The sequence below is a fragment of the Plectropomus leopardus genome, chromosome 15, assembly GCF_008729295.1.
Source record: "Plectropomus leopardus isolate mb chromosome 15, YSFRI_Pleo_2.0, whole genome shotgun sequence".
Taxonomy (NCBI): Eukaryota; Metazoa; Chordata; class Actinopteri; order Perciformes; family Serranidae; genus Plectropomus; species Plectropomus leopardus.
In genome coordinates this window covers 21,298,623-21,423,711 of record NC_056477.1, presented here as the reverse complement: position 1 = coordinate 21,423,711, position 125,089 = coordinate 21,298,623, and the positions used below count along the sequence as shown (strand labels likewise).

Genomic DNA, 125,089 nt, shown 5'->3' with positions numbered 1-125,089 from the left:
CAGATTGCAACCAGCTGAAACTTCTCCTGGTTACAATTTCTTCAGTGTTTATTGTTAAGAGATTTTAGCCGGGAGCAGATGTCTCTTTGTCACCATAACAAGTGTACATGGTGACTAAAACTTGTAAAAACACTGAAAAAGCAGTTGCACATTAAAAAAAACTTGTTGTTTGTTTGCTTATTGCAGAGGGGCTGCTAATTACAGTGGCCAACTCGAAAAACACAAATGGCCTTAGAGTCACTGCTTAGTTTTTCTGTTCAAGGCTACTGTAGAAACATGACAGTGCAACATTGAAGACTCGGTGGTCAAGGACCTGCTTCCTATGCTGATGTAAACGGGTCATTCTAAGGTAAAGAAAGCACAATTCTTATTTTCAGGTGATTAAACACTAAAGAAAACATTCTTATTATATTCCATTTCTGCCAAAATATCCCCCTAAATCCTACACACTGGACCTTCAGTCATTTTAAGGTACACTTTCGTGATCGAGATAGCCCAGTTTTCCTTATTGCTCCAAGGTAAGGCTGACCTGGTATAAATAAGTCCATGTTCACATACTTATATATGTACAAATCTATATATACACCAACACCCCATTTTTTCTACTCACACACTCACTGATACACACACCACAAATAAACAGCGTGCAAGAAAAATAAATGTTCCCATAAAAGACAGATGTTGCCATTGGATACAAGATTAAACTTGGCTTGTAGCCTCCCCTGAGAGAGAAAGATAACACCGCCAGGCTAAATGAAGTTATGTATTGGGTGTGCAGGCCGGTGGAACAGTAGCAGCCAGTGCTGGAGAGAGCAGACACACTCAGCCCTGAAGGCTTTCCACTGTGTAAGCCCTGAACCACATCTTTAAACTCAGGGTGATAAAGGGGCCAAATCCCAAAATTTGAAGGAAGCCCCTTTCCACCAGCTCAACAATTTACAATCAGGCTTTTCTTAAAAATAGCCGAGCTCACAGCCACTCAGTGACATGGTGCTGCACACAGTCAGTGTTTTTGCAGCTAATGTAGTACTGTGAGGCAGGGAAACTTAACATTTATACTAGGTTTATAATTAAACCCACAATCTTAGAGAATAATCCCAGCAGCCTTGAAGTGAGACACGTGCGTTCACTATAACAAAACCCTCCCATCCACATGCTGTTTTCATAATGGGCCACTTGAAGAAACACTCCCACTGTTTGCTCAGTCACTCAGCGGTCCTCACTGTGTTGACTATTATTCTACTCTCTACAGGGTGGGCTATTTCACTGGAGGTATCAAATGATCACCTATTCTGTTTTCCCTTGAGTGGATGTCGTGGTCAAAGCATCAATGAGCCACTGTGGAGGTGTAGGCGTCTGACACGCAACCAAAAAGGGAAGCTGTCAATCATCTCCGAAGTTCAAACCACCTCAATAATGCTCTGTCTTCTGTCTGCTCAAAAATTTAAAGCACACTGAGAACATATGATAATTGCTCTCTACTGTAATTATAGGTTATTTTAAAAGTAATTGCTTGTAAAAATGCTGATTAGCACATTTTACTCCCTGTAGGCATTTGTTTTATATTCAGACATGTGCGTTAAAAGATGTGAAAACAACATGACTAAACGATCTTGCAACTACTCCATCATAAAGGACATTTGTTTACTGTGTAAACAGAGAGAAAAAAGGGTGATGACTAAACCCTTACCCCTAACACTCCTCATTCCTGCCTAGCATCATGAAAGAAGCTCTTCAGTCATGACAAGTTAAAAAACACACTCCATCTAACATCTACCCCCTGAGGAAAAGAGCGTAGGTGTGGTTGCATCTCTGGGGTCGAGTGTTTTGCATGTTTTTTAATTTCTCCTCATGGTGGAAATAAAATGAGGATACTGTTTATTAATTACAGAAAATGTTTGCATTTGCAGAGTCTGTAAACATCTGCAGGAGCAGATGATGCAGCTGTCGGGCCACATAAACCACAGGCAACACCGCCAGCTGACCATAGGAAGGCCCTTCGGGAGAGAGGTGGGATTGAAGTTTAGTTTTTCAGGGGAAGAATTTGGAGTGCACTGGAATAAAGTGCTATGTCTGACCACAGCATTTGCAAAACCATGCCGTGCCCCGACAGTTGCTGACCCATCAGAGCTGAGTCTGCAGCCTTGTTATTAGATGGTGGCTGCTACTCATGAGGTCTAGACCACAAAACTGCTTCATGTATCTTCACTTATCAACAGTGACCTTTTTTGCCAAACACTTACTTGTAAGTACACGAACATGCAGAGGTATCTACAAGTGTGACATACCCAAAACTACAAACTTAATCCAACCTGTCACTCAACCTGACAGCCAACACAGCAGAACATTAACTTTATTTTCATTAATAGCAATTCACTGCATTCCACACATCTGTGGTTGCAGGCAAAAAAAGTCAGTCTATTCAAGATGCCCTTTGAGTGAAAGGAAGGAGTCATGCGACAGGTAAAAGAACGGCAGCACCATCTGCCTTCAGATCAGAGGATGTGTTGGCAAAAACAGTATTAAAGGAACATTTTACCCGCAAAATGAGCCTTTGTAAATCAGTTAGTCAAGCCGTGTTAACCTGATTTTATGAAGCAAGTGTTTTTCTTGCATGCCTCCACAGAAAACAGGGAACATATATTTATTAAATAACAGTAAACTATGACCAAAAATCAGTTTACAAACCCTCACACACTTCATGCAGTATGATCAAGTCTCATTTATCAAGCCGTATGCTCAACACTCCCCAAACATATGCATTTTCAATGAAAAACCTGCAGTCTGGCTTTGAGGAGAGCATAGGTAAGTTTCACTTTCAGTTCAGTTATATATAGTAAGGGTTTAGCAAAATTACTGAGCGTTCAACAGGATAAATGAGACTTGGATTTTACAGCACATTGTGTGAGAGTTTGCAAACAGATGATATAGTTTTAGTGTCGTTAAACGTGGTCCCCTAGCAATAAATCCATGTGTTTGCTTTGGAAGCATGTGAGAAAAACAAAGCATTACTAATTGATAAACAAATGGTCAATTTGTGTGTGAAGTATTCCTTTAAGATATGTTTTGTCTTTTATTTAAAAGGGAGTGAAGTACGGCTTAAAATGATCCCCCAGCTGTGCTGAGTGGTTAACTGTAAAATGTAAGATTAGTGGTGTCCATCTTTCTATTAAAAAGTCCTTATATTTTGAGTATTAAATTATTATTCATATACTCAAAATATAAATATTTTCTTTTTTTTTTTTTTGTCCATCATAATTTTTTTTATAGAAAGATGGACCACTAATGGAGGTAATAGGAAATCACTGAGATAATTGTTATATATTGCTATATAAGACCTTATAAATATTGTCACCCCTAAACTGTCAACTTACTTGCTCTTTGGGGGGAAAAAAGGATAAAAGCAGTTAAGCACTCATCTGCATTTAATGCTGCAGTTAGTACCTCTTTTAAAAGAAAAGGGAAGAATAAAGCTGGTGAAACCTTAATGGATTTATTTATTGATGCATGAGGAAAGTAGGAGGCCATTACAGCTCTGCTCAATATAATACTTTTAAAATGTCATGACATTTGCTGGTAAACACAACAGTTAATTAGGTCTCCTACTATCAGGTACAATTAAAGTACTTTTATCTACAAACTATCAGTGCAGATGAAAAAAACAACAACCTCTTATAATACAAAAGCACCCAATTTGGTGACGCTTCTCCCAATCATTATCTTTCATGTGCACAAGTACAGAGAGCACTTGGTGATCAATACCATCAACGAGTCAGTACAGCAGGTAACTAATGTGGAAGTGTAAAATGATCAAAATCAGAGGTTTTGTCAGGATTTACAGAAACTTGCTGCCCTCTTGAGGCAAGAGAAAGATCACTTTGAATTTGTCAGGACATTCTTAAGAATAAATAAGGAAATTTTAAGTAGCAAGACAGTGTTTTAGGGAGTATAATAATAAAGAAACTCGTAAAAAAATCTTACTAGCAAAGCTTTCCCATAAAATAGGGAGTGTAAGTGGTTTCCAAATGTCATATATTTTACATTATAGCTTTGCCATCCAGGAGCTGCTTCCTGTTACTCTGTGTTAATGACATCTTGTACCCGTAGAGTAAAACAGGGGAACTGTTATTAGATTTTAAAGATTTTTTTTTGTTTGTTTGTTTTAACAAGAGAGACCGAACTATCAAGTTCAAAAAGCTGTTGTGTCACCAAAATCTTTGTTCCATTGGGTATACATCTTAAGAGTTGCTGGGCTAACACTGGGCTTGATGCGCTTCAGGGAGTCCTCAAAGTCTTTCATCTTGATGTTACGCATCTGTGGATACAAACAAGTGTAATAATACAAACAAATACTGTGGTGTAATGTTATTTAAATAGGTAGAAAGGTGAGATCTGTAGTTTTGTAAGTACTTAAACAACATCACCTCACTAGCAGCCATACTTCTGACTTGATCCGGCCCCAACTCTGTGTAAGAGACGATTTTAACATGAAAAAAAAGCCGATTTAGCTCGACATGGACGCTGAGATTTGCACGAATCATAGAATAATGTGAGAAGGATGCCTTACCTCTAATTGGCCCGAGTGCAGCATCTTTGGCTAATGACGTGAGATCACTTCCTGAATATCCTGCACTCGCCCTGTCAAGTTGCAAGTCCAAGAATTGATGCAAGCTAACACAGAAATAATTCTGAAAAGGCTGTACGGCATGTTAGTATGAAACTCACTTTGCAAGATGGGTCAGCTCGCTTTGGCTCAGTGGGTTCCCGTGTTTTGCCAAAAGGTTTTTCAGCAGCGTTTTTCTTGTCTGGAAGGACGAAAGTTAAATCCTATAACTCAGTAAGCTTAAAACAACATTGCAGTCGTTTCTAAGCTAACAAATGGTTCACAAGTAAATACCTCGACATCCGGCAGTGTCACATGAACTCTTTTTGCAAAGCGCCTGAAAGATTAACACAAGAGAAAAACTATAGTGAGCTTATAACAAAAAAGTAAATAATAACTGCAGCATGTGTAGCTGCATAACGTACCTCAGCACTGCTTCATCGAGTTCCTGGGGCCTGTTGGTCGCTCCCATTACGAGCACCCTGTCGTCCCCTCCTGACTGCACCTGAAACCAAGAAGCAGCTGAGAATATAACACCGGTGCTCTCTGAGATGACAGTGGCTTTTGTTCTCTGGAGCTGGTACATGATCAAATTTAAAAGGCCATAAAACGACAGTGCTGCCGCTGCTCTTACCCCATCAAACTCAATGAGGAACTCGGTTTTTAATCGACGAGAGGCATCGTGTTCGCCCTCCCTCCTTTCACAGAGCAAGCTGTCAACTTCATCTAAATGTAGGATAAAAACAAAATGAGGGGTTATATTTATAAGCTGATGTGTGCGGGATACAGTTAGTATATAAATTGTAATACAATACCGATAAAGATGACAGAGGGCTGCAATTCTCTGGCGACTGCAAACAGTGCTCGCACAAGCTTCTCTCCCTCTCCCACCTGTGACGGTGATGACATGACAAAGTGTTTTTATGGGATATTTATAGCCTACGGTCTCCTTGCTTATATGTGTTATTTTACATGTATGCATTTGTTTTTACATTGGCAGAGTGATTGTTTTTTATGTATTTTTTCAGAATAAGTCTATTTATTTTTAAAATATGTATTCCCTGAGTGTGTTGTGAATCGTGGGTGCAACATTTTCTTACATATTTAGAGGTCAAACTGGCAGCACTGATGTTGAAGAATGTGGCATTTGACTCCGCTGCAACTGCTTTGGCCTTGAAAGATGAAAACAAAGGCTGTTATTCAACCGATAATACTGAAGCATGACTACCAACTAAATGCAAATTTTAAAATCACAGTTAGATCTGAATGAATATGTTTGCTGTGTTTGAAAGATCACTTAACTTACCAGCATGGTTTTCCCATTTCCAGGTGGGCCAAATAAAAGCAAACCACGTGCCGGAGCTCTTAGGCCAGTAAAGAGCTACATGGAAAATTTAAAAAGCGGTAAATGTAAGTCTGAGAAGGTAGAAATATGTGAGCAGAGACTAAACGTTTAAATGTGATTACCTCTGGTCTTAAGGCAGGGAGGATGACAATCTCTTGGAGTGCCTGTTTGGCCAAATCCTGTCCGGCAATGTCCTCAAAGGATATAGATGCTCCACTACATCAAACACAGAAAGCTCCTTAAACTTTAGCGAAGTTCTTTTTTCATTCGTATTCAGCTGAGAGCAAACTTAACATGCGATGTAATAGCATCGATTCTTAATACCTGTCAACAATTTCATTCAGAATCAAGTTGGCCAGTTTGCTGTCCACATTCTTGAAGTTTTTCACATCCCTCTTTGGAGGCTGTTTCACAACTGCAAGTTTTCCATTTTGGGCTTTTCCCATTCGTGGGGTCACCTTATTTAAGAACAGAAATATCCAGAAAAGCATGCAGGCCTCATCAGACTCAGACATCTTGAAATAGCATTCAACTTTTACACCCGTGATCCCCAAAAAACTTAGGACATTGTAAACCATAAATAAAAACAGACTGCAATGATATGCAAAGCTTTTTTGAGTTATATTTAGTTGAATACAATACAAAGACAAGATATTTAATGTTCAAACTGATAAACTTTTTTTTTTTGTAAAATATACTCATTCTGAATGTGGTGCCTTTAGAAATAACATTAAAACCCAACATTATTATATAAAGGACATTACTACACAGGCTAGGAAAAACATTGTCAGTAAATGCAACTCATCACTGCATCTATAAATGTAAGTTAAGACTGCCATGCAAATCAAAGCATCATATCGACAACATCCTAAAATGTAGCTGACTTCTCTGGGCTCGAGCTCGTCTGAGATGGGCTGACGTAGCCTGACCAGTCCACATTTCAGATTATTTTTAGAAATCATGGATGTTGTGCCCTCCGGGCTTAAAAGAAAAAGAACCAGCCAGATTGTTAGCAACAGTATGTTCAAAGCCAGCATCTGTGATGGTATGGAGGTCTTACTGCCCAGGGCACCATGTCTAACTTTCATACCTGTAAAGGCACCATGAATGCTGAAGGGTACATACAGGTTTTGGAGCAACATATGCTGCCATCAAGAGCATGTCTTTTTTTAGGGACGTCTCTGCTTAATCCAGCAAGACGATGTCAAACCACATTCTGCTAGTGTTACAGCAGTGTGGCTTCATAGTAAAAGAGTGCAGGTACTAGACTGACCTGCCCTCAGTCCAGACCTGTATCTCACTGTGTAGCACTTTATGAAGCGCAAAATGCGTCAACTGGGATCTTGGACTCTTGAGCAAATGAAGTTGTATATCAAGCAAGAATGGGAGAGATTTTCACTTTTGAAACTTCAACAGTTTGTGTCCTCAGCTCCCTAACACTTATTGAGTGTTGTTAAAAGAAAAGGTGATGTTACAAAGGTGTTAATATGCCACTGTCCCTACTTTTTTGGAGCATGCTGCAGGCATCAGATTCAGAATGAGTGTATTTATTTACATTGTAATGACCTATTGGTGCCTACGTTTTCCTTGGGATTAATAAGATGTCTATCTAGAAAGTGTCCCTTCTTCTCTGGAGTTGGGGTTGTAACTAAATGTAATTTAAAAATCACCTTTGGATCAGTAGGTCTTGATGGAGGTCTGACAGCAGAGGAGGGTCTGATGTTAGAGGAGACACCTCGCACTGCTGGCTGGCTTTTAGGCACAGGCTTTGGTTGTGGAAAAACATGATTTGAGGTCTTCGGGGTATCACTCCTCCTCCTAGATGCCATTGTTGCCTCTGTAAGACAAGCACAACATTAATCTTCAACACTTGTCCGACTCAAAATATTATTTTGTAGTCTGTACTTTAGGATGACAGAAAGCCATGATGACACTTACCTAAAAGAGCGAGCCTATCTTTTGCCATGGTGAGATTAGTGACCATTTTATCTTGAAGTCTCTTTGCTCTGTCATACTGCTCTCCTGATGACAAAGCATGGAGTATAAGACTAAAGCATGTCAACACTGCACAGTGTGTACACCCACATGTTTGTTTACATTACCTTGTCCCGTGATCTCTACTGTAATACCCCTTTCAAGCTCAGAAATGCCCTTTTTGTACCACCGCACAGCCTCCTCCTTTTCTCCTATCATCGCAGGGAGGAGAAGGTGTTTGTTACAAGCTACCACACGCCGCATTAGTAAATAATAACAACTCATAAAGACAAATAATCAAACCTGCATCATCTTCGTCGATCCTTAATGCCTTCGATACATATTCAAACGCCTGTTTATGGTAGTTTTTAATAACTTCACAGTTGTCTTTGCTTTTGCTTGCCATTATTTTGGCTGACATTTCTGTCACGTTGCCGTCTCCTTGTTGTCAGTTGTAACTCGGAGTGAGCCACTTTTGAAAGAGTCCGCTGTTAAACGTTGCTTTTAAATGACATCTATAACCGGGTAAATCCGAAGTCTTTGGTTTACAAAAACAATATAATGCCACATATGTAACAATAACTCTAGTGTCTCATCGCTACACAGACATTTCCATCGCGAGCTTCCGCTTTCCCCCTGTGTACGCTCGATAGCAGTCTCCGCCCTCCCGGTCCGTTCGGGTGAGAAGCATAAAGTGTATAACTTCCGTCTGGATTTTCAGGATAAAAGCATAATCTCTCGCAAATTTTCAGGATTTGCAAACCAACAAGAAACTCCAGTTTTGTTATTTTATGCACAAAATTCAAAACGCATACATATTCATTTTAGTTTTTTTAAATGCTATGAATGTGTTCTTAGAGGCTAAATGGGACCAATCATGTCAGCTGTATGTTTCTGCAGTACCATTTTAAGAAGCGCACACCATAGGCCACAGTTTCTCTGTCAGTGCTGCTCATCAAACTAAATATGTTCAAAACGTTTCCTGAGACCCCATGCGTAAAACCACAGGAAATGGTTTTAGCCACAATAAGGCACTGTGTAAAGTGCAGCATTAAATAAGACCTAATTCAAATACTGTATAATAGAACTGTTTCTAATATGAGTATTATATTGTTGATCCCGGACAAAAAAAAAAAAGATCCACACATCTGCTGTCCTGAGATTAATGATTGAAAACATTTAGGTTTAAATAAATGTTAGTGTGATGATGTAGCACAAGTCCTATGTTTTGATATGAAGCTATAATTCAGGCTAATATCTATAATTTACTTTTTATTGGCAATTAGCATTATGTCACCTACTGACACCTACTAAGTGTTGTGGAACAGCAATAACATAAATTGTATATTTATGTAATGCAAACTTGAAGAGCAATGCGTTATGCACAGGTGTAACGCAACAAAGTAAAAAACACTGCGGTATCTGTACTTTACTTGAGTTTTTATATTTCTGTCAACTTTTTCTTTTACTCCACCACATTTTCTAAATAAAATGTGTAATTTTACTCAATTTCCCCTGTTAGTTACTTACTACAAAATAGTAGAAGGAAGGAAGGAAGGAACGTATGGTGGAAAGTAGGAATGGGAGGAAAGAAAAAAAAAAAGGCTCTGGTTCTTTAAATTATTTAAGATGAGAAAAAATAATAAATAATAATAAATAAATCAAGTGGAATGTCCATTTTTAAGGTGGTGTATGTTACAAAGAAGTAGACTTCATATAACTCAAAATTCTGAGACTGCTTCATTATTACTACCATCTATTTGTACTTTTACTTTCAATACTTTAATTACAAAAATAGATAAATAATAATAAATACTAATTAAAATTAGAGATTCAATTACTTTTGATACTTAAGGACAGTAAATATTAGATACTTAGATACTTTTACACAAGCAATATTATAACAGCAATACTACCTTGTACCAAAGTAATTTTGTGGTGAGATATTTGTACATTTACTCAAGTATGGCGTTAAAGTATTTTATTCAACACTGGCATTTTGACATGTCTACTTCCTTTGTCACACTGTACCCGCTCACCTAACGGGGCAACGCAATTTCATAATCAAACAATCTCTCTAGCAACAGTCACGCCTCCTGGATTTTTCCACGAATCACGTTCTGTTGGCGAATTAAGCAACCAATCAAATTGCTTTGACGTCACACTAATAACAGTTTGAGACACGCCCCTTACCTGGCTCGACAGACAAATAAGTAATCCTCTGATTCCGACTGTGACAGCTGTAGTTTCTGTCACTGCTTTTCTAGCCGCCCATTATTGGCACATTACGAATATTTTCTATTTTGTGCCTTTCCTAATTTACATAATAATAACGCCAGACTGTATAACAAACTGACGTTAGCTGCTAGCTCCGGCTAACTAGTTAACCGGTAACAGCACAACAACCAGCTGACGGAGCCTGTTAGCCAGCTAGCCCCGCTGTCTCTCAGTCCAGCTGCCCTTTGTCTGTACAGGCAACTTAGTTAGCTGGCATCGTTTCTCCTTTGGGTTAGCTGACACCGGCTCTGGCAATTTTACTTTTTCTCGCCTGACAAGAGTCAAGCAAACCAAGATAGGCGGCTTGGGAACCAAGATGTCGAACCGAGTGGTGTGCAGAGAAGCAAGTCACGCCGGGAGCTGGTACTCTGCTTCGGGTAACTGTCAACAGAGCACCGCTAGCAAGCTGAATGCTAACTGGCTGTTGTTGTTTTTTTCTTTGTCATGGTAGTATGTTTTATTGGATTTTTATTTTGTATAACGTTCATTATGTTGACATCAAAAAACGGTCGATCTCATGTCTTGCCACAGCAGACGGCGATGGCTAACGCAAGGGTTGTAACGCTAATCCATCTGATGAAAAGTCGACTAGCTAACATTAGCTGGCACCGACTGCCTCATCTCGGTTATCCCATTTGGTGCATGGTTGGTTTAAGCCTATTCAGCACTTCCTTCTCGGGTGGTCAATGGAAATCTTCCAAAACAAACGGACAACTGCTGCTCAGCGTTTTTGACAAGCAATCAAAGCTATTAACTTAAGAATAGCTAACTTGGCTAATATTACAGAACTTCCTGGCCTACCTGCTCTCTGGCTACAATAGAGCAATTTCGGAAGCAGCCTGTCGGCTAAAAATTTAACTCAAGCTGCAAGTATTGCATATATAGGGTGTCTGATTCTGACCCGTTTATGTTAGGTGTAGAAATACTCGCTGACATTAAACAAAGGACTGGGAAGGGCAGGGCAGAAAACTGAAGGTTCATATTGCACCCCTTCCTCCATTTCATCAGCTAGCTGCTAGTCTCTAGTTGTTTAACCCAGAAAGCCTGTCTGTTTATCCACTGAAGCTCGCCTCACTGCATTGTTCCTAGTAGCCGTCTTTGTCAGAGCATGCACTAACGATATATTTTTTTGTAATTTACTTTTTATTGGCATTTAGCATTAAACATGCACTGTACGCATACACCAGAGGTTTATGCCTGTCACAGATCACATATTAGTCTTTTCAGGTACACATACAGAGCAGAAAAGAAAACTATGAACAGCCAGGGAGTGATCTTGTCTTTACACTATATTCAATTGACATATGTTATCTTTATTTTGTAAATTTCCACTGTAATTTCCATCCATACATTTATAGATGGGCTTTCCAGCCACCAGCAGTATATTCACCAACCATTTGTCTCTTTGTCCATTCTTGAGGTAAACATTAAAAAAAAAAAAATTCTCAAGTGGTATAACACATTTGGAAATATATTCTAAGGCATTGTGTATCCTCTTCAATAGACGTCACACTAATGATATTTGTATTGCATTATAAACAATAATATGTCCATAAATTACATGTGAAGGCTGAGCTGACGTTAATCTACCTGGATCCCTCATGTCCTTGTTCATTTTTGCAAGAGTAATTACACCAGTTGTTTGTTTTTCCTGCAGACTTAATTATGTTATTGAGTCAGCTGTGTTAGATTGATGTTAACATTAGGAGCCGTGGACACTAGTATGGACTAACACAGGTAGTCTTTGCAGTGTGTTCTAGTAAAATCAATCACAGTTAACAAGTTTGAAAATGATCTCATTTTTATTGTGTAAACTGGATTAGAAGACAGTATGGTAGGCTTTAGATTGAGAGGAGACATTAAGAGTGTTTTACTCCTAAAAGGTCTTGTTTATTATATTAGTTTATTCCCATTTCTCACCCCAAATAGCACAACACTTGAAGTCGAGATTAAATTAACCTCTGTTGCCACCTCTGTGGTTGCCACACTTGAATTTCACCCCTCAGGCATAATTAAAGTGACATATTAATGTAAACAAAATGCCTTAATTTTAGGGACTGTACTTTATTTATCAGAGAAGGGGGTGGCTGGGGCATGACTTTTTTTTCTTTTTTTTTTGTCTTCCCCTTGACTACTAATATTTTTCATTGAGCCTCTTTGACTGGTGAGAAATTCACAGCTTCTGGCTGATAAATGTTGTGATTCTGGAGGTTTTTAAAGAAAATATGTCTTTCAATCCCACTTGTAGGTTTATATTTAAAATTGCATTAAGCGAAATCAAAAAGCATAATTCCCTCCCCAGTGCTTAAAAAAATATTTAAAGTTCCTCCCCCGTTTGGCACCACCCACTCTCCTCTCATAAATAACAAACAGTCTCTTAATTGTCTATGCTTGTGGCTTTACTGTATCTGTAAATCCTATTTATATTGATCAAACATTTTATGTTTTGAGTATTTTTGTTAGCGCCGTGTCATTCTTAGTCTTGTAAGAAAGAATAGAGAGAGAAGTATGAAGTGGCGGCTCCCCTTTATTCAAGTGACCTGAAATTAAACTATTTTGCCCCCCCCCTTACTTTTCAGGATCCCAGCTGAATGCACAACTAGAAGGCTGGCTGTCCAAAGCAGAGTCCACGATCAGACCTGCTAGAGCCATCATAGCGCCGTAAGCACACGCTGAGCATGAACTTAACGTGTCAAAAGGTATCTGTGATGTAGTCTCAGTCTAATTCGACATGTTTTTCTTTGCAGGCATGCTGGGTATACTTACTGTGGCGCTTGTGCAGCACATGCCTACAAGCAGGTTGATCCCTCTGTTACGTAAGTCATTCAGTTCTCTATGTCTCTTCTGCACATAAGAAAATGCACTGAATAACTGTTTCTTATCTTCAATTTACCCCCTACAGGGTGAACAGATGTTAGTTTAGATAGTGGAATATAGTGCTGGTTGTGTGTCTTCTGTAAATAGAGTGAATGAGATAAAATCCTGTCGCCCTTCAGTCGTAGGGTGTTCATCCTGGGACCTTCACACCATGTGCCCCTCTCCCGCTGTGCCCTGTCGCCTGCAGAGATCTATAGAACACCTCTCTATGACCTGAGAATCGACCAGAAGGGTATTCACTGTTTTCACTCATGATATTTTGATTAATACTTGTGTATGTGTGTGTCTGTGTGCCGCTTAGTGTATTTAGTAATGGATTAATTAGTTATGTTAAGGGTTGTTTGATTGAGTAACATACCCACATTATACTCCAGTTTAGGTTTTTTTCAGTGTGAAAGATATAACATATAACCATATAACAAACACATTTTTTTCCACTCATTCTGGATCATAACACTAAAAAAGAAAGTTTAAAAAACCCAAACAAAAGAACCATCAAGTTAACCTTTCTTCAATGTGATTGATATTGTCTAGCCTTACTACAGCTCACACATACAGACCTCACGCAGTCTTGGGAGGTGATACACTTTTAATTGTTCTCCAGGAACCAGTCAGGTCCCTCATTATTAAGATAAAGGCATTCCCAATGATGAGGTTTTGCTCAGCTAAACCCTTTCAAGGATACCCAATTTAAATGCATGTGCAGCTCTAAAAATGACTTAATAAGCAGTAGACAGGCTCATGATAACATGCTCAAACTAAAGTGAAACCAACCTCTGTTTTGCAGTTTATGCTGACCTCTGGAAAACTGGGTTGTTTGAGCGGATGAGTCTGCAGACAGATGAAGACGAGCACAGTATTGAAATGCACTTGCCTTATACTGCTAAAGCCATGGAGAGGTAATGCACAGAGCAGTGGCAACAGTTATGTTAAACATTTTGTGTATATTCTTGAGCTCGAGCACATGAGTGCATTTCCTTATAGAATATTTACAAGCAGATTTTTTTTGAAGTCCTGCATTGTTTACACTCTTGGTTACTTGCTAGCAGTCTTCCTCCCTGTCTTTGATAGCGCATTGCAGCATATTTTTGCATGTTGGACTGAGGAGGGATCTGTCTTCCAGGACGGACAGATGTGCAATAGATGTTGTAAATAACAATTAAATTATGACATAAAGGAAAGAGAAAGAGAAAGAGAGAGAGAGGGAGAGATGCACAACAATAATGGTAACAATAACATATATAACAACAGTGATAGACATGAAATTAATAAATGCAATATATGATAGCATGTGATGTTAAATGCAAATATCCTAGGTGTTCATAAGAGTCCCATGCATATATTATATAGTAAAGCAGAACCACATTGGTTCAGGGACACATGGAAAGTGTGATATGCATAATTGATACAGCCGTCTGTTAGGTTGGCAGGAGTCAAAGGCATTTTCTTGGTTCAGAAAAACAGGGATCAGGTAGTATGTAGTGAACTCAGTGCTTAACTTAGCTCAACGCGTATTAAACATTGAAGTTTAACCTGTAATTAACCTGTGATGTTGACTGATAAAAAACATTTGTGATGTACTTGTTGCATATTGGTGATAATGGTGCAACTCATGAGTGTCTGCAGTCTTCAACAGGAGATGTTGTGTGGAAAATATTACTCTGTTAAAGGAATACTTTACCCACAAAATTATCTTTTGGATGAAATTTTTCTTAAATTTAGATTTGAATTTCACCCATGCCAACTGGACAGAATTTAGGTGAATTAATTGACTTGTTAATCCAATAATCTGACGTTGCAGCCACAAAGACGAGTTTAGCATCGTCCCTGTGCTTGTGGGCGCCCTGAGTGAGTCCAAGGAACAGGAATATGGGAAGCTGCTCAGCAAGTACCTGGCAGACCCCTCCAACCTTTTCATTATCTCATCCGACTTCTGCCACTGGGGTACGTACCAACAAACAAAAGCATCAAAGCATTGAAAATGACACTCATCCCCCTGAGAGTATTCTGCCACTGGAAGTATACTTTGTTATGTGAAGATAACTAAATGTCATCATTGTGACATGACTGTATCTGATGTCCATTTCTCTTTTTAAGGTCAGCGGTTCCGCTACACATACTATGATGAATCTCAAGGGGAGATCTGCAGGTCTATCGAGCATCTTGATAAAATGGTAACTACAGAGACATATTTGATTCAAATGTGAAATCATCTGTGAAATAAAAAAACTGTGAGGATGATCATCAGCCACATGCACAGCTGTTATCGGAATGTAGAACACATTAAATAGACATTAATGTCACAATGATCTAGACCCATAATAGTAATATGAATGACATGCCATTTTGAATACTGCATGTGCTGTTAATGTGACTATTTACTTCAGTGTGCATGAAAAATACACCATGTTTTAGTTGTAAAGAAGAGCAGAGAAGATATGGATAGAGATTATGAAGTTTGTTTTCTTCAACGCAGACAAGAACAGACATTACTGCTTTGTAGAAATAAAAGAGCATTTGTCAAACTAAGCTAACTTATATTGTAAAACAAAACAAACTGAAAGCATGACTTTCTTTTCTGCTTGTGTAGGGGATGGGCATTATAGAACAGCTGGATCCCATGTCTTTCACCAACTACCTGAAGAAGTACCGCAACACCATCTGTGGGCGTCACCCCATTGGAGTGCTTCTAAATGTAAGTACCATAGACGAAGAGCCTCGCCAGGAACCGTAAGTTACTTAGTTAAGACCGAGCCCCCAGGAACAGCCAATTTTACATAATAGCCAAAAGTGAAATTACGTTGTCTCGTAGTGCCATGGTACCTGAAAGACCTTTTTTCCATAGACTTGCATTGTGAAACAGATGTCTGTAAATCAGTGGATAACATTTTTTTAGTGTCACAACCCCAGCTAAATGACTCTTCACTGTCAGGATTTGATCCATTTAGTTTGACAACATTTTGAAAGTCTAGAAGAGCTGCACAATTTAATAGTTTTATCTACGTTCAGGTTAGCGGAGCACTAAACCGAAAATTAACCGCTCACCCGCGCTCGGCTGCTGTAAATCTGTAGTGCGCTTGCTCTATTAGCCCCATAATGCAGAAGATCAGAGTAATTTCAATCCGCTTAGCTTCATGCTCCACTGAGCAATTTTGATATGAATGAACAGGGCCCGCCTCCAATAGTGTATCCAGTTCTCTTCATACATCCATGGTTAAGACATACACCTGCTGTCATCAAAGAAATCGTTGTTGCCTGACTAAGTGCAGCTGATGTTACTGTTTTGCAGGCTGTGGCTGAGCTGAGGAAGTCTGGTTTAGAAATGAACTTCACTTTCCTGAACTACGCCCAGTCGAGCGAGTGCAGGAACTGGCAAGACAGCTCCGTGAGTTACGCTGCCGGGGCTCTCATCGCTCATTGAGGTCGACTTTTCGCAGGGGCCACTGCAGCGCTGCCGCCCTGCCCTTACTATCTATCGCCATAACCCGACCCAGACACCCTCCCTCTCACCCCACCCACCCCCAGTTACACCCACTATTTGCAGGAAGGACCTAGACACTCAAAGCCAATACAGTCTTCTTTCTCTGTCTTTCCCTCAGCTCTCCTCCACCTTTTCTCCACCCTCCTCTCAGTTTGAAGTGTGTCTCAGAGCTTTTGGTTGAAATATTTAGCTTGAAGTGCAGTTTTGAGATTATGTAGGAGCAAACGGTCAGAGGAGAAAGGAAGAGTGCGTATTAATTTGGCTCAGAGTTAGCGTCTGGAGGGGGAAATTCTTATTTGGGTTCAGTCCCATTTTGTTTTCCTGATGAAAACGATGGATTTGAGTTGTAATGATGCAATCTTTCCATTTGGGCTCTTGGCGATCTGTGCTCATGTAATTTCAGAAAAGGAATGAAAATAAAACTGCAGATCTTAATGGAGCATATTGAAATTTTGCCAGATGAGAATGAAACGGGTGTTTTGACTGACTGCTTCAAGCTACACATGACTGAACTTCAAAACAGTGTCATAGGTAATTAATACCATCGCTCAACATATGTTGTAGTTGCTAACAAAGGGCTGCACCCAACAACGTTCACTCACCCCCTACTGTACAAAACCAAAAACATTATTACTCTCAGTTTATGAAATATTATCTTTTATTCATATTTTATTCCTTTACATTTCTCCCTTTTTTAAGTAGTTTTATTAGACGTGATAGTATTTACTCAAGTAGTGTGTAGATTTGAACAAAAGCAGTGTTGTCGGTGAACCTCTAAAGCCATCGACATGGTTTGCTCAATAAGTTAGTGTTTGCAACACTGCACCCAGATTCCAATTATATGCCTGTAGCATTATAGATGTGTTTTGTGAGGGCCAGACTCCAGTTGTGGGTGCTACAGAAATGTAATCAAGGCTGGATATTGTGTAAATTTCTCCAACACTGACACCTCTGGTCTTTGTTTACATTTGCCACCTTAAATCTCTGTAGTTAATGAATTGATAGTAAATTTCCTCCTTTTTTTTTTTTACAAGACTTGTAGAAAATGTTCTGTTCAGTAAGAGCATCAAAGCTTTTGTGTTGGCCTGATCAAAGGCTGAGATGATCTGCCTAAATAGTTTAAATTGTTGTAGATCGGTTCACTGGGTAGTAATTTTCAATTCTTTGTGTTAATACGTGTTTGATTTAAGAATGCCAAAAGTTATTGGGAAGATAAAAGTCATCCTTTTTGTAAAGGTTTTCTAGTTTTGCTGCTTCTGACTGTATGAGAATTTGCTTCAAAATTACTCTTGAAGCAACAGAACTATCAGTTAGATAGGCTAGCTAAAACACGTAACACACGGCCCGAGTTTTAAGATCAGCACAAAGTCATAATGCTTTGCTTATACTGTTTGAGAAAAGTGACAGATTTTGCTCCCTGCTAAATTTTGGATTATATTGAAAAAATGTAATATTTTCTTTATGGAAAGACAAGCATAAGGACCACAGGTCTTAAAGGGATGGTTCTGATTTTTATTTTTAATCAGGTCGTGTGGGGTATTATCTATAGACAGTATCATATATATAGTAGATATCAGTTGGCTGCCCAAGTTTCGAGAAACAGGCTGAAGTCTAACATGGAAGCTCATTGTCTAATGCTGTGGATGGGGTCAGCAGCCAAACATATTTTAGCCACCTAAAACAAGTCACCAGAAAAAATCAATACCAGTTTTAGTGTATGCTGTATTGAGAGTATTTTCACCACGTTATGTGAAGCCTCATTCCCACTGCAAAAAAAAAAAAACAGGTAACACCCACTAACACCCACTTTTTAATGTTATAGGAATGCTTACAATCAGCATTTACACAAATGACTCTGCAGTAGTCACAATTATTTATCACTTCAGGGCTCAGACTGGCATTGATGGGAACACAACACCCAGGTGAACACGCTAATTTCAGCTCCTCAACCAGCGAGATGCAATGATGCGCTGCCACTGATTACCCTCCATCTCCTCCTAAGCAGCACTAAAACATCAATCCAAATTAGTCGACATGAAATTTGAAATAGAGTGAACAAGTAAGAGATGTATAAAAAGAAGTAATCACCGTAAGATTTTACAGACCTGTCCATGCCGCTGTCTGCTGTTTACCTGTTCTCCAGTCCATCTGTGATGTCGCACGGACACACCAAAACAACCCACACAAAAACCACACTTGTCACACGGCTGCAGAGCCGTGTACAAACTCTGCTCCACTGGCAAAAGGAAAGCAGTTTGTTGCCTATTTTCATCATGGTTTCAGTGTTTGAAAAACCTGAGTGCACATACTAATTTTAGTGAGAAAGGGATATTGGTGTCAGATAGTGGTTTCCAGTGGGAAAATGAAGCCGTCATAACGCTCTCTTCAAAGCCAGAATCCATCGAGAAAAAAATGATTTAACACTGCTGAACGCAGCAGCTGCTTGTCTACCAATCAGTAGTAAGTTTGTGTCATGTGTGACTTCGGTATTTAAAGTTTAGATTCACCGAAGTCACACAATAACACTAACTGATCGAAGCAGCAATAGACCAGCAGCTCCTGTGTTCAGCGGGCTAAAATTGCCCATTTTTTTATTAATGGAGTCTGTTGGCTTTGACAACTGAGGCCGTTATTGGTTTCCCAGTTGGAAAGGGCTGTCTGACGGAAAGGTAAAGCAGTAAAAATAGTCTCAGTATAGCATACGCTTTTGATGGGACTTTGTTTAGGTGACCAAAATGTGTTTTGTTGCTGACCCTCATCCACAATAGCAGATTACTTAGCTTCTGTGTTGGACTTCTGTCTGTTTCTCCAATCTGGAGGCATGCTGACTAATATATAAAACTAATGTATAAAATACACTCACTATGGATAAGTACCCAATACAGTCCCAATTCAAAAAATCTAAACTATCTCTTACAATAGAAAATGTTCTCTTCAGAGTAAAATGCTCTGAAGTCCTGCTGCTTAAAATTCTCCCCCAATTTTCATAGATTAACATGCAAAAACCTGATGATTCATAGTGGCAGTAAAGGCTTTCAGTGACAATATGATATAAGCAGCACACAGTGTCTGCTGTCCTGTCATTTGATATTTCAGTATCACTGACTTTTACTGATGCAGTCCTCTAACATTGCTCCGCCCCTCTCGGGCACCAAAAGAGGCATCGCACTTAGCATTAACGTCTGGCTGAACCACAGGGGCACAGACTGAAAGATGAATCCTCAGACTCACTCGACCTCTGACGCTAATTTAAGGGAAACTAGTAAAGCATGACACACTGTGCTATTGTGCCTTTTATCACTGTTGCACATATACATATAAAGCGTATTCTCACTTTTAGTCTTATTTTAGAATGTGTACTCTCAGTATTTTGTTTTCCCCACATGTACCCTCCTCGCCCAGTGCCCCAACAATGTGTCCAGCTCACCCAGCACGCCAGGAGTGTGTGACCAGTCCCCCCCTCCCCTCATCTGTTGGTCTAAAATGGCACCAACTGTTATCTCCTTTCTCCAGCAGGAGTGGTCTCTTTTCTCCACCTCACCTCATTCCTGTAGAGAGACAAAGGCTAAACCTCAACACTGTTCATTTTTCTGTTTATGGATCTTTGTTTTGTCTTTTAGAAATTGTTTTTGTATTATTATTTTTTCTTGCTTAGAGAATGGGAACTTACACGTCACAAACCTAAAATATACTACTTAACTACTCCCTAAATGGAGTTTTTTTGATCTCAGGTTCCACTGACAAAGCATCCCAAAAGGCTCTTCAGATAAGGCCGTGGATTCATGTTACAAAACAAGTAAAATGTACTGAAAAGCATGTCTGCTCTGGTGTCTTGTTCTTCAGGTATTTACAATCACACAGAAACCTGTTGACTATATATATGCATTTCGTTTTTTAATTACTGGCTTAAATGAATATGTTGTTTATTCTCCCAAAGTAGCAATGGATTAATAGCCTCTTTCATTTTTAGCACTTCTGCAGATAAAGTGTTAATTTTAAACTACAAATAATCTTTTTAACTTTCAACCTTGTATGGCTGTCAAACATGTATGTTAACACACGTACACAGCGCTGCATATACTACCACTATCTAAGATCTTCATCCAGTGTCCATTTACAGTAAAGATATTTATAAATGTCACCAGCAGAGGGAGCCAGGTCAGATGGTTTATCTCAAAATCTAGTTACAGTCAAGATAATAATGTTAATCCTCCATCTATATGTGCCCAGTTGCTGGTTAATTAGGTACATTTAGCTAAATCTAATGCAGTCTGCAATAAATGTTACTTTCATAGTGTACAGTTTTAGAGAGGTGTTGATGTAACTTTGTGATCACTTTGGAGGATATCATCGATGGCACTGTTCAGCAGTATTGCATTGTATAAAGAAGTTTCTGTTATTTAGTTATTTCTGTTATTTTACCTACTCCCACTGTTATGAGTGGGGTGGACGAAATAATAGAAACAGTGACAATCCAATTCAACAGCACCATAAACTCCAAAAATGACCAAAAAGGCAAACGTCTAGCGTGTAAGATTTAGGGGAATCTAGCAGTTAGGATTGCAGATTGAAACCTCTCCTGGTTAGAATATCTTCAGTGCTGGTTGTTCAGGAAGCGGGAGGTGAATTACCTGCAGATGTCTCCTCCTCTCCAGTCAAATGGACCAGGTGATTAAAACCTGTAAAAACACTAAATAAAGCAGTTTCATTTCAGTGACTCTAACCCAGGATTTGCTAATCTGTGCTCACCTTTTTTCTCCGATAATTTAAGATCCAAAAACAATGAATGAAGCAGTTTCGTGTTAAAAAATATCAGTGTTTTTCCGTTTCTGCCATGGTGGGGCCGCTAACTTTGGTGGGTAATGTGAAAATGAAAAAACACCTGTCAAGAGCCAGTGTTTGGTTTTTCTGCACTGGGCTACTGAAGAAACATGGTGGAGCTACATGCCGATGTGCGCAGACAAGGACATGCTTCTTATGTAAATATAAATGGCTCAATCTAAGGTAAAAAAAAAAAACCCAAACAAATCAATCAACAATTCTTATTTTTATGTAATGTATCCTGAAAAAAAAACCCCATACATTCCATTTAGGCGCAGTCAGGGTTTTGAGGGGGTCCGGTTTGGTGACCTCAGGATTGGGTCCCTGCTCTTTGCAGATGATGTGGTCCGGTTCCACCGGCAGGAGGCCCCGGGGAAGACCCAGGACACGCTGGAGAGACTACGTCTCATAGCTGGCCTGGGAACGCCTCGGGGTCCCCCGGGAAGAGCTGGACGAAGTGGCCGGGGAGAGGGAAGTCTGGGTTTCCCTGCTTAGGCTGCTGCCCCCGTGACCCGACCCCGGATAAGCGGAAGAAAATGGATGGATGGATGGATGGATGGATGGATGGATGGACATTCCATTTATGCCAGTATTCCCTCCTTAAACCTACATGCTGGACCTTTAAATCAACACATTTCACCCCATATCAAAATACTTTTTTTTTTTTTTTACCTGTAGTGCTTTTTATCGGTTTAGTAGTTTTGGTGTGAGTTGGTGTGAGATGTCTGCCTAATCTCTAATATTATAGACCTAGATGATGTTGTTATGTATTTTTTTTTTACTACAAACAGGACAATTAACTTTGTTAGGGAGATGTGTGTACTGTTACTGACATTATTATTTTGGAATGTAGGGAAAACATGCTAAATGTTGGAGGCAGGAGGCTTTTTATTACAAGCTGAAGTTAGCAAGAAATCTCTCTATCCAATAACTTTATCTGGGGATTATTTTATTTAGTGGGTGGCCGGGGTGGGGTTTTTTTGTAGCATGATCCTCCCCTGAGCTGCAAGTATTTTTCCTTGAGCCTCCCTGAGTTTTGGGGGAAATTGCATGACCACCCCTCCACTATAAATAACTATACTTGCTATGATAAATGATGTGATTTTTTTCTTGCAGGTTTTGGGGATTCTGAGGGTATTTAAAATCTATATAAAATATAACCATTTCAAGTTGATTGTCGCTCCCCAAAGCCAAATCAAAAAACAAAACTCCCTCCCTAGTGCTTAAAAACTATTTAAAGTGCCTCCCTTATTTTGCACCACGCCCTCCCCTCTCATAAATAATGAGCAGTCCCCAAAAGACTATGTTGATTGACTTGTTGGATGAATGTATGTCAAATATGGCAGTTAAGTTTTCATATTGTGCATAATCACAGCTCACAAACATGATTTACCCCAGTAATGTTTGGTTGCTTTAAGTTTTCAATGATTCATAAAGGCATGTCAGTGCTCAGATCAGGAAGAACAGGTTATTACTGTTCTGAGTAAGTAGAGTAGCACAAATGTTTTCTAATTGTCCCATTTAGGCTTGAGATTGTTGGCTGAACATTGCGATCACAATACCTTCACTATTGTACTCTAATTATATCATGAAAGTACACTGGGTTTTATGATTCAAACTGCAAACGGATTTAAAAGCTTGTTTTCGCGCTGTACTAAACTCTTCTCTACTGACTATGTTGGCTTGTCTAGTTATGATTCCTGAAACTATAGATTTGCAGTCATAATGTAATCAGCATTTGTAGCTGCATCTCGGCTTTGACTTGTCACTTGTTCCACACACTCATTGGTGTTGATTAGGATCGGAAAAGTTTTATTTAAAGGCAGTCGCTCATCCCAAATTTGCTGACACACTACAGTAAAATCTGAAATACAAACAGAGCTACATAATGTCAGTTAGGGGCAGATGTTGCTCTGTGTGTGTGTGTGTGTGTGTGTGTGTGTGTGTGTGTGTGCGTGTGCGTGCGTGCGTGCGTGTGCGAGCACATGCGTGACATTCAAAATCAGTGCATATATCACATACCAAGAAGTCATAACATTACCTGTAGCATTGTTTGTGCCCACACTGTGAAAATGCTTGAATTTCATCATGCTGACACACTTCTGTATTTGTTTTTGGAGGAATCAGAGAGGCTGTTTACATCAATTTAACATCATTTAGTCACTTTAGATTGATTAAAAGAGGTCAAGATTACTGCAACATGCACTGCTGTGGGGTCAGCTGTCTCAGCAGTGGGATGGAACGTGTGCACTTGGTCCATCACAGGAGGACGCAGACCTCCTTTGGTTGCCACATGGGACACTCTCCTCCGTGTTTGATGGTCCCAGGCAGAGTCGCCTGGTTCCTCCAGGAGATGCCAGCTTCCCTGATTCCCCTGCGTTTAATGCTCCCCGTACACAAACCCTCCAGTACAAGGAAGTACCTGCTGCTTGGGACCTTCTGCATGCACTACCTTCAGAGGTAAAAGCAAGGACAGGAGCCAGGTTATGGAGATTCAAACGAGTAGGGAAGATTGAAAATGTACTTTATCGGTGTCTTTGGAGCCGTGCGTAGGAAGGTACACTCCTCCCCCCATGTATTCAAAATAAAAGCCAGCAGTAGGAGAGATTTAGCTACATTTTGCTTTCAAAATCTTTGTTATTTCATTTACATTTCTATTTGGAACAGTTTGTTGTTAATTAAAGGAGGAGGGTAGCTTGGGTGTGACTTCAGATATTTTTGAATCTTGACCCTCCCCAAAGCTACATATATTTTCCTTGAGCCTTCCTTGGTGATTGGTGAAAAACACATTAACCTCCCTCTTAATATATGGTGCAAGATTATTATTATTTTTTGTTTTTGTTCACATTGACTGTTCAAGTCTTTCTATGCAAACTGCTATGGAAGAAACTTGCAAAAATACAATAACTTAACACACAGGATATTTTTGGGATAGCAAATAAAAGTTTTTTTTCATGCAAATACAAACTGTACAGACTGCAAAAATACCAAAATATAAAAATAACACATCTAATTACACTGAATATAGCTTGGCTCGGATTTCATCCGCCATGATCTGACTGTCAGCATGTCAAAACATTATAAACAGTGAGGAGATACAGTGGAGCTTGATTTCCTGAGTTTGGTCTTGGATGTTTCATAGCCATCAGATAGCCAGTTTATCTGACCAATCAGCATGTTTAGACTTGTAACATTTCAAACACAATGTAAGAAAAAACAGGGTGGAAAATTACCACCAGCCACTTGCTGATTGTTGTTTGCTATGTTGACTAAAAATATCTGTTGCAACCTTGCAGCACCTCCCAGTGCTGACCACAGTTAACTGCTTTTTTATCTTGACCGTTTGACTTAATGCTTATTTGCTAACTACCCCCTGGCCTCCAGTCATTTTTGCAAAAGTGAACTCTGGGCAAAGGAAATTGAGTATCCTTGATCTTAAATTGAATATTAGTTGAAAATTGAAACAGCTCCCATTTCTCATTTTAGTCTTCACAAACCTCACTGAATATAACTCCTATTCTGCTAGTTCATATCCTGAATTAGATACCGCACATCCAGTGCAAGATTAGCAGTTTCTACAGCAACTTGCAATGCATTGAGTTTAGCCGTGAAGGAGTCAAGCACACGTGGCTGCACCGTGGAGACTCCGGACAGAGGTGCAGGTAAGAATTGTGTGTATTTTGTGTTTAAATAAGTCCACTTCTGATTTGAACTTGTTTCCAACAGTCCACAGCCACAGACGCCCAAACTGTCCTCCGTGTGTTCTTCCATGGCATCTGCAGGGTGAGTCCAGTGATGAGCATGACTCAGATCCATTAAAGAACTCCCACCATCGTGCTCCAGCGCCGCAGCCACAGACCCCAGAGAGCAGCAGAATCCCTCCACACCACGAAGGTACTCTGTCTGTGTGCAGCCTAGCGCTGATACAGTCTCCATGACTGCATTCATGCTCTACAATGAAAATATGATCAAGACATGTTGTGCATGTTTCACAGTGAAGATGTCTGAAAAAAATGCAATTGTAACTGGTTTAGGATTAAATGTTGGATCTCACCTTGTGTCTGACGTAAGCAGCTAGGTGAGTCTCAGTGCACCCACCACCAAGTAAGGCAAAGGGTTCCTTTAAAGTGAGCCTCAACACATGTTCAGTCTTCTGGCACACCACCTTCAACAGACGTATATAAGCACATCAGTTCGGATCTCACTCTTGCCTCCAGTTAAGGGAGATTCAAAGCTTATATCTGTGTGTAAAAGCGTTTTTATGTGTTTTAAAATATGTACTATAAGAGAGTTAAATCTCTCCCCCTGGCTGTGTTAGTGAAACACTCCACACCAACTGAACTTTATGGGGCCATATATTATTAATAATGTGTCTGCTTTACGGAAAACTATCCAGTGGAGATAGCAAATCTTAGTGGGAGGGAGATCAATCTGATGTTCGGAGTGAATCTATGGTGTAACAGGCTTACAGTGACCAAAACAGTTTGTGGTACTTATCCACAGTCAGTGTGTTACATGCAGAAGATGTCGGTCAGCATCCTCCCAGTTAAGAGAATCAGGCTTGAGCCTGACATAGACGCTAGGCAATGTACTGCTGTGGAGCGGACAGCAACACAATGTCTCAACTAAAACAAGCCATATAAGGTTAAGTGTACTAGATATTGAGAGTTTTTTTAACAACTTTACCTTACCATCAGACAGCCTGTTTCAGTGAGGAAGCTGGTAATGACTTCAGTTTCCCATCTACGCTCTTGTCAAAGCCACCAGGCACCACTGACTAAAACTGTCACTTTAAATGTTGAGCACTGAAGCTGCTGGTCTACTGCTGCTTTAATCGGTTAGTTAGTTTGTCTTATTGTGTAACTTTGGTGTTTAAAGGGGTTAGTTCACATTTGACAAAGTATCAGAAAAACACAAACAAACTGAGCAGTGGTAGACCAGCAGGTCCTTTGTTCAGTAATGTTAAATCACTGTTTTTCTCAATGGCGTCTGGTTTTGTTATAACAGTGATGTAACAGCTTCATTTTCCCACTGACATTAAGCTCAAGCAGAGAAAATATTCTCAATATAGCCTACATAAAACTGATGTTGGTGTTTTTGTTTGGTGAGATTTTTTTTAGGAGGCTAAAACATGTTTTTTTTGCTGACCTGTCCATCGTAGTAGAAGCTTAGCTTCCATGTCAGCCTGCTTCTCCAAACTGGGCGCGTGTTGACTTACATCTACTGTTTGTATTATACTGTCTATGGATAAGTACCGCATACAACCAGCAAAAATGCCAATTATCCCTTGAAACATGGCCCAACAGTACAATCCAAAAATGCCTCACTGTATCTTACCTTCAGCTCACTTAACATTGTCTCGTTCCTGTGGCAGAGGATCATCGTGCACATCGATGACTCCTCAGGAGGGAGTAAATGCAGCATTGTCTTTGATCCAAACTGCCTGACACTGAGCTCCCTCACCTCCCCATAGGCCTTGGCTGGGATTGTGGTGTGCAGTGTGGCCACAGGTTGAGCACCTAGTGAACAGAAATTAATGATGACCTCACACACGGTGCGAAGTAGCTACATTTTATACACATCCATGTATTTCAGTATGATGTCTTTAGTATCTTTGGAAACGTTGGGATCTCAAGACAAATTTAAGTCCTTTCTGTTTAATTTGAGTTTGAAACAATGGATCCACTCCGAATTTGAGACAGTTAGAGGCCTACCTGTCAGCTGAGCGAGTGGCTCCATCAGAGTGATCCCCAGTCTCTCTATCACTATAATACCATGTCTCCTTAGGTATTGCTGCAGGACTGGGTGTATGACCTTCTGGCATACAAACAGCTTCACCTCATCTTTAATCACCCGTTTGCCGAGATCCAGGAGCTGATCCAGAATCTGCGAGTCTGTGTCTACACCTGGGTGCACCTCAATTACCCCATCTCCCAGCTCAGAAAGGTCTCCAGCAAGAGATGCGCTGAACAACACCATGCGCAGTGGATATGGATGCAGGTTTTCTAACTTGTTGAAGCAAAAGACATCAGGCATGTCCACCAGTAAACCTGGAAACACTGCAGAGTTTAGCACAGGATGACCTTCAGTGGAGACGGTCACTATTTTGCCAAGATTGACAACTCCAGGGCTGTTACAGGGAACAGTCAGCAAAAAAGCTTGTACAGCCAACCTGCTGATGTGAAGGGCCTCTGCCTCCGTTAGCACACATGCTGGTTTGCTGGAGATAGTACTGCGAGCTAATGTAATCAAACTCTGGCTGCTGCAGAAATCAAGCTTCACTTTACAGCCACAGTCTGACTGTTGGAGGTAGGTGGTGCACAGACCCAGCAGGTGCTTGTTCACCCTGATGGCCACATTACCTCTAAGACCAGACTGCTTTGCCTGCTCAATAAGAGACAAACAAAGAATCGCAGCAAACAAACCGCAGTCACTGAAACGAGAAACGTGGTTGAGAATTGAGGTTTTTATCAGGTTGATAAAAGGCTGTGAGGAGGAAATGGACTGAAGGAGGACTGAGGACGATGAGGTGGTTACGACGTGTCCTCCAATGTTGTTGTGAACTTGTTTGAGTCTACCTGTCGGACCAAAACAAGATCTCAGGAGCTGCCTCAGTAAATGGAGCTTGTTGTTAATGTCGGCGTTGTCCAGTGGCAAATTCGTGCAAACTGATGGCGCTTTCTTCACGAGTCGAGACATCACTTTAGCAGCAATTTCTCAAAGCCGTTTCGCCTCAAAACCATTTGGCATGACAACGATACGAGTCGTTAACGAGTATGCTGTCCCTTATTTCCGTCTCTCTTTTTCGACGACTTTGAATCGAACTGCGATAGAAACATGGATCTATTATAAATAGATAGAAAACGTTACTTTTCTGCTTTCATGTTAATCACCTTTGCTTACCACGACGCGGCTATTGAGTGTTATTGCATTGCCTGACTAAAATTAAACAAATTTATGACACATTCTTGATATAGTACAATAAAATCCAATCAAATTACATTTATTTACAATATATTGGCTATCATATGATAAAATAATGACACGTAGATACAATTCAACAACACTGAATTTTGAGATCGGGACAGGCTTCTTCAAGACGACACTCGTTTCCATCGCAACGCTCACAGCGTTGGGTCCTAGTGTGGCCCTAATCTTCAAACAGTCGCGTTATTTCCTTCTCGCTGGTTGATGTCAGTAGTAGTAGTTTTTCAAAATTGCTACCTGCACGACAAATTATCAAACTTAACACTCCATATTTCTTCAGCCACTTCACCGCTTTACAACAGAGATGAACGGTCGTTTTACTGCCGCTCTGTTTTTTTGGAGGTATTTTTTAGCCAAAGCGATCCGCTAAAAGCGCCGACTCATGTCGGCTTTGCAGCTGTTGGACTACAAACTAAATGTGACGTAATCTCCTGCCGCCTAGACGCTTGACAAACGTTCAAAACTATTGGCGGTATGAAATCTGTTGTTACTTTAATGTATGTTAACAACGTTACATCGACCAAAAGTTAGTGGTATCGTGTTGTTAGCTGTATTGTAGCCACATTTTAAAAAGGCCCCTTTAATGTAGTCTGGATTGGTTTGAACATCTTGACACTCGAGAGTGAGTAAAAATCTTGACCGTAGCTAGCGAGTGTGAACGTTAGCTAATGCCTGTTACACTATTACACTGTTACACTGTCACACTGTTACACCTGCTTAGGTTAGCGTCAGGACTACGTTAACAGTTACATTGTAGTGTATTGTGTTTAGGAGAAGCCTGAAAATGTCCGTAAGAAATGTAATATTGTGCAAGCTTTAAAAAACCTACCAAGTTATCTCTACAAGAGGTGAATATCACATTGAGAAATGCCACCAGTGTGATATCCCTGTGATATATGCACGTTATATTAAATAAAATAGAATAATAAATAAACAACATGCCTTGACATTCCGGTTACACACATGTAGCTTTATAACTGTTCAACAGCAACTTAGCTAGACAGAAAAAAATACTAAAAACTGAATGAAGTCACAGGTACTGGAGTACTTGCTTAAAAAAACACTCAAGTATTCAAAGCACTAATAAATTCTAATACAACAAAATACTAATCAATAGATAAATAAAATAGCCATGTGTAATTCACTGACTTGCTTGTAGACCCTGCAGAATAAAAGCTTGTAAAGTATGCTGAAAAGCTCATATTATCGCCCATAGAAACACAAATTGACAAAAGGACTGCCATTTCCATTTCCATTTTCTTCTTTTAATTTAACTGCTCTTGTTTGTCTCTCTATTTCATATGCTAGCTCAAAACAAAAGTCTTGTCATCCTCCGGCCAATGCCTTGTCTGGCAGGCGGTGACATTGCTGTAAATGCAGCTTCTTCAAGAACTAATTAATAAATAAATAAACAACCCACCATAACTTTCAAGTAACACACCTGTAGCTTTATAACTGTTCAGTAGCAACTTGGCTAGATAGAAAAATCTTACTAAAAACTAAATGAATTCACAACCCAAAATAACGTGTTGAATTCTGATGTAACATCCATCCAATTTTTAAGTCTAAAAGTGAACTGTTGTTGCCAGTGTAAACAATTTATTTATTTATTCTTTTTTTTTTAAAAGCATCTGACCTCAAAGAAAATGTAATGAATAACTAGAGCATCATAGAAATGCAGTGGAGTCAAAAGTAAAATATTTGCCTTTCCAATGTTATGGAGTCAATGTAATAAATACTCAAGTAAAGTATATGCACTCAAAAACTGTACTTACTTAAGTAAATGTACTTTGTTACTGTCCACCACTGCAATACAGTGTTATTTTCTTATAAACAAGCTCAACTAAGCTGCAAGTATTATATGTTAAATGTTTTGAGGCTACCATGTATAATCCATGACTATTCTCTTGTTTCAGGGGAAACTTGCTGACTGCTTTGTTCACTGTGATGGCTCCACTAAAATTAGTTATTAAGGTAAGTGAAAATGAAATATACTGCATAAAGACTGCTGTAGTGCATTCTTATATTAAAGTAATATACTATATTATAGGGTTGTACATTAGTTACATTCGTTTTGTGAGCCCACTATTTGGATGAAGCTGAAAATGAGCATGCATATTGGAAAAAACTGGACGTGTTTTCAAAGAAAAAGCTTAATTCAATGCCACATCCATGTTACACTGTAAAAACTAGTGCAAAGTATTTATTGCAATTTTTTGTGTGTCCAGTTTTGCATGAATGCATTTACCAAATGAAGACGGTTTAATTGCAAAAAATTGGTGACCAAAAGTAAATTCATCTAAATATATATTAATCATATTCTTAAATATCTTGTGAGCACGTTATTTGTTGAAATATTCATTTCGAAGCAAAGGAGCTTTTGGGTATTTTTCTGTGATCATAAAGCCTCATAATTACATAAAACAAAATCTGAATCTGCCTTTGATTGGAGCTTTTCAGCTTATATTGCCAGCGTTCATGATAAACAACTTTTTGTGTTACTGCCAAACAGTAAAACTGTTACAGAAAGTACTTCCAGCAAGTAGCTTGAGTTATTATGGTCTTTGTTAAACCACTGAAACATTGTTGAGGAGTAAATATGCAATGCAGGAATGCTTGCATCTCCAACATTTACAGTACTGTGATCTGTTTCAACATCATCTATGATGGCTGTAGTCATTGTTTTGTTCCTCTCAGTAGCAAATTCTGTGGCCACTAGAGGGAAGTACAGATACATGTTTTAACTGTCTCGCCTCCACATTCTGATGTTGTTGTTCATCCTGTAGAGCGCGTTATTCAGAGTTTCTGGTCACCTTTTGCAAATCTCAACTGACTGCCTCCCTGAGAGCCTTTTGTTAGCGGACACAGCCATACAGAGCAGAGGAAACTCATTCTATTAAAAAGCCTAGCTGTTCATCCTCAGTCTGATGCTCTGTCAGGAATAATGCACATCAGATGTTTTTGTTAAGTGCAGGAAAAGCCGCTGGTCTCTCTTTTGTTGATGTTTCATTTATTGAGAGTTTTGGATGAGGGCTGCAGACATTTGCGCTGATCTCTCACATCCTCCGTAATTCCATGTGTGCCTAGTTGACCAGATATTGCATTCACTCCCTTTATTTGTTTCATATGCATGCCTGCATACAGGCTAGCCCACCGCCCCCCTCAGCTGGTTGTGGGAGAGTAAAACCCTGGCGGTTCACGGAGGGTTCCTTCCCACTGGGCACATAATGATACTGTTGTGTTACTCTGCCTGAGAAAATGCACGCAGCCTCTACCATGCTTAACCAACTAACCACAAACAAGTACGTTAGAGGGGATCAGTTGAAACAATAGTGTTCAAAGCGCTACTTTGTATGGGATTGTCATTTTGCAAAACAAACACCACTACCACCGTGATTTTTTATTAAATGAATTAACTTCTCAGAAGTACAAAAATCAGCACAGACTTCTTTTTTTTTCACTTGGGCAGGTTGCCAGCTTGCACAGAGAGCGAGGATTACAGGAGCAATTATGAGTTATGTTCTTGGATTCACCATGCCATGTTTAGTAGGCTGTTCAGCAGAGTGTTTTATGATTCTTTCTCCTAAAATGTTTTCAAAGCAGCTCCCTCCCCGCTCTGCAGAACTGCAGGAGGTGCTGGTATGCTCCTTCTTAAAGAGGCTTAGACTATATAGTGACCTGCCACATCTCAGACCTCCCGAAAACGGCCTGCAGGCTAAAACACTGATCTACTGAAGCACTTGCTGTCTGCCAGGACATTACCGCTGCAGAGCCCCTGCAATCTGCCTTCTATTAGCAATATGCACTGCTGACTTTCTAACCATCTAATGTAGTGGGTTGAGACAGAGACCAAAGTGTTTTCGACAATAAAAAGATTGAGGTATCGCAGAGCAGTTTAATGTCAGAGGTTTATGTGCTGTTTAGTGTTGTTGTCACTCTGTAGATGAGCTCATATCGGACCACACATCCTGCCTCTGTACACAATCATCGCAGTTTGATTAGAAACATTTTGACACAACTTGGAGGAATCTTTTACAAGAGGAGGTGACAAAAATAACAAAAAAGCAACCTTTCATCTTGGCATCGCCCTACATCGCCTTACAGGATTCACATTTCCTAATGAGCCCAAACACTTCTCAGCTATTTCTCTCCATCTACCAATTTCTCAAGGATGTGTCTGCCTGAGTTTTGTTTGCCGAGTGTAACCTGGAGATATTCCTGTCTGTTCTTGCCGCTGGAATTCCTCTCTTGGGTTGTGTCTCTTTTTATCATCAAATAAAGAGGACTCAGGTGTGCTAACATTCACCTGAATGAAGGGAGCTTTGCACACAAATACACTTCCACGCAGTAATAATCAAGTCTCAAGCTTCACCGCTCAGTATCTGGCAGTTTGAAAAACTGGAAACAAGAATTGCCTTTTTTTTTTTAAAGGGGGAAACCCAGGTGACTCACAGCACAGAAAGAGCTGGGAATGAGGCAAATAAAGCCTGAGAGCGAGGTTGTCACACCCACAGATCTAAAGAGCTCCCCTGGGTTCTCTGCAGAGTTTCAGAAAGAGAGAAAGTCAGAGAAAAAAAAAGAGAGAGACAAAGGGAGAGTGGGAGAGATGCAAGTTTTATTGAGTGAGACCGCATCTGCTGCCCTTTCTCTCCCAGTGTAAACATCTGCGGCTGGTTAGTGTTAGCCTCTGAGCTAAGTGCAGTCCGAGATGGTCTGGTTCTTATACGGCGCGATAGCAATGGCAAAGGGCAGCGAGGTGGGGAGGCGGGTGAAGCTGCTTGTAGTGTTTGGGCCCTGTGCCCAACTTGGAGCAGCACAGGCGGGAGGATGGAGAGCCAGGTCTGAGAGAGAGATAAGGGAAGGTAGAGAGTGTTTTTGGAACTGAGAGTGATAAAGACCAGAGCCCTGAAGACCAGAAAGGGAAAGCAGCCGTCGGTGGGTTTGAGTCAGGATTTTGTTTATTTACAGACAGAAATATAAAGGAATTTTCTCACGTGGTGCTGTGGACCATGGGCAGTTCGGTCTCAAATGTTTCTTAAATTTTTGTCTTTGTTAACCCCTTTTTTTCCCCCTGCAGGTCATGGTTATCAGATTGCCAGTGGGGAGAATTAGGATAGAGAAGTTGAGCTTAGCCTGCAGGAAGACTCAGTCCTATTCATTCACTGTGTGACAGCACACAAAAGATGGCACAATAAAGGATTTGGTGTTAAGTAGCGCTCTTTGCCGCCTCTCATTCAGCCTTCAGCCTCTGTTCATAACTCTAAAAAGCCTGTGCAAGACAGCGAACAAAGCAGTGCTGGCCCACTTTAGTATGTATGAAAAGAGGAACTTCCTCTAGAATTTGGCCCTTTATCAAAACCTTTCTTTCCAACAACAGCGACAGTTGCGCCGAGTATTGCTTTAAATGTGTCAAAGCAAAGTACACAAAATAGGAGAGCTTATGAATTTTATAAATAAATATGAGGCTCATGAAATGCTTGTGGGTCCTGCCGATGTCGAGATGGTGTTGGAGAGAAAGGCTTATGTGGTATTTGCAGAGAGGACTGATTTGAAGTTGTTTATCATGCTGTTTTTTATCCACCCCTTTTTCGGTCAGAATATTGAATTTTTTTATGCACTTTCAAAATGCTTTGCTCAAGCAGGACAAGGTTCCTTGCGGTCTGCATCATTGCATCTACAAAGTATTAGCTTGCAGAGATCTCACTACAGAGGGGCTGTAGCCGGGGTCAAAGTTCATGGCAGAGGTCGGCTCAGAGATCCACTGGTTACTCTTTGTGCTGGGACTTTGACAAATTTAGACCACATGATGTGATTTTGGTCAGAGCCTTTGTGACAATAAGATTCTGCTTCTTTTTTGTCTTATCTGCCACCAGAGGTATGGGCTGGAGTCATATGATTTGGACTTGAGTCAAAAATGTTGAGAAAATCAAAAATAAAAATTGACTCGTGACTTCACTTGGACTTGAGCCTTTAACTTGAAAATACTTAAAGATTAAAAGGTGTATTTGGAAAAGTGCGCCATGAATCAGTACACTCCCTTTCATTTTCTGAATCAACTAACGGAAGACTATTCATTCCCAGCAAGTTGATGCTTAATCCCTTGGATGAATCAGTTTGTGCTTACTGAACACCAGTTGGTAAAAATGATAACAAACATATTTTTTTCTACTTTTTCAAGTAGAAAAAAAATTGGTCCACAAAAAAAGAAAATTGCAGTATGCAAAGGGCGCGTGCCAAAAACGAGAGACATATGCATCAACTTACAACTTGGTTTGACATTTGGAGTTGCACAAACAATGGTGAGTTGAGGCTAATATAAGTATCGTTAGTGAGCTAATGCTTTGTTAACGTTACCTTAAGTAACTTTCCAACAACATTGTTTTTACAAATAAATACACATTTTAAAAGCATCTGTGATTATTGGAAATTTAATATTTATATTTAGGACTTTAAACTCAAAGTTAATGACTTGTTAGTCTTGACTTAAGACTTGACTCTGGACTTGCCTGTGTTGACTGGAGTGCCAAGACTTGAGATTTCCTTGTGACTTGCCAAACAATGACTGTGTTCCACCTCTGTGTGCCACACTCAAAACAAACCTTTTATATAATGCCTGATAGCTGCACCTAGACAGCCTCAAAGATCGACACTTTAGTGGTAAATTTGTGCCTCCGCTAAAACCTGAGCAAATGAATTTTTTCTTATTAGTGTGATTGCATTACTTCGCTTTCCTGACAAAATCCCCCTTTTCTGAGAAGCTCAGGGAATCACATGCTGTTTTTGTGTAAGGGGCAGACCAGTGTTTATCATTAATGTCCAGTTCTCAGTTGAGTCTTGTCTGCTGTTCTAATGTGATAAAAGGAAGTTAGTCTAAGGCTTGCTAGATGTCTGGCTTTCAGCCCGAAACACAGACTCAATCAGAAGCTCAGAAACCACTTTAGGGGATTCACCCTGCTGTGTCTCCATAAGGGCTGCACTCCCTACACTGCTCTCTAAATTCCAGGATATTGATCAAATTAACCTTATGTTGCTCTACAGAGCTCGCATTAGCTTGTGTAATTTTGAGCCATGTACCCTCAGAGATTGATCTTGTGTTCTCTATCAGGATGTACACGCGAGCAGGGGACAGAAAATTAGGATCACCTCCTATAATACAATGGTGGGCGAAGTACCTGAAAGCCATACTTGAGTAAAAGTACAGCGATCTTACCAGAAAATGGCTTTGGTAGAAGATAAAGTCACCTTTTAAAATATTACTTGAGTAAAAGTCTGAAAGTATCTGTTTACTGTACTAAGTATCAAAGTAATTTTATGATAATAAATGTACTTAAGTATTGAAAATAAAAGTATGAGTAAATGCTGTTAATAAAAAAGCAAGCTGTTTTTGAATTGTAAAGTTTATTTCTTTGTAACATACACCAGATTAGAAATGGCACTGAAGTTAAAAATAAAAAAAAAATTAAAAACAAGGTCTTCTTTACAGCTTTAAGGATTTTAGGTTTTTCCCTCCCTCCCGTTCCTTCATTAGTTCGCCCATCACTAACTCCTTCCCTATTTTGTCGTAAATAACTATAAAATGCTCAGGAGAAATGTAGTGGGGTATAAGTGAAAGTTGACAGAAATAAATTAAAAACTCAAGTGAAGTAAATGTACTCCCATAACAAGTACCGTGATGAAGTATTATTACTTTGTTAAATTACACTACTGCCAATATAAAGTAGTCACAATGCTGCAACACCATTAACTGTCACCCTAAAAAAAAATCAAATAAGTTTAGAGGATTTATTGCAGGGCCGTTATTCCTCATAAAGGGGTAACTCATGCATATTGACAGAGTTCGTATACTCATCCAAAAAGCTGTTCTTCAGTCTCAAAAGTCAGGATACCAAACCCATCTAGCCTGTGTCAAGTCCAACCCCAACAAACCACCGTGGGGCTCATCCACTCGTAGGTCCCTGTGTTTTGATTGACAAGGTCGGACCCTCTGTTGCTAGGCTTTCCCACACACTGGTAATTGTCGGAGGCAGTCAGCTGAGGCCACCAGTCATCCGTGGACCGCTGTGAGACAAAGGGCAGAGGATGGAGAGAATACTGATCTGTAGGGACGAGCTGATTTCTGACAGGCAACATGCATACATTTTATACATGAGGAACTTGCACATAAGGAGGGCTCTGTTCTGCTCCGTGGCATTCTTGTCTTTGTGAAAGCGTGTTTTTGTATGACAACTTTTGTTTATACTTTTGTGCAAAGAGACTATTCAGTATTGAACAGTGTTTTATTTGTGGTTATCACATCTTGATGTTGTGAACTCTGTTTTGTTGCTGCATATTTGAAGATATGGAGGGAGGGCATCACAGCTTAATGCATGTTTTTGCCTTTTTGAAAGATTTGGGATAACATTGATTTTCCATTAGCCTTTGTAACACTGATAAAGAGACATGTAATACTGTGCTAAAGTCTTCGGCCAACTTATACTTTCTTATTTTAGCAAGGTTATAATGATCATACAGATTTATTTCTCAGTTGTCTTACTAAAATACATCATATATACACACTAAATTAGTGACTTCAGTCTGAAGAGGCAATTCTGACTATATGTGGTGTTTTTATGCATCTTACATATTCTCTGAATTATTTGTTTATATTTTAATAAAAAGACTGAGAAATAAATTTAATACATTTCTATCAATCTATCTATCTCTCTATCTATCTAGTTTTATATATGTACATCCTCAACTCAACTTTGCTAAAACAACAATAATATGGTGACCTAAAACTTTTGCACAGTACTGTACTTAAGTACAAGTTGGCACACATTAGGGCTGCAGGACTTGTCATGCAGAGGAACAGCGCCAGCTTTGACAATAACATGCACTGTACAGTCATATGGGGGCGCCCTCTCCACTAGTTGACATGCAACTAGAAGTAAGGAAGCAGCTTCACTTTAATTATTATTTAAAGACAGACAATGAGAAAGGAAAATGCTCTCATGTGGGGAAAAGGAAATAGTTTTCAGCTTGATTTTCGCTCTTGTCACTTGAATAAAACTTTATTATTTTCTTTTGACAAAGGAGATGACACCTTTTAGACAAGAAGAGGAGGAGACAACTGGAGAGAGTTGGGAGCTTGTGTCTAGAATTAGGACACTAAGTAGTGGGGGCCGTTCCCTACACACCCTGTTAATTCTTTCTCTCACGTCATTCTGAGAGCGAGGCGTAGGAACATCCCTCAAGTCTGGGTTGTAGAGTTTAGTCATTCTGTCTGCAATACTTCGGCTCTGGGGACGAGCCTGGCCCAAAACAAAGCTTTTAGTGTGCATAAGTATTCCCTGTTACTAAATGAATAACCTCTTCTGTTTGTCCACACTCCTTTTCCAGATCTACGCTGTGAGCCCGAAATCTGGTTTTGTCTTTATACGACTTTGTTTTTGCTACCCCATTCAGCTCGGTGCTTTTTGCTGCATTATCACTGTGGGTTTTTTAGGGCAGCGCTTGTTGCTCCTCTGTGTCATGTTGTGGGTGGTCTCAGTCCATCCATTACTTCCTTGTCCAGGGAGAGGCGAAGTTCACACGAGACCCACATCCATTTGGTCTCTGCAAGCGGGCAGCTTTTGCACTCATGTGTAAACCATAATCAGGCTAGCCTGAGAAAGATGTAACAGTAACTTAACCAGCCGCGGCATTTCTGGCCTCCCTGTCCCTTGTAGCTTATTGTCATTGACACAGTGACGTAGTGCTTCTGGAATCCACTCTGCAGCCCTCTCCTCAGCTTTCTACAGCACTCAAAAAGTTGTAGTGCAGAAACATGCAGAGTGCTTGAGAGTTGATCTTTGGGAGTTTTACCACCACTTTGATACAAAGTAGGATAATCTTAACTTATGTTGTACATCTTGAGACTTTTTTGTGCAGCCTGTTGTGACCTGGGGCAGTGACTGTGTAGCTAAAGCTTATGGAACAAGAAAGTAGATTTTATGCTGAGACAGTGGAAATATGAGGAGACTGACAAGGCCATACTTTTTTTGTAAAGAGATTGGTAAAGAGATGGCTAGACAGAGGAACGGGAGGGAGGGGACTGCCATGAGAGGCCTGGGGTGATGTTTGAGGACGCAGGGGGTCGTTGTGGTCTGTCTCGCTGTCAATCACCCACACTCTGATTTCCTTTGTTGTCTGTGAGCTCAATGCCCCTCAGCAACCTGTGGCTGTCCTTCCTCTTTTGTGTTACAGTGTGGGAACTTTGCCGTGCTGGTGGATCTTCACGTTCTGCCCCTGGGCGGCCGAGGGGACGCCAGCTGGTTTACTGCGGACCACATCGAGGTATGGACACAAGGAGAAGGGCGTGTGTGTGAATAAGTGTGCGAGTGAATATATGGCTTCTGTTCTGCTCTGGGCCTTTTCAAAAGCAGCAGCGTGGAATCTAAAATGACTTTGAGCCTTCTGTCTGTTCTTTGTAGAGGTTTTCATTGTTGCCAAACTCCTCTCATCTCTTCACCTTGCCACTCGTGGGGTTGCAAACCTTTCACTTGAGACTTCTGCTATCATGTTGTCTGCCTGTGCTCATCATCATTCTTTACTTGTAATGTCTGAAATATCCGCACACTGTTTGTAGGAGGTTACAGCCCTGGTTCGAGATGCTGTTGACCAGAGGGTTAAGCAGTACACAGAGTCCCTGCACAACAGGAGACAGCCCAAACAGAAGAGGGAGCTGGCACCTGCTTCAGCCTTTTTTGCAAAAGGTAACACACCATCTTATGACCCTCATTACACCGCCCTTGAGCCAGATAGTCCAATATTTGATAATTTATTGTTTTATGATCAATAATTGTGTGTAACATTGCTACTTCGTGTATTTACAAAGAGCATCAGTTTAAATTGTTATTTGGTAATGAGTGCACATTCCTTTTATTCTGTTTTGATTTCACTCTTACTCATTCCTCTGGAATGTAGTCGTCTTTGTCCACTTTTTCCATGTCTTAGGTGTGTCTGTCATCAACTCTTGAATAAGTAAAGTGGTTTACTTTGGCTAGGAGCTAAAAACCATTATTTATTCACTTGGACCTTAGTGCAGAGATATGACTGTACACGGAGGTGGGCCACTGAGCTCTGAGGAGGATGGGAGTTTAAAAACAGTCTAAAAAGTATTGCATGGCTACCTTTTTAAGGAGAGTGTGGGAGGAAAGACAACAGAACTAGTTGGGACACGGTGGCACTCTACGCCCAGGGTGTGACCTGGAGGCAAGTGCTGATAGGAGTTTTTATATTGTGTTGCACTATTTAACTTGGCACAAAATGTGAGTATATTAAAATGGCTAATGTTTGTTATGATTCTGTGTAATGTTGGCACACCTGTGTTTAGCTGGACTTGCAGTTAACTGGATGACAACAAAAACAGTTGCTCCGACACATACAGTATACACAGAGAGAAATCAGTAAATTATGCTCCAATGTGAAAAGGCCCAATTCGGTGCATCCCTATTTATCCAGTGCATTCCCCCAGCCACCCACACACATGCCTTTGAAGCACTGTAAGCCTAGCTTCAGAGGAACCCCCAGCTGTGTGCTGTAAGGCAGACAGGTTTGTCACAGGTAGCAGTTAAGGGCAGTTAAACTGGGCTCACTCAGCAGGGCAGGACTGACTGTGAGAGTGGGATTACAGGGCAGTTGGCTCCATAAAGTTTCTCCTGTGGCTGCAGCTCTGCCTCTCACGCTACTCCCCTCCACGTTAGTCCTCTTAGCCACTAAAACTTTGCTTTTATATGTGCATTTGTTTTCATACACGGACACATGTGTGCATGTACAACTTTTGCCATTTTCTCAATAAACACTGGTTGCATGCGTGTGTGTCGCAGGCTCTGATACGCGTCAGAACCAGTGAGAATCAAAAGGAGCGACAGTGTGTTGGAGAGATATATCCTCCCCCTGGGCTAGGTGTGAACAGGCTGACAGTGTACAGTTACTGAAAAGCCTGTCTCATATTCCCCATGACAGACTGAGGAGAGACAGACATCTCTAATGATGGAGATCACAGACAGAGGCTCCACACACACATTTGTGTGCACACACACACTCGCTTCACTGTGTGAACAAGGGGACTATCAGTATTTCAGCAGTGAAATATGCATGTAAAAATGATTAAGCTCCTTGCAGCTTTGCCAAAAAGAATGTAACCAGTGGAACATGACTCCATACTGTACTGGAGAATTTTCCCCTCTCGGAACATGAAAAGGTATCGCGCCTCAAACAGGCCCACACAGTTCATGTGCTCTAGTCCTATTAAAGGTCTTAAGTGAGTGTAATCACATTCTTGGTCTTTTCATTGTCCCATGTGAGGGAGGCGGCAGAGCAGTAAAGGTGGAGACTGCGACTGTGAGAAGTAAGCAGGCAGGCAGCAGCCATAAAAAGGGAAGGACACACTATAGGCTTAGGGGGGGAAGCCCAGCAAACCTCAGGGCGGGTATTAAGTATTGGGGTCGTCTATTCTGCAAGCGGGTCAAACGCTAACATGCTAATCCTTGCAGGACTTTCTGACTGACCATAGCAAGGCGTGGAAGCTGATTTTCAGAGTGCATCTGTTTCAGCAGAAGACCTATTTGCATCAGTGTGTGTCCGTGTGCAGCATTATGTTATCTGAGAGCAGAGTTAAGCTGGACATCCTGGAGTGAGACATGCGTATGTGCTGGAACACGTGCATGTTGTTGCATATAGAGAAAGGTGTCAGGCGGGGTGGCACTGATGTCTGGGCCAAGAATAGGCAGTTGGAGTGTGGTGCTATGTGTGGGATGGTATGGGAGGGGATTGTGGGTCTTGTATGAGGCGGTGTTTGAGCTGGTGCCAGTGTGAAATCACAGGGGCTTCCGCCAACAGACAGCATTAAGAACAGCGTAACAGCCTCAGCTGTTGGCACTTCAAATGAGCCATCAACAGCTTTTTGCATTCCAAGGCCCTTCAGTGCAAGTGTTTGTATCAGAGTTATCTCTATGGGTTATTGTATTTATGTGTGTATGCTATGTTGGGTGCATATGTGTGTCAGAGAGGGGCTTAATCCCATGTCTTCTGCAAACATAAATCCAACCCATTTCTTCATATCTCAGCTGCAGAGGCCAATTTCCAACTGCCCGCCACCCCCCCCGACCCCAGCACCACCCCTCTTTTTTTTTTTTTCTATCTACCCGGCTACTTGAGACTTCATGATTAGCTCATAGTGATGTGATTTATTTATGTTTTTAGAGAGATGAACAGAGGGAATTTTTCCCACCAAATATCTTGGCTCTTAACAAGCAGAGTGGACATGCTAGACTTTCGAAGCCCAGGGAAGGGAAGGGGAGCATGGGAGAGGCCTGTTGCGTTCTCCTTGGTAGACCGTGTTGAACACACCCACATTCTCAGAGTAATTACAGATTGAAAATAAGTGCATAATAGGTTCTTCAAGGAATACATTTTTTTCATTTAATATGATACGATTCTAGTAAGGAAGCTTGTGGGTATGCTCTATAACAGCAAGAGTGTCAGAGTTGTCCTAATGACAATGTCACTGCGCCGCAAAAAAATCGTCCAAGAAAGAAAACCTTTTGACTTGAAACATGGCCCTCTTGAACAACACAGCACATTGTACAGGCTGCCCAAGCGATTGTTTGCCAGAAATTACCTTCTACTTTTTGCATTAGATTTGTTTACTCAAATGACTGATTGTGTGCTATCTTGATTTTCATTTCACTCTTGGACTGGTTTTGTTTTACCTCAAGGGGATATTGATTTTGTAGTCCATTATGGTGTATATATATTTGTGCGTATGTGTAAAGTGTAAACCGAGAAGGCCCATTTTACACGGATTTAGTTAACATGCCATTTCAAACTGCCAAAGCACATTACCAGATGTCTAACGTCTACCATTAGTATTGATATAGCCACATTGATCTCCCCATGTGAGGCACAGCTGCGGTATAGTTTCGCCTGGTGTTTGAGAGGCTTCCTGCCACTCAGAGGAGCGAGAGGAGCCCTGGCAAAGTGGTACCTAGAGTAGGTTTTAGCCCATGGCAGAGCTGGTTCCTTCTTCCTCTCCCTGCACAGGTGCCAGGGCTTAGGGGGAGGGAACACCTGCCAGCCTGTTTCCCCATGGCCACGGCAGGCTGGAGAGGCATTTTCCCAGGCTCCCCAGATGAATGGTCACTAATAGCCGTGGGAGAGGGCTTTGCGAGTGCTGCACAGTGTACCACTGACTCCTCTTGGCAGCCCTATGAAGAGGGCTTAAGGCAGCCTGGCCACGGCCATTGCGGGAAAAAGCACAAGTGTTGCTGGATAGCTTTACTGTTGGAGAATGTGTTTACGAATGACCATCTCCCTCCCAGTGAAGAATGTGGAGGATGTGTAGCGACTAAAAGGGCGATGGTCAATTTTTGCATTGCCCTGTCATAGATTTAGCTTTGTTGTCTTCTCTGGCCCTTTGAAGGCTTACAGCTCCAGGCTCGGACAGTTTATCAAATTTTGAAAAGCTGTTCAGTAAGAATGTGAGTGAGACTGTCTGTGGGCAAAATGCAAAAACATGTAACTTTCACATGTGTGTTGGTTGCTTTTCAGCTTCCTACTTTCACAGTTCACAGCACCTTTCTGAAAACACAGAAGTCCTTTTGTAGTGACAACCTGCATGAACCCACCTTGTCTCTTCTCAGTGCCACCATGACTATTACTATTTATGTGAGTGGCTGTTATGTGGGGATTGGTCTGTAAATAGAGAGGTATGCCTGTGGCAGAGTTACCTGCCCCGCTCTGTGTTGCTGGGCGTGAGGCAGGCTGGGATTAAGGCGAGGGGGAAACAGAGACCTGTGACAGGAACAAAGGAATTCCAAGGCCCGGGCTGGAAATGGATCCTGATCAGAGTAGCCACTCCAGCCAGCCTGCCCCTCTCCCCGCTCGCCCTCCCTCCCCTGGCCCCTGCTGGGCAACCCCCTTTCTCCTGGTGCTTTGTGGTGTTGCTGTGGCTCTTTAAATCCTTCCTGTAAGCCCCCTGCCTTACTCAGCAGCAACACATAGGACAGTCTGACTCCAGTGTCAGCCCCCCCTTTCCTATTATTGCACACACACACTTTTGTTCTTTTTCCTCTTGCATTTCTACACACATTTATCCACTCTCTCCCCATGTCTGCTCTTTATGTTTTCTCACTTTCTCTCCTTCTCCGTCTCCGCAGGGTCAGCTGCAGTCTCTTAGGACACAACCGCAATCCCCGCCATAGCTGTCACACCACACTCTTTTCCCATATAATTAGGGCCTGAGCCTGAGCCTGAGCACGGATCACATTCATGTGACTGTTCCCATTCACCACATTCTGGTCTGGGAGATGGCACACACTCCCTTGAACTCTATGCTAAGTGTTCAGCATGACCAGAATGCCTTGTTTTAGGAATTACTGCAACATTTCAGTGGATGTCTTTCCTCTTTTCACGCTCTTTGCTTCATTTTGAGAGAAACGGGCCTGCCCTGTGTCGTGTGCTCCTGTGAGCTCCGTGGTTTTTCCTGTGGACAGATGTCATTGAAGTGCTGCATGCCAGAATTGCCTTGTGTTGTCAGGAAATGCCAGCCCAGGATGGCCTTAAAGGGATACTTGGCAATTTTCAACCAGCTTTGTATCAAACAATGTGGGTACTTCCGCATTTTCGTATTGTACGCCAACTGCTGCCAACCCTATTGCCGCCACCATGTACCAAAAGAGTATACAACAGCTCAAGAGACACACCCGCCCCTCTCTCTGACCCTCCATGTCGGACCGAAACCCGATCAGTCATTGAAAGTAGGCAATGGTGGTCGAATATAAATCGAGAATCCGTAACTGCACTGTCTGTTTCTTGCCTAAAATGTTTTCAGAAGTTTAGTATAATGCCCCGTTTCGCTGTGATGGCAAGAGTTTATGAACAGGAAGTGGGCACCATTCCACTTCCTGCAGTGAAAATGGAGGCCAAAAAAACAGAGATCAAGTGAAACCAAACAGTGCTGATCAAATGTAAACCAAGATTCTTTTACAGAGTTGCCTAATTCTTGCCTCAAATGTTTTCAGAAAGTTTTAGCTTAGTATTTAACTGTAATACAAGATCTGTATTACAGTTAAAAACTGTATTATTGTTCACTTGCACCAGTCCACATTACATCAGATGCATAGCATTCTGGTAGTTGTAGGTTTTCTGCCTCTTGAGCAAAAGCACCCTTTTTCTCTGTCTTCCCTGATCATGTAGCACCAATTTCAAAAGTATTTATTTCTTTCTACTGCGGAGAAGGCCTAGTTTTATGTGAGGACCTTCTTTATATTAGTGAAAAACTTAACAAAAGCAACTTAGTTTAAATGTAGACATTAGTACGTTCCAGTTCCTGTGTTGTGTCATTTAAATAAGATTTAAATCAAATAAGATTTACTTCAAAACTTCAGCCAATTCAATACAAAATTTTCTTTTTTTTGCATGGCCTCATCCGCCTGTTAACATTAGTCAATGGTAGCAAAACCTCAACAGTATTGCCATGTGTGCCATGGTTCATCTATTTGGATTTATAAATACAGATGGGCAGATTTGCAAAGGGGCCCAGCAGGCAGAGATAGCCTGCTTCCAATGAGACCTTGATCTGAGTTTTGAAAGGCCAGCACAGTGCATAACTCAAGTCCACAAACTGCTCTGCACAACATTAATCCAAAGGAGCTTAATGCAAAATAAGCAGTTTGCATCCTCCTCCGCCTGAATGCTCTTTAATATAAACAGTGGCAGCACTTTGAGAGATTTGTGGCCTCTTGGGTTAATTAAGATATAATGATGATTAAATATGACATTTTGTATTGTGACTGCATTTCTCTCATCAGATTATGTTTCTGAGAAATAGATTTCTTTCCCTCGATAATTGCTCTGTGCTCTAAAATGCTCCCCACCACTTTAGTCACATGCTGCATTATGGGTTGGCCAGAGCTACCATGCTGCGGCGTATTTTGTAACTGCAATGAAGGGGTCACCCAAATGTTAAATTGAACACTCATGTGCAAATATTGTTTCAGGTGGACGTTGTGCAGGATGATAAGGCACAGTGCTTCGCTACGGCCGTAGTTACAGTTACACACAGAGAGTGATGTCCTTCCAGGAAAGCCCCCACTTACATATGGGTAACTTCCTCATGCTCTCTCATCCTTCACCACTCCACCCCACTCTCTCGCTCTAAGCCCCAACTCTCCACCCACACTTGAGGACAGAGGGAGGGGGTCCACATCAAAGCGGAGATGTCAAAAGAGCAGGATTCTCAGGCACTGATGTCTGACTGTCCTGCTGATTCAACTCCTGTTCATAAAGGGTTTGCGTGGGAATTGCAGTTCTCCTGATATACAGTCATTACATTTACATGCACACTAGAAACGCTGTTAATGGGAGAAATCAGGTTACGGCAGGAAATCGGAGAATGCCTTCACATGTACTGCAATAACCAGGTTAATGTAAAACCAGCGTTTACGTGCAGCTGGTGGGTAATCAGATTCCCTTCCATCTCAGTGCCATGTTTTTGAAGCACTGCTGGCATAATTTGAGTGTATTAATGATATATAATACTGCTGCCTCAAGAGTTTTTTTCATCTTTTGGTGGAAACATTTGTACCAACTGACTGAGAGGCCACTCATTTTTTCCTTATTTTGCACATGAGCCTAAAATAATCTTCCACTCATCTGTGGGAACCAACTTATTTAGACTTATTTATTTTAGTTTTGATTTAAATATATTTTCATACACTGGATGGATGTAAGTGTGCGGAAATCTTTTCTACCAGTGTGGAATTATTGATGTTTCCACCATCTTGCCAAGACTAAGTTGGGTGTAGTTGTGGCTGTCCTGCATCAATATATTTTCATACAAAATATATTTTAATAATTAATAATATATTCCTCAGAGTTATCGTTTTTCCTTCTATGTAGGAAGAATCATCATGCATATCTAAACTAAACTAATTTCTTCCAGCAAAAGTCCAGCTATGTTATAGGGTTTTATTTAAATTCTTACCCTTATAATTGAACGCTGTTGTTTTACATTATGTTAAATAAATCAGGCTGCAGAAAGCTCAGTGAAGTACTTATGTTAGAGGCCCTGGACTCACTGTGCAGAGCTCAAAAATAAGGATAGCCCCATAATTTTTCCGGAGCCGATGATGGAAGTAACTGAGGAGTGAGCCTTCCTGCCTCCTCCTTATTTACATTGAGAGTTGCATATGCGCACTACCGACTGGGCAAATGGTGGTGGATAAGGTTATCCGGGAAATGGGAGTTAGTTGGGTGGCGTTTGAGAATTTTACCAAAACTCAAGCTGTAGCCCTTTTTACAATTAGACTGTGCTATAATGCCGCAATAAGTCCCTTTTTTTTACACCTTGTTTGCAGTTTTATACAGAATCAAACAACAGTGGCATGATATCATTCTGCTCCAGTGTGTGATTTTAGACAGCATGCTAGCATCACGGAAACAAATGATGCATGACGGCCATGACATGTGACACAACAGCATTTGCCTCGAGTGTGACATATAACCTATGTGTCGGCCGGGCTTTATTAACAATAACAACAGCATAACTTTAGCATAAGAGTCATCATAAGAAGTCTTAAAAGGCATTGGATTAATTAATCTAACAACTGGACCTCATTGATTTGACAATTTGTGGACATTTATGGCTGCTGTTCTTTTTTGAGTTAGCTGCTAACTGCTGCTAGCTGCTTTTTAAATCTCTTGCGTCACACCTGTGACACCCATGATCTTGTCCATCTGGCTGTCCCTTTTATACAGCCCTCGATTTGGCGTTGTTACTACCTCAGTTACCGGCTAAAAGGCGAATTCTGTCCCCCCAATCTGTGATAATAGCTTTTATACAGAATGGTGAGGCGGCATAGCGGTGTGATATTTCTGTGATGTTCCTGCCTTGAACAGGCAGAGTAAAAAGGGGTTTTTGCATTGTTTGTTTAATGTTTGAGAGGTCATTTTTCATGACACTAACCTTCATCTTTGTTGTGAATAATGCATGTCCAAGACCTGCTAGTAACACCAGAAATTCTTATGAATTCCTACAGGAGACACAACAGCATGTGCTGCCAGGAATGCGGATGGCGAGAAAAAGTAGGCTGTGTTTTCTAGGGCTGTTTTAATGATCTCCTCAGGATATAACTGAAGTTAATGAAGTCTGTTCCATGGGGACTTACCTTTGACCCCGGTCTGAATACTTCTCACCCCTGTCTGTTCCATTTTACAGTCCTAGTCACTCTGGATGCCTCTTAGTTTGTTGACTTTTCTTTCCTCTCATTGTTTTCCCAGGAAGTGGTGAAAGCTGCAGGGATGTGTGCGTGCATGTGTGTGTGTGTCTTTTGAAAGTACAGTATTGTAGCCTTGGCACCAGCCCTGTGGAGTCTGTGTCTTTTTTCTGCAGTTGTCTTGTGGTATATTACAAGATGGTATAAGTATCTCCATACAAGCGGTTACAATATTATCTACCACATTTCTGAAAACATGGCGTGCTGGCTTGTTTACTGTTTGATTTGACCTGTCAAAATATTGTTGTGCATTGGGTTTCAAAACAATTAAGCAAGGCCATCTTCTCTTGCAGGAAGGACAAATGAAACTCTTTAAAGTCTCTACCCTGCAGATTTGGGTATTGCACCACTGCGGGCCACAGTTGCCACAGAAAGGGGCCACTCATTCCCAGAGGAGGCACTAGCAAACTGTTTGTGAGAGAGAAACATGAATGTAAGCTTAGCACGAGAGAACCTGGGCAACGGGCCAAGAGCAACTCTGCGCTGTGCAGGACATTATAAAGTTGGAGCAACAGCTGATGTCTCGGGCCATGGCGTTGCACTGGTTCCCAACTCCGTGTCCAGACGTCCCTGTCAAACTTGTCCTGGGAATTGGCAACGTTCAGTCCACCAGGGAAGGCAGTGAGAATAGTTGTAGAGCTAGACATGAGACCAAAGAATCTAATGGACAAAATCGAAGCTTCTAAAAACAGAGAGAGGCATGAATGTGTAGTGAAAGATGCTTGCTTCCTGGTCCCTCCTGGACCCAGAAAGGGCAGAGAAAACAAAACAGAGATAAAGATCTGCATTCCTCTCGGGGTAGACATCCAGAATGTGGCCATAGATGACCACTGCTCTGCTATTTAAAGAATAATACAATTTTTTTTCCCAATAAAGGAATGCCGCTATTGTTAACTACAAACATGCTCAACATACCATACAGTGTGTTAATGTAATTTCCCTTTGGGATTAATTAGGCACTCTATTTAAAGCTGAGTGGCTTCTCCAGTCCTACATACTTTATGTACATAAAGTATTAAAGGGGAAGTACACCCATTTTTAAAAATTCATATGTTACTCCTATGGTCTAAGGCTGTGCAAAAATATAAGTAAACTTGAACAACTCTCTCCCAAATCCTCAAACTAGAGTACTAAAACTCATATTTGTGATGCTATCAAATATAAAATCTGGAACTGCTCCATAAACAATGTATCTGTATGACGTGAAGAGCACACAGGAAAATGCTCTGAGTGTAGACTGAATCACAGTGACTTCACATTAACAACAACAACAGCCACTTTCAGTTAGACACTTGTAGTTGCAGTTGCAGTCGACTACAATTGCAGAGATGTGTAAAATTGTTGATAGTTAAACCATTTGGTACAATGTGACATTTCTGTTGTGCTTATTTTATGTTCGTTGTTGTTTTGCCAACATCTTTGATCAACCAAATCTACCAGCGTAGAAGCTAAACAATGCACTGCTGTGGACGGGTCTGTGGCAAAATGTATTTTAGCGTCCTAAAAAAAAATCAATATTGGTGTGTCTGCTATATGTGAATATTTGCTCTGCTTTACCTTACCCACTCACCAATCAACACTGCAACAGCAGCTCAGTGCTCTGATAAGTAAAATCACCTTTTGTCAGTGGAGTCTGTTGGCTTTGATATTATGGCTTCAGTTCCCCCTTGGAAAAGGCTGTGCGACGGCAAGGTGAATCAGTGAAAAAATTCTAAACATAGCATAAATTTTCACTGATTGTGTTATTTTTGGTGCACTGTTTTTAGGTTGTTAAAAACGTACTAATTGACGCAGCATTTCTCAGTACCATTTGATTTTGTGGGTGTTATGCAAGGATTGTCTATCTACACATTGTTCTTAGTAAACACTGATATTGTCTGTATGCGTACATTTTCTGTTTCAGAAATGAGAACACTACAGAAGAATAAAGCTCATTTTAGTACAAAAAAGTAAACAAACATTATGTGCGTTCACAAAATCAGGCTCCTATTAAATATCTGTGGAACAGCTCCAGACTTTGTACATGATTACATCACAAGTCTGGGACTCACTTCTCTGTTTTTTTTTTTTTTTACTTTGAGAGAGCAGCTCATGTTCACAAACATTGATTGAACTTTCTTAGGCCATGGAAATAACATACTGAAATTGCTAATTTAGGTGGTGTTCAGCACTAAAGGGACAAACATACAAGGACCCTAACTCTATAGACAGTTCAGTGAAGGATGTACCCCAGTCGTGTATGTCCTTATTAATTACATTAACATGAGTATCCTGGTTCAATAAGATGTCCATTACAAATAGGGTGGATGATGGGCACATCTAAAAGTCTTTTACAGGTGCTGGATTAAAAATCAAACTAACAAATGATCCAAACACTGTATTAAATTCTCAAGTAATTTTAATAGTGCAACCTTTCCATTTAAAAGCCATGACACACCAAGTCGACATCTGTGAGCTAGTTGCAATGAAAGCCCCCTGCTGTGTCGCCTCACGTTGCCACGTCTTAGCTAAAAAGTTGCACAGAAATACACCAAACCGACAGCCGAATAGCTTGTGCCTTCTATGTGAGAGGAGATACTCCTCCATAACAGCAGTCAGTGATTGTCTGTAATAGTCATTCAAAACGGGTAACTGGAGGACCGCCATGATGCTAGTTATCCAGTTAGCACATTAACAACACAACCCAATATTGGAAGAACAAAGCACATTTACAGAAAACATTCCAGTTAAGAGTCCAATGGTTAAAGAAAACAATCTTTCCTCATATTACAAGTTTGTTTTGACCTCCCTACCTCTAAACTTTAGCTGTTTGTTGACCTCCTCCTTTCCGTTTGTCTTTTCGTGCATTGAGCTGAATGGCCAATCAGATTGACATTGTTCACCAATGGGTTACGTGGTCGCAGGACACAAACTGGCAACGAGGGCTGCACGTGATCGCCGTCAGCCAAACGTGGGCGGACGGCTAACCGTCGGCTTGGTGTGCCACAGCCTCAACAGAAATCTGCAGCAGAGATTTTAGATCAAAACATTGCACAATTACAAAAAGGTGGAAGCTTTTAATACAGTGTACAGATCTCTCCCCCTGTACACCACAGTCCATGAGAATTTGGACTTTGACACATTTTGTTGTTGTTAAGTGGCCAAGTTAAATTAAAAAAAAGTCATTGTTTACTTGTAATGCTATAATCTTGCAATGTGATGTGGCACAGAGGCAGTACAGCAAAAAATGTGTCATTGTCATAACATTTACAGACTGTGTTGTATATACTGAGTTACCTGAGCCCCTGGTTGACAAAACAGGCTGTAAAATGATTCATTATTCACCTAAAGCTGTCTCACCATCCCTTTACTGCATGGCCCTCTTGCTGCAGGGCAGAGACTCCTAATCTGAGGCTCCTGGAGCCCTGCTGGTTTTGTAACTTCAGAGCAAGGTAAAAACTTCGAGTTGACGGGCTGGGTATAAAACAGTCCCTGATTAGATGGCTAGAATTAAAAATAATGGGGCCAAGTAATGGTCACTAACCTAAAAGTCCCCTTTTAATTGGGTAGATTAGAGATTTGTTTTTGTTCTGTCACTGAGAGACTTTAATGTGTGTTCGCAAATCTCTACTAAGCAGCCTAACATGTCAATTTTGCTGCGGGCAAAATTTTTACATAATTGCTTGTGAGGATTAGACGCCTAGCCATAGGTGTTGAACTGACAAATGTTACATCCTGTCACCTAGGTACCACTTTAACCTTATTAAGAAAAATATTGATTATAATTGCTTTGTATCATAGTAACAAGCAGGTACTCATATTTCAAAAGCCCTTTGATTTTCTGAATTTAGTTTCATTTTAACTGGACTTAACTTTTAATTGCAAGGAATTAAGTCGCACTTGACAGATTGAGCTTGGTTTGTTTGAAAAAAGATTTGACTGATTGTTGTATTAATTTAGTCCTCCAGTCATTTATGTATGTTTTTATTTTTTATTTTTTGCAAGTATGAATTGTTTTTGCTCAAGTGACCTCTGTTGCTAATTCAGCCACAAGCATGGAGAAAAAGAAAGCCATGGTGGTGCCATTAATCACTGGCCAGTGGACTTAAGTGTATACCTGTGGCAGTTTTGTGACACACTGTCTCTGTAATTGCCTGTCATTATCCAAAGAATTACAAGACGGTTTCTTTTTGAAGACGATAATTAAATGCTTAGAGTTGGTGCTGAGATGACATCAGCTAACAGAGAAAGGGGAATGTTCACAAAGGCCCCATCACACTTGCGTGTGGGCCAGTGTTGTTAACATGCTGTCTGCTCTGTGTGGCGTATACTAACAGACTGTGTGGGACGTCCATCCATCCATCCATTTTCGTCCGCTTAGCTGGAGTCGTATTTTTCCTAAATATACTTTCAGAGGAGACTTGTCCAACTTTTTCTGATTTTGTATTTATGAGTGACTGTCAGTGTTGTTGCCTACGGGTTAAAACCTCCCGACTTCCAACATGTCAGCTTTCCAGAGACAAAGACAGCCTCATTTTTAGCATGATGACATTGCATATTTGACATTATCCAGGGAGTTCTGAAAGAGCAAGAGGTCAGGATTTTCTCAAACTATGGAAGACATGTAATCCTTTAATTGGTGTTAAAAGTACTAAAATCCCCATAGTTGGGAGTTAATGAGGTTTTCACACGGCAACAGCAATGTGAAAATGCCAAATCAGAAAACTTTTAAAGGAGTGGTGGTAAAGTCAAGCAGGGTATAATTTTACAGTCACTTTATCAATGAGAGGAAAATAAAAAACAGGAAGGTACCAAAGAGTGAGCAGACTCTGTCAGCTTCTCCAGACTGTTGTCCTGTTTACCAAGAACAACTGGAGAGCGTGTTAGTTAGACCCTTGGTTTAGGTCAACAAATTCCTACCAGATTAGGCAACAGGCTGCTTTTTCTGCCCAGCACATCTTACATACCATGACAAACATTCCATGGCAAGTAGAGCAGAGGCCTCGGCCACGGTTTCTCTGCTTGTTCCAAACTGGGAGGTCAGTTAAACTAAATGAATAGTTTCTCACTCACCGAATGAGTTAGCTGGTTTTGTAGTACGCTGGCCTTTTGACTAAGCATGAGATTAAATTTAGCAGGACGTTGATTGGATATATAGAGCTAACATTACAATAATGTGTATGAATGGGCTTTTTTTGTTGAAGAAGTAGAGCTGCTTTATTTTTTAAAAGTTTGATCTTCAGTGATCTCTGTGAATGAATTCATCATGTATAGGCTTAGAAGTTTACAGTCATATTGATAACATGATATAAGACTGGATATTTCAGATTTTACAAATCAGAAGTATTGTCTTTTCCTGGTTTTTAAATGTTGCATTACAGTAAAGTGATGTGATTTTATGAAGTTACTAGTAGCAGTGTTATTATTTCCTTTACCAAATTAGTCATTGTATCCACAAGGGCTGTACCCGGCTCAGATGTGTCAGTCAAAGCAGGTTCGGCTGTTCAGTACGAATATTCAATGGTTCCTTGTTTTCCCATATAAAGTTTTAACGGAGTTCAGCATAACGTTCAGACAGCATGATATCAGCACTCACAAGATGTAGTAAACTCGTAAACTGCGCTAACGATGGGTCTGAGGTGTGCAACAATATTTTTTGTCGACGCTGGATATCAAACAAAAGCCAGACTCTCTCTTCCTCTGTGCCGCTATGTCGTGTCAGCATCTGTCTTTAGCAAAGAGTAGAGTAAAAGTCAAGAATGTTCACTCTGCAGCAAAATCTGGGGACCAAAAATGTCCCCAGAGGTGCACAGTGACTTGCAAAAAAAAACAAACAAAAAACAACTGCTCTACTTGAAGCAATCAAAGTCAAGTGATGGCACTGCAATTGATGATCTAAATAGCCGACTTTCTGTCTTTTTACCCTTAACTGTATGTCTTTTGTATTTGTTTTTATAGGCAAAAACTTCAACCTGGTCGCCAATTTTCTGAAGCGACACTTCAACCTCAGATGCATTGTCAAGCAGCTCTACGGGGGTACGTAATCTTCATGTTTTCAAAGAATCATTTCCCAGTTAAATGAATCAGAAATAGACTTCTTAATGACTCGTACTCAGTCAGATTTCCCACAGAAAGAGCAAGTCATCTGTGCTCTGCATGTTGATTTTTCTCCCCCTCACTTGTTTTTATGTCCTGTCCCTACCTGCTCAGGGTGTTGTAGAGAACAGGCAGCCATTAAGTGGTTCCCCTGAGAGGCTACTGAGAGTGGAAGAGGGAAGGGTTGGAGGGCTTGTCTATGGAGGGCAGTGAGAATCTATCTCCATGGCCCATCTAGTGCCTGTGACCCTTGGCCACCTTTTCATGGGACCAACATGGCTCTCTTCCTGTCAGTAAAGTTAATATCTGTTCCCTTGGGGCCTGGATGTTAAGGCAGCACTGACTGCTGCAGACTGAGATGACAATTTCTCTCAGCAGGTCCGTTACACATCAAATTAGACCCAGTCTACTTGGGTCAAAGGTTGTGTAATTCGGTCCACTGAGTTAGCTGTACATAGTGGGCAAGTCATATAAAAATATTCAGTCAGCTGCAAAACAGATGCTTTAAAAAGTGTTTATTCTGGTGGTGGGCTGGTTTTATGTGTCAAAATGAACTTTGTCGCTATAATTAGCCAGTCAGATAAAAGTGGTATTTTCTGATTTAGCCTACTTAAAAAAATGTTGAGAGGAACAAACAAAAAAATGCTCATCACAATTTCCTAGAGCCCGAATTGGCATCCTAAGCTGCTTCCTTTGTCCAACCAAATGTCCAAAACCGGAAAACTCTTTATGGACTATCATAAATAAAAAAGAAGAGCAGCAAGTTCTCACATTTAGGAAGCCAGAACCAGCAAATGTTTGACATCTTTGCTTGAACAATGACTGAAACAATTAATTGATTAACAAAATAGTAGACAGTTAGTTTTCTGTAATTGACTAATCAATTAATATGCTCAATCAGTGCAGCTGCTCAGCTAATTTCATAGCAATATGCCCGTTTTATTAGGAGGTAACATTTTAGAAACTTAAAATTTTGACTTGGGTGGGGTGGCTCAAGAGAAAATCTTTTGGAATATTTGAAATCAACAGGGTTCATCCGCTGGAAAGTACAATTTTTTCAGTAAATTTAATCGCAATGTCTCTGTTAGAGTTTTATGTCTGTTAGACTTTTATGTCACCGTAAAAATTATGGCCTGATAATGGCTGAGAATTCACCCCCAGAGTCCAAACATTTCTACTGAAAATCTCATGCTAATGTGGCAAGTAGTTATTGAGAAATCAGTTGACATCCAAACCAACATACTGACATTGACATCCGTAGTCACCCTCGTGACATACTTCACACAAGGTGTGTGTGTACACCAATGCAAGTGTGTTGTACATATATGCATGTTCTGTGCCTGCTTAACCAAAGTTAAGTGTGTGTGTTGGCTGTGTTTATAAACCACTGATCCACACAAGTAAAGTAAAACCAGTGTGTTTAGAAATGGCCACTGAGGAGGAATATAAGCTTTTATGGTCTAAACTCGCCACAGCTGCAAACCCTTTGAACAAAGGGTGGTAAGCTAACTGGATCAAGAATGCAGGAAGAAGAATATTGTAGTATTTTTCCAACACTCCTGTCATGTATTTCACGCAGGAAGTTACTTTTTTATAATTTTTTTCTTCTGTATCAGTAAGTTTCATTAAGTACTCCGTCATGAAACATGTTGCTGCAGAAGATGGAGTGATGCTATAAATTTTGGACTTAAATTGTTATGCAGTTTCTTCACATCCAGGAGTCTGTGTAACAGGCTATAGGTCAGATATTGGCCATTTTGGCTGTCCATTTCTGGGGATGTTGAGATCAGCTGATTTACAGTGATATAATACATGTAATAATATTGTTGTTGTCAATGGTCTTTGCCTTTGAAGCTGAAGAAACAGTCTTATTACTCCCCTAGAGCCACTGTTAACATAAAATTTTCTAATATTTCATGCTGTTTATGCGGCTCATAAAGTTCAGCAGTTATCTGTAAACTGCCATTTTCTCCTTGGTCTAAGAAATAGTAAATACTTGGTGTTTGTAGATGTAAATTCAACCCTTCACCACAATTCCCTCTGTCTGCCTTTGACTCATAATTAGAGGTGAGCCCACGTTATTAACTAGCATGGTCTGTACTGTTTCTCTGCCTGCCTTCAGATTTGCGTGTGTTTCCTGAACGCTATGTTGTGTGTGTGAGCTGTCCAGAGGATGCCTCAGCGCACCATGGAAACCCGAGCCTGGCCGCGGTGAGTGCTGTTTATACTCCTCTATTTCCTCTTCCAGTCGCCTGGCAAAAAGTCCTGCGTGGGTCTGTGTGTTATTATAGGGATGTGTTGCCAAATTGTGCTCTCACTTTATATATGCTGATCCTCATTATGTTAGGGGTGGGGGGGACTCATAACTTGCCAGGGCTTTTCAGAGGAGAGAGTGTGGCAGGGGGTTGGATGGAGTGAGGTGGGGTCCAAAGCTGCAAAGTCACCCCTTCTTCGAAAAGCTCCTGCTCCTAAATTCTGCCAATTCACCCCAGCTGTACAATTTTGGTTGTTTTTTTTGTCAGACTCAAACGTGGGTTTGTTGTAAACCTCAACATTAATGGGTAGTCAAAGATAAAGCCAAAACTAATTTTGTACATTTTAGCTCTTGGGAAAGTCAAGATACTGCTAAAACTCAACGTCTGTCTAAGCTTATTGTGGCACTGCAGTCCATGTTGACATTGTCAGAACTTAATATTCATCTTATATAATCCTGGGGTTGTATGTAACTTTCAGAAAATCAGTCAGCATCCTGTGATTTGCAAACATACTCTGTTGGAACAGGCAAACACTTGGGTAATGGCCAAAACGGTAGTGTGACCAGTGGTGGAAGAAGTATGCAGATCATTTACTATAGTAAACGTACTAATACCACAACATGAAAATACTATCTTACAAGTAAAAGTCTGATTAAAGCAAGTATAATCAGAAAAGGTACTAAAAGTATGAAAAGTAAAAGTACCCAATGCAGAAAATTCAAAAAACAAAATGCTTAATAAACTCATAATTATCTAAAAAAAAAAGTAAAAAATAAAAAAAACACCCCCAAAAAATCTAAATTATAAAAAAAAAAAAAACAAAAACACTTACAATTATAAGAAAGAAAAAAGAAAAGAAAAGACCCCAAAACAAATCAGACAAAATAAAGCCAGCGTACCTTTGGCAGGAGGAGAGCAGACAGCAGGTCCAGAAGTGAACCTTCAGTCAACAGCTGCAGCAACTCAAATTAAGCAAATGTAAACCCTAAGCCACTGATGCATACTGTATATCATGAAAACACTGCATGTGTGTACTCTTTGTTTAGTGGGTGCCTGTTGTTTGTTGACGTTAGCGGACTCCATATCTAAACTAGCGTTAGCTACTGTTGCATACTGTAGAATAGAAGCAGACACTTGGGGGCTTGCATAGTGTCACTTGCTTTGGATTTTCCCTGAAAATTTGTCTTAAGTCCTTTCGATAGAAATCAGTCCACAGGCTGTTGGAGGCAACCCAGAAAGTCTGGAAAGGTCTCAGTTTTGGCAGGTTTGTAAGTTATTTAGGTTACAACCTGATTACCCATTGGCAATAAAAGCAGTTAATGCATGTAAAAATTTACTTACTGAACCTTTAACCTCTTTACTGTAAGTGTGAACGTTTAATACATCACTTATGTATCACATTCTATATTTTACAACATACCATTCATGGGTCATGAGAGCTACCTCAGCACTCTTCATCATTCTGGTAGACGGACATTGTTTGGGTTTTTAAGGCAGGATTCAGTTAATGTGATTGTGTGCAGTTAAATGTCATGTGCCTTGATTGAATGGACTCAGATAAAGTTGGGTTCAGTGGGTTTTTCCCTAAAAGAGTCCAGGCTGTGTATGTTGTGTTGTACTCTTGTCGCTTGTGTCATAAGACCTACTACTGTAGTTCTTTCTTGTCCATTCATATTACGGACAACTATCCATTGGCCAGGGCTCATTTGGTTCCAAACTCCCAAGAGTACTCTGAGAAATGGCGGTGGAGCCTCTCACCTTGGCACTCACATCAAGGACAGACATCTCTCCCATCACATCCCATGATCAGTGGCCTGCTGTTTTTCTATGGGTTTTTTGCTATTGTTTCCCTTTGAAATGTCTCTGCACTCTCCACAGTTTGGCTTCCAATGAAAGCAGTGATTGTAATATTTTTAGTGGAGCAACACAGTCGTCAGTGAAAAGTTCAGATTGTGTAACCAATTTTCCAGTTCAAGGAGGCAATGCTGTCGATTGCGTTCCTCTCCTCAGGATGTGGTTCTCTGGGCTCATACAGTACAAGCAGAGGGAATTGGAGGGTGGGAGTCTTGTGGTGGAGCTCTCACTAGCCCAACCTCTAACGTGGTTTATAAGGGAAAGATACCAGACAGAGGGGCTAAAGTTTTTCACATGACAAAAGCAATTATTTGTTTACATCCTTCTTTTCTGTTCTAATTTGTCAGAAACTGAGTTTTTTTCAGTTTTGGTGTTGCCAAGAAAGTTGACGATCTAAGAAAAAAAAAAGCTTATGCAGTGAGTCACAACTGATGTAAGGCATAATGATGTTGCTGTCTAAAAATAATGGAGTTCTATGTCAAAATTGGTCATATGCTTTGGAAGGGGTCTTTTATTTCACAATTCTTGACAGCACGAGGCCTGCAAGGCCCAAAAAAATGCCACGTTACCCTGTATTTAGGGAGGTTTCGGTTTTGTTGTTAGGATTCAGTTTGTGTGACTTGTTGAGCAAAAATCCTAAACCGCAGTGGAAATGTAGACTCATCAAATTAGCACTTCTCAGAAGGTCAGGGGGTTATGTTGTGAGGGAACTAAGGTGACATCATGGTTGGCCTTTTGTCCTGTGAAGGCCAATGTCCCACGCTTGAGCATGTTGTATGTCTCTTGTACACTGTGAACTTTTATTAGTCATATTTTCAGCTGTGGTTTGGTTAGAAGAGTAGATGGTGAGATTTAGTCATTTCTAGTTGTGTAGAAGGAACTAGGATACCAATTATTATTGATTTTTGTTAATTTAAGTTAATACCAAAACATGCATTTTTTGGTTGAGGTGTGTAGATGTTTTGTGCAGAAAAATCCTACAGAAACTAATTTTGTTGTCTGTAGTTATCAATAATTCTATATCAACAGTGGATCAAATCTCTTTGTGTAATGTGTATGGGTTTGTTTAAAGTCCAAACCCATCAACAAGATATGAGCAAACTTTTGGTTATAACATTGGATTGCACTGAAATAAAAATTCCGCTCATTCTGGCAACATAGTGTAAAACACACAGTAAAGGTCAGCTAAAATATATAAAATGCATGTTGAGTTATCACCCAACTCTGCAGTTCCCCTCAACCTTACAAAGTGTTTGTCTACAAAGCGTCTCTGACCACAGTTTTACTGTTTTGGTTCAGTCTCACAGCTCACATAAACACTATTTCCAACTGCAGCAAGCATCTCTTTTTAGCAAATAGATCTGATAAACTCACTGTACACTACCTGCCCCCACAGTGGCCACATGAATTAGTTAATGCAGGTAATGGTAAGCTGCATTTTCAAGCACCCTGAAGTATAGTTTTTTGCGATGTGAACACTGTAGAAACAACACAGCATACTTCATGGGAAAGAACCCGCGCCATAGTTATATATAAATGGCTCACTCTAAGAAAAAAAATCACGATTCTTAGTTTCAGGTGATTAGCCATTGATGAAAAAATTGTTATCGATATTATATTCATTTCTGCCAGTATATCACCCCAAATCCTAATCACAGGAGTATGTAAGCTGAAACCAAACCAGATTGTACGACATGCTGCCCAATCACGTTTCAAGGCAAAAGTGTTTCTAGCATTTTCAAACGGCCACTCTGAAAACTGGTGAAAGTCAGTGTGAACGTCAGTTCCCAAAAATCCAATTTTAATATTAGAATAAAGGAGAGGGTTTCAGATGCTGTTCAAGCATCTTACAAGGGCTTTGGTTTGAGCATGCTGACTCTTTTAAAGTCATGACTGTAATGTCTAGAGATGTTGATTCGATCTATTCTGACATTCACCTCATCTGTGGGGGCAACTGTAAATGATATTTGATACATTAATAGTCTCATGTCAGCCTGATGTACTTGTTTCATTAGAAACAATTTAATCATAATTGAAACTTTTTTGTGTAAAATGTAAATGTCTGACAGGCAGTGCATGTGTAGGTGAGATTCTCTTTCCGGTTGCACCCCCTTAATACCATAAATAAGCAAATGTACATGATATATGACCGTCATTTTCATAACACAGCTACCATAAAATAGGTATACTAATGCAACCTTACTCTGCAGAGGTAGCGCCATAGAAACAGCTGCTTTTGCATGGAAAGCAAACAAAAGGCATCTCTGGGCCAATGTTTTTTTTCTTGACATTTTAAGATTCAAGTCCCTCATGAAAAGCTGCTCCTATTGTGAGTCAGCACCAACAGTGACAAGGGCAGCATGGGAAGGAAGAGCTAGTGTTTAGGATTGTGGCCGATGTTTTCTAGTCAGGCACAGAGTGGGCAGCTGAGGTGAGTGGCGTGCTGGGCCGCAGAAGTTTGGATCAAAGGCAGAGCAGATGTGTTTCCAGTCCCCCCTTCTTCTGAGCTGTGGACGAGCCTGTGTGTTTACTCATGACCTCAGCACGCCTCTGTTCTTCACAGCTCGCAACAGCTAGCAGCAGCGCTTTCCCAAGCCTCCAGTGTCTGCTGATCTCCTCTCCTCCAAGGCCAAATACACGGCTGTGATCTCTTTACAGCACACTATCATGTCCCTCCATTCCATCCTGTCTCAAAGCTGCTTTCATTGATTTGCACAAAGTGAATCCAAACAGTTAACAGCTTGTCTTAATCCTTACACATGGGTGGATCCCACAACGTTTGTCATTGTTCAAGCATAAGAACTGTCCTCTATTTTAGACAAGTATGTGCCCATGCATGTTTGTTGACTTTGTTTCAGGGAAGATGTGGTGAGCTTAGACAAACAGGGCATGTTTCCTCTCTGGGAGCAGGGTGGGAGGAGGGATAGGGGAGGAATTTGTGGACTAGTTTCACGAACATCTCTGCAGGAGGTATTTCTGCCCTGACAGTTTAACAGTGATGTTGCTTCTTGGTGCCAGTTTAAGGATTTTGTATATTTAGTTGTGCCATCATAAGTGTTCAGAGGCTTTCCTTTGAATAAACTCATTTTTTTTAATAACTCGAATACTTTTAGGGATTCATTCATTTCAAGTGGTATGAATCATTATCTTGTGACAGATAAGTGAATAACGGGCTATAGAAGACGGAATTTCATTCGTTTTGTGATTGTTGGGTGAGATACAGGGACATTGGAGTAATCCAAGAACAAACAATCCACTGTGGAAGATCACAAGCAAATACCGTACGAGTTGATGGTTGATCGGAGCTTTCCATGCTGACCTATTTTCTGACTTGTCTTTTTGGTTTTTTTTTGTTGTTTTCCTCTGGAAATTTTCGTGTTTTAACTTCAGTTAAAAGTTTGCATAGGCTCCATGATGGGTTAAGAAAGATCTTTTGACCTCCCTTAAAAATCCTTGGAAAACCAATGGGATTCATTTAAAAAATGTATTGTTGTCAAGCTGCAGAAAAAAGCCTGTAATTCTTGGTCCCTGAAAAGCTGACTGCTTTTCTAGGGCTGTCCCAAATACAATTTTTAAGGCCCAGACACACCAAACCAACATCAGGAAACTAGAAGCGATAAAAGTTCCCTGCTGTGTTGCCTCATGTTGCAGTATCTCAGCCAAAAGTTGGACATGAACACGAACAGCAACATAAACCGTCGGTTCAACGTCTGCCCGATAAGCACAAGCTACGCAGCTGCAGCTAACATCTAACACATGCCATTAAACAGTCCCAAAAAACTCACATATACTGATTTGGACATTGATAACTATGGCAATGGTTGAGCCTTTGAAAGACAGAGTGCCCCAGGAATGAGTCCTAAAACCAGGAAATTAGTTGGCATTCCTGGTATCCTTGTCTCAAAACCAGTTGTTTTTTTGAATGGGTTTTTGGTTAGATACCTAAAATAAGGTCTGTGGTTAACACAAGATGAAGAGACTTTCACTTTTTGTTCTGCAACGTAAAATATTTCAGTAAATACCCCACTTTAAAGATTTTATGTGTCTTAATAACGGCTAAACGTTGCTAAAAGTCGACTACAGACTACAGAACATCACCATGCCGAACACGGCTTTACTGCCTTGTTGTGGTGGTAACATTACATCATGCGACCGTTGTGTATTTATTTCATAGCCTAACATCAGCTTTTTCCTATGGCAATTGCATTTAGGCCTTACAAAACCCTGAAGGTGGTGTTTATTTATGAAGATTATTCTGAACAAAAGATTTAAGTATTGTAAACATTTGTTTGCAACAGAGCTTATTTACTGCAATGATCCAAAATGCATCAGAAAAGTCTCATCGGCTTTTTAGCGAGGGAACTAGGGCGATGATAACCTTCATGTTAGCTTACAGAAAAACATCATCCCTAGGGCAATCTATTCGGTAATGTTGATTATTCAGAGCAAATCTCCACTGTATGTCAGCAGAGTGTAAGATTACTAAATAAGAAATGTCTTTGGAGAGGGGTTTTGCCATCCTATGCAGCAGTGCAGTATTTTAGACTACTGAGAGACTTTTTGGCCATATCAGTGGATAACTTTCAAGTGCAGCTGCCTTAAAAGATAACCAACATAATCTTCCTGTCTGTGTTCCTACCTTATCTTAGATGGCAGAGGAGAAAGTGTTCATTCCCTGTATTTTATGGACCCTGTAGTCAGTTATCTTTTTGATGTTGTTTCCAGGAGTCATTCAGAGTTGGTTCAAGCTATAATAATCTGTACTGGTATCCTTTTAAACCAAAATGATTCATACTCTTTGCTAAGCTTGCCCTTTTGCCAGGCTTATCTTTATAATCCGACATCCAGATGTGCTGTCTTGTTGCAGCTCCCGTGGTGGAGCCATGTTGTTTTGGAGGCTCCGGGGCCAGGGAGGGCACTGTTGGTCTGCTCCACGTGTTGCATCACGAGAAGTGTTTTGCAGCTCTGTGTGGGGGCGAGCAGACTGGCTGGCGGTGGGGGGGTTAAATCCTTGTTGCTGAGGGAGAGGTAGTGGCGGCAGCGGGCGGGTAGAAGTTCTTATTTACCACCATCCCTCCCTCCTGTTCCATGGGACGCTCTCCAGCTATTGGGAGTTTGCATCATTCCGTACAAGATTAGGCCACCTCGGTTCCCACACAATACTTACTGTTTTATCCACAGAGCTTGTGACGATTATAATGTTGTTCGTGCACCAGCTTACTCTCTTTTATTCTCTCCCCCTCTCCGTCTTTAATCCCTCTGCTTTCTTCTTTAGTAGCTATACCCAGAATATCCAACTTCTGGACCCCTGGTGATAATAATTCATGCACCATCTCTCTGTCTGTCTTTCTCCTTCCACTTTCTATGTATATCCCACCTCTTCCTCTCTTCATGCTCCTTCCTCTCCATCACTCTGTTCTTTCACTCTCTCCATCTCCTGCTCTTTTGAAGTCGTACCGACAGGAACAGAAAGGCACAAAACTTTCCCAGAGAACCTCCCATTGGCTTTTTGTTGATTTTTCTTTCAAGTTCATTTTCAAACAGCATTTATTCATATTAAACAGATGAGAATACATATCAAGGCCTTGCGATGCAAATGATGGCACCCACATCTTTCTCAGAATTGTTGTTGTTGGGGTGGGTGTGCGAGTGCGTAACAAATGCAAGTTTGTATGTGTGTCACTGTCCCAAATCCAAATGCTAGCTGTAGCTCTGGGTATGAGAGAGCGTAAAGACTGAACCCTCTGCCCACACTGTAGCATGACTCCATCTCTGCACAAAGGGCAGCCTGTGGAGAACTTCCTGTGTGTGGATTCTTGTGTTTGTGGGCATGCTGGAGAGACTGTTGAGGTCAGACGATATGACTCTGGGGGGTGCCTCTTCTTTTGTTGTTCTCCCTTCTCTTTCTCCGATTTCACTCTGTTGTATCTTGTCCCTTGTTTCTTGTCATCTCCGCCTACTTCCTTGTTGCCCAGCCTCCTTATTCACTCCCCTCCCTCTGTCTGGCCTCTTTATTCCGTCCGCCACACCACAGACCAGAGTGCAGTTAGGTCTCAACACCCAATGCAAAGCCACAACGCCTCAGTTTGCCCTTGCAGCTTGGGACGATTAGTACTTCCTCCTGTGTGTCGGGTCATATGTTGTCACTGGTATCATGACATGTGGGAGAGCACATTAACGATTTTTCTCTTTTAATGGAGGCCAGAGCTTACCACATTGGCTTTCCCCTGTCTTAGAGTGCACATTGATCATTTTACCAACCAGTTTATGGAATAGTAATGATCTGAAAAATGGCTGATATTAAACAAACAGTGACCACAACCTTGATTTTACAAGATTTAACTTCTGTCTGGTTGTATTTTCCCACGGCAGTAGTCTACTGAGTGTTTTCAGCTAGCGGCATGGCTCCATGGATAGTAGTGTCTTTCAGTCAGTGGGTCCACCACTTTGGTCCAGACCTAATTCCCTCAACAAATTCTGCATGGACTGCCATAAAATTTGGTGCATGCATGCATGGTCGCCATATGATGAATTCTAATGACTTTGGTGAACCCCTCACTTTTCAACTTGTGCCACCAGCAATTCAAATAATTCCATAATTTTTCATCTTCTCGGTGGAGTAGCAGAAAACCTTGTCCCAGAGGCTAGATCTTACTGACTTTTATCTTTCCTAAGCCTTTTCCTTGAGTCCTACTATAATGTTGATATTTGTTTTAGACTGAAATGTCTCAGTTATGGAATTGATGAATTGGTTATCCCTTAACTCTTCATTAAGCGCCATCATCAGGTCAAGTTTTTAATATAAAATTGCACTTTTTATCATGAAATACCTGCAAAAATACTGACTGCCTGCCACTGTTGACTGTGATACAGAATTTCAAAATAAAGGCATATCCGAAAGAGGATGATATGGATCTATGTTTTCACTGTGCATCAATGATAGTGGATTATTACTCATTGAATCGATATACTGATCCAGATTGATGGATCGTTTCACCTCTTGAACTGACCACATTTTGACATGGGGGTTTAGCTGTGGAGAATAAAGGTGTCAATCTGAGCTTGAGGACAGCGTGGTGGTAGCAGCTCTGGGACCATCATTTCCAAAATGCATTCATGCTGTACTGAAGACCTGAAAGTAGTGGTTGAAGCCATAAACACGTTAGGAAATGGTTCTTTCAGGTAAAAAAATCAAGTGAAAAATAGGGTCATTTTTGTTTAAACTTGCGTACAATCTGACTTCTTTTTGTAACCAGTAGAGTTGTCTCCTGAAAGAAAGAATGCAGGTTTGAGGCACTTCCACATTGGCTTTACTTTTCAGACTTGAAGACAACTCCTTGTTGTTAGCATGCTGATGTTGGGATGTCGTTCAAAGCACCGCTGTGCCTGAAGTTTACAGCCTCATAGAGCTGCACATCACTGTAGACTTTTATACTTATTAGTTTACAGTGTGTCACTTAAATCATGAAGCTCTTTATCCTCCTTCTTCTGGTTAAACAAACATATTTCAGCTTAATCTGGAAACCAGAGCTACTCTGGTATTCTCCCAATTAATTTTCAATAACTTGTCGGGCTCTCAACCTCAAAGTTCTGCTCAATTTACCACCAGCGTCTCTTGTTCTCTCATAAATCCAGAGTCTGTTCTAGGTCAGCCAAGGAAAAGACCTGTGATTAACCTTCATTAGTGGCCCGTTGAGGGCACACGTTGGTGAGATCCAATCTTTGGCCCATTCCCTGTTCTGCCTCAGTGAGTCCCCTTTGTTTGTGGGTTTATTGAACTTTCAACCCATAGTTAACCGTTTTAGCCAATATGAAAGTACTTCTATAGCAGCTCAAACATACAGAGTAGTCTGCATTTAATCCAGCAACTCAAAGTACTGCTAGATTCTACTAACCACAAGGCTACTTTCACTAACTTGTTTTATCTTATCCTCTCTCCTCTGAGACGCTTTGTAGCCCCTTTTTAGCATTTTCCCTTCTGCGTCAGCTGTATTTTTCCTCTGCCTTACTCTGTCATCTTATTAAGGATCCTTCTTTAATCGCTGTTTTGACTTGTCAACATGGTTTCACCATTTAGTAATCGTGCCTCAGGCTGTAAGCACCACTCCAAGTCTCAGACAGCAGAGGCTGTGAAACGCACGTCACACTATGACAAGCCAATGATTTTTTTCCTGAAAGCCTTTGAGGTGGTTGCTTTGGACAGTATTAAGTGGGGGACTAATTATTTGTGCCAGCTGGGGTGTCTCTAAAGGCATTAAAGAAAACATTCCTCTTGTACCATATCATACTGTAGTTTAAATAGTGAGGCAGCCACATTATTTGGAATTTAGGAGAGTCAGGAGGATACATTTATCTGTTTGTCATATTGGATTATTTTGACTTGTAATTGTATTCACTATCTTATCATTTTCACAGCAGTCTAGTGAATGTTTTTTAACGTCCAGCCATGCCAGATGATGACAGCAGTCTGCTGTGGAGCCAAACCTTTGCAGGGAATGCCAAAAATAATATTTTTTGTTTACACCGATTCTGTTTGTCCTCTTTAGACCGAACTGAGCGAACAAAGCCGATCGGAATATTTTTCCAGAGTGGGAGAAACCCAAGAGCCCTTCAACAGCCCCACAAAAACAAAGAAAACTGTGCTTCAAAAGATGTAAGTATGATCTAATGCAGAACTTTCCGACCCCACCAGTCAGAGAGGACACTCAAATATCTGTTCATATCCTCTCATCCTTTTAACTTTTTCAGAGCTAAGCAAGCTAGTGTCCAGCGAGAGCTCTGTGGGTCCAGTATGGAGGAACAGCAGATTGACCAGAAAGCACATCCTAAAAACCAAAGAGGAGAACTAAAAGCTGGAGGGCCAGAATCAAGTCCAAAAGAGGCCAGCTCTGGACAGAAGGCCCTCCCAGAGGGGGACGCCGAGGTGCCTTGCCCCACTGCCTTAAAGGAAGCCATGGCTCAGATTGGGACTGCTCTGAAACAGAGCCTGACCCAAGAGCATCAGACTGAGAGCAGTGCCCCAGACAGCATCAACCCGAATGGGGCCTCAGCAGATTTCTGCCAACATGAAATCAGTCAGGAGACAAGAAAGAGCAAGAGGTACAAGCCAAGCGATGCGGGGGAAGACCCTCACCCACAGAGGGCCAAGAGGACGTGCCTTGGAAGACCTCCAGCCACAATGCAAACTCACTTCACCGAGTGCTCCACACAAACATCCAAGCATGACCTTCTTCCTCTGCCGCCCCTTCCCCTCGTCGAAGCCAAGGCAGAATCCAAGGCTTTCCCAGTCTCCGAGCGCAAGAAAACCACACTGGAAGTAGAGCTGCTTACTCCAGGGAAACGGGCCCAGAGGCTCCCCCTCACAAGCAATAACACGGCACAGACAAACCAAAACAGGCTGGCCGCAAGTCTGAGGGGCCTATCTGTCAAGCCTGCATCCTCAGGCTCCTCTATTAGTTCCAGATCCACACTCGGAGAGGAGGGGAGTGAAAATGTGCCCAGAACCTCCAGATTACGACGACTGAAGAGGTCCTGAGGGGGAGAGACAAGCTACAGTAAAGATGCCTGACGCCACAGAGATAGAGATGATATTGTCGGGCTACGTGTTTACCTCACATGACTTGCATTTGTACACGTGTTATATTCTACTACAATATCTGTTCTTTTCACATGAGCTGTACATACACTACACACACACACACACACACACACACACACACACACACACACACAAACAGATCAAATGTTGAACACATTATGGCAATTGATACATGAGCATTTGAGTTACGCTTTGTCAAATACTTGAAACAGACTTTGCCTCCACCCATAAGTAGTGGTGGTCAAGAGAGGCTCGCAAATGAAAGTCAAAAACCTTTAATTGGAGTTTAGATTTGGTTTTGTGTTAAAGATTGGGGATTTCAGACAGGCAGGAGCCATGCAGTACGTCATGGCTTTCAGTCTGAAATACTGGCTCCTACGTGTCTGAAAACTGTCCAGTTTCCCCGCCGAAGCTCTGCTGTGATTGATTGCTGTTTCCAGATTTATTTCATCACCCCATTCTCAAAAATGTACTTTTGTAGTTAAGATTTCATTCATATACAATTTGCTCAATGCTTAGTTGCTAAGCACCTGAAATGTATCTCTAAATTTGAGGGTATTATGCAGCTTTTACGTTGAACCAGAACCAAATATGTGTGGGTATATGAGCAGTATTGAAGTATTAGTGGTTTTATGTGGGAGTAACAGGACGTCTACAGTATCACAGGTTAAAATGTAGCCGCTGTCGTCGCCCCAACACTGCACTGTTCGGAGCACTCAGTTGGCTGTAACACAGAGAGAGCGCGGGACAGCCAGGGGCCGACAGTCACTCAGACTCTCATGTAAAGCCCAAGAAGTCCTATCAGATGACATAATGTTGTCATGTTTTATTTTTTATTTTACTGGAAGGACATTTTATGATAAAAATAAATGTTTTTCCTTGATAATTTTCTGGAAGGAGCAAGCATAAAATAAAATGTAGATCTTTACACACTGTTTTCCTCCCACACAGTCAAGACTGCTCATGGCAATTTGACAGTGAAGGTCTGTCCAACAGTGATGTTCCTTATAAACCAGTGCTTCTCTGCTCCCACTATGTCGGTATTAGCGGGTGTAACCTGAGATGAGTCACGAGCAGGAGCCAATTCTGTTCATATCAAGACAAGAGATGACACGGTGGATTAGTGAAACTGACCCGACTGTTTTAAGTCCTCGTATCGTTTAAGGCCATCCTTAAGAGGTGTCGATAATCTCTGGCTTTGGATTTAATCCTTTTAAACAGATTCTGCAGAGATGTATGTCTTAAAATCAGTCCAACTCTAAAACTTCTCACGCCTGCTAGTTTGAACGGTTTTAGTTAAGCCCGCTACTTAAACCAGACCAACAAGGGCAACATTGTCTGAGGATCATAAGGAGCGAGGGTATTTTGGTTCTCCAGGATTGGCTTAATACGAGGATGGCTTGCTACAACGTAATTAGCTGTAAACACATTTGGACAGAGATCTTGCTCAAGTCTATGATGTCTCTCCAGCGGCAGTTCCCACGCCAGCTGCATGAGAAACCTTTCATATGCTCTGACATGTTTGGCTTGATGCATCACAGACAGACTCTTAACTCGCTCTCCAGAACAAAGACAACTTTAATTCTCTTTTCATACAAAATATTTAATAAATATGACTTTCAAAAATATATTGCCAGATCAACACATAATTCTCAAGTTCATAACACAAAGTCAAAAATAGAACAAAAATGTTGCCATGATCTCAAAGGGTTAACAAATGAGATAAAACATGTCTGTCTTTAAGAGCCTCATTTAAAAAAAAAAAAAAACCCAAACTAATTTTGCACAGAAACAAAGCAGACTCTTGCAGAGCAATGCAGTGTATTGTATCTGATTCTACAGTGATCCCATCGCCCCCCTACTGTTCAAGTACTTGTGGTCTAGCTTATGATATTACGCTGACTAAAGCAGATGGGAATTCTGGCGTGTCGTATTGATGTGACTTGCCTTGCAAGTTGGTGGATTTTGACAGCCTTTTGAAATATGTCAATGGGTTAAACTGTAGCTGCTGAAGGATTTTTGTTCCCTTAAGTATTTATCCATTAGTGGCAAGCAATATGTCTGCCACCATGTCCATCCCTCGCAGCAGCCTGGGATCTTCTGTTGTCCTAACCTCACTTGCCTTCAATCAAGGTCCTGGCAACAAGTAATGAAATGTCAAGAGTGTGGAGAAAAAAAAGTGTTTCAGGCCAAAAGTGCCCATCCTTTGTCTTCTTTGAAATTTGGCTTTTATAGAATGCGTTGAAAATTAAGTCATTGAAAGAAATGGTAGGCTTCCACAGCTATCAAAACCTTCAAACTAGACAGGACATATAAATAAAAAGGAATGATATCTTAAGGCTCTTGATTATTAAGTTAATAAATCAAATATACACAATGATTAATAAAAAAATGTACATATCTACATGTTCTAAATCGACATAAATTCTTCATATTGGCAGCAACTGCTGACATTGAACCCCCCCCCCCCCCTCCCCTCGCCCCCCCCCCCAAAATAAAAATAAATAATAAAGTTGATCTTTTTTTCTCATCTGACAGTTGCTGAAGTCTAAAGCTGAAAAGGCACTTTCTCCAAACAGAACTAGAAAGAATTCAAACACATACTAAAAATAATTAGCTCTAGCGTTGAACACGTCGGTTGTTTTAGTCATTGTACAACAATTACACCAGGAGCCCCTTCCATGTGTCCACTAAATTTAAAAAAAAGGGAAATGAAATGCAAAGGAGGACACTTTTGCAACTAGTTCTACAGTGAAATGTATACCAGTGCCTTGTGTTTCCAGCCAACCAAAGCAACTGTCACTGCCAGTGTAAGCCAGCTTGTCAAAACTTAAATTAACACGGGGAATATCTGAAAATACTGTGGGGTCACGACTGACATGACAGTTTGCTAACTACACATGCCAAAGCTCCCCCGTTCCACCCACCACCGGGGTGTGAAGGCATCAGGCTTGGTTGCTCAGCAACACAGCTGTCTGCTATACAATGTAGTCCATCCTGTTTATGCTGTTTGCTGTCTCCAAGTCTCTGTTGTCCTGTTTATTAGTCCAATTAGGGTGTTTGGATGTGGAGTTGGGATTGGAGATGGGCGTCTTCTCGTCCCTCTCCACCAGTGTGTATGCTGGCTGTTTGGCAAAGCGGCCCTTCTGTAAGTGCCTCTCCTTGTCGTCCTCATCCCCCTCGGGATGATTTGTCCTTATTTTGGCAATGATGGAGTTCTTGTTTTCATAGTCTTTGATGGCCACCGTGAGACCCACATGCTTCTCTATAGGGTTCTTGATCTGGTTGAGCTGCTCCCGCACATTGTTGGTTGTGTTGTCCTCAGAGCCAGTGGAAGACGTGCCGTTGTGGTTGCTCTGTTTCCGCCGGCGGCGCATGCACCACAGCAAGATGGAGACCAGCACGAGGACCCAGATGACGATGAAGATGGAGCTCAGGAGGGGCACCAAATAGTCTGACGAAGGAAAAGAAGACAATCACAGGTAAGAGATTCCACATTTATAACAGTACCAATTCAAAAGTTTTTTTATATTACAGTGGGGTGGACTCGAGTCAGTTCAAGTCAAATTTGATGACTTTAGACTCTACTTGACAAACTCAAATAAGACAATGATTTTGTAACACTAATGACTCTGGAAAATGGACTGGAAAATACTTGATTCCTTTGTATGTAATTTAAAAAAGTGTGCCACAAATCAATTAATTGTATTTCCTGTATCAAGTAACATTAACGCTATTCATTTCAAGCAAGTTGGCACATAATTTCCTAGATGTTTTTTGTTTGAAAGTAATACAACATTATCCAATCAAGTTGCAAGAGAGAACTATGAAGGATTAACATTATGTAACTGAGCGCCAGTTCTAGAAAATGATACCAAAGATAATTTTGTTCACACACAAAAATTATGTGGTGGTCGTGAAAATGTTTGCCACATGCAAACACGCAACAACTTCCTTTGAATGGCCAGCGTTATCTTTACAGCTAAGAAACTTTTAAAAAAGCTTCTTTTAACAAATAAATACAAATTTTACAAGACTTATGAGTTTTGTAAAACTAACATAACTGTTGTTAAAATGGAATCACTCGCTTAGGACTGGAAACTCAAAGTTTAGGACTTAGGACTTGACTCGGGACTCACCTGCTTTGACTAAGGATTGAATTGCAACGACTAAACTTGTGACTTGCAAGACAATGACTTGGTCTCACCTCTGTTATATCACTATGTCAAGCTTGCTAAATTATTAGCATGCTTCTGCCTGTGCAGCCTGACCTCTGAGCCCCGGACAGGGAGGAGGCTGCTTCTATTTGGCCGAGGCGGCAGTCTGCTGTCACCACATTGATGAATGGCGGACACATGCGGGAGTCTTACTACGAGTCCAGCCAGTCGCAGTATGAGCCAATCTAAAGCCACGTAGCCAAGCAGCTCTGCTCTTTCCATCCTGGCTAGATTCTTTTCAAGCTCCATTACCAGTGCTGTGAGATGGCAGACCTGGGCGGCCCGACTTATGCGGGAGGGTTGGGAATTTTTTTTTTCACACATGCACGTTTTTCTTTGGTGTTGCTGTCATATTCAGGGCTTGGCTCTATCTTGTCCTCAAAATCTGAATCCTCCCACCCACTGAGTGCAAGTCTGGGAAACTTCACAGGCAACAACCAGAGTTTGGAGGCGGTTCATACCAGTTTTGCTGGGGCTTGGCACGCGCACTTCTGCGATGGCAGTGATGATGGTGTTGTTGTATCCGTTGCGTTTGCTAACCAGGTCAATTATCCTGTCTGTGATCTCTTTAATAGGGCTCCGGTCCAAGCGATGATCCTCCATAGACTAGAAGAGCCAAGAAGAAAGCAACTGTTAGTTCCATCTCGTCTGCTATTAATCGAGTTTATTTTCTGTCTATCCATGACACAAACACAGCCAAGCCTAAATCAACCACATATCCAATGAGAGCATGTCTTAATGCTGCAAAGAACGCATGATGCGGGCTATCAATCAAAGAGGATATTTTTGAGTACGCATCAAGAGGCAGACATATGGCCGACTGGAAGTGGGAGGAGGTACTTACGATGCAGACGTGGATTTCGTTGCTGGCTGAGAATGAGGGGTCACAGGTTATGGACACAGAATGCTCCAAGGAGAAATTCTTCACCACGTACAAGCGCCTCAGCTGCTTACACACATCCTCCACAGTCAAGCTCTGCACACAGAGAAGAAATGAATGTCAATGCACATGGAAAATCAGCACAGCAATCAAGAAAAAGGAAGAGCTGGGCCTGCATTTTTGGCAGTAGGTTCAACATGCTATCTGGTTGGGATCCACCTCATTTAGATTAAAGACCGCAAGCTCATATGCTTGTCACTATCTGCTGTCATGCTTGTTAGGCAACTGGCAAGCAATGATCCAATGTGGTGACAGAGTCGCCAGTGGTCCTGTTTAGCTCAAATCCATATGATCCTGAAATTAATCTCGCAGTGCGGTCGGGGTTAAGAGGGGACTGGCATGAAGTCGTGGATGCCTGATTCTCAGGAGCACCAAAACTTGGATGCAGTCAACAAAAATAGAGAAAGAGGGAGAGCATTTTTTTCTTCCTGGAACACATTTAAATACACGACTGAATTGTTCAGGAGACTATAAATCCTTTTGCCCAAGAGGGATGTTTGAGCACTTCTGAAAACCTGATCTTTCACAGTTTGCTGCTCCCATTCATTTAAGAGCGGCTGTGGTGGTTGAGAGGGAGAGGCATGAAAAATGACCCTGAAACCCTTTAATTCAATCACTCCCTCCCTGGTGCCTAGGTAACTCACTTGAGGCATAGTCTCCGTTTTGAAGGTGAAGGTGATGTTGGCGCAGCTGTTGTCCTGGTAACTGGAGCTGGGGTGGCATTTGGTGGGACGCGGGGGAGGGTTGGAGCGCCAGCACTCTCCGAGGCCGTGGCAGGGCTTCACGAAGCAGTGGCTCTCCCTGATGGGGATGCAGTTCTGGCCTGAAGGACACCCGCCTCGACCTTTGGCGCCAATGTGGCATGATATAGGGCCACACCACATCTGGAGAGAACACATGACAGTGGAAATGGTTTTAGATATCACAGACTTATCTTTGAATTTAATATAAACAGAAAAAAAAGCTGATGATCCTTTTTTTGACATAATGTTTTCGAGTTGCTTGAGAAGTCCAGTGTCGGCCAGACCGGTCAATGAGGCGGGGGCTTTTAATAGCTTAAAACACATTGTCATATCAGTTCATCTTTAAAGGCTGGTGAAGACAGTTTAAAAAAAATCACATATTCTACCATGACTTAAAAAACAATCAAAAAAGCATACTATAGAATGACTTTATTATGACATAGACTTCAACATACCATACCATGACTTATATGACATTGTTTTCTTTTAATTGCTATGACATTTTTGTAACATACTACAGCATGACTTTATTATGATACAATACTCTATTTGACTTACTATCGTGTTAGTTTTGGTTTTTTTTTAAACATACTGTACTGTTAGTTTCCTGGAACATAAAAATGTTAATTGTGCTTATTTTATTATGTTTTATTGCAGGTCACACATACCCCCCCAGACCACCCTTCTTGTGTTGCGTGCTACGCTTCCCCCGTCTCCAGCTGGTCCCTCCCTCTTTGTTCAACGTAGGGTTCAGCCACCAATCAGGAGACACCCATATCCACCAACGTGCCGATATCAACCACTGTGTAAGTAGGGCCAGGCGGTGATTTTTATGTGACTAGTCTGCATCTTTACTTTCTTTTCAAGAATTGTAAACTAGTGTGAGGCAATTCATATGGATTTTGGGTTTTTTTCTTTTTTCAAGTGACATCAGAGTTTATGGGTAGCTGCTAATGAGTGAAAACATACTATAACTTTTCTCTTTTTAAAGGATGTGCTGAATATTTTGGATGATGTTCTATGATATAACTTTTTATGCTTTACTGGCTGTAAAACTTCACTATGACTTTTTTATGCTATTTGAATGAAGTACTAAAATGTGAATGTTATGCTGTTTTGGACAACATTATAAAGTGCACACGATAGAATTATTTTTGATGATATTTTATGAGACATGCTATTAAATAACTTTTTTTTATGAAATATTGAACATTTTATAACATCTTATGCTATGGATAGTAGTATACTATGTCCACTTGTATGACTTTTTTATGCTATTTTGAACAATATACTATAGTTTGACTTTCTCATGCCATTCTTTACAACATACTATAGAATGGCTTATATATAGAATGACATAGTGTGACTTTTTTATGCTATTTTGAATGACATACTAATATGACTTTTTGAATGATATTTTGGACCACATACTATAGTATGACATTTTTATGCCATTTTAGTCAATATACTATAAAGTGTGAATTTTTTATGCCATTTTGGACGACATAATATAGTATGATTTTTTATGCTATTTTTGACGACTTATTTCTGTTACTGTGGACACCATAGTATTCTATGACGTTTTTATACCATTTTGAACAACATATTATAGTTTGACTTTTTTTTGTGATATGTTGAACTACATTTACCATATCTATTTTTTATGTTATTTTGAACCACATGCTATATTATGACTTTTTGGTGCTTTTGTGGACGACCTATTATGGTATGACTTATTTTACTGCTATTTTTGATGACATACTGAAATATGAGTATTTCATTCTATTTTGGAGAACATATTATACCGTGATATTTTGTACTGTTTTAGATAATAATATGACTTTTTAAAGTCATTTTGAACAACATACTATGCCTGACTTTTTTGTACGATTTTGGATGGCATTCTATAGTATGATATTTTTGTGCAGTTTTGGATGGTTTAGGAAGCTATGATATTTTTGTGCTATTTTGGAGAACACACGATACGAAGGACATTTTTATGCCATTTTGGATGTTTTATGTGCTACTAAGACTCTCTTTATTCTGTCATTTCATGCAGAAGTCTCTCTTCCTTCCCGTAGTTTCTACCTTATTTGCTGACCATGGCCGTCAGTCTAAGCTTATCCAACCAAATTTTGCCATGATCTGCCTAAACCAATCATATTTTTGCTAACAAGTATAAAACTGTTCACTCCGATGCTGCTGTCATTTGTCATTTCAGGATAAACATACGATACCCTCCTCCGCCACATTCACCTCAAGTCTTCAGCACATCACTGACCAGTCCTGCTCCTCATCCCATCATCCTCATCCTCTAGACATCTCTTTTCTTATCGACACCACCAGTGTCTAAATCAATTGGGTAGAATATACAGTACTTAGAATATCTATGGCATCTCTATCCCCTAAATGTACATGTCAGAAAAGATCTAATTGCGAAAGAACTTTGAACTGTTCATCCTTAATTGGGCACTGTGTAATAAATTATAAATTAACTCACGTGTGTCTCTCCCCTTTTAAAAACTATATATATATATATAGTATAACATGTTGAAAAAAACTGTCTCAAAAACAGCTGAAAAATGCTGCAAAAATGGCCAAAAACACACATAAAATGGTATGTTGAAAAAAATGACCCAAACAGCAAGGCTATAGTATGACAAAAAAAGTCAAAAAAATGACCATCCCAAAAACAGCTGAAAACAGCATAAAAACAAATAAAACAGCTTACCAAGACACGCTGTAGCATAGAAAGTTGCAAAAGCGGCCAAAAACACCTTCAAACGGTATGTTGAAAAAATGGCCCGAAAAGCAAGGCTATAGTATGGCAAAAAAAGTCAAAAAATGACCATCCCAAAAACAGCTCAATAAGGCTGAAAAAACACATAAAATGGCGTACCAAGACACGCCATAGCATAGAATTTTACAAAAAAAGGCCAAAAACACCTTAAAATGGCATGTTGAAAAAATGACCCGAAAAGCAAGGCTATAGTATGGCAAAAAAAGTCAAAATATGACCGTCCCAAAAACAGCTGAAAACAGCTGAAAAACACATAAACTAGCATGCCAAGACACAACATAGCATACAATTTTACAAAAAAGGCCAAAAACACCTTAAAATGGCATGTTGAAAAAATGGCCGGAAAGCAAGGCTATAGTATGGCAAAAAAAGTCAAAATATGATCGTCCCAAAAACAGCTGAAAACAGCATAAAAACAAAATAAAACAGCGTACCAAGACACGCTGTAGCATAGAAAGTTGCAAAAACAGTCAAAAACACCTTAAAATGGCATGTTGAAAAAATGGCCCGGAAAGCAAGGCTATAGTATGGCAAAAAAAGTCAAAAAATGACCATCCCAAAAACAGCTCAAAAAGGCTGAAAAACACATAAAACAGCGTACCAAGACACACTGTAGCATAGAAAGTTGCAAAAACGGCCAAAAACACCTTCAAATGGCATGTTGAAAAAATGGCCCGAAAGCAAGGCTATAGTATGGCAAAAAAAAGTCAAAAAATGACCGTCCCAAAAACAGCTTAAAACAGCTGAAAAAAATAAAATAGCGTACCAAGACACGCTATAGCATAGAATGTTGCAAAAAAGGCCAAAAACACCATAATATGGCATGTTGAAAAAATGGCCCGAAAAGCAAGGCTATAGTATGGCAAAAAAAGTCAAAAAATGACCATCCCAAAAACAGCTCAAAACAGCATAAAAACAAATAAAACAGCATACCAAGACACGCTGTAGCATAGAAAGTTGCACAAAAGGCCAAAAAAACACCTTAAAATGGCATGTTGAAAAAATGACCCGAAAAGCAAGGCTATAGTATGGCAAAAAAAGTCAAAAAATGACCATCCCAAAAACAGCTGAAAACAGCATAAAAACAAATAAAACAGCATACCAAGACACGCTGTAGCATAGAAAGTTGCAAAAAGGGCCAAAAAACCTTCAAAATGGCATGTTGAAAAAATGGCCCGGAAAGCAAGGCTATAGTATGGCAAAAAAAGTCAAAAAATATGACCGTCCCAAAAACAGCTGAAAACAGCAAAAAACAAATAAAACAGCGTACCAAGACACGCTGTAGCATAGAAAGTTGCAAAAAAGGCCAAAAACACCTTCAAATGGCATGTTGAAAAAATGCCCAAAAAGCAAGGCTATAGTATGGCAAAAAAAGTCAAAATATGACCGTCCCAAAAACAGCTGAAAACAGAAAAAACACATAAATAGCGCATGCCAAGACACGCTATAGCATAGAATTTTACAAAAAAGGCCAAAAACACCATAATAATGGCATGTTGAAAAAATGGCCCGAAAAGCAAGGCTATAGTATGGCAAAAAAAGTCAAAATATGACCGTCCCAAAAACAGCTGAAAACAGCATAAAAACAATAAAACAGCGTGCCCAAGACACGCTGTAGCATAGAAAGTTGCAAAAAAGGCCAAAAAAACACCTTAAAATGGCATGTTGAAAAAAAATGGCCCGGAAAGCAAGGCTATAGTATGGCAAAAAAAGTCAAAATATGACCGTCCCAAAAACAGCTGAAAACAGCATGAAAAACAAAAAAAATAGCGTACCAAGACACGCTATAGCATAGAAAGTTGCAAAAAAGGCCAAAAACACCAAATATGGCATGTTGAAAAAATGGCCCGGAAAAGCAAGGCTATAGTATGGCAAAAAAAGTCAAAATATGACCGTCCCAAAAACAGCTCAAAACAGCATAAAAACAAATAAAACAGCGTACCAAGACACGCTGTAGCATAGAAAGTTGCAAAAAAGGCCAAAAAAAACACCTTAAAATGGCATGTTGAAAAAATGACCCAAAAAGCAAGCTATAGTATGGCAAAAAAAGTCAAAAAATGACCATCCCAAAAACAGCTGAAAACAGCATAAAAACAAATAAAACAGCATGCCAAGACACGCCATAGCATAGAAAGTTGCAAAAAAGGCCAAAAAACACCTTAAAATGGCATGTTGAAAAAATGGCCCGGAAAGCAAGGCTATAGTATGGCAAAAAAAGTCAAAAATGACCGTCCCAAAAACAGCTGAAAACAGCATAAAAACAATAAAACAGCGTACCAAGACACGCTGTAGCATAGAAAGTTGCAAAAAAGGCCAAAAACACCTTCAAATGGCATGTTGAAAAAATGGCCCGAAAAGCAAGGCTATAGTATGGCAAAAAAAGTCAAAAAATGACCATCCCAAAAACAGCTCAAAACAGCTGAAAAACAAAATAAAATAGCGTACCAAGACACGCCATAGCATAGAATTTTGCAAAAAAAAGGCCAAAAAACACCATAATATGGCATGTTGAAAAAATGACCCGAAAAGCAAGGCTATAGTATGGCAAAAAAAGTCAAAAAATGACCGTCCCAAAAACAGCTGAAAACAGCTGAAAAACAAATAAAACAGCATGCCAAGACACGCTGTAGCATAGAAAGTTGCAAAAAGGCCAAAAACACCTTAAAATGGCATGTTGAAAAAATGACCGGAAAAGCAAGGCTATAGTATGGCAAAAAAAGTCAAAAAATGACCATCCCAAAAACAGCTGAAAACAGCATAAAAACAAAAAAAACAGCGTACCAAGACACGCTGTAGCATAGAAAAAGTTGCAAAAACAGGCCAAAAACACCTTAAAATGGCATGTTGAAAAAATGGCCCGGAAAAGCAAGGCTATAGTATGGCAAAAAAAGTCAAAAAATGACCATCCCAAAAACAGCTGAAAACAGCTGAAAAACAAATAAAACAGCGTACCAAGACACACTGTAGCATAGAAAGTTTGCAAAAACGGCCAAAAACACCTTCAAATGGCATGTTGAAAAAATGACCCAAAAGCAAGGCTATAGTATGGCAAAAAAAGTCAAAAAATGACCGTCCCAAAAAACAGCTTAAAACAGCTGAAAAACAAATAAAATAGCGTACCAAGACACGCTATAGCATAGAAAGTTTTAAAAAAAGGCCAAAAACACCATAATATGGCATGTTGAAAAAATGGCCCGAAAAGCAAGGCTATAGTATGGCAAAAAAAGTCAAAATATGACCGTCCCAAAAACAGCTGAAAACAGCATAAAAACAATAAAATAGCATGCCAAGACACGCCATAGCATAGAAAGTTGCAAAAAGGCCAAAAAACACCAAAATGGCATGTTGAAAAAATGACCCGAAAAGCAAGGCTATAGTATGGCAAAAAAAGTCAAAAAAAATGACCATCCCAAAAACAGCTGAAAACAGCATAAAAACAATAAAACAGCGTACCCAAGACACGCTGTAGCATAGAAAGTTGCAAAAAAGGCCAAAAACACCTTCAAATGGCATGTTGAAAAAATGGCCCGAAAAGCAAGGCTATAGTATGGCAAAAAAAGTCAAAAAATGACATTCCCAAAAACAGCTGAAAACAGCTGAAAAACACAAATAAAACAGCATACCAAGACACGCTATAGCATAGAATGTTGCAAAAAGGCCAAAAACACCTTAAAATGGCATGTTGAAAAAATGGCCCGAAAAGCAAGGCTATAGTATGGCAAAAAAAGTCAAAAATATGACATGTCCCAAAAACAGCTGAAAACAGCATAAAAAACAAATAAAATAGCGTGCCAAAGACACGCTGTAGCATAGAAGTTGCACAAAAAAGCCAAAAAACACCTTAAAATGGCATGTTGAAAAAATGGCCCGGAAAAAGCAAGGCTATAGTATGGCAAAAAAAGTCAAAAAAATGACCGTCCCAAAAACAGCTGAAAACAGCTAAAAACAAATAAAATAGCGTACCAAGACACGCTGTAGCATAGAAAGTTGCAAAAAAGGCCAAAAACACCTTAAATGGCATGTTGAAAAAATGGCCCAAAAAGCAAGGCTATAGTATGGCAAAAAAAAGTCAAAATATGACCCCCAAAAACAGCTTAAAACAGCTGAAAAACAAATAAAATAGCGTACCAAGACACGCTATAGCATAGAAAGTTGCAAAAAAGGCCAAAAACACCAAAATGGCATGTTGAAAAAATGACCCGAAAAGCAAGGCTATAGTATGGCAAAAAAAAAAAAAAAATGACCATCCCAAAAACAGCTGAAAACAGCATAAAAACAAATAAAACAGCATACCAAGACACGCTGTAGCATAGAAAGTTGCACAAAAGGCCAAAAAACACACCTTAAAATGGCATGTTGAAAAAATGACCCGAAAAGCAAGGCTATAGTATGGCAAAAAAAGTCAAAAAATGACCGTCCCAAAAACAGCTGAAAACAGCTGAAAAAACACATAAAACAGCGTACCAAGACACGCTGTAGCATAGAAAGTTGCAAAAAAGGCCAAAAAAAACCTTAATATGGCATGTTGAAAAAATGACCCAAAAAGCAAGGCTATAGTATGGCAAAAAAAGTCAAAAAAATGACCATCCCAAAAACAGCTGAAAACAGCATAAAAACAAATAAAATAGCATGCCAAGACACGCCATATAGCATAGAAAGTTGCAAAAAAGGCCAAAAAACACCTTAAAATGGCATGTTGAAAAAATGGCCCGAAAAGCAAGGCTATAGTATGGCAAAAAAAGTCAAAATATGACCGTCCCAAAAAACAGCTGAAAACAGCTGAAAAACAAATAAAATAGCGTACCAAGACACGCTATAGCATAGAAATTTTAAAAAAAGGCCAAAAACACCATAATATGGCATGTTGAAAAAATGGCCCGAAAAGCAAGGCTATAGTATGGCAAAAAAAGTCAAAAATATGACCATGTCCAAAAACAGCTGAAAACAGCATAAAAAACAAATAAAACAGCGTGCCAAGACACGCCATAGCATAGAAAGTTGCAAAAAAAAAAGCCAAAAAACCTTAAAATGGCATGTTGAAAAAATGGCCCGGAAAAGCAAGGCTATAGTATGGCAAAAAAAGTCAAAATATGACCGTCCCAAAAACAGCTGAAAACAGCTGAAAAACAAATAAAACAGCGTACCAAGACACGCTGTAGCATAGAAAGTTGCAAAAAAGGCCAAAAACACCCTTCAAATGGCATGTTGAAAAAATGGCCCAAAAAGCAAGGCTATAGTATGGCAAAAAAAAGTCAAAATATGACCATCCCAAAAAAACAGCTGAAAACAGCTGAAAAACACATAAAATAGCGTGCCAAGACACGCATAGCATAGAATTTTACAAAAAAGGCCAAAAAACCTTCAAATGGCATGTTGAAAAAATGGCCCGAAAAGCAAGGCTATAGTATGGCAAAAAAAAAGTCAAAAATGACCATCCCAAAAAACAGCTGAAAACAGCATAAAAACAAATAAAAAAACAGCGTGCCAACCAAGACACGCTGTAGCATAGAAAAAATGCAAAAAAGGCCAAAAACACCTTAAAATGGCATGTTGAAAAAATGGCCCGAAAAGCAAGGCTATAGTATGGCAAAAAAAGTCAAAAAATGACCATCCCAAAAACAGCTGAAAACAGCTGAAAAACAAATAAAACAGCGTACCAAGACACGCTATGTAGCATAGAAAGTTGCAAAAACGGCGGCCAAAAACACATTCAAATGGCATGTTGAAAAAATGGCCCAAAAAGCAAGGCTATAGTATGGCAAAAAAAGTCAAAATATGACTGTCCCAAAAACAGCTGAAAACAGCTGAAAAAACAAATAAAATAGCGTGCCAAGACACGCATAGCATAGAAAGTTGCAAAAAAGGCCAAAAAACACCTTAAAATGGCATGTTGAAAAAATGACCCGAAAAGCAAGGCTATAGTATGGCAAAAAAAGTCAAAATATGACCATCCCAAAAACAGCTGAAAACAGCTGAAAAAAACATAAAATAGCATAAGACACGCATAGCATAGAAAGTTGCAAAAAAAGCCAAAAAACACCTTCAAATGGCATGTTGAAAAAATGGCCCGAAAAGCAAGGCTATAGTATGGCAAAAAAAGTCAAAAAATGACCATCCCAAAAACAGCTTAAAACAGCTGAAAAACACAATAAAATAGCGTACCAAGACACGCTATAGCATAGAAAGTTGCAAAAAAGGCCAAAAACACCATAATATGGCATGTTGAAAAAATGGCCCGAAAAGCAAGGCTATAGTATGGCAAAAAAAGTCAAAAAATGACCATCCCAAAAACAGCTGAAAACAGCTGAAAAACACATAAAATAGCATGCCAAGACACACTGTAGCATAGAAAGTTGCAAAAACGGCCAAAAAACACCTTCAAATGGCATGTTTGAAAAAATGGCCCGAAAAGCAAGGCTATAGTATGGCAAAAAAAAAAAAAATGACCGTCCCAAAAACAGCTGAAAACAGCTTTAAAAAACATCATAAAATAGCGTGAAGACACGCTGTAGCATGAAAAAAGCAAAAAATGAAAAACCAAAAACACCATAATGTGGCATGTCGAAAAAATGACCCGTAAAATGGCTATAGTATGGCAAAAATGTCAAAAAATGACATTCCCAAAAACAGCTGAAAAGAAGTTTAACAAATTAAATAGCGTGCCAAGACACGCTATAGTCATAGAAAGTTGCAAAAAATGAAAAACACCAAATTGGCATGTGAAAAATGACAAAAAGCAAGGCTATAGTATGGCAAAAATGTCAAAGTATGTGTTTAAAGCTGAAAACAGCTCTAAAAACAGGCTGAAAATAGCGTGTCAAAAAATGTTGCAAAAACGGCCCAAAAACACATCCTCAAAAGTCTTCTTTTTAGTTCAACACATAAAATGGCAAAAACATTTAAACTCATCTTTATTTATAAAAATAAGCGTTTAGTACGCAATGTTAGCATAGAAAGTTGCAAAAAAAACGTAAAAAATGTGCATGTTGAAAAATACACCAAAATAATGGCAAAAATTGAAAAAGCTTCAAATGATTAAACCGCAAAAAAGCAAGGCTATAGTAAAGTTGCAAAAAAACGGCAGAAAAACACCAACATGGCATGTCGAAAAAATGACCCAAAAACAAGGCTATAGCTGGCAAAAATGTCAGCTGAAAAACAGCATAAAAATAGCATGCAATTAAATAGCGTGCCATTAGACACATATAGAATGTTGCAAAAACGGCCAAAAACACACCTTAAAATGGCATGTTGAAAAAATGGCCCGAAAAGCAAGGCTATAGTATGGCAAAAAAAGTCAAAAAATGACCATCCCAAAAACAGCTGAAAACAGCTGAAAAACACATAAAATAGCGTGCCAAGACACGCTGTAGCATAGAAAGTTGCAAAAAAAGGCCAAAAACACCTTAAATGGCATGTTGAAAAAATGGCCCGAAAAAGCAAGGCTATAGTATGGCAAAAAAAGTCAAAATATGACATTTCCCAAAAACAGCTGAAAAACAGCAGCTGAAAAACAATAAAATAGCGTACCAAGACACGCCATAGCATAGAAAGTTGCAAAAAAGGCCAAAAACACCTTAAATGGCATGTTGAAAAAATGGCCCGAAAAAGCAAGGCTATAGTATGGCAAAAAAGTCAAAAAATGACCATCCCAAAAACAGCTGAAAACAGCTGAAAAACACATAAAATAGCATGCCAAGACACGCTGTAGCATAGAAAGTTGCAAAAAAGGCCAAAAACACCTTAAAATGGCATGTTGAAAAAATGGCCCGAAAAGCAAGGCTATAGTATGGCAAAAAAAAGTCAAAAAATGACCATCCCAAAAACAGCTGAAAACAGCTGAAAAACAAATAAAATAGCGTGCAAGACACGCTGTAGCATAGAAAGTTGCAAAAAGGCCAAAAAACACCTGAAAATGGCATGTTGAAAAAATGGCCCGGAAAGCAAGGCTATAGTATGGCAAAAAAAAGTCAAAAAATGACCATCCCAAAAACAGCTGAAAACAGCTGAAAAACACATAAAAATAGCGTGCCAAGACACGCTGTAGCATAGAAAGTTGCAAAAACGGCCAAAAACACCTTCAAATGGCATGTTGAAAAAATGGCCCGAAAAGCAAGGCTATAGTATGGCAAAAAAAGTCAAAAAATGACCATCCCAAAAACAGCTGAAAACAGCTGAAAAACACATAAACTAGCGTGCCAAGACACGCTGTAGCATAGAAAGTTGCAAAAAAAAGGCCAAAAACACCTTAAAATGGCATGTTGAAAAAATGGCCCGAAAAAGCAAGGCTATAGTATGGCAAAAAAAGTCAAAAAATGACCATCCCAAAAACAGCTGAAAACAGCTGAAAAACACATAAAATAGCGTGCCAAGACACACGCTGTAGCATAGAAAGTTGCAAAAAAGGCCAAAAAACACACCTTAAAATGGCATGTTGAAAAAATGGCCCGAAAAGCAAGGCTATAGTATGGCAAAAAAAGTCAAAAAATGACCATCCCAAAAACAGCTGAAAACAAACCTGAAAAAACACATAAACTAGCATGCCAAGACACACTAGCATAGAAATTGCAAAAAAGGCCAAAAACACCTTCAAATGGCATGTTGAAAAAAAAAATGGCCCGGAAAAAATGCAAGGCTATAGTATGGCAAAAAAAGTCAAAAAATGACCATCCCCAAAAACAGCTGAAAACAGCTGAAAAAACACATAAAATAGCGTGCCAAGACACGCTGTAGCATAGAAAGTTGCAAAAAAAGGCCAAAAAACACCTTAAAATGGCATGTTGAAAAAATGGCCCGGAAAGCAAGGCTATAGTATGGCAAAAAAAGTCAAAAATGACATCCCAAAAAAACAGCTGAAACAGCATAAAAACAAATAAAACAGCGTACCAAGACACGCTGTAGCATAGAGAAAGTTGCAAAAAAGGCCAAAAAACACCTTCAAATATGGCATGTTGAAAAAATGGCCAAAAAGCAAGGCTATAGTATGGCAAAAAAGTCAAAAAATGACACGTCCCAAAAACAGCTGAAAACAGCTGAAAAACACATTAAAAATAGCATGCCAAGACACGCTGTAGCATAGAAAGTTGCAAAAAAAGGCCAAAAAACACACCTTCAAATGGCATGTTGAAAAAATGGCCCGGAAAAGCAAGGCTATAGTATGGCAAAAAAAGTCAAAAAAATGACCATCCCAAAAACAGCTGAAAACAGCTGAAAAAAACACATAAAACTAGCGTGCCAAGACACGCTGTAGCATAGAAAGTTGCAAAAAAGGCCAAAAACACCTTCAAATGGCATGTTGAAAAAATGGCCCGAAAAGCAAGGCTATAGTATGGCAAAAAAAGTCAAAATATGACCATCCCAAAAACAGCTGAAAACAGCATAAAAACAAATAAAATAGCGTGCCAAGACACGCTGTAGCATAGAAAGTTGCAAAAAAGGCCAAAAAACACCTGAAAATGGCATGTTGAAAAAATGGCCCGAAAGCAAGGCTATAGTATGGCAAAAAAAGTCAAAAAAATGACCATCCCAAAAACAGCTGAAAACAGCTGAAAAACACATAAACTAGCGTGCCAAGACACGCTGTAGCATAGAAAGTTGCAAAAACGGCCAAAAACACCTTAAAATGGCATGTTGAAAAAATGGCCCGAAAAAGCAAGGCTATAGTATGGCAAAAAAAGTCAAAAAATGACCATCCCAAAAACAGCTGAAAACAGCTGAAAAACACATAAAATAGCGTGCCAAGACACGCTGTAGCATAGAAAGTTGCAAAAACGGCCAAAAACACCTTAATGGCATGTTGAAAAAATGGCCGAAAGCAAGGCTATAGTATGGCAAAAAAAGTCAAAAAATGACCATTTCGTCCCAAAAACAGCTGAAAACAGCTGAAAAACACATAAAATAGCGTGCCAAGACACGCTGTAGCATAGAAAGTTGCAAAAACGGCCAAAAACACCTGAAAATGGCATGTTGAAAAAATGGCCCGAAAAGCAAGGCTATAGTATGGCAAAAAAGTCAAAAAAATGACCATCCCAAAAACAGCTGAAAACAGCTGAAAAACACATAAAATAGCATGCCAAGACACGCTGTAGCATAGAAAGTTGCAAAAAAACGGCCAAAAACACCTTAAAATGGCATGTTGAAAAAATGGCCAAAAAGCAAGGCTATAGTATGGCAAAAAAAGTCAAAAAATGACCATCCCAAAAACAGCTGAAAACAGCTGAAAAACACATAAAATAGCATGCCAAGACACGCTGTAGCATAGAAAGTTGCAAAAACGGCCAAAAACACCTTAAAATGGCATGTTGAAAAAATGGCCCGAAAGCAAGGCTATAGTATGGCAAAAAAAGTCAAAAAATGACCATCCCAAAAAACAGCTGAAAACAGCTGAAAAAACATAAACTAGCATGCCAAGACACGCTGTAGCATAGAAAGTTGCAAAAAAAGGCCAAAAACACCTTCAAATGGCATGTTGAAAAAATGGCCCGAAAAGCAAGGCTATAGTATGGCAAAAAAAGTCAAAAAAATGACCATCCCAAAAAACAGCTGAAAACAGCTGAAAAACACATAAAAACAGCATGCCAAGACACGCTGTAGCATAGAAAGTTGCAAAAAAAAGCCAAAAAACACCTTCAAATGGCATGTTGAAAAAAATGGCCCGAAAAGCAAGGCTATAGTATGGCAAAAAAGTCAAAAAAATGACCATCCCAAAAACAGCTGAAAACAGCTGAAAAACACATAAACTAGCATGCCAAGACACGCTGTAGCATAGAAAGTTGCAAAAAAGGCCAAAAACACCTTCAAATGGCATGTTGAAAAAATGGCCCAAAAGCAAGGCTATAGTATGGCAAAAAAAGTCAAAAAATGACCATCCCAAAAACAGCTGAAAACAGCATAAAAACAAATAAAAACAGCGTGCCCAAGACACGCTGTAGCATAGAAAGTTGCAAAAAAGGCCAAAAAACACCTTTAAAAATGGCATGTTGAAAAAATGGCCCGGAAAAGCAAGGCTATAGTATGGCAAAAAAGTCAAAAAATGACCATCCCAAAAACAGCTGAAAACAGCTGAAAAACACATAAAATAGCGTGCCAAGACACGCTGTAGCATAGAAAGTTGCAAAAAAAGGCCAAAAAACACCTTCAAATGGCATGTTGAAAAAATGGCCCGGAAAAGCAAGGCTATAGTATGGCAAAAAAGTCAAAAAATGACCATCCCAAAAACAGCTGAAAACAGCTGAAAAACACATAAACTAGCATGCCAAGACACGCCATGTAGCATAGAAAGTTGCAAAAAAGGCCAAAAAACACCTTCAAATGGGCATGTTGAAAAAATGGCCCGAAAAAGCCAAGGCTATAGTATGGCAAAAAAGTCAAAAAAAATGACCATCCCAAAAAACAGCTGAAAACAGCTGAAAAACACATATAAATAGCATGCCAAGACACACTGTAGCATAGAAAGTTGCAAAAAAAGCCAAAAAACACCTTCAAATGGCATGTTGAAAAAAATGGCCCAAAAAGCAAGGCTATAGTATGGCAAAAAAGTCAAAAAATGACCATCCCAAAAACAGCTGAAAACAGCTGAAAAACACATAAAATAGCATGCCAAGACACGCTGTAGCATAGAAAGTTGCAAAAAACGGCCAAAAACACCTTCAAATGGCATGTTGAAAAAATGGCCCGAAAAGCAAGGCTATAGTATGGCAAAAAAAGTCAAAAAATATGACCATCCCAAAAACAGCTGAAAACAGCATAAAAACAAATAAAACAGCGTACCAAGACACGCTGTAGCATAGAAAGTTGCAAAAAAGGCCAAAAAACACCTGAAAATGGCATGTTGAAAAAATGGCCCGGAAAAAGCAAGGCTATAGTATGGCAAAAAAAGTCAAAAAATGACCATCCCAAAAAAAGCTGAAAACAGCTGAAAAAACACATTAAACTAGCATGCCAAGACACGCTGTAGCATAGAAAGTTGCAAAAAAGGCCAAAAACACCTTCAAAATGGGCATGTTGAAAAAATGGCCCGAAAAAGCAAGGCTATAGTATGGCAAAAAAAGTCAAAAAATGACACATCCCAAAAAACAGCTGAAAACAGCTGAAAAACACATAAAATAGCATGCCAAGACACGCTGTAGCATAGAAAGTTGCAAAAACGGCCAAAAACACCTTCAAATGGCATGTTGAAAAAATGGCCCGAAAAGCAAGGCTATAGTATGGCAAAAAAAGTCAAAAAATGACCATCCCAAAAACAGCTGAAAACAGCTAAAAACAAATAAAACAGCGTGCCAAGACACACGCTGTAGCATAGAAAGTTGCAAAAAAGGCCAAAAACACACCTTCAAATGGCTGTTGAAAAAATGGCCCGAAAAGCAAGGCTATAGTATGGCAAAAAAAGTCAAAAAATGACCATCCCAAAAACAGCTGAAAAACAGCTGAAAAACACATAAAACTAGCGTGCCAAGACACGCTGTAGCATAGAAAGTTGCAAAAACGGCCAAAAAACACCTTCAAATGGCATGTTGAAAAAATGGCCCGAAAAAAGCAAGGCTATAGTATGGCAAAAAAAGTCAAAATATGACCATCCCAAAAACAGCTGAAAACAGCATAAAAACAAATAAAACAGCGTACCAAGACACGCACGTAGCATAGAAAGTTGCAAAAAAAAGGCCAAAAAAACACCTGAAAATGGCATGTTGAAAAAATGGCCCGAAAAAGCAAGGCTATAGTATGGCAAAAAAAGTCAAAAAATGACCATCCCAAAAACAGCTGAAAACAGCTGAAAAAAAATTAAACTAGCGTGCCAAGACACGCTGTAGCATAGAAAGTTGCAAAAAAGGCCAAAAAACACCTTCAAATGGCATGTTGAAAAAAATGGCCCGAAAAGCAAGGCTATAGTATGGCAAAAAAAGTCAAAATATGACCATCCCAAAAACAGCTGAAAACAGCATAAAAACAAATAAAACGTGCATACCAAGACACGCTGTAGCATAGAAAGTTGCAAAAAAAGGCTGAAAAACACCTTAAAATGGCATGTTGAAAAAATGGCCCGAAAAGCAAGGCTATAGTATGGCAAAAAAAGTCAAAAAATGACCATCCCAAAAACAGCTGAAAACAGCTGAAAAACACATAAAATAGCATGCCAAGACACGCTGTAGCATAGAAAGTTGCAAAAAAACGGCCAAAAACACACTTCAAATGGCATGTTGAAAAAATGGCCCGAAAAGCAAGGCTATAGTATGGCAAAAAAAGTCAAAATATGACCATCCCAAAAACAGCTGAAAACAGCATGAAAAACAAATAAAACAGCGTACCAAGACACGCTGTAGCATAGAAAGTTGCAAAAAAGGCCAAAAACACCTTCAAATGGCATGTTGAAAAAATGGCCCAAAAGCAAGGCTATAGTATGGCAAAAAAAGTCAAAAAATGACCATCCCAAAAACAGCTGAAAACAGCTGAAAAACACATAAAATAGCATGCCAAGACACGCTGTAGCATAGAAAGTTGCAAAAACGGCCAAAAACACCTTCAAATGGCATGTTGAAAAAATGGCCCGAAAAGCAAGGCTATAGTATGGCAAAAAAAGTCAAAAATGACCATCCCAAAAATAGCTGAAAACAGCATAAAAAAACAAATAAAACAGCGTACCAAGACACGCTGTAGCATAGAAAGTTGCACAAAAACGGCCAAAAAAACACCTGAAAATGGCATGTTGAAAAAATGGCCCGAAAAGCAAGGCTATAGTATGGCAAAAAAGTCAAAAAATGACCATCCCAAAAACAGCTGAAAACAGCTGAAAAACACATAAACTAGCATGCCAAGACACGCTGTAGCATAGAAAGTTGCAAAAACGGCCAAAAACACCTTCAAATGGCATGTTGAAAAAATGGCCCGAAAAGCAAGGCTATAGTATGGCAAAAAAAGTCAAAAAATGACCATCCCAAAAACAGCTGAAAACAGCTGAAAAACACATAAACTAGCATGCCAAGACACACCATAGCATAGAAAGTTGCAAAAAAAGGCTGAAAACACCTTCAAATGGCATGTTGAAAAAATGGCCCAAAAAGCAAGGCTATAGTATGGCAAAAAAGTCAAAAAATGACCATCCCAAAAACAGCTGAAAACAGCTGAAAAACACATAAACTAGCATGCCAAGACACGCTGTAGCATAGAAAGTTGCAAAAACGGCCAAAAACACCTTCAAATGGCATGTTGAAAAAATGGCCCGAAAAGCAAGGCTATAGTATGGCAAAAAAAGTCAAAAAATGACCATCCCAAAAATAGCTGAAAACAGCATAAAAACAAATAAAAAACAGCATACCAAGACACGCTGTAGCATAGAAAGTTGCAAAAAAAGGCCAAAAAAACACCTTCAAATGGGCATGTTGAAAAAATGGCCCGAAAAGCAAGGCTATAGTATGGCAAAAAAGTCAAAAAATGACCATCCCCAAAAACAGCTGAAAACAGCTGAAAAACACATAAAACTAGCATGCCAAGACACGCTGTAGCATAGAAAGTTGCAAAAACGGCCAAAAACACACTTCAAATGGCATGTTGAAAAAATGGCCCGAAAAGCAAGGCTATAGTATGGCAAAAAAAGTCAAAATATGACCATCCCAAAAATAGCTGAAAACAGCATAAAAACAAATAAAACAGCGTACCAAGACACGCTGTAGCATAGAAAGTTGCACAAAAGGCCAAAAAACACCTGAAAATGGCATGTTGAAAAAATGGCCCGGAAAGCAAGGCTATAGTATGGCAAAAAAGTCAAAAAATGACCATCCCCAAAAACAGCTGAAAACAGCTGAAAAACACATAAACTAGCATGCCAAGACACGCTGTAGCATAGAAAGTTGCCAAAAACGGCCAAAAACACCTTAAAATGGCATGTTGAAAAAATGGCCCGGAAAAGCAAGGCTATAGTATGGCAAAAAAAGTCAAAAAATGACCGTCCCAAAAACAGCTTAAAACAGCTGAAAAACAAATAAAATAGCGTACCATGACACGCTATAGCATAGAATTTTATAAAAAAGGCCAAAAACACCATAATATGGCATGTTGAAAAAATGGCCCGAAAAGCAAGGCTATAGTATGGCAAAAAAAGTCAAAATATGACCAAGTCCCAAAAACAGCTGAAAACAGCTGAAAAACACATAAAACTAGCATGCCAAGACACACTGTAGCATAGAAAGTTGCAAAAAAGGCCAAAAACACCTTCAAATGGCATGTTGAAAAAATGGCCCGAAAAGCAAGGCTATAGTATGGCAAAAAAAGTCAAAATATGACCATCCCAAAAATAGCTGAAAACAGCATAAAAACAAATAAAACAGCGTACCAAGACACGCTGTAGCATAGAAAGTTGCACAAAAGGCCAAAAAACACCTTAAAATGGCATGTTGAAAAAATGGCCCGGAAAGCAAGGCTATAGTATGGCAAAAAAAGTCAAAAAATGACCATCCCAAAAACAGCTCAAAAAGCTGAAAAACACATAAAATAGCGTACCAAGACACGCTAGCATAGAAAGTTGCAAAAAACGGCCAAAAACACACCTTCAAATGGCATGTTGAAAAAATGGCCCGGAAAGCAAGGCTATAGTATGGCAAAAAAAGTCAAAATATGACCGTCCCAAAAACAGCTTAAAACAGCTGAAAAAACAAATAAAATAGTGTACCAAGACACGCTATAGCATAGAATTTTAAAAAAAGGCCAAAAAACACCATAATATGGCATGTTGAAAAAATGGCCCGAAAAGCAAGGCTATAGTATGGCAAAAAAAGTCAAAAAATGACCATCCCAAAAACAGCTGAAAACAGCTGAAAAACACATAAACTAGCATGCCAAGACACACTGTAGCATAGAAAGTTGCAAAAAAACGCCAAAAAACACCTTCAAATGGCATGTTGAAAAAATGGCCCAAAAAGCAAGGCTATAGTATGGCAAAAAAAGTCAAAATATGACCATCCCAAAAATAGCTGAAAAAAAGCATAAAAAACAAATAAACAGCGTACCAAGACACGCTGTAGCATAGAAAGTTGCACAAAAGGCCAAAAAACACCTTAAAATGGCATGTTGAAAAAATGGCCCGGAAAGCAAGGCTATAGTATGGCAAAAAAAGTCAAAATATGACCGTCCCAAAAACAGCTGAAAACAGCATGAAAACAAATAAAACAGCATACCAAGACACGCTGTAGCATAGAAAGTTGCAAAAAAGGCCAAAAACACCTTCAAATGGCATGTTGAAAAAATGGCCCGAAGAGCAAGGCAAAAAAAAAGTCCAAAAAATGACCATCCCAAAAACAGCTGAAAACAGCTGAAAAACACATAAACTAGCATGCCAAGACACACTGTAGCATAGAAAGTTGCAAAAACGGCCAAAAAACACCTTCAAATGGCATGTTGAAAAAATGGCCCGGAAAGCAAGGCTATAGTATGGCAAAAAAAGTCAAAATATGACCATCCCAAAAACAGCTGAAAACAGCTGAAAAACAAATAAAATAGCGCACCAAGACACACTGTAGCATAGAAAGTTGCACAAAAAGGCCAAAAAACACCTGAAAATGGCATGTTGAAAAAATGGCCCGGAAAGCAAGGCTATAGTATGGCAAAAAAAGTCAAAATATGACCATCCCAAAAATAGCTGAAAACAGCATAAAAACAAATAAAACAGCGTACCAAGACACGCTGTAGCATAGAAAGTTGCAAAAAAAAACGGCCAAAAACACCATAATATGGCATGTTGAAAAAATGGCCCGAAAAGCAAGGCTATAGTATGGCAAAAAAGTCCAAAAAATGACCATCCCAAAAACAGCTGAAAACAGCTGAAAAACACATAAAATAGCATGCCAAGACACACCATAGCATAGAAAGTTTTACAAAAAAGGCTGAAAACACCTTAAAATGGCATGTTGAAAAAATGGCCCGAAAAGCAAGGCTATAGTATGGCAAAAAAAGTCAAAATAGGACTGTCCCAAAAACAGCTGAAAACAGCATAAAAACAAATAAAACAGCTTAACAAGAGACGCTGTAGCATAGGAAGTTGCAAAAACGGTCAAAAACACCTTAAAATGGCATGTTGAAAAAATGGCCTGAAAAGCAAGGCTATAGTATGGCAAAAACAGTCAAAAAATGACCGTCCCAAAAACAGCTGAAAACGGCTGAAAAACAAATAAACTAGCATGCAAAGACACACCATAGCATAGAAAGTTGCAAAAACGGCCAAAAACACCTTCAAATGGCATGTTGAAAAAATGGCCCGAAAAGCAAGGCTATAGTATGGCAAAAAAGTAAAAAAAATGACCACCCCAAAAACTGTTTAAATCAGCTAAAAACCACATAAAATAGCGTACCAAGACACGCTGTAGCATAGAATGTTGCAAAAACGGCCAAAAACACCTTCAAATGGCATATTGAAAAAATTGCCTGAAAAGCAAGGCTATAGTATGGCAAAAAAAAGTCAAAATATGACCATCCCAAAAATAGCTGAAAACAGCATAAAAACAAATAAAACAGCGTACCAAGACACGCTGTAGCATAGAAAGTTGCACAAAAGGCCAAAAAACACCTTAAAATGGCATGTTGAAAAAATGGCCCGGAAAGCAAGGCTATAGTATGGCAAAAAAGTCAAAAATATGACCGTCCCAAAAACAGCTTAAAACAGCTGAAAAACACATAAACTAGCATGCCAAGACACGCTGTAGCATAGAGAGTTGCAAAAACGGCTAAAAACACCTTCAAATGGCATGTTGAAAAAATGGCCTGAAAAGTAAGGCTATAGTATGGCAAAAATGTCAAAAAAATGACCGTCCCAAAAAACAGCTTAAAACAGCATAAAAACAAATAAAACAGTGTACCAATACACGTCGTAGCATAAAAAGTTGCAAAAACGGCCAAAAACACAATAAAATGGCACGTTGAAAAAATGACCCGAAAGCATGGCAAAAAAAGTCCAGAAAATGACATGTTCCAAAAACAGCTGCAAACAGCTGAAAAACACATAAAATGCATACAATGCTATCACTTTTTTTTGTGATACATTATACTAAGAGTATAAAACCGATACTTAGACTCAAGAATGAATTGATCAGAATCTGGTGGTTAAAGGTCAAGGTCACAGTGACCTTTCAAAACATGTTCATGGCCCTAGTAGTAAAACATTCATTCACTCAAATTTGGCACAAATGTCTCATTAGATATAATGATAAAGTTCTGACACGGTATACCCAAGAGGTCAGAGGTGAACTATGACATCATTAGGGTTTACAAAAATTCCCTTAACTGGCCATAATTTAACCTCATAAGCCAGGGACAAATGGGGAGAGATTTGCTCATATACTGAACTGATGACACTAATCTCAGGTGCCTACCTTGAAAATGTGCTGACTGTAAATATCTTCTGTGCAGGAAGATTTGAATGAAGCATCCATGTTTTTTTCAAGACATAGATGTAAACTGTAAGTGTAACTGCACATAGACATACAAACCGCGGCTTTATTTCTAAATTAGCCATGCTAGCAGTGTGGCTCTGTGCAAGGTCTGTTGTGTTTGGTTTGCCCCTGACTGAAACATCTCAAGAACTACTAAATGACCGAGATTCTATACCCAGCCCTTAACTGGACCGGTAACCGATCTGAAAAATGGCACTAGTTTTCCCCACTCAAGGATAATAGCACCTCCATAAATATTCAGTTCTCACCATTGCATGTCAAAGGATATGCTTCTGTAATACGCATTAAACACACAAGTTACCTCTATCAAAAGCACAATAAAACCAACATACAACTGTGTTCCCATAATCAGACTGTTTAACAAGTTACTCTGTACCTTACAGCCAAAGATCATATTCACCCCATACTGCATTTTCTTCCTGAAGGCTGCAGTATCAGTGAGGCACCATTGTTCATGGTGGTGGTTAGACAAGCATGATAATGATACTTTAGGCCTCGAAGTGTATATCACCAAATCTTCACCCAGTGTGACTTTGGCACTGTTTGATACAGGTGTCAGATGCCAGCTCTCCCATTGTGTTGTCTATTCAAAACAAACTGCATCATCTCTGTATAAAATTCGACACTCCTAGGCCGACTCCACCCTGTGACACAGTGTTGTTGTGGCCCAACATGGCCCTCATCCTTCGAGCCTGTGGCTATTTATCAAAGCCTGTCTTCCATCAGTAAACAATCACACAACATGCTTTACAGCTGCACAGAGCAGTCATCACCTCTTTCACTCCTGTACAGGCAGAGTTTGTTTAGACGTACCTTTGTGCACACGACTTTCCCATTAGAACAGTGGCAAGTGTTGCAGTCTTCATCCCATCTGACTCCATCAGGGGGGACGTGTCCGTTTACAGAGCAAGGTTTTCTTGTTACTGTGTTAAATACAATTACAGTATTAGAGAGCGAAAGGCTTGTTTATGTGGATTTTTGTGCAATATTTCATCTGTACAATACTTTTATTGAATTCTTACCTATTCTTTTCTTGTATTTATATTCTGCAAACTTGTAGTACAATGCAATTATTGCTTATATCTTATAATATCTTATTTCTTATACTGTAATGTCTATATTTGTGTTATATATTGTAGTATCATGCACAATTTTTTTTTCATACTTCTCATTTCTATTTTCTTAAAATTTCTCTATGCCTGTATTCAGTATAAGAGCAACTGTAATTGCCCAATTCACCCCAGGGATCAATAAAGTATTTCTGATTTCTGATTTTGAAGCCTTATACCTTCTTGACAGTGGGGTCCAGTCCTGTCGGGTGGACACCGGCAGCGATACCCGTTGATCTCATCCACACAGGTGGAGCCAAAGGCACACGGAGAGGACTGGCACTCATTAATATCTGCCACAGAAGAGAAAAGCGAGAGGTAAGACATGGCTCCTTTTTAGAAGTCAGACAGTGCACAAATATTGGGTTAAGCAGTCGGCACACAAATCTAATTCCTAGGCTAAATTCACTAGAGGTCATGTGTCATTTGGAACAGCACATACACATATGCGGCAGTTAATAAAAAACGAGCAAACATGCTTTAAATCAGTCCAGGGACGTTTTTTTGCCCCATGCAGCTTTATTAAAGGCAGCATCATTAGCAGGTATGCAGGAGCTATAGGCTGGACTTAGCAGAACAAAGGGTTTTCAATGGGAAAGAATGTGGCCATCTGAAAGCCTTTAAGAGGGAAAACAATCTGTGTAATCAGTGTCAGAGAGCATGGCTGATTAGCTGTTGGCCTGCTAAGCCGGTTTCCCCCAGGGACAGCAGCAGGGCCCGGTGGAGTGACACCGAAATGGCTCGGCCTGGCCTGCAGCCCAATGCACAGATAATTGGCCGACTAGACCCTCCATTTGGAGTGACTGTGATGGTCCCGCTGCCCGGGCCTGCTCTAACTTACAGGGATCAGGGAGGAGTGGGAGGCAGGGTTAATACTCACTGATCCGACAGTCTGGACCAGCAAAGCCTGGGGCGCACTCGCAGCGGTACCAGTTATCCCCGTCGACGCAGGTTCCGCTGTTGTAGCTTCATGGAAAAAAAAAAAACAAAACAGGGGGATGTCAGTTTGTGTATCAGTATACCCCCAGGCTTGTTTTAGTGATTCACATCTATGCACCCTCCTTGATATTAACCCATTTCAGCCTGGAATTTTCTCACTAGTTTACTCAAATGATTTCTCAGGAAAGACGATTAAGGCAATCAGACTTGTTCTTTTTATTGGACAAGTGTACACGTGTTTTGGAGTAAGTGCCAGTGGTATGTGATTAAAGAGGAGTTGTGCCTGGGAGTTCACATTAGAGAGTTAGCTGATTGCGTCCCAGGAATGACAGGGAAGGGTGTATGCCCGGTTCTCAGCATTTAGACAGCGCGAGAGAGAGAGAGAGCCTGCAGGTAAGAAACTACGATACAGGAGGAGGAGCACCATGTGTGCATCTGTCTAAATCTACAGGAAGTGTTTAGTTTCCACTTACCATGGGTGTGCACTGCAGTCGTTGGTGTCTGAGAGAGACAAAAAAAACAGAGAAAGGGAGGGAAGAGAGAGACAGAGAGTAGTGAGTGTGTTGGTTTTTTTTTAAATCTCATGTATGAGTGTTTAGTTCACATGACAGCAAAGAGCACGTCTGAGCTTGCGTGTGCAAAGGCGTGTTGGGCCGGTCGGGCTTGGACTCCTGATTGCTCTGCCTTATTAACAACATAGAGCAAACAATCGACTCTCACCCTCAAAAATGAGTTCCAGCTCCCCCCCACCAACGCCGCCACAACCACTGACAACACCTCCACACCCACATTCCCACCCCGGCTGTTTCTCCCTCCCTAACAAAAGTCGGGGAATTTATGTTTTGGAGTACATGCATACAAGGGCAGGGATCCCAGGGAAATGGAGGAGGGCTGTAGAACAAGCCGACATGTCACTGTTTGGACAGGAATGCAACGACGAGAGGGGAGAGAGGGGTGTGTGTTAGACAAGGAGGAGGGGGGGGAGAGAAACATCTGTCTCCACTTTCCTGAGCCCCCTTTCTCCCTCCTCTTTCTCCTCTCATGGCCGGCAGCAGCCAGGGAGGGAGGAAAGAGATTAAAAAAAAAAAAAAAAAGGTACAGATCAAGAGGGGATGGGAGAGTCAGATTTAATCAGATGCAGGACTTCACCTCTGCACTAGGTAGCAGGAGGTATATCATCATTTAATAGCAATAACTGTCCACCCTCATCCCATCCACCATTTAAAGTGCACTTACTCTGGGTGCACGTCGGACCCTCCCAGCCTTCCTTGCAGACACATCGAAATGACTCTCTAGTCACCACACAGGTACCTCCATTCTCGCACGGGTTTGGAAGACAACTTGAGTTTTTGGCTGCAAGAGAGAGAGAGGAAAAAAAGAATGAGTTTCCCCCCCACAACTTTAAAAAGAGGATTATCAGTAAAGATCAGTGCTCGTAAACCTTAAACAGTCACAGGAGACTGCTATTGGTTTGGCTTTTTTTCTGTTGGGTTTCCGTTTTCTCTGAGGGAATCTGCATTCCACGACTTTGAAGTGTATTGTCAGTACAATCAGGGATTTTAAGCGGATATCTGTCAGCGCTCACGGGAGAGGGAGAAATGGGCAAGTAGGGAGATGGGAGGAGAGGGAGCGTTGACAGAGTAAAGGGATAAAAACTGTTTGTGGACCTCGCGGATCCGACAGATCTGATTAAATATCCGAGACAAGACGGAGCTCTCCCACAAAGCAGTCTTCAGTGTGTGTGTGTGTGTGAGAGACTCACCTATGTTACATGTTGTACCCTCCCACCCTGGGGAGCACTTGCACTGGAACGTGTCACCCTCGTCGTGGCAGGTGCCTCCGTTGTTGCATGTGGCTTCATCGCACTGACTTTCGCCTGGAGGGAGCATTTAAAATCTTAGGGGTTGCTTGAGCTGTGCACTCACAAGAGTCTGAATAAACACACACATACAGTATGGAAGATTGGGTAATTACATACAGCCATAAGCACATACCATGAGCCTGCACAGACAGACTACACGGGTGTGGAGACAAAAAAAAAGATCTTACGGGAGTGGCACGTCTTTCCCTTCCAGCCATTCTTGCATTCGCAAAAGAAATCAGTCACCAGGTCTCGACATGTCCCTCCATTATGACAGGGGTTGGTGCTGCAGTCATCTATGTCTGGTGGAGACACAAAAAAGGAGTGGTTTATGGGCGGCATATCAAACACATCATCACAATTTTTAATTTCAAACATGGACTGAACAGTGAGGGAGTTGTGGGTTTATTTTGAGGTCATGGTACAGGCAGTCCTACTCACTGATCTCGCAGTGGTCGCCCTCCCAACCATCGCCGCAGATGCACTGGTACACGCTGACTTTGTCGATGCAGGTGCCTCCATTGCGGCATGGGTTACTCTCGCAGTCGTTGATGTCTGTATTATTTTTTTTAAAGTGGAGACATGGAAAATGTGAAATTGATGTGATGTAATCGGCGGTGTCTTGTATTCTCAGGGTTCCTGCAGCTTGCAGCAAGTCAGATTGAAGGCTTTTAAAGAATTTTTTAATGCCACTCCAAATGAAATTCAAGACCACAAAGAACATGTGCCTACATACATTACTAAGAGTTAGGGACAATTTTGTTCAAAAGTTTTATTTTAACTTAAAAGATGATTTTTGTCTAATAAAGAGGGTAAAACAGAAGTGGGGAAAAGCTGGCGATTTTGTGTTTCTCACTCTGCCTTAATTCCCATCGTGCCAAATTTCAAAAACATTTTGCATAAAATACACCATGCCTTGTATGCATGGCCCTGTATCGGTTACAGCCATGCTACAGAATCTTGGTTAAAAAGCAAATTTTGGTTACATTTACACTTTGCCGTGTCGTCCAGAGCACAGTGACAGCTCGCTAGCAGACTGTGGATCCTCTGCTGTGAGCAACCCAGCAGGAAACAAAAAAATGTGTTGTGAGCTCAGCTATCCTGATCTGCAAGGCGTAAATGCAGGGGGCTTTTGGGAAAATTATTTTTCTGATGTTAGCAATTATTGTGAGATTTTAAAGTTCAATGTTCATAATATTTTAATTTGCGTATCTTATGATTTTAAAAACTTTTTAAACATCAGTTTCATTTTAACATTTTAATACCAATTAAGGCCTTTTTTTTAGGTTTATGAATTCAGTACCTTTTAAGACTTTTTAAGGATCCACAGAAACCCTGATTCTGTATTGTGTATGTGTGCGGAATCTGGTCTTACTCTCATGGCAGTAGGTTCCTCTGAAGCCCTCCTTGCACTCGCAGCTGAACTGGCCCCCGGCTTGGCTCCGGCAGCTGCCGTGAGGTCCACACACATTTGACGAAATGTAGCGCTCTCCTCCCGGTGTACTGTTGGATGCTACGGCCACCGTACAGCTGTCAATCACTGTGGAGAGAAGAGGCAGTTCGAAAATGAAACAACAAACGAAACTTATTTGGACATGCACTTGTTTCAAATTATATAATACGGTTTGTGTCCCTCCATTGATAAGTTGGGATTGCAAATGTATTGCTGATATTCAAATGAGAGCCACCGTCTGCTAGTGTACACTGACAAAGTGAGAGAGCCAACAAGTGACAGGAGAGAGGCAAAGAAAGATCTACATGGTACAGGCCTCTGCAGCTGATATGGCAACAAGCTGGTTAAAAATCCCCTGAGAAAAACAGTATTACAGTGTGAAGAAAATGAATGATAGAAGAAACAGCGATAAGCTGTTATGCTTTCATAAGCAATTCAGAGTGATCTTTCTCACTCTGCACTGAAATCCCTTCCTTTCCCCCTGTCTGATCAGGTTAGGAGAGCGGGGGTGAATTTTCTCCCCTGTAATCACTTAATTCTTGCCAAGAGCAGAGAGAATCTCACCGTCTGGTATCTGACTCCGTGGTTGGTCCACTCACTTAATTACACACACACACATAGAAAAATGTGCGCATTCGTTGAGGGGGAAAAAAGAAGAGGTAGCCCACCAAGTCATTACAGAGAACACACACAGTGCTATCAGCCTTTTGCCAGATTTTCAGGGAACTCAGAGGAGGGGAGAATCATTGGAAAGGCTGTGCTGAGGAGGTGGAAGGGGGCATTCATCAAGGGAGCTACGCTAAAAAAAAAAAAAAAACCTGCTCACCTTCACGCCAAGAAACTTCAGCGCACGAAACTAAAATATAGGTATTGCCCTCCTGGGAAAAATGTGGGCAAAGAGTTCAGGCAAATGGTGAAGACCTGGCCTTATTCAGCATTTTACTACAGCACGCTACGCAGATCACCTTACTGGAAAAAAACAAAGAGTGAAAAGCTTGTGGTTATTGCAGGCAGGAGACGTACCTTTACACGTGGTGGTGCGACAGTGGTCTTTGAGGTGGGAGCAGTTTTTGCCCTCGTAGTCCTCTGGGCAAGCGCAGTAGTAGTCTGTGGCCAGGTTGAAGCAGGGCGCCCCGTTCTGACACGGGTTGGGGGAGCAGTAATCGATATCCAGCTAGGGGCAGAAAGGTATTGAATAGAGAGTGGTGAACCTGATAGCTGACATGGTTTCTGCTACACTGAACAGAGCAAAACCCACAGCATCCTCCCTACAGGCTGTGCCAGGAAACAACACACGCACAGCACTTGGAGGAAGGGGAAAAACAAGGCAGAGACATAGGAGCCGTCCTCTGAGTCTGGGCTTCAGCGCTGAGGAATGTATCCCGCTGTAGCCAGGAGCAGCTTCAACAAAGCACTCCCTTTTAAAAAGGAGGACTGTGGAACAACAGCCATTTAAGAGGGTGGGGCAGGAAAACTTTACAGCGAAGTCAAAGATACAGCAATGATGGCAGAAAGGGGGCAAATGGGGGGAGGCGAGGGATTAAGATGCTAAATGATAGCAGGGAGGATGCATGTGGGCCTAATTGTGTCCATGATAGCGGTGGGAGTCTCACCTGGCAGAGATTTCCGGAAAAGCCAGCCAGACACAGGCACTGGAAGCCATTCACTTCGTCCTGACAGCGCCCGCCGTTCAGGCACGGCGCGCTCGCACACTCGTCGATGTCCCTCTCACAATTCTCCCCGGCGAAGCCAGGGGGGCACGTGCAACGATAGCCGTTCACCAAATCCTGAAAAAGAGAGAGAGGAACCAGGGTCACGCGGCCGCAGATTTGATGAACTGTTTTGACAGGGTGGGGTCCAAACAATAACTGTCAAACCAGAACAGAACGAAGAGCGAGGCTGAGGGGGGGGGGGGGCAACTTTGGAGGGACATTATCACAGCTCCGCAATTATTTCAACACATTTTCCTGGCACAGGCTCAACACAATAATGTTTATGGTAATTCAATCTAGTGTGGTCGAGGAACTTGTGTGTCCCTCCCTAAGAAGCCCCTCTGAACCCACTCCCCTCAGATTTGATTTCAGGGAGGAATTCCACAACAATTCCACTGTCGGTTTGGAGGGAACAGTTTACAGCAGCTATTTATAAAACCACCGTAAATGTCTCGGGCTTTGACGAAAAAGACACAATAAAACAAACAAACAAGCTGGCAAACAAAGCGACGATGCCTGATAAAGCGAGACTGCTTTTTGACCCGACACTTACCTTGCAAGTTCCTCCGTTCTGGCACTGGTCCTTGCAGTCGTTTATATCTGCACGGGAAAATAAATATGAGGATTAATTTGAACAGCTTGACTGAATAGTCTGTCTTTGAAAACATGTCTGTGCTTTATGTTTCCCATGCTAGGGGCTTTTCAAAACATTGTCGGAGCGAGAGAAAGTTGGATAGCGTGGCTGCAGAATCGGAGGATTGAGCAATCCTGTCTGCTGCCAAGTGAAACTAGGCCTGGGATTGTCACCACAGCCTTGGCCACACACGGGGATAATATAATGATACAGCAGATTCATTTACACTGCAGAAAAAGGTTGCACTTGTCCAACTGTTTGCTTTACGCCTTCACATTACAGCCCTAATTCAGCCTTTAAAACAGGGACAGTGTACAATGTAACTATTGCACCAGATGTAGCAGCAAGCTAACTTTCATCTGTTGTCCCTGGGCATAAAATATGTCACACATTAAAAATAACAATTTAATGTAACATTAATAAATACAAATAACATTATGAAAATTATAACACCACACAACATAAATTTAAAGGTGAATTAAATGTGATTTAAAGTGATCTCGATAACGTATTAGAATAAAACAGGGTTGGGACTAGATAAGAATTTTGCTTCCTCATGCTCCTCTTCAGACATGAAATGTAAGTTAATGTTTATTATTGAAAATCTGTAATATTTTTTATTTTTTGTTTTTTTTTGTTTTATTTTTCATATGCATAGTTTTTTGTTTTATGTTTGAAATAAAATATATTTAATTCAATCTTCTTTGTCTTTTTACACTGTTATCTATTAAAATATTTTTTCTAGGGGAGGGGGAGCTGAGACTGTAATAAATAAATAAATAAATCGAGGCAGGCGCTAAGAGACAGGTGTCCTGCTCTACAGCTGCAGCTGACAGACTTCAACTCACTGATGTCGCAGTTCTGCCCCGTCCAACCAAGGACGCACTCGCAGAAGTATCCACCAATCAGGTTGCGGCATGAGTTGGCATTGGCACAAGGCTTGCTGTCACACTCGTTGGCATCTAGAGAGGGGGAGAAGGGGTTAGTGGCATTTGCATGTGCAGCTGACATGTGTGATGTGGAGGAAGAGAGGCTGTGTGGTTCACCTATCAGACATGTCTTTCCCGTCCACTGTGAAGGACAGTGACACTTGAAACCGTTGACCTGATCCTGGCAGGTTCCTCCGTGATTGCAGGGGTTTGGAGAGCAGTCGTCAACATCTATGAAGAAGAGTCAAATCTGGTTATTCAACATGATCTTTTCTATGAGGGTACTAACACTGGGTGCAGGTTGAGTGCAATCTTACTGATAGTGCAGGAGGGGCCGCTCCAGCCTGGTGCACACTGACATTCGTAGCCCTGACTGGTTTCTGAGCAGCCTCCTCCGTTGGAGCATGGATTGGACAGACAGGCATGTTCCGCTAGAAAAAGAGAGAATGTTTTTGCTAACAGGTCACACAAACGCCCATGTGAGTCATTTTAAAAAAGGAAAAATCCACTCTTGGACACTCCGTTTGTCAATTTATGACACTTCGTCTGTGATTTTACCCTTTTTGGCCAATTATCTGATATTTGATGCTCTTGTAGCTGCCATGAATGTACTTCACTGTGACAAATTTAGCCGACTGTTCACAGGAAAACAAATCAAATGTAAAAGAAAAAATGCATTTCAGCCTCTGATTTTCATTTCTGGAAAACCAAATTGTTCTGCTGAAAGCTCTGTCAGCAGAACAAACTGAGGCGTCAACTCCCCTCACCCATCACCTACTCCTCTCCTCCTCCCTTGCTCCAAAAGCCCGCTCAAAATCCCCCCATCTCACTCTCATTACCCGCCCGGCAGACCACACCACCAGGAAATCATCTTTCATGCTAAGTTGACCTGACCAACGCACCGTGACTTCCCTCTGACTCCCCGCCATTCTTCTTCTGAGAGGCGGCACAAGATGAGAGACTGGCGGGAGAGGGTGGGGGGGCTCTGCCCTGGAGTTTCTCCTCTCTGGACGAGTTAAGGATGAGTGGGTCCCAAATGAATCAAAAATGAATGATTCACTCTGGGAGTAACTAGGCAGTTGGAGGTGATCAGTGGACAGCTCTTGGTATGCCATGGGGAGGAGGGAGCGGAGAGGATGCGTTGCGGCACCCTGGGGCCTCCGTGCTACAATAGCCTGACGCACCCCTAGTCTGAGGACCTCCTGTTACGGAGGGCACGGTTTCCTGACATCTCTGCAGTTAAGCTGTCAGCACCCCGCAAGGCTCAGATTTAATGAGGAAAAAAACATCATCTCCATGGTAAGTGTTCGCAGCAGCTGAACCTTCGCACCACACCCATCTGTCTCGAGTGCCCGAGGAGCGCAGGGATGAGCGTCGCCCGAAGATCAAACTGGTGGATTGCCTGACTCAGGGGCCACTCACGCTGGAGTGGAAACGAGATTATTGCCGAGTTACCACCTTCTCTGATTACAAACTCAAGCCACCTTCGACCTTTTGTCTGTAGGCTCAGAAAGCCCGGAACAACCCACTTATTATAACTGCAAGCAGGAGTTTGAGACCCCATGAGATTAGTTCCTGTATTTTGAGTTTAGGTTCCAGATGTAGATCGTCTTATAAACAAAAACACAAAAAGACAAATAAAAAAAGGAAAATCCTGGGAGCCTCTATTTTGTTTTGCCATGAATTGATAAAAATATGATTAAGACGGAACAATATCCCCTCCTTCCTCAAAGGTACAGTCGGGAGATTTAGTATTGCACTTCCGCAAAGTTGGGGGGCACTTCTGAGAGACAGATTAAACAAAGAATGGTCAGAATTTAAGCAGCAAAGGAGAAGGTGCTATGATCTTTAGTCCCTCTTAACAGTCGACCTTTAAATTTACCTTCAATAAAGGTTGGTTATTATAATTCCCATGAGGCAACTATATTGCATCTTTCATTAGATCCTCCACACCTGGATAATTACCACATCTTTCAAATCACAACCCCAGTTTATGATGGTAAAAATGATAAATACAAATTCATTCTGGGGTGACCCTAATGTCATCTTCAGGGTTATTTTGAGCCAGGATCGCTGTTCACACCTCTGTGTATCATGCATCTCCAGCTGACTCGTGTTCATATATTGTTACCGCCTATGTCAGTAATGCTAGGAGGTCAAAAGCCCCACACGTTACACATACACGTTATTATTATTCTTATAAGGTCCACACTCTTGCTAGCTGCCCACTAGCATGCTTGCTAGTCATGTTCACGGTTGTGTCGGTTCAGCTCCTGTTAGTAGTTTCCAATACATTTCCTTCCATAACGATGGATGACTTTGTCCAACATTAGCATTAGCTCACTATCACCACAACGTCCTGCAACGATGACGTAGTCCTTGTTGAGGATGCATCAGGACGCATTCATGTTTACACAACATGGTCAAATACCACCTCGACCAACTCTGCAAGTGGTTTGAGTGATCAGATCATACTGTGTTTGGTGGTTGTTTACACTTGTATTTTGCACTGTCCACTTGTGATTGAATCACCTGAGACACGTTAATACTGGTTGTAAACAGGTTCTTTCTCAGACTTGAAAAGCACCCAACAAGGCTACAGAAGACAATAAATTGTTTTCACAGGCTGACTAGTTCTCATGATGAGTAAACTTTATCTGTAAATTCAGTAGAATTTACCTTTTGAAGCTTAGCAGAAATAACTGACAGTTAGAAGTTACTGCGCAGGAGATCAAAAACGCTCACCTCTCTCACAGTTGGCACCGGAGTAGCCTTCAGCGCAAGTGCACTGGTACTTGTCAGGCCCTGTGTTGATACATGTCCCTCCGTTCAGGCATGGCTGATGAGTGCCACAGTAGTTCAGATCTAGAAAAGGAGCATTTCACACCGCTTTAGTTTGTTTTGACAAGCAACAAAGGCTGCTCTTGCAGCGTCCTGAACTGAAATCAGAGATGGAAATTAACCTTTGTCGCAAAGGTGGCCGCCCCAGGTGGTGTCACACAGGCACTGCCAGGGCTCTACACAGGTGCCATGTACACAGCCAGGGTGGGGGATGCACTTGTCACAGTACTGGCCCTGCCAGCCATACAGACACCTGCAAGACACACAGAGAGCCATGCCATCAGCCTCAGGAGTGGGACATAAAGTAAAAATCAGCCCAAATACACAAAAACACACACTCATGCCACAGAGACACATGCAATACATTCAAGAAACTCACAAACATCACAGCAAGGTCAGATAATCCTTGTGATATCTAAAAATTCTAATACCTTAATCTGTTTATTCCAAATTCCTTCTCAAGCAATACAGCAATAATCTGAACTTAATGAACTACACATTAGCATTACAGCATGGAGCTGCACAAATGAAACAAACAAAGAGCCAGTATTGTTGCCCGCACAACTGGGCTGCGTCTTTAAAGACCACAAATGAATCTTAAGTAGCGGGGTGTTTATGCAACAGCTTTTAAACAATAGTTGGGGGCAGGCACACAGAGAAGTATTTAGCATTTTACCAAACAGAAAAAACAAAACACTAAATTACAGTTCCAATGGGACCTGCAGCACAGCTAACATTAGCATGCGGCCAGACGCTCCCTTTAACAACACTCTGCCTGTGGCTTGGCAGTAGAGACATCCTTGCAGAGTGGTGTGTTACGCTGTTGCTCGTCCTGGTTCCCATGAGTCAGGAGGAGTCAGGCCTGTGCCCCAAGGCCGAGGAGGGGAATGCAGCTCGCTGACCACTGAAATGTCCAGGTCCATAATTACACTGATAATGCTGCCCTTTTTCTTCCTGGGCTCCGTAATTAAGACAGCAATCCAGCCTGACTGATAAGTCCGCTCTTTAATAGATGGCGAGGTGGCGATATAGTTGCTGCTGTGGGGCCTAGTGACAGGAAACAGTGTCCCTTTGGGGGAGCGGCGCGCTGATTAGCCCCAAGAAACGGACGGACTGTAAAAATAAACGCGGTGGTTAAGTAAACCTCAGTCTGTGATTAAAGAGGCTATTCTTAAAAGTGTGCTAATCCTCTCCATGAGAAGCGGAGCAGGATTCCCCAGCAGGATCCCAAATCATTTACAGTTATTACACAGCCAAATTACTAGGGAATGTGACATTACATTGTGCAGCACTGCTGATGCACATAAAGATTTTAACCCGCGACATGAAAACAGACCCGTTATTCACAATCTGTATGTTGTGGCTGTGCAGTTCATGCTTTCCTAACCATTTTTCTACTTTGGCAATCTTGCCCAACAGGTGGACTGTTATAACTCTATTAGTAACAATGAAAGCAGCGGGTATCATTAAAAAGACTGAGAGAAATTCCCATGGAGCATCATTAGCTGTGGCACTGCTGACATTAAGTTAGTGACGAGGAGGCTGCTCTAGCCTGCAGCCAGTGTTGCTATGTACTGCTGTTGCTTAACATTTTGCAGCAGGCCCATGATGGGAAAGTGCTCGCTGACGACAACAGTAGCAGAGCTTGCTTGGAGAGTTTGTTGGCAGAGTGCTTATAAACCAAGAGCTTTAAATATAGCCACACCTGTGCAGAGACTAAAGCAATTCCACCTCTTTGTTCTGCCAGTGGCCACACAAGCACTTACAAGAAACCTGATGATGTCAAAAGCATGGGAAAAACAACAAAGCTGCGGCAGAAAATGAACAAACCTGATCGTCCCTGTGCTTGATATACGGCCAAATCAGACAAGTAAGAAAGCAACCGATGCCTGAGCTGTGGGAAGAGTCGGGGCAGTGCAGGGCCTCCTCCAGGATGAGGAGGAGATACAACTGCACACAATGCCCCGGCTCTGATATCCATCTGCGCCTGGGCTTTTCCTCTGGCTGTGTGCATAAACAGCATTAGGAAGCCATTAGCTACACAAACAATACTCTTTAAAGCTCATCCGAATGTTACACGCGATTTGGCTGATAACAATTGCCTCATTAGAGGGAAACACATAGGCTACAACATGGAGTCTTGGCAGTTGAGCCTCTCCCTTTTTCTCAGACTGGCAGCTCTGGGTCCAAAGCTCCACGAGAGATTTACAAGCAGCTCAGCCTGAAGCTCTGCTAAAGCCCTGGTACTGATAGTCTCTTGGCCAGAAAACCCAAGCACATACAGGGAGAGAATCCATGCCATGACAGAACCGGTGCTTGGACACAATCCCTACACATCGGAATGATCCACACCACAGGCTTCTGGCACCGGCCTCCATAATAAGTAAAGGGGCTTGAACAAACCATGTTTGACATTTTACATCGTAAATGTGGTGTAAAACCATTGATAACAGACTAATAAATCGCACAGCGGTCACTTACTTGCATTCACCTGGCTCCTTACATGATCCATGTTCAGTGCTGCAGCCTTGTCGACATATAGCTAGAAGAGGAGGAGGAAAAATAACAAGAATCACTGCCTGGTAACAAGATTCAAACTTAGCTCCATTTTAATTATAGCAGTAAATAATATAATTGCTACCCTCTATGACATTTTAGCCTGCGAGAACAAGCGCTGCTGTCGACAAACAACCGAGCTTGCGCTGCCATATAACATAGTAAAATATTTAATAAGAAATTGACTACTGCCCAGGCGGATTTCCTGGGGATACAAGTTTATTCCTGGTCATATAGGCAATGAAAAGTTTTATTTGAATGGAAAAGAAAGAAGAAAAATTCTCAGAGAGTTCAGAAACAAAGCTGTCCATTCAATTCAACGCAGGCAGCAGACAGTGTATCAGCATGAATCACAGATTACAGCCTGCCTGCTAGCTTTAGGAGACGCATTCACAGTCATAAATACTAATCCGACTGTCTCGAGCTGCCGTCTTGATCAGTGTTTTTCTATTTGAAGTCATCCGTCATAACAAGTTGCCATTTCAGCAGGGCTCACCTGTGTTGCAGTCAGGTCCGGACCAGCCTTCCAGACACGTCTTGTTTCCATTGTAGTCGCATGTGTAATGCCCGAAGAACTCGTCCCTGGGCCGACAGAACTTGTTGCAGCCAAAGCCATAGTAGTGCTCGTCACAGCTGACCCGGATCTGATACTCAAACTGGGCCACAGGGCCGTTGTGGGTCAGCTTCTGCCAATGCGGGCTGGGGTTGATCATGCCAGAATGAGAGGCTTTCTCTATCAACTTCCCATCTGCACCTAAAACATCAGTTTTGACAAGATCAGAATTGATTTCAGAGTTCTTGTTAACCAAATGTTTGTCCTCAACTATGTTCGTCAAATGTTTGAGCCGAGGAGAGAACAGTGGAATGCAACATCTGAACATTGCGCACGTGGGAGTCGCAATGTTCTCCATGATCATACAGTGGGAACCCAAAAATGCCCCAAAAATTCAAACACAAATTGCAGAAGATCTCTCAGATAGCAGATTATATGTAATTAAAGCAAGTATGTGTGCAGGAGAGCAAGAAAAGTACAAGGAGGAAATGCAGAAAAAAAGGAAAACGCTGCCTGTAATGAGCACTCTTAACTGCTTTTTTTCTCACGCTCCCTCTCCAATGCTCCCTGGTTGGTTTCTGATTCTCAGGTTTACAGCTTGGGGATATTACTGGTCTCAGATGCTGCCCTCTGCATCTGCTCAGTCGAGGACAGAACCGCAGCCGCCATAAATTACAGCATGAGGACACCGATGCCACAGTCACTGCTGGGAAGCCTGCCAGTGTGCCATCAGCACTTTTTCCCCAGCTTTTCTCACCAACATTCCTCTACTAACAGCAGCCAAAAAAGTCTTGAGTCAACTGTTTTACACACATTTACAAGTAGCTATCTTTACATCAGATGGGGAGGAAAGGCCCAGCAATGTTGTGATTATGCAATAAAAAAGGAGACTTAAAAACACACAGATCAGGACCCAGAAACAGACTTATTTTCAAACATCAAGAGGTCGTGACTCTGTCAAACAGGCATGGACTGACCTGGGAGCCAAGGGCTGTAATGAGCTTCACACACAGAACAAACACACTCAAACTGAGCAAACATGCTCCGCCCAGTCTCCAGACACTACGCTGTACACATAACATGCAAGCCCTGCACATTAACACCACTCATTCACTCGCACACGTAGCACTCGCTACTTGATATCTAAATCTTCCACCTGGGAGAGAATGAAAAAGATGTCAAAGCCGTTATTTACTGCGCTCACACGAGCAGAGGTGGCTGACCGCTGGGTGAATCGCTCCTCTGTGTAGTATGATGCAATGCAGTGGGGGATGGCCTGCTGTCATTTATTTGCTGTGCTGTGGTGTGTACAGGGGGGATCTGGGGGGTGGTGTACTGAAATCACATTGCCCAGTAACATTTCGCAGTGGCCTGGAATCCAGATCTCAGCTGTGTGGCATTTCTCTACCGACTGCTGACCTGCAGTGTCAGGAGTAGCACGTCCTTACTACCTGCTGCCTGGCTCAGAGCACAACATAAATCAGACAGGCTTTATAAAGCGTAGAGAGGTCATCCTCGAGCATCAAATTCATTTTATAGACAGAAAATCTACATTTTTAAGCTGAAAAGGGACTACTTTTCTCAAATACTGGATACAAACTCACAGAGAAGTACTCTGGAGAAAGAACCTAAAAATGATGCAAGTGCTTGAAAATTTACACAAGTATAAAATTCAAACTTTTAACTGTGATAAAAATCAGTCTGCATTTAAACATCAGTTAGGATCACAGCATATGAAGCTATCAGAGCTGCGAGCTAGCCTGGTGGAGCTCAGAGGGGCTTAACCAGCATTGACTGTGTACATTCAGGGGGCTTTTCACACCAATGCCCTAATAGCTCTCTAGGGAGCGGCAAATACAGCAGAAAAGACCGAAACCATGTTGACCTCGAGCAGACCTGCATAAACAAGCGTGGGATAAGTCCCTCCCTCAGCTGGAATCACCACGCTGTCGCCAATCTGACCGCCGACCAGCAGGAACCCCAGAATGCTTAACAGCAGAAACTGAACCTGGCAACCAGCATTTCTGTTCAGTGTGTTAATGCTGCGTTCTTCCCACTTTCATGAGAGGAACACACACAGTCTTTCGAGTTAGAGAGTCTTCTGCTGTGAGCTCAGTCTGCAGCCCACCTGTGCCAGAGGTAACTTTAACCTGCGGGACAGCATAGCTCAGAGGCCTCGGCCCCCTGCATTGTGACTGCAGGCTGGTCTCAGCGCCGGGCCGGGCAGCCGGATGAACTCTGTGTTTCACGCCTCAGTGACAGTGAGACAGTGTGACCCCGACCCTGGCTGGCAGCACCTACCATCAGTCATCGGCCAAATGAAAACATTTTCATGGGGGGTGGCGTGGCCCCACTCTGTACTCCCCCCCCTCCTCTACCTCGCCACACTTCTTTCTCCCTGTCTGCCCCGTCCCCACTTCTCCTTCGTCTCCCCCTTCGCTTCCGTGTCCTGTTCTCCCGCCTTACAGGCACCTGTCAACACACCGTCTCAACCCAGACACACACGCACACCCGGTGGACCATGTGGAAGAGGGCAGGGGGTTCAGGAAGAATAAACTTCCTTTTCTGACCTTCAACTCCTCCCAGACGTTGCTGTGAGGGAGGAGGGAGCCAGCAAAGGGAGGAGATGGAGATGCCAGACAAGGACAAATACTCACCGCTGGTTTCATTGCTGGAGTCCAAGGCTTCTACTATTAAAGTGTAGGACCTCTGCGGAAGAAAAGACAGACACACAAGCAGTGTTAGCCAAGAGCGGGATCATCAAGCAATCACTGGATCATAAAACAACATTCTAAACATTAACATTCAATGATAAAGTGATTTCATAAAACTTATTGTGAAGCGAACCACAGAACAGTTAACAGTTAGCCTTTTGTTTGTTGGTAACCATGAAAACTAACTGTGCCAGACTCCCACATGTTTCCCCTTTAACAAATATAACAAAGTACATACTTGCACAACAGTACATAAATCACTTACAGCCCTATTAGTCAGGAAGTTAATTTACAGTAAGGTTTGATTAAAAATAAACAAGGGGATGACCACATTTTCCTTCATAAATGTATATACATGGATCCCAGAGCTTAAAGCAGGTTAAATTTAAGAGTTTTAAGACTTTTTTTATTAACTGTGAATGAAATTGATGACCAGTTTTACAAAAATTGAAGGAATAAACATGTACCGACATCCATTACTTTAGGTAAGGGACAATTTTGCCCAAATATGTATTGTAACATAAAAAATACTGTTATGGTCAAGTTGAAAAGTTAGATGATCCAATTTTGTTTCACTGTCATTTGATTGGATGTAATAAATGTATATAATTGTTGTTGATTCTTTTATTCAGATCTGAGTGACAATAATGCATGAGGCATATGATGAAATATTCAGACGTTTGATACCACCATTTATTTTTAGATTTACAATGCAACATGAGAAAAAAATTAGTCATAATATCCTAATTCCAGTCTTTTAGCATTTTTAAGACTTATGAAAGGTTGATTTAAGACATTTTAATACCAATTTAGGGCTTAGTTTTTGATTAATTAATTAAGTGCCTTTTAAGACTTATTAAGGATCTGTAGGAACCCTGATAGCTTATGTTTTAAGGGTTGAAAAAAAAAAAATCCACAACTTTCCAGTTTCCCATAACCTCACCAGCCTCGGCAATAAAGTCCCATCTCCCTCTCATTAAGTTGGCTTACAACAGGGCCTCGGACAGAAGCTGCTAACTGTTAACTTATAACAACGGTCCTGTTGATCTGATTAGGAGAGGATAAGCTGGCGGTGCTGCAGAGGTCTCTGCATCCCAACGATTAGGATGACAGACACATGGGCAGTGGTCTGGTCTAGCTGGACGCCCACCCAGCAGGAGGGTGTCTGATGCACCAACAACCAGCCAGATACAGCAGAGCTGCACCAGACTGATGACTAGAATAAAACAAATAGCACATAGAAAAGAATAATTCACCCTGCAATGCCAAAAATATGTCTTCATCTCAGCCACGGTAACCTTGCTCTCTTTGGAAACTGTTCTCCACATATTTATAAAATGTGGTGAGAGGAGTCAGAGAACGCACTCAGTCAGTTTTGTTTTGCAATGTATACTGAATTTTCAATTTTATGCTAAATTATAAACCTCTAGTCCTGCCGTGTGCCATGACTGATGTAAATAAACAACAGCAAAGTGCTTAAGGTTACTGCTTTATAGGCAAAGTCAAGATGGGTAAATAATGAAAAGAAAAGTCTGGACGGCGAGGAAAAAAGGCAGAGACAGACTGAATGAGTACTGCACTCTGGAGGGCTTGTCTTGATTTCAGCACTCCCGAAAAACGCTTTGTCCGATTCGGGGTCGGTAGCGCTCACACCAATATCAGCTTTCACATTCGCTCTGCCCTGTGCCACAGTCATGAGGGAGCGAACAATGTGTCTGCGAGCGCGCATGACAAGAGTCAGAGAGAAAGTATGCGATTGTGAGAAAGTGTAATCCACTTACAGTGCTCGAGCATCCACTAGAAAACACCTACTTGCTACATTCGCACACATGCTTGCCCCTAGCAGCGCTGCGTGGAGACATTTCAGACATTCATGTGTTGCCACTCTGGCCCTTTTTGCTGAGATGACTTCACGGTAAACAAACCTTGCTCAGAGGAAATCCCCTGTTCACTTTCCACAGAAAGAAAAAAGGAGGTATGACTCACTCCTGGACCTTTTGTCATGGCTTTACCTTGATTTGTCAGCCATTCAAATTTCCATCTTTCCAAGAGACATTTGTCTCATCCTGTGCCAACGTTTCACTGCAATCAGGGCAGCTATTATTTCAAATGCAGTGCTCATCAGTGATGAGTCTTTACAGTATATCCTGACTCACAATTCGCTGCAATCACTTGTCACAGACCACAAGTGAGTGAGTCAGTGGAAATGTGATATCTACTCACCTACTACTATGACCCCACCTACAGCCAGTTACATTAACACCAAGAACAAGAGTCCTCTGGCCTTGATGTGCAAAACTTTGTTGCAAAAGCACTGCAGCATTAATTAGTTGTGGGAATTACCACAGGTCCCACAACATGATGCTATCAAGATACTTAAGTCATGATACAATATTATTGCAACTTCAAATGTGTTAAAATTGCAAATATCTTATCTTTTTCCAACTTAAAATTATATCACAAAAAGAAAACTTTGTCTGCATCTTTTTTGACTAATAAATCTTTCAGTCTGTTCATCTCACTTCACATTTATGGCAGCAAAAGGTATCTAGTGAACTGAAAAACAATGCTAAAGCTTAATTTGTATTAGTGATATTAATATTTCTATAATAAAAAAAAACTACTTTGTCATATTAATAAGCTTTATTCTAAAAAAAAAATCGAGGTATTGATAAAATACATGGACAAAACTATTGCAATATCATGCTATATGCATTTTTTCCCACACCCCAAGCCCCCAAGCGTTAATTAGCCAATAGAGGTTAACAAGGGAGTCATTTTTCCAGTCTGAGAAACTGCACTTGAATGCATCATTCCAGTATCTACTCTCCCACCTGCATGTAAGCATAGACTTTTGAAACAATTTTGTGTTGAGGAAAACCTCAATCTGAGAGAGCCACCCAAAGCAAATCCCATAAATATGACAGTGCACTGAGCATAGTGAGCTCTTCTTAAAAACAGGAACTTAAATGCAACAATAACGACACTCATGAACTAAAATACACCATCCTTCTCTCACAATTTTAATATTAGTCATCATTGCGACATTAAATTGACGTGGTTGTGGCTAAAATGAGAAGTGGGAGAAGACGTAAGAAGTGGCATTAGTCTTTTTATTCTACTACAGTTAAGTCTCCTCTTCTGTGACCCTACAGTGACCTCTCAAACAATCTAGGCATTTTTGAAAAGCACATTATCAGTTTACAGGCAGTTACACTCGGAGCAGCAATGGATCCCTGCCAAGTGAAAATGTCAACAAGCCTGGTTCACCTGCTTCACAACAAAACTTCACACAGTGTCGGGGGGGTGCATTAAAATCTCTGTTTGGCGGACTGTTCTAAAGAGGCATAAAGTTTAATGGCTTTTTCTGATTCCTTAAAAAGCAGGTCTGTTACAACATGACAACACATCCATATGCCTCAACATGGAAGCTACTGCAGCATCAGCACAGAATGATTACGTAAACGTCGATCACATAAACATGATTAATGTGCGCATCATAAAAACGTACACCAAACTTTAGATAGTGGCTTTAGATAACGTCTACCATTCACCGTCTTTGAAATTTGCTCCCCGTGTCAACTTAAACTACAGCTGAACGTCCACAGGCAGTTTGTATTTTCCAACAATAATTTCAAAGTGATTTGATTTAACAAGTAGCCCTCGCCATTATTGGGATGTTTACTTCCAGACCAAATAACTGCTTCCAGAAAGTGAGATACTGCCTGACTCCTCATTCACTAACACTCCATAACTCCCCAGCAGTTATCAGCTTGGAACTGTCTGCCACTGCCAGGTTCACTTTTCCCAGGCTCCCAGCTGACTCACAACTTCTCTTTGAACTGCAAGGCACACACTCCCTTACTTACATACACTTACACACACACACACACACACACACACACACACACACACACACACACACACAGTGCAATAAGTGTGGCCATATGTCTTCTTATCTTTCCCGGCCAAGCAAACACTGTCCAACAGACAAGTAACATAAGCGATAAAGATCATTCCAGTTCGAATCACAATGACTTGCCAAAGAACACTACTGGATCCTCTCAGTAGGGGAATTTTCCTAATACACTCTCTCTCTCACACACACACACACACACACACACACACACACACACACACACACACACACACACAGGCCTCTCATCCTGCAGTACAACTGAAAACAGAGCCAACTGATGTACCATTACAAGGTAAAAAAAGAGATATATCTCACAGAATAACAGGCAAAAGCCAAAGGTCTAAATAAAGGCAAGGCGCAACAGATTAGACGAGTCTAGGCCTTCACTCAGCACACAGGAAATGTAAACAGTCCAGTCAAAGGGATGTTGACCTTCTGTATCAGTTTTCCTGAGTCAATCACTTCAATGGTATCAAACTGAGATCTAACCAATGATTGCGACTGCTCAATAACACACCCCTGTTTGCCATAAAAACCCAGGCCCAGTCATGAAACTCACCTTTAATGCTTCTGACTGCACTGAAAGACGGGGAGAGAAGGAAGGAATGCATTGTTTGCCAAGAGATTTTCGTCAACAAGAGTTGGCGAAAGAGTGTACAATCAATAGCTTATTAAATAACCTGTAGCTGTACGTCAGCCCCGGGACATGACAGAACCTCTCCCCTACCAAAGAATCTCAACATTTGCCAACAAAAGCAACTGACACGGCGAACTGATTTTGGATTTCTCACAAGGCAAACAAGATCAAAACGTGAACCCCAGGACCAGAGAGTCATATCAAACACTTAACTAAACAAGCAGCCAGTCATCTGTCTTTTTGCAAGGGTTACTAACCATTAAAGGAAACAAATACATGCATTTTCTGTGCGTGCTTCCAAACAGTTTGAAAAAGCTCCAATAAGCAGCGACGCTTCAGAAGCCATTATGTAACATCACACCGACACCACACCGCGAGAAAAAGTCCCCGTTAAACTCGAAGACAGGGTGAGGTAGGGAGGGAAAAAAAGAAAGAACACGTTTCTTTTCCCTCTTTCACTTGAGTAATTTGCACTTAACTGCCACATCAGTGCCGACTATATAAAACAAACATGTCATTACCCCCCACAGCTGCCGGCAGCGCTTACCCTCAAGGCTGAGCTGACTATTGTTCTGCGACTCACCTGATGCCAGTTCTCAGACTGCTCCAACTTGTCAACAAATCAATCACAGCGATGCCTACATGTCTGAGAGAACAATACAGCATCGTGTTTAAAGATGGAGGAAAATTATTTCATTAAACGGGGCATAATTATCAGATTTGAGCAGAATTAGAGGTGCCAGATAAACTAGGGCTTAGGATATAATTAAGTCGAGAAAGAAACTTGGTGGGAAGCAAGCACTTAAGTGTGTATAGAAGCTCAATCTAACCTCTAATCCAATTAAAAGTCTTCTTTATCCCTGTAAAGGTGCAACATGGGCTAAATATGCTGAGGTGGCCACAGAGGCAAGGTCACAGTTAGCCCGAGAGCCAACTTCATCACTGCTGAGTCTACTACAACTGCTTCCTGTTGCTTGCCCTGCACTGGCATTACAGCTGCACTGACTCTATTATGCTCTGTAATCCTCACTGTAGTCACTGAGGGCACACCATTGTCCCTGCTTGATACACTGTGAGGGCCCTCATGTCTCTGTGGAATAAAAGCTCCAAAGCAGACATTGGTGCATCCACACAGGGATCTAAAACAACGATGCGCTGATGTTAAAGATGTCCGGCCAGCGGCGCTATGATGGGACGCCTCACTCTCGCCCTACCTGATCGAAGCACATGTGTGTAGCCTCATTAAGTGCAGCAGTTACTGTGGGTGGCAAGGTTAAAGCGATGAAATGCCTGGGGTCCAACCGAGCGTGACTTAAACAAAGCCCTTGGCCTGGACAAGAGGCCAACTTCATGCAGCTCACAAGAGAGGATGAAGGGAGGGGGGCTTCATGAACTCGGAGTACCCAACAACCCAATTGCACCATACTGCCATCTGTCCACAACAGCCAATCAACTGATGAAAAGGACAAAGAGTGATATCATACCTAACCTGACGATTGTTAATGTGCACTGAAGTAAAGCACTTGAAGTGAAGGATGAGAGAATGTAACGAGCGGCTCTGTTCTTTCCATAATCACAGCCTGGCTGCTCAAAACCGATGTTTTCAACAAATAAAGTAGTTATTAATCATCTAAATGTTAAATTTCTTTAATAATACACACAATGCATAATTTTCTGCAAGTTTTGCAAGCAGTATAACTCCCTACTTTTGGTCTTTCCATGGATCTCTAGTCGTTAACGCCAAGAACATCCACTATGAGATCTAGGACATGTAGGACATTTAATGCACGCTTTATTAATATGTCCGAAAACAAACGAGTAAAGCAGGCAATTCTCAAACTTGAAATGGCACCATGTTTCATTTCAATGTCAACAAGTGCTGTTTTCAAGCAGGAATGATTTCAAACCAGTAAGATGAAACTAATCCGGCTCAGAGTGTTCATGCCAACTTAGTGCTGCCATGGTGTGAACATAAACAGAAACCTTTGTCTTTAAAAAAACAAAAAAAAAAAAAAAGGTGTGAGGCGCCAGTGTCTAAGTGGAAGGCAAATAAAAAATACAGACCATATCAAATTGCATGCTACCCTGCTGAGAACATTGTTTTACTGGCTATCAGATCATAGGGAAAACATAAATCTAAATGATCACTCCTGCCCCACAGCTAACACACATAAAAATGTACAAGTTCGACAGAAATCACACATGATCTTCCAGTTCTTTCACATATCCTAGCCGTTTGAGGCCATTGCTGCTCGAAATTACAACAAGAACTTCCATCAAGATTGTTGGTAAAAATAGCCTTGATGTAATTGGACACACACATACCAGTGGACTGTGCCTTTCACCCATCAGGCACAGTGGAGGAGTTTGCAGGCCAAGCTGTGGGGCCAGTCAGTCTGTGTGCACAGTCCTGCTTTTTTTTTTTCTTCACTACATCGAAAATGTGCTCCAAGCATGGCAAATCATATCTCTCACAGAGCTACAACTCTCCCACAGGCCTGTCAGGCCCATTTATTTACTCTATGAAGAAGAGCTGACATTTGAGGAAACCAGAAAGTGGGTTTTCACCCTGGAGTTTCTGTACTGTGCAACATGAGCAGCTGCCAGGGAGGCAGAGGAGGAGGAGGAGGAGGAGGAGGAGGAGGAGGAAATCTGGGAGAATGCAGCTCTCCAGAGTTTTTATCTTAACTTTTTATTTGTTAAATCAAGCCAGACAAGGGGAAACTATTTATGAGAAACAAGACTGCACTGAAAAAAGTAGCATACAACCAACTTATGATGGAGAGAATAAACTAAAAAAAGGGACCTTTCTCAGGAAATATATGATTTTTATTCCTTTTTTGAGTGCCTAATGGTCTTTAATCGTAAGTCACAATTTACCCACATTTTTTTTTTTGATTTTCCACTGCATTCTTAACATTTAAGTTTTACGATGAGCTAAAATGCAAAGCAGTTTTAACACCATAACGCTGTTTATTAACAACAGACAGATCTAACGGAGAAAAATACCCGCACCTGGTTAATTTGCGCAGATAATAAGGAGACCAAGAGGTCCCTCCTCAAAAGGATAATTCATAGAACCACCAAAAAGATCCACTTTTCAGGGTGTGGGACTGACAAACGGACAGTAATTGCACATAACTGCCCTGCAAAACAACATTTTCTCTTTTTTTCTTGTTTTGAGAAGCGCGTCAGGAAACGCAGAGAGTTTTCTTAAGGTCTCCAACTCACCGGCCAGGCAAAGCTGAAGGGCAAAACTATCCTGGATTTGTCATTCCTGACAGAGCTCTTGAAAGAAAATGTATTCCCTCCGAGGACAGGCGTAGATCCAAATCCGAAGCTGCAGGGCCCCGCAGCAGAAACTCTCGACTGGTATTCCTTCAGGCAAACTTTGAAAAACGTATCGCAGCCGTCCCGCGTGCATTTTCTATCCGCCGTGTTCCGCGTGCCGTCACAACACATGCCGTTCAGCAGCTCTCCGTTAACATTGTGCATCGATAAGATTTGCAACTCGAATTGTCCCGTTCCCTCTGACACCTGTTGAGGACACGAGAGTGAATGCAATGGAAAACTTTGACCTCGTTTTATTAAATATGAAAAAAAGGGAAAAAAAAGAAACAAAAAGTTATAATACTTAAAGGACTATTCTGCCGTTGACATAATTCGCACTTGCAGAAAGCTTTAACTGCACACAATTTTGCATGAGGCAACGTAAATATTAGCATAACCGCGCACAAAAAAGGCGACACACACATGCAAACAAAGTACATCCACACAGCTGAAGTGAGGAACCCAAAGTAATCCACATTACCTTGGCCAGAAAGCAGAGGAAAAAGGCAGCAACGACTGAGCCCCGTCTCAAAATCATGCCTCCGGACTGCTGTTGCCACTCGCTTGTACTAGTCGTCTGGCCGACACACGGCACCAGAGCTCTCCTCTGGTTTAAACATGCACGAGTGGGAAACAACACTTTGATCAGCGGAGCACAGGTATAAGACCTCTCCCTAGTATGTCCAGCAACCTCTCCGAGCTCGTCTTCGTTATCCGACAGTTTCCACTTTGTTGTTGAAGAAAGTTTACACAGTGGCCATGCGGCAGCCGAGCCCACTGCTGACTGACTGACTGACTGCTGGCCCGAGCCGGAGCAGGCTGCACAAGTTCAACAGAGAGGGAGTGTCTGCGGAGCCCGGAGCCTCAATATTCATGAGCATTCATGAGCACTGAGCCCACCTCCCTCGCAACATAATCATACACTCAAAGATTGCCTGTGTTTGGCAGTGATTTGGTGGAAAATGAAATTGGAAATAAACTATGACCTACAGTCATATTGATAATCATAAGTCATCGAAACCCGCAAACCGAAACATAAATGAATTAGAGTTTCAGAAAAGCATCAATTTACCTTTAAGAGACCTTATCTTCCTACATGCTGCATTAGTTGCATACTACACTCACCACAATTCATACTATTATTTTACCTCATAAAGATTTATGTCAGCTTAAAAAGGTGGGTAGACCGAGTTTAGCGGGTTTTACTCTCCTCTGCATTTGTGCTATTAGGTAACATGTAAATTATTTGCACTGCAAAATGAGCGTGCATCAAGGCCAGCGGCTGAGTCAAGGGTATTTTGTTAAATGTATGGCATGTTGAGTATCTTTCCTAATGCAAGGCAAGCCCTCGATTAAAATAAAAAATTCCACAATAGAACAATGCTCAATATCTGCACATTTTGAGCATTTTTCTGTTTCAAAAATAATTTTGATCTTGGGGGATTTAGAAAGTAGAATAAGTATGCCATTATTATACTACTTTAATACCACACAGTGGAAATTCTCTACTACTACTACTACTACTACTATTAAATACTCTGCTAAGTAAAAATCTTCAAATGAAAGTTATACTGCAGTAAAAGCATGTGTAATCAGGAATATGTACTTACAGTATTAAAAACACTCAAAATTATTTGAAAATCAGAAATCACTCAAATGTTTAGCAGTAGATGGCAATTAATTCTCTGTGAATTAACTGACTGATTAGTCATTTAATCATTTCAGCTATAATTGTATAAACTGTTTGGTAATTTAATGTATAATAAAATGGATTAAATAACTTTTCTTTTGGTTTTTCTTTATACAGAAATTCTTAACTTGTAAAGTATGATAAATGTGGTTAGGTAAAAAGGATTTCCCCTAGAAATGTAGTGGAGTGGTGTAAAGCATGTGCATGAAGAGAAAATACTTAAGTAAAGTCCCTCACATTTGTGGATTAGTCAAGTACTTGAGTAAATGTACTTGGTTTTAAAGACATGTTTTCTTTAAAAATGTCAGAATCACACCGCTTATCACAGCCAGAATCTGTGAAATATGGTTATTTATTGTGACGAGGTGGTCATGCATTTTCCTCCTGACACTAAGAGAGGCTCAAGGAAAACTATTTCCAGTATCTCTCTCTCTCTCTCTCTCTCTCTCTCTCTCTCTTCTCTCTATATATATATATATATATATATATATATATATAGTATATATATATATATATATATATATAAACTTACACCACAGTCACCCCCTACTGTAATAAATAAAGCACAGTCCCTGACATAGTGTTATCAGGAATGCACACAACAGTGCCCCAGAGTGGCAGACCTGCAGTTTTATGCCTGCCTGAGGAATGTCACACATTTTAAATGAGTGTTTCAAACAATCAACCTGTAGTTTATGGCCAAACATAACGTCAGCATGGATATTAGCCTGAATGAACACCCTGCTGATGAGATTTATGGCTCAAACTGAGGGCAATAAGCTGACAGGCTGCTGAAAGATATTATTTCCCGGGTATCCTTTTGGTGTCGAAGGGCAGTTGTGGCCGGGTGTACCTCTGCAAGAAGGTAATATGTGAACTGGATCAGTGAATACACACACATAGCCACAAACACAAACATTCATATGAGAGGATGGGAACCCCCTCTGCCCCTGTGGTTAGTGATTTGTGTGGACCAATTACACAGGTCATATAATGGGTCACAATCAAGGAAACACACTTGGGAACGTTGCAGAGAGAGGAGTGTATCAATCAGTAACTATGTAATGTTTCACCATCACACTTTATGAGGGTGTCACAAGTCTCTCCTGTATGCGTTTGGACCTGATAAGCAGAAAGCTCCGGCATTTTCTCACTATTTTTGTTAGAAATAGTACAGGTAACCAAGGTCTAGTTCATTGTTTTCAGCGCAGCAGCAAAGCAAATAGCTTATCTTATCTTTAATTTGGATGCCTCAAATGTGTATGATAGCTCCTGCAGGGATGACCCCAAATGGCCTTAAGTATTTGTCTTTAAATACCTTGTTTATTAGCAGTAGTTGGTGTAGTATTATTGGGTGAAATGTATTTATATTCAAAGAGGGAAGCTTCTGAGTGTTATTTTCACCATCTTAAATCACCGCTGTCAATATTCAGATGTCATGTTTCCTGTGGTTGAACTTCAAGATGAAAGGTATGGCTTCCTCCCCACCCGCCTCAGTTGCCGTACTGATAGACATCTCAGGTTACAGGCCTCATTGAAATGCTCTCTCTGGGTAATTAGGGTTAATTGGAGAGGCTTTTAACCCTAGGGAGTTTTTTTCCCCTTCATGGCAAAAGCCAAAATTGAGTCTGGAGATTGTAGATGGTTTGAGCCGTGCCCCATGACCTGCCCAGAGGTGATGCTTATGTTGGGATGATGACAGAGGTGGGGGAGACTGGTGGTGGTGCTCAACATCAGTGAAAAAAGTACATATATTTCTGTTAAATTAATCTTTTGGTCAGAAAGAAAGACACATTTTGACAGCCTGTTTTCTGGGAGAAAATGTCTGACATGACGATGGGTTTTAGCACCACATAGTGTACCAGGGATCATGTTTTTCTTGGAAGCTAATGTCACACTGGTTTGCTTGCCAAAAAGCCTATAGGATTTTTTCATTTGATTTTGGATTTATTGCTGAAAATAAGCTCTGTGGTGAACAATGTTTGTGATACTTACATATTTTGTTCTACAAGAATATAATCTTCAGGATTTTTGAAGCCTAAATGCAATCACCAGAGGTAAATAGCTAATGCTAGGCTAAAACAAACAATACACTTGCTTTGCCACCACTACAAGTCAAGTCAAGTAAATTTTATTCATAAAGCTCAGAATCACAAATCACAGTTTGCCTCAGAGGGCTTTACAGCAGATGACATTCCTTTGTCCTCGTGACCCTCACATCGACAAAGGAAGAACTCCATCCCAAAAAAACCCTGTAACAGGGCGAATAAAAAGGTAGAAACCTCAGGAAGAATGACTGAGGAGGGATCCCTTCTCCAGGATGGACAGACGTGCAATAGATGTTGTAAATAACAATTAAATTACAGTAATGACATAATGTAAAGGCAAAGAGAGAGAGAAAAAGAGAGAGAGGAAGCGAGACGAGGAGAGATGCACAGCAATAATGGCTGCAATAACATATCATTTAACAATATTGATAGACATAAAATTAATAAATGCAATATATGATAGCATGCGATGTTACGTGATAAGAGTCCCATGTGTATATTAATAGTGGAGGCATGACTCATAATAATGGCTGTAGAAGGTCGTGTCGAGCAGGATCACGGCATCGGCGCAATCAAGGCCCATAACACAGGCACAGCCTCAGACAGGACCACAGCAACAGCACATCCAAGACAACAATCCAGGCGAGCTGGAGGTACAGCATCAGTGCAGCCACAGCACGAGCGCGACCAAAGACAGAACACAGCAACAGCACAGCCATCACCACGATCCAGGCGCAGCTAAGATCCGGAAAACTACGAAACAAGGGAGCACAAATGCTCCTGAGAAGAAGCCAAGTTAGTGTAATGCAGTAAAAAAGACATGAGTGTTTGCAGATGGAGGGAGCAAGAGAAGGAAAGAGGAGCTCAGTGTATCATAGAAAGCCCCATGGCAGACTAAACCTATGTCAGCTTAACTAGGGGCTGGTCCAGGGAACCCGAGCCAGCCCTAATTGTTAGCTTTATCAAAGAGGAAAGTATTAAGTCTACCCTTAAAAGTGGAGCTGGTGTCTGCCTCCTTGACTAAAACTAAGAGTAACAAATGTGTGCACTAATTTTTCAGCGTCTGTTTGAGACAGGATATGCCTAATCTTTGCAATGATACGCATGTGAAAGAAAGCAGTCCTTGAAGTTTGTTTTATATGGGAGGTAAAAGATAAATCTTGATCGGATATAACTCCGAGGTTCCTTACAGTTGTGCTAGAGGCCAAGGCAATGCCATCTGTAGAAATTATATCTTTAGAAAAATAGTTTCTGACTTATTATTTTAACATCAGGAAATTGCAGCTCATCCAGGCTTTTATGTCCTTAAGACATGCTTGTAATCTAAAAAACTGATCAGTTTCATCTAGCTTCATAGACAGATACAGTTGCAGAGGCATAAATAAGGTGAAACTGATTGGTCCAAGCACAGAACCTTGTGGTACTCCAAAGCAGACCTTAGTATGCATGGGGGATTGATTATTAATATGTACAAACTGAGAGTGATCTGACATGTATGATTTAAAGCAGCTTAGTGCCATTCCTTTAGGGAAGCGCTGGAATTGAGGTAACACACTTACCGCAGTACGTCAGCATGTCAGCAAAG

General features: G+C 40.8%; 5 protein-coding genes across 5 annotated transcripts; 2 read left to right on the top strand and 3 right to left on the bottom strand.

Annotated features, from left to right (window-relative positions):
- Positions 1–3,472: 3,472 nt before the first annotated feature.
- Positions 3,473–8,565, bottom strand: LOC121954457 (spastin-like). Its single transcript, XM_042501957.1, has 16 exons — positions 8,226–8,565; positions 8,051–8,134; positions 7,887–7,970; positions 7,619–7,785; positions 6,273–6,406; positions 6,071–6,164; positions 5,910–5,984; positions 5,704–5,775; positions 5,419–5,494; positions 5,238–5,329; positions 5,029–5,108; positions 4,898–4,940; positions 4,726–4,805; positions 4,568–4,638; positions 4,425–4,465; positions 3,473–4,315 (listed from the first exon to the last, which is right to left on the bottom strand). The coding sequence occupies exons 1-16, from the start codon at positions 8,341–8,343 to the stop codon at positions 4,190–4,192; spliced, it is 1,437 nt and encodes a 478-aa protein (XP_042357891.1). The 5' UTR covers positions 8,344–8,565; the 3' UTR covers positions 3,473–4,189.
- Positions 8,566–10,120: 1,555 nt separating this feature from the next.
- memo1 (mediator of cell motility 1) lies at positions 10,121–20,373 on the top strand. The gene is made up of 9 exons (XM_042502073.1): positions 10,121–10,576; positions 12,779–12,860; positions 12,947–13,015; positions 13,196–13,308; positions 13,864–13,975; positions 14,878–15,020; positions 15,174–15,250; positions 15,667–15,771; positions 16,366–20,373. Exons 1-9 carry the CDS (start codon positions 10,516–10,518, stop codon positions 16,495–16,497), a joined length of 894 nt encoding a protein of 297 aa, XP_042358007.1. The 5' UTR covers positions 10,121–10,515; the 3' UTR covers positions 16,498–20,373.
- A 4,461-nt stretch (positions 20,374–24,834) lies between these two features.
- Positions 24,835–28,244, bottom strand: mkks (MKKS centrosomal shuttling protein). The gene is made up of 4 exons (XM_042502786.1): positions 27,093–28,244; positions 26,716–26,897; positions 25,433–25,543; positions 24,835–25,329 (listed from the first exon to the last, which is right to left on the bottom strand). The coding sequence occupies exons 1-4, from the start codon at positions 28,075–28,077 to the stop codon at positions 24,901–24,903; spliced, it is 1,707 nt and encodes a 568-aa protein (XP_042358720.1). The 5' UTR covers positions 28,078–28,244; the 3' UTR covers positions 24,835–24,900.
- Positions 28,245–30,291: 2,047 nt separating this feature from the next.
- LOC121955013 (SLX4 interacting protein) lies at positions 30,292–67,645 on the top strand. Its single transcript, XM_042502787.1, has 7 exons — positions 30,292–30,339; positions 38,590–38,679; positions 38,972–39,098; positions 53,601–53,678; positions 55,861–55,949; positions 66,394–66,500; positions 66,596–67,645. Exons 1-7 carry the CDS (start codon positions 30,313–30,315, stop codon positions 67,380–67,382), a joined length of 1,305 nt encoding a protein of 434 aa, XP_042358721.1. The 5' UTR covers positions 30,292–30,312; the 3' UTR covers positions 67,383–67,645.
- Positions 67,646–69,934: 2,289 nt separating this feature from the next.
- jag1b (jagged canonical Notch ligand 1b) lies at positions 69,935–120,545 on the bottom strand. Its single transcript, XM_042501823.1, has 26 exons — positions 120,248–120,545; positions 119,668–119,973; positions 111,824–111,875; positions 109,110–109,367; positions 108,539–108,599; positions 106,180–106,310; positions 105,962–106,081; positions 103,534–103,647; positions 103,334–103,447; positions 103,136–103,249; positions 102,207–102,253; positions 101,555–101,728; positions 100,965–101,115; positions 99,864–100,028; positions 98,930–99,043; positions 98,677–98,790; positions 98,390–98,503; positions 97,864–97,980; positions 97,101–97,128; positions 96,569–96,654; positions 95,868–95,981; positions 95,393–95,502; positions 73,247–73,486; positions 72,507–72,638; positions 72,124–72,268; positions 69,935–70,899 (listed from the first exon to the last, which is right to left on the bottom strand). Exons 1-26 carry the CDS (start codon positions 120,302–120,304, stop codon positions 70,424–70,426), a joined length of 3,654 nt encoding a protein of 1,217 aa, XP_042357757.1. The 5' UTR covers positions 120,305–120,545; the 3' UTR covers positions 69,935–70,423.
- Between the last annotated feature and the right edge of the window lie 4,544 nt (positions 120,546–125,089).

Excerpts from the sequence above, each read along its gene's own strand:
- mkks (XM_042502786.1), bottom strand. The coding sequence starts at position 28,077 with ATGTCTCGACTCGTGAAGAAAGCGCCATCAGTTTGCACGAATTTGCCA. Across the intron at positions 25,544-26,715 it reads CAATGTTAAGTGAGCTGAAG|GTGGTGTGCCAGAAGACTGA; the intron begins GTAAGATACAGT and ends CGTCTGTTGAAG. Across the intron at positions 25,330-25,432 it reads CTGCTTACGTCAGACACAAG|AGCATGAATGCAGTCATGGA; the intron begins GTGAGATCCAAC and ends TTTTCATTGTAG.
- LOC121954457 (XM_042501957.1), bottom strand. The coding sequence starts at position 8,343 with ATGTCAGCCAAAATAATGGCAAGCAAAAGCAAAGACAACTGTGAAGTT. Across the intron at positions 7,786-7,886 it reads AGATAGGCTCGCTCTTTTAG|AGGCAACAATGGCATCTAGG; the intron begins GTAAGTGTCATC and ends CTTGTCTTACAG. Across the intron at positions 4,806-4,897 it reads TGACACTGCCGGATGTCGAG|ACAAGAAAAACGCTGCTGAA; the intron begins GTATTTACTTGT and ends TCGTCCTTCCAG.
- LOC121955013 (XM_042502787.1), top strand. The coding sequence starts at position 30,313 with ATGGCTCCACTAAAATTAGTTATTAAG. Across the intron at positions 30,340-38,589 it reads CACTAAAATTAGTTATTAAG|TGTGGGAACTTTGCCGTGCT; the intron begins GTAAGTGAAAAT and ends TTTGTGTTACAG. Across the intron at positions 55,950-66,393 it reads GAAACCCGAGCCTGGCCGCG|ACCGAACTGAGCGAACAAAG; the intron begins GTGAGTGCTGTT and ends TGTCCTCTTTAG.
- memo1 (XM_042502073.1), top strand. The coding sequence starts at position 10,516 with ATGTCGAACCGAGTGGTGTGCAGAGAAGCAAGTCACGCCGGGAGCTGG. Across the intron at positions 15,251-15,666 it reads TCGAGCATCTTGATAAAATG|GGGATGGGCATTATAGAACA; the intron begins GTAACTACAGAG and ends CTGCTTGTGTAG. Across the intron at positions 15,772-16,365 it reads CCATTGGAGTGCTTCTAAAT|GCTGTGGCTGAGCTGAGGAA; the intron begins GTAAGTACCATA and ends ACTGTTTTGCAG.
- jag1b (XM_042501823.1), bottom strand. The coding sequence starts at position 120,304 with ATGATTTTGAGACGGGGCTCAGTCGTTGCTGCCTTTTTCCTCTGCTTT. Across the intron at positions 101,729-102,206 it reads AGAACGGAGGAACTTGCAAG|GATTTGGTGAACGGCTATCG; the intron begins GTAAGTGTCGGG and ends TCTCTTTTTCAG. Across the intron at positions 72,639-73,246 it reads AAACGGAGACTATGCCTCAA|AGCTTGACTGTGGAGGATGT; the intron begins GTGAGTTACCTA and ends CTCTGTGTGCAG.